The sequence below is a fragment of the Mesoplodon bidens genome (genome assembly GCF_964165515.1).
Source record: "Mesoplodon bidens genome assembly, contig: HAP1_SCAFFOLD_918, whole genome shotgun sequence".
In the NCBI taxonomy this organism is placed as follows: Eukaryota; Metazoa; Chordata; class Mammalia; order Artiodactyla; family Ziphiidae; genus Mesoplodon; species Mesoplodon bidens.
Window position 1 is genome coordinate 1 of NW_027671969.1, and position 112,000 is coordinate 112,000.

The window sequence follows — 112,000 nt, forward strand, 5'->3', positions numbered from 1 at the left end:
CTGCGGGCAGGCCTGGACCTTTGGAGGCTGCGGGAGTTCCTCCCCGGACGCAGCAGCAGCCCCAGACTCGGCCGCACGCCGATCGCTTTGGGAAGCGGCTCGCTCCAGGTGGCCCAAGTGGCGGGGGCGGGGGAGGGTCTGCCGGGGCCAGGGACTCACGGTGCCCGGGGGCGGGAGTCACCTCCCTGGAGGTTGGAAGGGCCTGCACGGAGGGTGTGGAGGCGGGAAGGCGGGGGCTGGAAATCCTGTCCCAATCGGCGGTGATGGCCAAGGCCGGAAAGTTTAAAAAAGAGAGAAAGCCACTGGCTGCGAGCCAGGGGCTGCCGGGCCGCCGGGGCGTGTTTGGCTGACTAGAGGGGTGAGGACCCGGCTCCGCCATCGCCTCGGTCCCTCCCGCTGCGGAGGCCCTGGCCTGCCCCAGGCGCTCCTGGAGCCATTTCACACATCCGGAGCCTCGGCCACTGGAGGAGCCACCCGCCCGGGGCCGGGAAGCCGCAGGGGCGGCTGAGTGTCCGGCGCTCCTGCCCGTTCCCCTTCCCACCGAGCTGAGCTGGAGACGGCCCTCGGTCGTGGAGCCTGTGGCGTCTGTGGCATCGGGTGTGGATGGTTCCCGGAGCTTCTGAAAGCCCGGGGCAGACCAGGAAATTGAAGATGGGGTGGGGAGGGGATGTTGAGCGCTGACCCTGCGCTGCTGGGATGAGAAGTTGGGGAGAGGAGAGATAACCCCAACCTCCGGCTTGTCTCGGGACTTGGCTTTTTGGGGGGACCCCCAGGAGTCCAGGAGGGTCCAGCATCTTGCAAGCCGCTTCCCCCTCAGTTGCCTCCCCAGCCCACTTTGGTCCCTGAGTTTTTCATTCAAGTCCTAGGAAAGGTAGATGTAGGCAGTCTTTCCAAAGGGCTTTTGCTCTGTCTAGATAATTTGATTTATTGCTTTATGTGGCAAGCCTTCTTCTAGTTCCAGGTGTCAGCACTTTTTATAGAGACCTAAGAGTAGCACCCACCTCCCACTGCCTGTTCTGGGCTCCTGGAGGAGGGGAAAGTGGAGCCTTGTTGGGAACCCCTGGCCTCACACCAGGGTGTTCCAGTGTAGGGAGATGGGTAGGATGTTGGCAGAAATTTCGAAAGAGTTCACATGGACCAAGAGATTTCTGGGTGTAGGAGAAACTAGGGTGCGGGCTCCTTGTGGACCGAATTTCATAGGTGTTAAGTGCTATCCTTTTACTCTGTATTGGAGTACAAGGGCCAAGGAAGGCTTCCGAACTTCTTGTGGATTCTGGATGGCACAATTTGACCAATAATTGGCTCCTCTCCTCAACTCCAGGACTGAGTTTGACCGTGGCCCATTTTTACTAGCTGTGTGACCTTGGGGGCAGGTTATTTATGGCCTCTGAGCCTCAGTAAGTTTCTTCATTTGTAAGACTGGGAATAATTTTCCACCTTTAGGATCAAAGAATACTTGGCACATAGTAGGCCCGGAGGATTAGTAATTGCTTTGAATGACTGGTCAGATTCCTATAGGTTGCTTCTCCATCCCCTGCTGCCCCTGAGATGCCCGAGCCCCCCCCCCCCCGCCGCAAGACCTGCGTAGGCCAGTGTCTGGGGGCCAACCTGCAGGTTAAGCTCCCCTCCAAGGGTATTCCTGAGGCTATTCCTCCAGGTCTGCCTCCGTGGGTTCCTCTTTCCCTTTGTTACAGTTCTTTGCATTCTGGGCTTTAAAGGAATCCATATGAAAAGGCTGGGATTTTTTTTTTCTCCCCCTAAGTGGGATCATTTATATGGTTAGGAATTGATTCCAGAACCGGTATCTAGGTGCTCTTTGGCAAGTCCTCCCGTCATTCTTTCGGGGAGAGGGAACAGCAGCGGCTGGAGGGGAGAGACCTGGTGGGAAGAGGTGAAAGGGTCTGGCCCACTGCAGGGGCCAGAGGTGCTGTGGTTTGTCTGATAGGGATTAAGTCTGGATGTTATGAGGTCTCAGTGTGGTTTTCAATAAAAGTCTGTCAGGGATTGCTTCTTTTCTATCGATATGTATTTTAAAAAATTACTAGCATGAGAAGAAAACCAGACCTGTATGGATCCAGGCCGGTAGTGAGCTACTGTGATCAGGTTTCCTACTAGACTCCCAGAGGGGAAGTCAGCGTTTGATTGAAGCTACACTTGGTTCTTGACTCTCTGGGGATGCCTGCTCTGAAACAGGAGCGCTCCCTTTCTCTCCTCCCCCACCCCATCCCCCTTTTCCCTTCTTCCCCTAAAAGCCTTTGTGCTGAAAGAGCTTCAGTAGGCATGAGTCCCTGGTACCTCTCTAAAGAATGCCTTTCAGCCTTTGCTGACATTGTTTTGTGAACAGTGGGTTTTACCAGGCCAGCAGTTTTCCCCCCATCTTAGCTCACTATTTTAGAGGTTCGAGTATGCGCAGGATGCGCCCAACTGCAGTGCTTTCCAGTGTGTGTAGCCAGGGCCTTGCCTGTAATCTGAAGACACCTTAACCTTTGCCCTAGGTGCCCCCCCCGGGGGTGGGGGTGGTGAAGGTGGGGAGAGCAAGGACAGGGGATCGTTGTTGAGTGTCTGTTTGTTTTCTCCAGCCACAGAGGCAGAGGGGTGGAGTGGGGCGAGGCCGAGAGTACGTTCCAGCCTTGGGTCTGATTTAAAACTTGGTTTAATTGGAGAAACTCTTAGGCATTTAACAGTTCTGTACAAATGCAAACTTGAAATAGCTCTAGGCCTACGTCAACTAGGAAAGAATAAATGAAGTACAGAGATGTCCAAACTATGTAAATCCTAGAGTTGTCTGCCCTCCCATAAACACATGACAAGTGCCAAGGCATTTCCAGTCAAAACACCCATGGAACCAGCAGCCTCCATCCTTTGTATTTATTATTTTATTAACAGCATTTTACACAGCATTTAACAAGCACAGCCTGCCTGCTTTCCACCACGGCTCTCAGCAGACTGAGGGGTGGAAAACAGATGGGGGTGGCGAGGAGTGGTCTCTAGAAGAGACTTCTAAGCTGGAGAGATCTCTTCAGATGGGCAAGGAAAAGGAACATTTGGGGTTCCTTTCTCCTGGCCCCAAAGAGAAGACAAAAGTAATGCTTTGGAGGAAGAAATCCCCTCTCCCTTTTCCGGAGGAAAGTTGTGCAGATGTGGTCTGTCTAGTCTCCACTTGGATTCCAGAAGGTGTGAAGCAGGGTCTTCTTTCCCAACACTCTGCCCATCAGTTATTGGTGCTTTTCAAAGAATAAGTATTTGTCTGCTATCATTATTCTATATCCTGGTGGAAAGTTTATAACGAAAACTAATGCCTTTCTTAAGTCATAAAATGAGCCTTGTATGATTATTTAATTAAAATCTATTTAAGGACCGATCAGGCATGTAATTTGCGCTAATAATGACGATTATGGAAATGTTCGACTTAACCAAAAATCATAAAAGGAGACATTTTGGTCAGTGGGGCGACCAGGAAGGATTCAGGGAGTTGGACGGTTTTCCGAAACGCACGAGGCTTTGGGCTGCAGAAAGTGCCGGGCTGCCTAGCCTCTGGGACCACGGTAGAGAGGGCTGCAGGACCCCAGGCCTGGCCGGGGCAGGCCGACCCACACTTTGCTGAGCAGAGAAACCGACCCTGGGAGTCTGAACAACCTTTATTCCCAGCTGAGGAAATGGGGGAGGGGGCCTGGGAGGAGGAAACTCTGGGAGAGCTGATGAACCGCACAGAACTCTGCGCGAAATGGCTGTGTTCTCTTGCTTTAACAATCAGCAGCGACACACGCATTGCTGCCTCGGCTAGCCTTGGCTGGAGCCTGGAGGGGTGGGGGGAGGGGGGTCTCTTGTTCCGGAGAAACCTGCCAGCTGCTGGGCTTGGTGCGAAGGCAGACACAATGCTGCTGTTGTTGGTTTGATCTCTAACTGGATTGTTAGTCTGGCTTTAACTGTGTGGTAAGGGGGGAATGTGAAGGCTGTTTACAGCGAGTGCAAATAATGTGACAGCTGTTGGTGCACGAGCAGCGCTGTGCCTCCTCGGCGCTCACACAAAGCGCGCACTATGCAGGCCCGCGGAGAGCTGCAGAGGTGGCCGCCCCTTGCTGGCCCGGGAGCCCTCGGATGCGCTGCGAGAGAGCCCTGGGCGGCGGCACCCGCCCCCCCGCACCCCGCGACATGCATCTTTCTGGCTCCTGGGATCGTGGTGGACGTGCGCGCTGGTTGGTGTGTTGTGGTTTAGGGAACTTGTTAGGCAGAGGTGGCAGGAGAGGGCCTGCGGGGTCATGAGTGTCAACTGTCTGGAGGGGTTTGGCCGGGATCTGTTGACCTGGGGCCTCAGTGGCTTGTGACCGGGTTGTTAAGATTTGGGAAAATAACTTTCCGCCCTAAAGCAAGCCTGTTGGAAAGAATGTATTATTAACTGAAGGCTTTCTGGAAATTGCAGAGGCTCTGAAGGCCGTTGTTCTTCCTCTGAAATGGCCCTGTTATTCAGACAAGTTCAGGAGACGGGCGGCCGCTGTGTTCTATGCCCTCGGCCCTGTTTCCTGGATTGGAAACACAAGTGTGTAGGTTCAGGACCCGAAGGGGGGTGAATGGGGGTGGGGAGGGGTGCAAGTCGGCTTTTGATCACCCGCCTCCCTTTGCCTTCCCGGTTTTTAAGAGCGCGCTTGCCTTTCAGCTGCAGGACCAACGGTGCTGTCTTGAGGTCTGCCCACAGCGCCACCCACTCTGTGACTTAATCAACTAAATGCCCAGAGCCCGGCCTTCTCTGAGTTCCTGGTCCTCTGCCAGGCACTGCGGGGAGGCGCCAGGGTGGGAGGGAGAACAGTTGGTGGGTGGCAGCAATACCCCGCTGGGCCGGTCCAAGCTGGCGGGGCTCAGGATGGTCCAGAAGATGGGCCTGCCCCTGGGCTGTCCTGGGGCAAGCTGGGTGTAAACACCACTCCCCCCAACCTCAAGGTTGAAGGCTTCCGCAGCCCTGGCCCCCGGGCTTTGGAGGATCATTTAGAGCTGACTTAACTCTATATCCTGCCCTTCTGTGTGACTTCGGCCCCTGAGTGTACAGCTTGCAGGATATCTGCAAATTATGGGTCCACCTCCGCCCCACCCTGCCCCCAGATCTACTCTCTGGGTTATAATGTGGACTTCTACATCTAGTTGGGTTCCCTAGTGGGGAGCTGGGAGATGCTTCTGGAATGATACATGAACTTCGGTGCCAGTTCTGTAAACTGGTCTCTTTTTATGACGTGTGCCATTTTCTGTAGGAATGTTGCTTGCAAAACGAGTTTCGCCTTGGAGGAAAAGGGGAAAGATAAACAAGCCTGCAACGCCAAAGCGCTGGCAGTCTTTCCCTCCTTCCAGCTCTCTTAATGCAGCCGGGCTGCATTTCCAGGATAAGACTCGTGCTTGTGAAGAGGGACTCTGGTTGGCTTTTTTTTCCCCCGAAGCAAACGCAAATCAGAGAAAAATAATTTTCTTTCAACGATATGCAACGTATTAGTCTCTTGTTATCGTGCTCCGAGGCAGGCCTCATTTGCGCGTCTGCCAGCTCGCTCACATCTGCTCGGCGCTGTTTGGGGCATTTTAACCTTGGTGGTGTCGTGTCTGGTCCCACGGATCAAGGAGGAGTAATTAAGCTCTGAACAGCTAGAAAAATTCACGGGCCCCCACGTCTACCGCAGTTTTCCCACAGCTTTGTTTGGGGGTGTTCCGGGTTCCAAGATGAACAGACGTGGGGTTCCTATTGTTCCTCGTAAAGAAAGTGGGCGCCCCCGTCCTCCTCTGACCCTCACCCCCAGCCTTCCCAGGACTCCCAGGCTGCACACAATCAGCAGGGAAGCCGGGTGCAGATCACAGGACCCTGTGTTTTATGCATCTTTCATTCGTAAAAAGTTCCTTTGTGCTTCCTGTGTGTACTAATGATAGCTGTCGTTAATAGCTTTCTGGTATAGCGTTCCTTGTGGGGGGAGGAGTTTGCAGTGAGTTCACTTTATTTCTACAAAGCCCTGATGGAGGCTGCAGTGCAGTGACACCCCCTCTAGAGTCGTGGTCTATGGATCGTTTATTCTGGATTTGTTTCCAGGTTGTGTAGACTCCAAGTGGGATCCCAGCCTGTAGGGACCAGACCCGGGGGGGTGTGGAGGGTGGGTGGGCGGGGAGGAGTGGAGTAAGGTCGATTAATTGCATTCAACCGAGGTTTCCTGTCCTGGGCTGCTGCCTCCTGTTGAGGGACACCAGCTTCCAAATGGGGCCCCCTCTTGCATACACGCGTGGTTGTGTGTGGCACAACCGTGAAAGAAAGTGAAAGGAACAAAAAGCCGAGGCCTGGCGTGGGGGGGGGCGGGTTGGAAGGGGGAAGGGGAAGTGTCTGAGGTTGGTCCAAGAACTGACGGGGGGCCACGGCTCTGTTTTGGGGGAAGGGGGTGTGTGGCGGGCAGCCCCGGTTTGGCAGCGGCTCTCCCGGTCGATCCTTGCTGGTGCCCCCCTCCCCAAGCCCCCGAGCCCCCTTTTACAGTTGGCTACACCTGGCTTGCATCTTTGAATCGGGGAAGGTGGGGGAGGCGTCCACGGAGAGAACACTCCAGACTGGCCGAAGGGAGCGCAGGACGATGGGCTGGAGCGGTCTCCAGTCAGTGCCCACTCCCCTGGGGCGCGCCGCCGCACATCCTGGGTTCTCCGTGCGCCCACCCAAAGTTGCTTTTTGTCAGAGATTCAGCGGCAGGCGCCTGGGAAGGGGGAGCCCAGAGGAGCGCGCGGGCGGGGTGAGCTGGGGTCGGGCTAGCCGAGAGATCCGGGGGTCCTGGAAGGTCGGGCGGGGGGTGCGTGTGCGGGGTCGGCCCCGCGCGGGGACCTGGCGGAGGAGGGGCGAGGAGCCTGCGGCAGCGCGGGTGTGTGTGGTGGGAGAGAAAATCCCTTTGTTGCCGACCAATCCGTGCTCAGGGCTGAGGCGGGGGAGGGGGCGCCCTTCCCCCACTCGCCGCCGCCGCTGCCGGCCAAGTTCACTCCCGACTGACCCGAGTGGCTCGCGGCGCTATCCTGGCGCCCTGGGAGGAGGCAGGGAAGGTTCTGGTTGCTCAAAAGGTCAGGGCCAGCCACGTGAGTTTCCCGTCCCCCACCCCGTCACACCCGCACTCCTGCTCCGCAGCTCTGTTACTAATGCAAAACTTGGGTCGTGAGTGGGGACGCCTCTGGAGGCGGCGACAGCCATGACTTGGAGTGTGCCAAGAGACAGCGCCTGGACAGGCTGGATCACTCCTCCCACCCCCCACTCCCCCCCAGCACCCATGCCCGGCTGCAGGACCCAGTCGGGCGACCTCCTTCAGCCACACCCCAGGAAGCCTGCGACCCTCCCCCCGACCTGGGGGCATCCTTGGGGTTCCCCTCTCCCCACTGCTACACATACTGGGGAAAACATCCCAGGAGGACTTGCCCCAACGCTGCACACCCTGGACCGCTTTTTCTCATCTCCCACCTCCTCGCGGCCCCCAATGCTAAAATAGGAACTTCTTCATCCCTCCCTTCCTTGACGCCAGTAGAGAAGTGCCTGTCTGTGACTCAGTCTGCGCTTGGAGCAGTCCCAGGAAGGGCTCCCGTGCCATCAGTTTGGGGCTTCCATGAAAGCCACACACTCTGCAGAAGGTCACCCCTCCCTGGCCCCCTCTGTGTCCCTGCCTCAGCCTTCCCTCTGCCGCAAGGAAACTATATAGCCATTCGGGGGTTTGTTTGTTACGTAGAATGTTTAGTGGAGTCAGATGCTGTTTAATGGGTTAGATGTGGCCTGCACCAGCTATTGCCAGGCAGAACTCAAGTCCATAGTGCAGTTTAATCCTCTGGAAAACACGGTGCCAAAGATTTACAGATGAGGGGGCCAAAGTTGAAGAGGTCCGGCCACCTGCCCAGAGACACGCCGTTGATGAGAGTGGGAGCTGGGAGGCTGTGGTGACTGCGCACGCGCGCGCGCGTGTCCTCCACAGAGAACCAGCCATGCCCGTGCAGTGAGAGACACCCCTTCCCCGAAGAGGTCCCCAGCCTACGGAGGGCCGTGGCACATGGCATGCTGGCTGGGAGCCCTGCCGTCTGCCCGGCCTTCTGAGCCAGAAGCTCCCCAAAACCCGTCCAGGTCTTCTTGGTCACTAACTGGATAAGTGCCTGATGCGGCATGGGGTGCCTAGAGAGTGAGGCCCTAGGAAGGGGCACCGTTAGTATTGGAGTGGAGTTGGGATGGTTTGGTGGCGCTGCTTCCCATTCCGTCGCTGTCACTTGACAAGCGTGCTGTGCAGACTTGAACCAATCCATCAGCGCCTCAAGGGCGGAGGCAGTGGAAAGTGGCCCGGTGCCAGGAGGAGCTGGGGTGGAGAGAAAGGAGAGGTGGCAGGAGTGGCCTGGTGCTGCCTTCCTCCCTGCGCTCACGCCAGCCTCTCACGGCCACTGCTCCTTCCTTTGCAATCTGTTTGTTGCCTGCCAAGGGAAGTCTCCTTTAAAGAAAAAAAACAAAACAAACGTTCTCTCCTTCTCCTCATTCCATAATGGTGTCTTCATAGCAGGAATCGGCAGAACGGTGGTGGTGGGTACAGCTGGGGACCCGTGTGCCCCCTCGTGTCTTTTCACAGAGGGCCAAGGTGCCCTCACTCAGGGATGCCAAGGTTGGGGGGACAGCTCCTAATCTTGGTCCCTCTGACCTCTTTCTGCCAATCAGGCTCTTCTCCCCAGCGTCCAGGCCAAGCTCGGATGCTAATCATAACTCTTGGCTCCCGGACCAGATGACTGCCCAAGTCTGTCGAGGGAGACTCAAGCTCTCCTGTGCTTGCCCCTAGGGCCAGACCGAAAGCCGGAGACCACGCGGCGAGTCTGCGTTTTGCAAGCCGGGTCTCTCCCAGAACTGGGTGTTCAGCGGGCAGCCACCACAATTCCTGGTCTGTTCTTCAGAAACCAGACCCTCCTCCGTCTCCCCGGCTGACCCCTTCTCTTGGCCACCTTCCCTCTTCATCCCTATCCCACATCCTTGCCCCCTTCTCTCCACTGCTGGAAAAAAGGGTTAAAACCCAGAGCCAAGGTGTAGCTTAGCAGCTCCCACTGGAAACAGGTTGGTGCTTGTAAAGTGCTTTTCATGGACTTCACACATCTTGGCACTTCCAGAAGCATCACCCACCTGTGGAAGAAAAGGGGGGGGGGTCGTTGAGAAATAAGGGCAGATGAGCCTCTTATATACAGCAGCAAAGCGCCTGCTCTGTCTGTCATCTAAATCACGTCATTTGCCCCCTGCAGCATGACCCACAGCCAAGGGTGAGGGAAGTCACTTTTGAAGAACTTTTCCTTGGAGGTTAAAAAAAGAAGAAGAAGAAAGTAAGAAAGACCCCCAACTATTTCAATAGCCGCTTCTAGAAGAGGAATGGGGTGAGCGTGGCGGTGTCTCTGACCCTATCTGTGTGTCCCTTGTGCCCAAGATCCCCTTAGTTAGTTCTACATCCCAGAGAGATGGGGGGTGGGCCCGTTTCTCAGTGATGGTGGGGTGTACGCAGTACGGCCTTTGCCCAGGATGAGGGTGTTCCTGCCCAGGATTTGGGCTGTCATTCTGGAGAAGGGCCTCACGCCAGGCAGGGCCCCCGGCTCCTTGGCCCTTTCCGCTCAGGTCCATCTTTGGCCTGGAACCTGAAGAGTTAAGAGTCTTTAGCTCGTTGCAATGAAATTATGGCTGGCAGTGGCGCCGCTGTTTGTTCAACAGACCTCCAGTTTTAAACAGTTCACAAAAAGTTCATGGGGCAGCTAAAGATTATAAGTGTGTGTGTGGGTGTGTGTGTAGTCAGCAGGATCCAGTACTGAGCCTTGCCCCTCCTCCTCTTGTTTCTTCACGGCCAGCCCCCCGCCCCGCCCCCACTCCCGTGACACTGGACCACGCTCGGGGCCTCAACCCTCCATCTGACCCTGTGCACGTAAGAACACTTCATCCTGACACTGGGTGTTATTTATCTGTGCGGCGCTAATATTGAAAACCCCACCAGACAAGACCTGGAAGGGCGGGGAGAGGCTTTGAAAGCACCCCGTGGTCCCAGGTGTCTCTAAACTGCATTCCCCTCTCATGCTAAGTCCAGGCCGCCCTTTCTAAAGAAAAGCCCTTTCAAGGGAAGGGGGCTGCTGGCCCTTTTTGAGGGGAGGGGAGAGGGCTCAGTAGGATGATTGTGGCAGCGGCCTTTCTGTTTCCTCAGTCAGGTGCTCAGAGGTCCTTGTCCCAAGGTGACAACTAAAGGAGACATGTAAGAGGCAGCTTGTGTAAGTTTTGAAGACTGGAGCACCAGAAGATTGGGGCTTCGAGGGCACACATGCTTCGTCCCTCATCCTTTTCTTAAGGGTTTGGTGGAGTGACCCTTTGGCTTCTGGTATAATGTCCAAATTTCATCATGACACCCAGCCAGGGGGTGGCATGGTGTGGTCCTCCCACTGCAGCCACGGCCAGGACACTTGCACCGAGGAATGTTGCTCCTCCACCTTTTAGATGAGGCTTCCCTGGACATCTTCCTTTTGGTCTTCCTTTTGTTAGAAGGGGCTGCAGGGGTTAGGGAGGGGAAACTTTGTTGAACGTGCCTTCTGGTCGGCCCTGCACTAGTGGTGGCCTGCCCCCAACTTGATTTGTATGTTCGAAACATGGAAGAACAGCCCGTGAGCCCCGCACAGAACCTTCCTTGATGCCCAAGTCCATCTGAGTCCACCTTTTCGGGGCACTGTGGCCAGCCACTGGAAATGCCCCAGTCTGTCTGAAGAAAGGGACGCTTCCTAAAGAAATAGCTTCTCTAAAATCCCACCAGGCCGGACACAACTGGGAGATCCCTGCCTCTCCTCCAGCTTCATCGTTGAGCTCTAACTCCGCGCCGTGTGTCTGCGGCGTGGGGCTCTTGATGAACAGACGGTGTTCTCTTCTGTATAGGGGCCGACGGGGATGCTGGTGGACAAAAGCCTGTGTTAGGACAAAGAAATGCAGAGGGATAGCCTGGCTGGCTTTGGGATTCATAACATATCTTTGGGATCATAACATATCTAACAAGATATAGCAATCTTTTTTGATTTTTTTGAAGTTTAAACAAATAGTGTACTCTGCATGAATTTTGTCTTTCAACTGAATCATTCTAATGTGGAATTTATGATGCTATAGTACTAGTTTACAAAGAAAGTGGAGTAGGCTTCACATATCTCCATATCTTATATTGATGGCACTTAAATTCTAATACCAAACTGTTATTGTTTCATAAACTAGGAGAAAATTGAGCTGATAACGAGCAGGAGAAGCTGGCAGAAACAATAGATTTTCTACTCTTTCTTTCTATTGTGTGTAAGCCTAGTTACCCTAGTTGACCAGTTAATGACAACACATAATGAAATTTTCCTGGCTGCTAATTAATTAGCTCTAATTTCACTAGTTTTGTTACTGGTAAGGCTTCCACTAATTCTATGTGTGAATGTCTTCTTACCCTACTCATCCTATTTTCCTCTTTGAGCTTCCTCAAATGTAGAGAACCCATTTGATTGACTTAAGAGTCAGAAGAGACTTACAATCAGAGAAAAAGCAAAAAAGAATGACTATAATGCCAACTAGTATAACTATTAATTAGAACTTATGTTTTGAGGATTTTCAGACAGAAGAGGGGTAGAAATGATAATAGTTTAGTTTTAGGAAAGCTGTAGTACACAAATAGAACCCCAAATCACACCACAGATAATTTTCCAGGAATTTAATATATCTGATATACACTCAATTTGTGCCCATGAATGGTGAGCAACTGGAAGTAAAGGAGAATCACATAGTTACATTTCTGGACAAATCAGGTTATCAGAATGATGCAATAATGACAGTTTACCTCAGTCACTTCTTAGGCTTTCTTATTTACTATGCTAAATGTTAAATGAGATTCCTGAGTAAAAGCATTACAATGACTTCAGCATTGTGGGACATGAAACACAGTGAGAACTCAGAGCAGGGAAGGAAATAAGTCAGGTAAGCAGGAAAAAGAATTGAAAGAGCTGAAAGATGTATTACTTGGCTGTCAGGTGTTAGGAGAGTTTATTTGTGCTGCTTCTTAATCTTCATAACGCTCTTGTCAGAATGGTAGTAACATACCCATTTTTTTAGATGAGCGACCTTTAACTGTAGGTTGCACTTGATTGTCTGCCAGGTTTTCAAGTCTGTGATGGGGACAGTAATGTCAGAAATTTCAATCCCAGTCAAATCAAGAGCTGGTAGAAACACCATTAAGGAAGTGCATAGTTTTGACCCAAATTTAACCACATTAAAATGTTGTCCTTTCTTCTCCAGGATGATAGTCTGTATTTCAAGAAGAATTCTAATTCTTGCCCCATAACAATTTCTCTGAGTTCTTTGTGCCAACTAAAGCCTTTGATTGATTTTCGTATTAGCAAAGCCCTGGAATTCTATGCAAAATGCTATGAATAGTTATCTACCTATCTAATTATTTTTAGCAAAAGGATGCAGAGCCGTTATCAGATTCTCAAAACTCAATCAGATTATCTAACAGTGTACATTAAATGAGGTAATGAATGCCCTTTCTGGATCCAAACATTATAATATTTTTAATCCTTACCGTGGTGCCTGAAATGTCTATTACCTCTAATTATCAGTAAGGGAACTGAGGCGTCGTAAAGTCTAAGTAAGTGAGAGGTCTGGAATTCAAATCCAGGTCAGTTTCAGTCTTGAACACCCCTAATTCTGTAGCCTACACTGCATTCTATACTCTTACTGTAGATAATCAATAAATGTTCATTTATTTCCTTTACCCCAGTTGGGGACAAAGAACATGGGTGTGTGAAAGAAAGTACAGATCAGTTTTAATGTAAATGATATAATAATAATGCTAGTCAGCAGTTATGGAATATTCATATTGTGCTAGGAGTTGACCATTAAGTACTTTACAGGCATTCTTTTATTTAAAATCTCATATATATAATACCTACCTTAGGAAGTAGGTAATATAAATGTTGCCAAGGTGATTGAAATAACGTGGTCACGTACAGGCAATGAAACTGGGAAAGAGTTTTCTGGGCTGATGGTTGAATTTTGGCCAAGACATTAAGGGGAGAAGGGATGAGCACTGGTGGGGAGACTGAAAACTTATTCATCGTAGGGAGAAAGCACTGGTGGAAGCATTGTACTGCTTGCTTAAGAACTGTTACCCTCATAACCCCAAAACTGAGGTTTTGCTGAAAGCTGAAGGCAGATTTCTTGCAGTGTGAAAAAGAATTTACTGATATCTCTTCATCTCTTCACGTTTGAACACGACTGTTTTGCAGATTGGTTGAAATGACTCAAGTTCTCTTTCAGATCTGGACTAAATGTCTGTATCACAGCATCAGGGCCTATGAAGCAGTATTTGCAAGCCCATACTCACCTCCCCCCTTTTTAGTGTTTTGCACTCTGGAAAAGCAAACAACAGCAACAACAATATCTTACTTCCTTTTATCTATAGTTATTAATCTTGTCAAGAAACCCAATTTGATATATTTATGCTAAAATATAAATGAGATTTTTCCAGTTTTATTGAGATTGAATTGATATATAATATTCTATCTGTCCAAGGTGTACAATGTGATGATTGATATATATATATATATATATATATATAGTGTGAAATGACAACCACAGTAAGTTTAGTTAACCTTAATTCACATAATTACAAATTTTATTTTTGTGATGAGAACTTTCAAGATCTACTCTCTTAGAAACATTCAAACGTAAAATACGGTATTGTTAACTGTAGTGACCAAGCTGTACATGACATCACCATTACTCACTTATCTTATAACTAGAAGTTTTTATCTTTTGATCATCTTCACTCATTTTCCTCACCTCCAACCCCCAGCTCTGGCAACCATCATTCCATCCTTTCTATCATGAGTTCAGTACTTTAGATTTCACATATGAGATCCTAAAGTATTTATCTTTCTCTGTCTGACATTTCATTTAGCATAATGCCTCCTAAATCCACCCATGTGGTGACAAATAGCCAGATTTCCTTCTTTATCATGGCTGAATAATAGTAGGTTGTATGCACCCCATTGTCTTCATCCATTCATACACAAAAAAACACTGAGGATGTTTCCATGTCTTGGCTACTGTATTGGGTTGGCCAGAAAGTTCATACAGTTAATGAATACACTGTTCAATAAAACTAGGTAAAAATGAAAATTGTGTCTTTTATTTTTACTTCAAATAAATCTTTGACAAAGCCAGCTAGGCATCCCTTTGAGTAATGACTTATATCATGTTGAAATATTTTAAACATATGAACAGTAATAGCTTAAATGACAAATGTTACTAATATTGACACAATTGATCAAGGAGAATATGTTAGAATATGTTAAAATGCAGATGGACAGTGAAAGAACAAATATAACTTTTAACTAAATATTGTCTTGATATTTAGACCATTGGTTAAGAACATGATAACAGGTTTCATCCATTTCAAGAAAGCAGAATATTTGCAGATCACTTAACATTTACTAGGTATGTTAGTCTGGAAGGATATATTTCATTTACATGTGTCATTTAATTTAACCCCATCCCTCTGTAATAGATAGTGTTATCCCTATTTGCAGATAGGAAACAGGCTCAGAAAGATTAAGAATGTTACCTAATTCTAGTAAGTAGCCAAACCTAAACTGATCTAATTCCGGGGCAAAGCTCCTTCTGACACATCAGTGTGGGTCTTTATCTCTTTGAGAATTGTTGAACATTAAAAACCTTCTTCCAGGTAAATGCATAAAGAAACAACATGAGCAATGATATAACAATACAAGTCTCACTAAATAATTAGTGTGTTTGGCCTTGCTTTTGCTGATAGATCTTTTGCAAAATTGCTTTTCTCTGAGATAGTGGACTTCAAATATTTTCTTTGAAGACTTTCCTAAATTATACCTATCAGAAAGCTACTTTGCTTTAAGGCTAAAGAAAAATGAAAGCTTACTTAACTACACTTAGGTGCCAGAGTCATACTATGAACTCTACACCTGCCAGGATTCACGCTAAGATAGGGTGGCTCCACAAACTGTCCATAGTACTGTGATTTCTTTCTGATATTTTGAAGTAGAAATAATTTAATAACTATTCACAAAAGAGAGAAACACTGTTTCTTGGTCCTCAATATCATACTGCTGTAGGCTAATTCTCTCTTGTTACCCCTTAGTATAGAGAGTGTGTTTTGGGGACCCTCCTTCACGATCTTCTCCATTCCAAGAGCATCTTACATAAATCCAGGACTTCTCAAGCAGCCAGTTTTGCCAGATGGTCTTAGGGTTGGTTGTACCCATATATGGATAATCCTGAACTTCTCAAGTAAGGTCCTTATAGAGCATAATGGCTAAGAGAATTGGTGCTGATACCAGACCTGAGTCCAAATACTGCCTATGCCCCTAACTAGCTGTGTAACCTTGGAGAAGTAACTTAAGCCCCTTAAACGGATTAGATTTCTCACCCGGAAAATGGTATAATAAATGCATCTACCCTATATGGTCAGTGTGTAAATTAATCTAACTTGAGATGGTGCATGTTAAGCATTAGCACAGTGCCTGTCTCTTATTAGGAATACCTGCTTTTATTATTAATTATTCTCTGTATTCCCAGGTTCAGCAAGGTGCCTAACATATAATAGTTGTTCAGCAAATATTTACTGGATTGAACGAGCTCTGAAATTTAAGCATTGGGTCAACAGCAAAGTAGTCACCCCACCATCATTTCTCCCACAGAAAGGGAGAATAGATGGAAGCCAGCCATCATACTTTCTTTTCTTATTCTAAACTTCCCATCCAGGCCCAGCAATAAAATAATCTTCCTGAACCCCAACAATTTCGAGAATTTTCCAAATCACTATTTGAAAATAGTTGGGTTTCCCTAATCTAATATGCCCCAGGACCCCAAGGTCACCAAGCTTATATTAATGAAGTCTAGTTAAGAGAAATGATTACAGTTAGTAAACCAACTACTTATGAGCTCATTGGGCTTTTTAAAATTTACTATCTGCACTTCATAGAGACACAAGTAGTTTGCTTTTGTAGGACACTCAACAGTCAAAGTAGTCTTTTAAAAAGCACAAATCAGATGCTATTATTGCACTGCTTCTAACCTCTAAAGGCTGTCTATTGTAAAGAGATTAAAATTTCAACTACTTAGCCAGGCTCACAGGGACCATGTGGTCTGGTCACTTACTACATCTTTCCCTGACCTTCATGGGGTTCGAGGCACAGTTATCTTTTTCAGTCCCTCAGATGCAACAAGCTCTACTTCTTGCTCTCCCAGCTTTAGATTGGCTAATCCTTCTACCCAGACCAATTTCCCTCTGATCACTAAGGCCTCGGTTCAAACGCCACCACTACTATCTTGACCAAAGAGACCTGCCTCCTCACTGCCTCTCCGTCCCATTGTCCAGTCGTATTTCTGTCGCTGTACAAAATTTATTTACATGTTGACTCTGTCTTCCTCCACCACTGGACATTTGCTTAAGAGCAAGCAAGGACTTTGTAATTTTTTGCTCACCACTGAATCTTCCAAGGCTTGCAGCAGACACTGGCACATAGAAGGTGTGTAGGAAATGTGTGTCTAATAAATGAATAAATATGTGAATGGAAGAAAACTGTAAAACACTAACACAAGAATATTCTTCTTTCAAAAGAATAATGAAAAATAATTTCATTCAATAAGAATTATTCTTAGTTACTGATACATGACTTAGTAGTTCCCATTCAATTTAAAATGTTCCATTTTTTTCTGATACTTCACAAGTCATTAATTAAATGTTGCTCACATTTAAGGCCAATCTGTGAGACATTATTTAACTTGTCCAGCATTAACCCAGCATTAACTTAGGTGGGGCTCCACCAAGTACTGATCATGTGACCTTGGCCTTTCATTGCCTCAGTTTTCTCATTTGTAACATGGGTATAATAATAGGCTTATTTCATAGGCCTATGAGGAGGAAAACCTCATATATATATATATATGTGTGTGTGTGTATATATATATATGTATTTAAACAGTGTCTTAGAATAGTGTCTGGCACATGATAAGCTTTATAGAGTATTGACTGCTGCTACTAGTACTGTTATTATGAGAACTAACTGTTGAGAATAATCCTTCATATAGTGGTTTATTCCACTGAAGATAAAGGAAACTAATAGAATATTAGAAATCTGATTAAATACAGAAAGCCAGTAAAATATACCAAGACAGAAGATGATGAGAGTGTAAAAGCATAGAAGAAAAAAAAACGGTTTTTGTTTTTCTTTTTCTTTTGTAAAGAAGGAAAAAGCCTAGAAATAGGACAAAAACTATTCATTGGCTATACTGACATGGAGATCGCTGGTGACCTTCATAAGTAAAATTTCAGGACAGTGGGCAAAGAGCTTACGGTGAGAGAAGTCAGATGGATGTAAATTCTAGAGTAAATGGGACGTGAGGACATGGAAACAGTATATGAAGATAACAATTTTGAAAAGTTCAGACAGGAATTGGCTAAAGAAGATATGCAGGGATTAGGGGAGGAGGGAGGCTTTCATGTTACACGTATAGTTTTTAACATTTTAAGTTGGAGTTACTAGTCTAGAATGAGGTTGAATTTTGGCAAGAATCATTCATAAGGAGTTAGATGGGTTGTAGAAAATGCAGTGCTGTGAAGTACTTGAGAAGATGAGAGAAAATGAAATGCTATCTGTAGCGCACATGGCCTTTTAACTTTCACTCGTGTAGTAAAAGGGAATACAAAGATCAACGCAAATGCTAATGAATTAATGGATTTGGCAGTGGACTATTTACTGACTTCTGAGTTCTTAATGAGCTATGAAGCACCTCACCAGCTCAGAATGAAGGAAGTAGAGAGGATGGAGGGACATTTGAGGAGGGCAGGTAAAGCTTCTCAAAAAATAGTCCTTAAGGAGAATTAGAAAGAACGTACTGTAAGTCAGAGCAGTATTTCCAGTCTTGAAAATCCATTTGAAGTTGGTGATTATTAATTTATTGGAATACCAATTTGCCCTGCCACATGATTTTTCTCCAGCTACCTGGATATAAGTTACACAGAGGCAGAAAAGAGTGAGAGATAACAATCGAGGGAAAATACAATTAGTATTTTTTTCCACTTCCCCGCTCCAATTCTGGGGAGCCTTCCCGGACATGGCCGCCCTCCCAGCCTCCAGCAGCACTCTGTTATCAAAGAATTCAAAGAAATGGAACATAGGTTTCCAACTTATTAATTTAGCAAAATCGAAAATTATATATAATGTCTTCTGTTGGCAAAGTTTCTTGCAATATAATTTGGTTCCATCTTTTGACAAGTAATTTGGCAATGTCTAGCAAGATAAAAATGTTAATAGCTTTTTACACATTAATTCTAATTCTGGAAGCTTATGCCAATAAATAATTTATAATCCAGAAAATTATTATATAAAGATGCTCATTGTTATGTCATTTGTAATAACAAAAAATTGGAAACACCTTTAATTGTTAACAGTAGGAAAACAGTTTAGGAAATTATATCCACTTAGTAGAAAATTACACAGTTACTATATTATAATTACAAGATGATGGAGCAAAATAGAATAATGCTTAATAAAGAAAGAATGAAGAAAGCTGACCTAAATTTGTGTCTTCCTTATGACAGTAATTATGTAAACATATTTATTAAAACTTAAAACCAAAGTAAAGTTTTAAAAGCTCTGTACCAGTAATGGGGATTTTATGTTTGTTTCAAAATATTTTTTAACATAACTCTTATAATTATATTTTTTCTACTCCTTTTCTTAAGAATTTCTGATTATTACCTCATTTTTCATTTCATAGTTTCAAATAAAGTCAGCAATTTTATCATCAGAGAAGATTAGACTTATTTGACAGTTCATAATTCCAAGTTTTTTGGTATAAAAAGACCATATACACTTGTAGGTACTTTCAAAAAATAAGATTTTGAGAATTTTTTTTTTTTTTTTGCTTAGTCTTTCCTAGTATGGAGATTAAGCAAACTACCTAAAATTGCCAGCCATTCTTTTTTCGTTTTTCTCATTTTATTTACAGAAATGATAACAAATGAGTCTGCAGTTGCCTCTGCCAATTTCTTAAATCCTCTATTATCCACATTATGAAATCATACTAATATGAATGCTTCCAGTATTTTCAGAGCTCTTTAGTTATTATACTTTAGCATTCTGTATGAAGTATCTTATGTAAGTGTAAAATTTAGACTCAACTTCTGGAAGCTTTTGATTTCTTGGTTCAAAAGTGAGAGATCCTTAGTTCAGCCATATGATTAACAATTACTTGTATAGTAGGAATCTCCTAAATTATTGTTTTATGGATACCTGGCAGTTTTCTTGCCATTTCTCAGAAGTTCTCTATTAAACACATTCTCTCTCTCTCTCTCTCTCTCTCTCTCTCTCTCATACACACACACACACACATTGTGATTAAAAGCACAGACTTTGGCATTATGAAGTCTAAGGTTCAATTTCTAGTTCTGTAGTTTCTGGGCCACCTCACTTTAGGCAAGTAACCTAATATCTCTTAACCTTGTTATTTTCATCTGTAAAATGGAGATTACAATTATATCCGACAATGCTCAAAACATCCGTAATGATTTTAGAGTTTCAGAGTCAGGTACAAGCAGGCACTCAGTAAATGGCTAGTGCTTTTATTACTTTATTATTATTTAGGTCTTGATTTTCCTTGAGTCTGTGAGTCCCCATAATGAAATGTAATTTCCAGTAGATTGAGTAACACCTGTGTTCACCAAAAATTGTAACTGAGTTCATTACTTTCTGTGCAACCCAGATTAGTTTTCTGCCTTTTTTTCTGTGCTGTATGTAGGTGTTCAATCGATTTATTTAATAAATGTGTGAATGCATGCGTGCGTAGATGAATTTTTAAATGTTTCTTTTTGAGAAGGTAGAACAGATGTGACACAGTTGAACAGATAAGAAAATAGTCCATGGAAAAAATGGCAAAGTCACGTATGTGCCCAGGGCCAGCCTAAGGAGAATTACTTTTTTTTTTTTAAGGGGAAATGTGTTGAATAGCTTATTTTAATTATTTTTAAAAGTTAAGTACAGGGACTTCCCTGGCGGTCCAGTGGTTAAGACTTCGCCTTCCAATGCAGTGAGTGTGGGTTCAATCTCTAGTCGGGGAGCTATGGTCCCACATGCCTCACAGCCAAAAATCCAAAACATAAAACAGAAGCAGTATTGTAACAAATTCAATAAAGACTTTAAAAAGTGGTCCACATCAAAAAAAAAAGTTAAGTACAAAAATTTGCTGATGATTAACATATTTAGCACCAATAAAATAATGTGAGATTAACTGTACTAAAACAGAATGTTGAGCTACATTCACATTAAGTGACATTATATAGTCTAAATTTGTGGAAAACTTCTGAAATGGCTGATAAAAAGGAAGATGGTGAGTGATCTTTGAGCAGAAAAAGACAGAAAGAGAAATGGCCTTTTCTACATCCTATTGTGCCTCTAAGTAAAATGCTTGGTAATCTAGCTACAAAGCTATATGTCATTTGGCTTTAGGCACCTACTGTGATTTACCTTGTGAAGATCAGATTTTGCCATGGATAGGATCTGTAAAAGTATCACACATTCCAGTACCATTGGCAACCACAGCTACCAAAAACTCCAATTTAAATTGATGAACCTAATATCAGATGATAGTATCATTTCCTTGTGGGTGTTTTGGGAAAAGGTGGGTAGGAAATGTATAAAAGTGAATACTTTATCAACTGAAAAAACAATTCATCATTTTGAAAACATAAAATACATTAAAGTTGTTATAGCATCAGGCATTAATATTTCACTGTACTTTAGTCATTGCCTACAATCAACATTTTCTGCTCTTTGAAACAGAATCATGCTTGTGGTATGCATTAATCATATGAAAGATTAAACACTGAAAAGAAATTCAGCCTTTAAAGACAATTTGCTTTGATTTATTCAGTGGGTTCTTCCAAAAAGTTTATACCAAGAATTATTGCTTGTTGAATTGGAGTTACAAATTCTTTCAGAGTTACTTAGTATTTTCTGTAATATCAGTATCAAGGAAGGTTAATCAAATTTACGTATTTATTAGGAAATACAGGCACATAATCATAAAACAAGAAAACACAGCCGTTTTTATAGACTTTATTTTTTAGAAGTGTTTTAATTGTACAGAAAAATTGAGAAGATAGTATAAAGTGTTTCCATATACACTATACCCATTTCCCTCTATGATGATCCACTTACATTAGTATGTTACATTGTTACAATCAATTAACAAATAATGATACATTATCATTTACTATAGCCCATACATTAGTCCAGTTCCTTAGTTTTTACCTAATGTCCTTTTTCTATTCCAGGATTTCATCCAAAACATCACATTACATTTAGTTGCCGTGTTTCCTTAGGCTCCTCTTGGGTTTGATAGCTTCTCAGATTTTCCTTGGATGACCTTGACAATTTTGAGTAGTTAGGCTTTTGTAGGATGCCTACTACTAGAATTTGTTTGATGCATTTTTCATGATAATATTGGGATTATGTGTTTTGGGGAGGAAGACCACAGAGTAGAAGGGTTATTTTGTCAGATCACATCAAGTGTACAAAGTATCAATATGCATTATGAATGCTGAGGTGGACCTTGATCACCAGGCTGAGGTAGTGTTTTTCAGGTTTCTCCATTGTAAGATTACTGTTTTCCCTTTTTCATACTGTACTTTTTTGGAAGGAAGTCAATATGCTCAGCTCACAACTAAGGAATAGGGAGTTATGCTTAAGATGGAGTACTACATAAACTATTTGGAATTCCTTTGCACTGGAGATTTATCTATTCTCCTGCGTTTATGTATCCAATTATTTATTTATATCAGAAGAACTCATGGATTTTTATTTTATACTTTGAGTTATAATCGAATTCTACTTTAGTTACTTTGTTCCTCAAATTGCTCTAGTCCTGACCCTTGTGAACTCTTTTCAGTTGGCTCTTGTGCCACTCTGAGGTATCCCCATCCTATATATTTTTTTTTGGAACTTCCTTACTTTCTGACACTATAAGATGGTCTTGTATATAAACCTTTTATATTTACTGCCCCAGTCCTAGAATCAGCTATTTCTTCAAGGATAACTAGGTCTTTTTAGTGGAGAACGGTATTAGACAGCAGGATCTGGGTGTGGGGTGTGCTAATTGCTGCTAGGATGTCATTGCTTCTAGATCTTCTCAGCTGACAGAGCAAAGAGATAATATGTGTGTACATTACCCATGTATATGCACATATCTCTAAGTATCTCTCTACATGACCATGTGTATTAAGGTAATATGAAGCAATATTAAGCTAAACATGAATGTATATTGATGTTTCCAACTTTAATCTGTTACCACATAGATCATCTTAGCCTCATCTCTTGCTTATCTTTAAATTTCAACTCCAGCAAAACACTTGGCTTTTAGAAGTATGAAAATCAAATTGTAGCAACTTTGGGAAGCCACATCATCTAGCAAAATAATTCTTAAAGGGCAAGGTGTATATCATCAAATTTTAATTTACAGTCAGCAGTACTTTTTAACATCAAAAGGCCTCCAGACCTCTGCTTCCAAGAAGATGAAGTAGCCCATTTCTCCCAGGTTCTCCCACTTAAAACTAAAACCCTGAACATAACAACAAACAAACATAGGAAGACTCTGAAAGGTGGAAATGAGAAGGCAGACTTAACTAAGGACTTTGGGACTTGAGGAATGACATGGTGATGAGTCCCCTGTGTTTCCTGTTGCTTCCCATACATCCTGGAGAGGGTATTACAGGACCCCCAATCAATAACCACCAACAGAACAACAGACAAAAAAGCTTCAAAAAAAAACCCTACAAAACCCTGTTCCCCCTAGCCAAAGTATGAGGAAAGGGGTTGCTAAAGACAGAAGACCATTTGGGCAATAATATACACACCACTCGAGCCAAGTGCCAGTGGAATATACACACTACTCGAGCCAAGTGCCAGTGGAATATTGCACCCATCCCCTATGTCCTGTTGTTTCAGTTGGGCCAAGGTAGGATTTGATCTTCCACACCACCCCACTCCTGCCCTCCAGAAGAGCCAGCGCTCTGATTCCCCACCAGGGTTGTTTCAGTGTGGTCCAGTGGTGAGCTGAGCCTCCAACCCTTTCCATGAGCAAACAGACTTTAAAAGGTGGTGCCTGACAGGCTAGTTAACACTGGGCTGCCCTCACACAGTCGTGGGGTCCACTGGTGGGACTTAGCCTCCATCTCTCCCTGACATCAATAAGAATAGGGTGTTACAGATTGGAGGGAGTAGGCACCCCACTAACCCCCAACACATGATGTCAGTGAGACCCACTGGGGTGCTGAATCCCCATAACCATCCTGAGGCAGTAAGACAGAATGAGATGGCACAAGCAGGGCTAATTGGCACTTCTCTTCCTCTTACCCTGGTGTCAGTGGGGCCAGCAGGTACCTGACCCTCTACCCACACCCGGCATCAACAAGAAGGAATGAAGTGGGAGGAAGGACAGCAAACACTTCACTTCTCCCCTCCCCTGGTGTCAAGAAAACTACTGGGGAGATGAACTTCCACTCCTACTAAAAGGCAACACAATGATATTAATGTTCCCACTTTTGGGGGGAAGGTGTCAGAAGGGCCATAGGCTAGCTGAACTTCTACTTGATCTCTCTGCAGTGAGACAATGTAAGTGCCCACTTTTGCTGGGGTATTGTCAGTAGGGCCCAATGGAAATCTGTACGTCACCCCCCAGTCCTCATACTACGCCTCAAATAGGATGACTTCCTTCTAAAAAGTAATAATAAAATTAAATGGGATACAGAGTCATATAATAACTCCCAATGTTTAGAATACAATGGAAAAATACTCATGACACCAAGAACCAGGAAATCACAGAATAAATGAGAAAAGACAATAAACATACACCAACACTGAGATAAAACATCTATTGAAATGATCAGACCAGGATTTTAATAAGCTGTCACTTAAATGCTTCAATTAGCAATTATGCGTTCCTTGACAGAAATGGGAAAAATAGAAAATGTAAACAAAAAACTAGAAGTTAGGGCCTCCCTGGTGGCGCAGTGGTTGAGAGTCCGCCTGCCGATGCAGGGGACACGGGTTCGTGCCCCGGTCCGGGAGGATCCCGCGTGCCGCGGAGCGGCTGGGCCCGTGAGCCATGGCCGCTGAGCCTGCGCGTCCGGAGCCTGTGCTCCGCAACGGGAGAGGCCACAACGGTGAGAGGCCCGCATACCACAAAAAAAAAAAAAAAAAAAAAAAAAAAAAAAAAAAAAAAAAACTAGAAGTTATAACAATAAAAACAAATGAGAACAGTAGAACTGAAAAATAAAACCATGAAAAAACTTTGCTCAAGAGTAGAGTGGAGATTACAAAGCATAGAATCATGAACTTAGAAGAGATCAGTACAATGTACCATATGTACAGAGAAAAATAGACTGAGGGGTAGAGATGGGAGAAAGAACAGGATCTCAAGAACGTGTAAACAGTAACAAAAGCACTAACATTCATATCATCAAAGTTCCAGAATGAAAAAAGAGAGCAAGTAGGACTGACAAAGTATTCAAAGAAATCATGACTAAAAAGTTCCCAGTTTTTTAGAAGACATAAACACAAATTCAAGAATCTGAACAAACCCAAAGAGGAAAAACGCAAAGATATCCTTGCCAAGACGCATCATAATTAAACTTCTGAAAAGTGGAGACAAAAAAAATCTCGCAAGTGGACAGGCAGAAACAATGCATCACTTATTGAGAAACACCAATTCCAACGACAGCATATTTCTTGTCTAAAACTCTGGAGTCAGAAGCATTGACATAACATTTTTCAAGTGCTCACAGAAAAGAACGCTCAGCCACAAATTCACACTTTTATCTCCACTTTCCTGTTTGACTTACATTAATGGATTACTAACTCATCTTTCTATATCCGGGACTGCCGTCACCCTTCTCCAAAAATCTAGTCACAGTATTTCCAGAGTGATCGTTCTGAAAATGAAACAAATGTTTCTTATAAAAATACCTGATTGTGTTATGAAACTTGTCTCCCTTCTAAGTTACCAGTTAAAATCCTTCAGTGGATTCCCATCTTTCTGGGAGTAAAATCTCACATCCAAACTCTCTTTGTCCTTTTGGGCTGCTGTAAGATTATACTGCAGGTTGGGTGGCTCATAAACAACAGGCATTTTTTTCTCACAGTTCTGGAGGCTGCAAGTGCAAGAATAGGGTGGCAGTACGGTCAGATGAGGGCCCTCTTGAGTTCCAGACTTCTCACTGCAACCTCACACGGCAGAAGAGCTTCAGGAGCTCTGTGGGGTCTCCTGTGTAAGAGCACTAATACCGTAATCATTTCCCAAAGGCCCCACCTGCTAATACTATCACCTCCGGAAATTAAGATTGCAACGTATACATTTGGAGGGGAACACAAAGACTAGACCGTAGCACTTAGTGTACATGCATGGACCATTCATGGTCTGGCTTCTACCACCCTCTCCATTGTCTTCTTTTCTTACACTCCAGTGAGCATTTCTTTTTTTTTTTTTTTTTGCGGTACGCGGGCCTCTCACTGTTGGGGCCTCTCCCATTGCGGAGCACAGGCTCCGGACACGCAGGCTCAGCGGCCGTGGCTCACGGGCCCAGCCGCTCTGTGGCATGTGGGATCTTCCCAGACCGGGGCACGAACCCGTGTCCCCTGCATCGGCAGGTGGACTCTCAACCACTGCGCCACCAGGGAAGCCCCAGTGAGCATTTCTTATACTGATTATGAATGGAACTCCTTTCTGGACTGATCCTTAACCATTCATTTTCTGGCAAACATGAATTTATCTTCTCTTTTCCTCAAAAATTCACCCTTCTTTCGTGTTACATATCCATTTCAATTGCCTTCTACAGGAAGCCCTACTGATATCCCCCATATACTACTCTCCACAGCGTGCATTAAGGTCTTACCGTGTCCTCCTATAGCACTCTATAATAATTTTTACGGTAACTATGGATTTTCTTATTTGAGTGTCACAATACATTGACTTCTAGGTGGCACGATAATGATTTTAGTAACAGTAACACTGGTGCCTAGTTTAACCCATGGCATACTTTAGGTGTTCAATAAATGTTGGTTGAATTAGTGAATGAATGAATGAATGAATGGTCAGTTTGAAATCTTAATCATGTTACTTTTCAAAAATCTGTTAAAAAGATACCCACATTTTTCCAGACGATTAGGGACTTAGGATCTTCAACTTGATTTAATAGAGGAAATTTTTACTCATACATCATGCTTAAATACCTCAAAGTAAAACCATTAACCCAGGAATTTAAGGTTATCCAGTTGGACTTGCAAGCCAGTAATTAATATCTCCTGCCCCGACTGTATTAGATGGTTTCACTGTTCCACTCATATCTCCCCAGCACTCATCATTCCACTATATGCTGATAGACTCATGCTACCACCTGCAATTATCCACCTTAAGGCAGGCCAGAAATGTACAGGAGTTAATGTATCTGGGTGTAGCTTTCAACCAAGGACAGAGGGGACTGGAAGATAAGTACTTCAAGTTTCTCACCGATTCTTGGGATAACTCTGAGACATGTTCTGTAGAGTTTCACAGAACTCCCCTGAACTACTGGCAGCAGTTCCCTGCAGGAGTAATTTATTCAGCAATGCACCTCTGTTGTCTTCCTTCCATGCCTCCATTCTCAATTCCCACTCCACTTGTGAGTTTTCTGGAAGCACCACCCAGATGAACAGTTTGCATTCAAATTATTGCCTCAGGTTCTGCTTCTAGGGGAATTCAATTTATAGCCTCCTAACAATCCGGTGCTCCTTACAGAGCCATCACTGGTACAAGTACCAAGGCATGGCACATTATGTATCACTCCTCCTAAATCCTAATATTTTTAAACAGATAGGAAAGAGCATGACCTTGAAGAGAAAAATCGTTTATGAGAATGGCCAATGGATAAAGGGAAGGAGAGACAGTGCCATTTGTTTTCCATTAATGATAGTGTGAAATTTATGGGCAGATGGTCTAACAGGTGTGACTATAATTTGAGGAGCCTGCTCCCTTGGTTACAGAAGACTGCTATTGTTATTATTATGGAGGCACAACCTCATGACTTTATTGCTTCGCTTGATGTAGCCTTTTCCTTTACCCTTAAATCTTTCTACATCACTGAATTGCAGCCAATAGCTTTATTTTCTCCCTATGGCTCCATCACAAAAAAAGACGCACATGTGCACACACACACACACACACACACAGAGTTTTGTGTATGCCAGTGCTTGAAAAGACAGGCTCATGGTGCATGTATGCAATGGATATTGTACATTACAGGTCTCTGTGAAATAGTCTTCTGCAGGTTCCTATGTTTATTTTATGAATAATTAACTTTAGTAAAGTTAATTTCCTGAAGATCTTGATGAAGACTGAAGAAAGGAAGTAAATTTTAAAGAAAAAGACTTAGAAACTTGCCCTTTTTGCCCTCTCTTTGTATCTTAATGAACAAAGGATAACTGGGCCTTTTTTGAAGTCTTTGCTTGAGTTGAAGACACAAAATGCAACCTGTACTCTTATCATAATATGTACAGTTTATGAGTACACAAACTTATAAACCGTGAATTTCCCTAAAGTTATTATACCATTTAGAAGATGTTTGCTTGGACGTTTACTTAAAACCAAACAATTGAGGTCTATATGTCCAAATAATTTCCTTCTCTCTTGCTGTCTCCATTTCAGTTTCCTGAGTTTCTGGGAAGGCCTGGTTTCCCCAAAGGAACGATTTCTGGTAGAAGTCTGAAGGTCTGACCCAAGAAAAATAATCCAGTATAGCCAATGAACTGAGGACAAGAAGGTTTCCAATCAGGTAGGAACATTTAATCTCTTACATTACAATCACCTTAAGTAAGGTGTGCTGATAGCTGGATATGATTTAACTGCTTGGAAAAAGATGCATATATAACCTACCCCACAAGGAAGCTGGTCTCAATTCCCTTAGTGGTTGTGGTGTTTATCGGAGAGTGCCTTGGGGGAAGATGAATACAATAACAGTATGATGCTTTTTTTTTCATTTTTAGCTCATTGTTGCCAAGTACACATGGTGATCTTGGTGCCTGTGGTTTAATCCCAGGAGGTTAGATATGTGGAACAGCACATTAACCCTTTTTAGTGTTTTCTCCCAAGACAAATCATTTTTATAGGTTGTCTCCATGGTCTTCTAGTTCCTTATCAAAATTAAGCGTCAAGTCTTCTAAGTGAGCAATAGCCCCAGTCAGTGTGCGGAAATCAGCTTGGTTCTTACTGGGGCACATCTTCTTGGTCTTGGCACAAAGTGAGTTCACATAGGGAGTTAGAAGGAGGAGAATGGGGCATGCGAAAGGGGAGTTCTCTGTTCTCATTTACCTATGCATGTTGAACCTCCACTAACAGTTTTATTTTCATTAGCAATTTGTGCTAAAAACCTAGGGTAGGGCTTCCCTGGTGGCGCAGTGGTTGAGAGTCCGCCTGCCGATGCAGGGGACACGGGTTCGTGCCCCGGTCTGGGAAGATCCCATATGCCGTGGAGCAGCTGGGCCCGTGAGCCATGGCCGCTGAGCCTGCGTGTCCGGAGCCTGTGCTCCGCAACAGGAGAGGCCATAACTGTGAGAGGCCCGCGTACCGCAAAAAAAAAAAAAAAAAAAAAAACTTAAGGTAAAGGGAATAATGAAGCTGTCCCATTATATGGCAGGACAAAAGATAGTAGTGACATCAAAATCAGGGCCTATCCATCTCATTTGCAGTTATATACTCAGTGTTTAGCATAGCATTTGACCCCTCATCAGTATTCAATAAGAAGATGCGTGTTGAATGACTTAAGGATGAATTAATGAATGAAAAAAGTTAATATGGTAGAAAATGTGTTTTATCCTTGTATTTTCGTGTGTTGACTTCTGTATTTCAAGACCCAGCACTGTAACTGACACATAGAATATAAGCAATAAAATTTGTTGAAAGAATGAATGAGTCCCCACAATTCTAAGAATAATTTTAAGACCAACACAGACCCCATATCTGCCAAGGTCTATGACAGAAGTATCCAGAGAAGAAAGCCTGATCTCAGCTAGTGGTAGAGCTGACAGAATTTATCTAGTTTTAATAATTTACAGCTCATCCCATTACATTTAGGCATAGTACCTACATGAGCCATACAATTAAATGTTGACTGAAAAAAATGCACAACCTAAAAGTTGAGAATTGTTTTATTTAAAAAAAAAAGAATTATGTTTTATTTGGAGGACATACTGAGGACTTAAGTCAGGAGACAGCCTCTCAGATAGCTCTGAGGGACCGTTCTGAAAAGGTAAGGGAGGGCACAGGATATTTAGGGGGTTTTGCAAAAAAACCCAAAAAAACAGGTAGTTGGAACATCAACATCTAGCTCCCCCAAGGTAGACTGCAGTGTGTTACCCTTTCCTCGGCCTACCTTGGGGCACCCTGAAGGGCCTACGGGTCTGAGTGTGGCCCAGCAAGCCCAGGGGAGCCGGCGGGTCCTCAGAGTTCTTGTCCTGAAACTGGCGCTGACGCGACGGGGCCACGAATCTCTAGACGCTTACTGCCGTTAAACGAATGCAGAACTGCGACTAAGGCCTCAGGGAACCTGCTTCACGCCTGCCCTTCTGGATGGCAAATCAAGACCTTACGTCGAGGCTAGGGCCCACGTTGAGATTCCCCTTAGCTCTAGAGCAGGGCAGGAAGAGCTCCCACCCAGGACCTGGAAGCACCCTCTTTCTTTCGAGAAAACTCTTTTTCTTCTCAGAGCCATGCCTACACGGATGAGCATCCGGGCCACATCAGTGTTTTTCACGTAGCTTCAAGGCCGCATAAATGCAGCTTTCAAGGTGGGAAAACAAGGCCTGTCTCAAACGGCCGACATTTCCAGGTTGACATGGGGCAGAATCTTCAGTGGCTTGTACCAAGCCAAAAAGACCAAGCTTCTCACTGAGTCCTTCCACAATCAACTTTTCTAGGCAGCGTGTTCTTCCTGAGGTGAACTGCCTAAACGAAAGAATGCGCTAGGGCTCCTAGGGTCCTGCGAATCTTCCAAAAGCCTGCAGCGTTACAGTAGACACTGTGCTCTAGATGCACTTGGACCGCAAGCCGACTTTCTCCTTGAGGCAGGTTGACTTCAGGTATGAAGTACTGGGAGGAATTGTAAGCAAAGTGTTTTTCTCAGTATAGCTCCGACTGTGGCAACGGGGCCAGCGATGACAATGAAGCAGACTTCCATGGCCTGCTGCAGCTGCTACAGTCATCTTCCTGAGGCTGCTGGTGAGCTGAGGAAATCTAGCTCCCCCGAGGACGTGTGCAACATGCTGCCGTTCACTCGGCGCACACACGGGTGCTCCGAAGTGTCTCCGTGTCTGAATGTCGCTCCTCAACTGAGGAGAGCCTGGGGGTACTCAGGGCCCTGGCACGGAAACGGGTGCTTTCGCGAGGAGTCTAGGAGTCCTGAAAATCTTACTACAGTTCGACTAAAGCAGAACGGCGACTACTGCCTAATGGAAACTGCTGCACGCCTTTCATTCAGCATGCAGTTCAGGGCCTTATTTCGGGGCTGCTGCTCAGTTGAATTTCCCTTTAGCTATAGAGCAGGGAGGATGAGCTCCCAACCAGGAACAGGAAGCACTGTGTTTCTTTCTTTAAAACTCTTTTTTTTCTCAGAGCCACGCCTGCAGGGACTAGAAACACGGCAACAACAGTGTTTTTCAGTTTCTTTCTGGCCACAAGAATGGAACTTTCAAAATGGGAAAACCAGGCTTTTCGCTATAGACGCCATGTCTAGATTGACACACAGCCTAAATACGTGTGTTTTCTAACAAGTAAAAGAGACACAAGCTACCCACTGTGCCCTAAACTGAATCAACTTTTTAAAGCAGGGTGTTCTGCGACTAGCGAACTGCCTCAATGAAGGGATGCCTTCGGTCGGCCGAGGGGCCTGTGTATCTTCCAATATCCGGCAGTGTTACACGAAGAACTGTTGTTTAGTTGAAGTTGCAGTGCAAGCTGAATTTCCCCTTGAGGTATGGTGACTTCATGTATGAGGTCCGAGGAAGAATTGCCTTCCTCCCCTTTGAAGTCCCAAACCACTACACCCAACATCTTTGTCTTTAGTTGAAAGTGGTATTTAAGGTGAGGATTTCAGCCATTTGGGAGATTTACTGAGTTCTCCTGGGTCTCTTCCATGTATACATATTATTAAATTTTGTTTGATTTTCTCCTGTTAATCTTAATCGGTCTCATATCAATTTAATTCCTAGACTAACCAGAAAAACCTAGAAGGGTACAGGAAACTTTCTTCCTGCCCAACAGGCATTATAGTGCAGGGCACATTGCCTGCCTTTGAAAGCATCTGAACTTATACACATTGAGAACCCTCTCCTTTCCATGCCCCTTTACCATAGGCATAAAGATTTCTGTGCACATCGAGGCTGAGCAGAACTCCTGAGTCCATCATTGTTTCTCAAGGCAGTCATGAAGACTGTCAGAGAGGAAGAACTTTTCCTCTGCCCTTCTGTAGGCAAAGGGAGTAGGGGGTCCCCAAAGAAAAAGAATCAAATATAACTTTTTGACATAAGAGAAGCCATTTTAAGCCTAAATCATTTGTGATCTCAGCCTGGTCATGATGCTTGCTCTTGAACAGGTCTCAGTAATTAATGATCTTGTGAAATAAAATTGTCCCTTACCATCTGGTTCTATAAGAATGAAGTCACTAGCCACTGTAGTCTCTGACCTTGACAAAAAGTAATCACTTGATCTAAAAGAGAACTGGAAATTTTTCTTTGAGCCAAATTTGAGGATTATAACCTGGGAAGAGCATCTCAGAAAACTCTGAAAACTGAAAACTGTTCTGCCCATTAGAAATCCAGGGAGGTGTATAAGTTTTTTTTTTGAGACAGAGGGCTGTACATCAAATGACATTTTATTGAACGTTTACATAATTCAGATCTGAGTGCCATCCTGCTGGTCATGTAACCCCTTACAAGGTCAAGAAGAAATGTTATCTCTTAAGGAGGGAGTTGTCTTGTTGATGTTAGGAGAATGTTGCTCTTTATGGTTGAGCAATTTATGTTTAAATTTCTCTTGTCTTGCCATAAAATATAAATTTTGTTTCACAACCTTCAACACACCCTGAATGGAATTCAGGACAGAGATCAGGAATGAGGCAGTCTATGCTCTGGGAAAACCCGGCAGAACAGGCCTTCAGATAGTTAGATATTTTCAGAAGAATTTTTTTTTTTTCTTTTTTTTGCGGTATGCAGGCCTCTCACTGTTGTGGCCCCTCCCATTGCGGAGCACAGGCTCCGGACGCGCAGGCCCAGCGGCCATGGCTCACGGGCCCAGCTGCTCCACGGCATGTGGGATCTTCCCAGACCGGGGCACGAACCCGTGTCCCCTGCATCGGCAGGCGGACTCTCAACCACTGCGCCACCAGGGAAGCCCCACAGAGAGGATTTTGATCAAATGGGCTTTTCAATGTTCCTCCTGTTCTACCACACCTAGTATTATACTACATTTATCTCTAGTGATAGCTTCTTCCTGGGACAGGCCTCCTGTCTTAAATTATTTTAGGGAATAAGGGGGAAGTTCAAAGGCTCTTCCTGTGTCTTTTGGGCCTTGATTGTTTTCAGCTCAAAATAATCCACATGCCATAGTGACACATCTTGTGGTGGCCTGCACTTAGACCCATTGGCTCCCACGTGCAAATGAGAACCATGCAATGACTCAGGGAGAGCCCTGAGCACATTATTCAGATAGACACCAACATGATGCAATTTTTCTTCGGTGTGTTCAGTGAGAGAAAGCAATACAATAGGCACTGCCCTTTTACTTTGGGGGAGGTTGAAAGTCCCTTCTTGGAAAGGAAAAATAAGTCCTTTTAGAGCATTTAGAAAACCTAAAACCTGTGACTCAATTTTTTTAAGTGCAGAGTTAATTTTACCCAAATGTGTTTTCTTAAAAATTGCAACCAGGGCCTCCCTGGTGGCGCAGTGGTTGAGAGTCCGCCTGCCGATGCAGGGGATACGGGTTCGTGCCCCGGTCTGGGAGGATCCCATATGCCGCGGAGTGGCTGGGCCCGTGAGCCATGGCCGCTGGGCCTGCGCATCCGGAGCCTGTGCTCCGCAACGGGAGAGGCCACAACAGTGAGAGGCCCGCATACCGCAAAAAGAAAAAAAAAAAAAAAAAAAAAAAAAAATTGCAACCAGTCAAGATCAGTATCTTCAAGGGGTGCACCAGTTGTGATATTTGCTGACTTTACACTGTTCTGAAATTGAGGATACCTTCCCTCTACTCAGTTAATGTTTATTTTTATTAAGTTTTAAAACTGTTTTAAGTAGGAGATCTTTTACTGGAGCCTGCGGTTTGATAATGTTAACCACTGTGACACTGCTCTGTTACCTCACATCAACCAATCAAAGAATGGTGCAGGAGCTGATCACATACCCTGTGATTCCCCTCTCTCACCTGGTATTTAAAAATGCTTTCATGAAACCCATCAGGAAAGGGAGTTCAGGGGTTTTGAGCACTAGCTGACCTGAACTCCCTGCCTGGCACCTGCAGTAAATGCTGCACTTTCCTTTGCCATAACCTGGTGTCAGTAGATTTGCTTTACTGCACATGGGAGAGCAGACCCACGTTTTCTTCATCAGCATATTTATATATATATTATTATATATTGTAGGCAATGGAGATATTTTACTTCTTTCCTATTGTGCTGTTTTATTTTCTAACTGAGTTAACCATGAAAGTCAATTTTTGTTGATAGGAAAGAAAAGGTACAAATTAATTAGCTATAGTTAAAAATTTAAAGCTTTCAAAATGCTTGTTATTTATAATGAGATTTATATAACAGAGAATTAGGAAATAATTCTGTATTTAAATGGTTAGATTGTGATTGTGGAACATGAAATTGGTAGTCCACAGGACATATACTAAATTTTCACGCTTAGTGATACTATACTTGTACTGTCCATGTCAAGCTAAAATGTTGTTTTTCAACAATCTTTAGCAAACATATCTTAGTTTTATTATTCAGAGGGAATATAGGAGCTCAATTTGTTATAGGGAACTTGAGCATTCCATCAACAGGAATTTGAAGAATACACTAAGAATATCTTCTACATTACATTGGAGTAGTGAATTACTGATAATTATTTAGGGAATTCTTTTGAAAAATATAGTCATCAGGGGCCGATAATTGAATTCTATTGAAATATAGAGATAGATATTAATAAGAATGGAAAATCATATTTTCATTTTATATTGCCCATATCTTCATTTTATTTGTAGTTTTTGAAAGTTTGCAAGAGAAAGATATCAGAATTTATACTTCATTCAGCAGAATCCCTTGGACCAAATGATCACACACTCAGAATACATAAGTGGAGACATTGCTGACTGTGGCCCAGGAGACAAGGACAAGACCTAGAAAAGACACAGTAAATAATGGAGGGAAAAAAAGATTGGAATAGACAGGCATTTCTCTTAATGAAAAATGTTAACAGTAGAATCCTTGAGGGAGAATCTTTGAAAACATTGGATTTCTATAACAATAAAAAATTGAGTCCCAAAGTACAATGAGAAATAACAATAATGAATAAATAGGATAAAGAAATTATATGTTAACTGGCATACATTCCAGGAGATTATCAGACTCCTGCAGAAACCAGGGCGTTCTGGCCTTTAATTCCCCTTGGGCAGAACTGCAGCGCCCCTGTCCCCAGCCTTCAGCCATCAACTCCAGGACTACAGAGGCAGAGTCCTAGCCCTCAAGTCAGGCTGCCTCACTGACTTGAATGCCCATGGAAAAGGGAACTTTGATCCTGACCTGAGACACAGCCCTCAGATGTTTGTAAGCTGGAAAGTCTGCGTCAGACTTCCTCCTTGCATCTCTCTAGGGTGAACTAGGGAAAACAAGACATCACAAAACCCTTTCCCACAGAAGAAGTCTGGGAAAAAACACATGACGATGTTGGCCTTGGTGCCAGGTGAGGCTGATATAACTAGAGCACACCTTCTCCTGGGTTTGGTACCAGAATCCAGGGCCCTGGTGGGAGGACCTGGGCTCTGCCCTGGGTTCCATGGACACAGACAAGCAAGTATGATCTCAGCAACCTTCAAGGACCCAGATGTAAGAAAGAGGCAATGAAGACACGATGGTTGCTTCAGGGTGGCTTGGTGTCAGCCTAGAACAGCTGGACTTCATAAGGAGTAACACACTGTGGAGGGAAATAATAAAGAATTTATAATAGGAACAGAAAACAGTTTCATTTGAGCCAAGCTGAGGGCTATAATCTAGGAGGCAGCCCCTCAAAAGGCTCTAAGGAACTTCTCCGCTGAAGCATGGTAGTCTTATACTTTATCAGAACAAAGAACATACATCAAACATGACAGGGGTCTATTCCTTAAAGATTTCAAAAGAGACAGATTGAGGACATATCTAGTGAGACAGTAGGATCCTGGTACCTGGGAAAGGAAGCTCGTCTTCGAGAGGGTGTTAACATGGACATCGTAAGAAGGGAGTCATTTCTCCTTATTTTTGAATCACACATTTCTTTTCCTTAATGGTTAAAGCAGATGTGCTGTGTGTGTTTGACAGGCTCTTTCAGTTCACACAAAGTTTAGACTGAACCATGTATAAGCCTAAATGACTTCCCCATACCTCACTACGTGAAAAATTTCTCCCTCAACAGTATAATTTGGGGCTTGACTAATCTTGGCGATAAACCAGACACATAATACCCTCAGCTCTCTAGGCCTCTCCACCTGCAGATCCTGCTGTCTCCTCCCTCCAGGGCCCAGCACCACAAGAGGCTGTCAGGTGAGGGGTTTGGGACTCAGAGAATTGACTCCCGAAAGTGTTTCTGTTTTCCAAGATAAATAACAATACAGTTTGGATTCTAAAAATCATCCAAATAAGTGGGAAAAAAAATGCTAGACCAACAGTGAATCACAGCGTTTTTCATAAGATAAATGAATGTTATATAATGAAAGAGTAAATAGAGCCCAGAGGCTTTAATATGTAGAATTAAAATGGAGTTCAGTAGTGTTTAAAACACATCCAAAGGTCATATTTATGAGCTGCAAGTCCAACTGTATTCCACAAGAATTTAGGCAAATGCATGAAAGATGAGTTATGAGTAAAGCACTATCCCCAAACTGTGGGTGTGGGGAAACTCATCCTAGCACTTTGTGCAGAACTAATACATTGCAACCATATCTGGTTTCAAAATTGATATTTTCTGCAACTAAAAAGGCAGAAATAAGCTAAATAAGCTACCTATCCCCCCTCTGTCCTTCAGTTATTAATTAAGACTCCTATTTCTTCCTCTCTTATCTATTTTTTAAATTCCAATTTCAAATGTCAAAATATTCAGCTATTATATCTGTTATTGTTCTCTTAATTTAGTCTCTACACAGCCTGAAATTTCTTTTTAATTTCCCTATTATATAATTAGTGTTATATTCATCAATTATGTGATATTTCCAGCAGGTCCTGAGCTTTTATGCTCCAAATGTATGCCCTTCCATACTTTAATGCACATAAATATACTTTATACTTTTACATCAATTTAAAAAGTAATCTGTTGAGTGCAAATTCTGTCTTCAGCATTTTGTTGGGGTCAGCAGTGGGGAGAGAAAATGTAGAAGAAGGAAAAGACATGGCTTATTGTTCTCAAAAGAAGTTACAGAGAAACCTCTGACTTCCTTATCAAAAGGAGGCCCATTTCTTTTTCAATGTCTTTTCTATTGACTTCAAGTCTATCGGGCTTTAAAATATTTGTGTGTGTGTGCTCATATTCTGACTGTCTCTCCCAGCAGATTGTGAGTTTTGTGAAAGTGAGGCAGGAGATAGATGGGCCCCAGGGTAAGCAGCAGGAGTTCATTCCCTCTGGACAGAAACTCCAAAATATCAATAACAGGACAATCGAGAAAGGAGGCTGTGCCCTGCCCAGATAAGAGATAAAAGACTAGATATTCCTCATTCTCAAGTCAAGGAGACCTTCCCAGCTACACATGTGCAGAAGGGTTCCTTGGAGGTCAAAAAGGGAGAGGGCACCACCCCATAGTAAGTGATGTCAACTACCCATAGGCCTCTTCGCTAGAATCCATCTTGGCTAAGAGATGCACATGAACACGGGAGGACCCTGAGGTGTACCAAATATGAACTCAGAACCAGGCAAAGCAAGATGATTGGTCAAAGGAAACCTGGAAGAAATTCCCCATAAAAGTGATTCAAACTACCATGCGAGCGCAACTCTCTCTCTGAGCCCGCCCATGTGTCTATCCACATGTATTCTTTGTCCTCCTAATAAACACTTTACTTGTTTCACTACTTTCCATCTCTGTGGAAATTCATTTCTACACAGCAGACAGGCCAGGACCTTGTCACTGGCCACTAGTTCCTAGTGGTCTAGTGGCTAGGATTTAGTGCTTTCACTGCCCCGGCCTGACTTCAATCTCTGGTCAGGAACCAAAATCCTGCTTCAAGCAGCTGCAGGCTGAGGCCACCTGAGATGAAAACAGGGGCAATGTTTATCTTGTTTAAGGTCATGTCTTGTTAAAAAACAAAATTCAACTGAGTCAATTTGAAAATCTGATTGGCCTTATTTGATGCTTTATGAATTGGGCAGCATCCCATCTAGTAAATAGAAGGGCACTTTGAGAAGTTATACAGAATGGAAGGTTTTTATAGAAAGGAGGGTGGGCAAGAAAGTCATTAGCAAAAGAAAAAAGGTTATTTGGGACCAGTACTATCTTCTCTTTGGAGGGAAGGGAAGCCTTGAGTTTTATCATGCAGATTGCCTCTTCTTCTTGGGTTGGGGGAGATGGAGAGGGCCCCTGTGACAGATTACCACATTGGTGCTGACCAGAAAATTCCAGATTTCAGAATTAAGATAACATTTCTGGTGAAGGTCGAAATTGCAAGTAGGTTAAGTATTAAATATATGCGTGGTGTCGTGGGCTTTAGCACAAATGAAACCATTTTGTGTCAGTGGTTTTCCTCCTTAATAGTCCCTAATGTAGAACTAGCAGAAGCACAACAAAGATTTGTGGAAAAGTAAATGAGTGCCTAACTCAATTGATCAACTGGTGTAAAGAATGTGGCATAAGAATAAAAAGATCTAGAGAGCAGATGAAAGAAGCTTTTGTGTATATTTTTAAAAGGAATGTCTTCTGTGTTTTCAAATTACTGCAAACCTAATCAGCAATGTTGATGTGACTATTAAAAATGATGCTTTTTGAAAGGTTAGGGAAAGGAAAAACAAGAAAAAAATAAGGATGTTTGGCATTCTGGATGTTGGCTAAATGGCAATTTAATCACTAAGAACGTATTTTATTCTATTGTCATGATATATATGTAATATATGTAAACATTTATTTATATGTCATACATAATATATATTTCTTTTTAATCACCCCTATTGGGGTACAATTTACATACAACTAATAGTACTCATGTTAAGTGTATAGCACAGTTAGATGAATTTTGACAAATATATACAGTTGTGTAATCACTACCACAGTCATGCTACAGAAAATTTCCATTACCCAGAAAGTTTCCTTAGGCTCCTTTGTGGTCAATCCTCACCTTCCTACAAAAGTGATATGATGATTTGCTTCCAGTGACTGTAGTTTTCCCATTCTCAAATTTACATAAATAGAATCTAACAGTATGTATTTGGTTCCTGTTTTCTTTCACTCAGCATGTTTTGAGATTCATCCATGTTATGTATATTAATATTTCATTGCCCTTTACTGCGGATGTGAATTACTCATTCACTTGATGATGAACATTTGAGCTGTTTACAGTTTGCAGCCTTAACCTTTATGAAACCACTGGGATTTCCATTAGAATTCTTTAATTTCTTACCCAATTCAACAGTATGATTTGAAAGTTATCAGAAACCTGCACTTGTCAGAAAGTCTTTAGTATGAATCTTCCTGAAGATGAAGCATTTTTGCAAAAGCATCTATGAATGCTAAAAAGATTTAAAAAGACACAGTTAAAGATCTGGTTAAAATGCAATTGAGAAAAAAAAATTTGTTTACTGCTGTAACATACAAATTTGACATATTCAAATTTTAGAAATTTTATTTAATTTCATATAACTTATAAGAATATCTATATTAATGATATTTAGTATAATCTAAGTGTATAACCTAAGAAGGTTGGAGATACATTTATCTCTAATCAATTGACAGTGCCTCCTATAACATACCAAATAATCCTAATTAGTTTAATATCTCTCTTTGAGATGACTTAGGGGTCCTCTGAAACATCCCAAAGCTATCTAGAGGTCAAACTAACTTTAATTAGGATTCTATCCTTGAGAAGTTTATCCAAAATGATAAAAAGTTTCAAAACACTTGGTCAAATAGGATTACAGATCACTGTGAAACAATGCTTATCCATTTAACCAAAGTGACAATGAAAGATGTTAAAAGCAAATACAGAAAGTTATAACAGATTATTTAAAAGGTAAAGAAAATTTACAATCTGTAATCAAAAGCAAATCAGTACTCCAAGAAAACTTTTTTCTCTTAACAGAGAGAGAAAAAAATTTCAAGTTTTTGTACCACTTTACTTTTAATCTTAAAATTCATTTACTCAATTAAATTCATTCTAATCTTAGTGAGTCCTGACAACACATAGAATTTCTTTCTAAAGATTACTTTTTCCCCAGAAATCTACAACTTTCTATATTCATATTAACTTGCCCTTTATTTTATTTCCTATTTAGAAATAACCAGCATTAAGACAAAATTACTTCCTTTTTCTTTAACAAAATAAATTTCTATTCTTCATACCTTCTTTTAATGAAAACACACATCCTAATACCCTGTATACTAAAATGTTCTCTTTATTTCTAGTAGCTTTAATTACATATTTAATTAGAATTCTCAAGTCTTAAAAACCTAAATTCCTAGTGAAAATTAAGAAGTAAGCAATTATGAGCTGTTCTTTACATTAGCATTCTGTAGATGGGCAAATTTATAAATAAATGCTATTTATAATTTCTAAAAATATGTGCTTTCTTATGGAAAATGTCTCAGTGTGACAGCAAACATATTTATTAATAGTCTTAAATATCTTTACTTCCTCTGTAAAAGGAAGCCAATGTTTAGTAATTAATATTTCAGTATATTATTTTATTTGGAAATGACCTCGATATTCAATGAATTCTCGTCATTTAGCTTAATTTAGTTAAACTCTAAAATTTCAAGTTACTAAAACTTCCAGAAAAGCTATTTTTAAGTAGACATTCCTAAAACATAATTATTCCCAGAGTTCACCTAAAAACTCTTGTCTCATTTACCTCTGTTTTATTCACTTGTTCTCAAAAATTATGTTTAGATTACCCAAGAAAACTTTATGAGACATTAGACCAAGTCAGCCATTATCCCACATTTAATATTGAATATTTTTCAGATCACATGAATCTGAAATTCATTCAAGTTAGTTTCTTTTATATTTCTGAGAATTTCTATAAGTGCTTAATTTCCTTTAAGTCAATTAAATAGAGCTCATTTACAAACTAACTTTGATAATACCATCCAAAGGAAAAGAGACATATTTGTAATGTACACATGGACATACATACATCCAGACAAACAGAGATCTCACAGTTTTCCTGCCTGAGTTTAAAAAGGACTCTTCTCCCCTTTTTTCCCCCCTCAGTCTCAGGAATTGGCGATGGTATAGACAAGAGTGAGTGAGAGTACATTAGAGCCCAGGGTAGAACATTTACATTTCAAAGGCACAGGGAGAAAAATGTAAGTTCCTCCTAGTAAGATTCGTTTCCTTCTGGTCAGAATAGTGAAGAGATACTTTTAACAAGCCAGCTTTTTCATATGCAAAAACAAGTTTTAGAATGTCAAAAAGTGCCCCATCTGGGTCATTATTCTCCAGAGCCTAAAGAATACTGTGACCACATGATTTTAGAAAAATATCACCTTCTCCTTTTCATGGGTATGAGCCCATGAAACGAAGAGCTAAGAATTTCCCAATTCTGCAAAATACACTGTAGGGAATATAAGATGAAACAGAGCTCTGATTACCCATTCTCAGTTGTTTATGGCTGGTAATCTTAAAATCTCAAACAAACAAACAAATGTAGTCTCTCAGTGTTGCAAACTCCTCAGCCCAAAAGGGAAAATCCCAAAAATGTTTAGCCACTGACAGACCCAAATGGCTAAGAGAATGAATACCCTGGTATTATCACACACAAGTTCCACTACTTACTAGAGAAATCTCAACCAGCAAAGCATGTGTCTTTTTCCCTTTACCACAGAAATGAAAAGTGCCATGGGCCAATGATGCCTGGTCAGTGGCAAGTGTTCAGGGCCATCTCTGAGACAAAGGTGCTCAAGCAGCTGCTGAGTAGTATCCATGAGCTGCCACTGGTCAGGGGCCAGTGTGCTATGGTTGAGATGCCCACTAGGGATGGTGGCCCCTTCATGGTTGCCAAAATTATTGCCAAACCAAACACAGATTCACTCACCCAATACAGAGCAAAGCCAATCTACTGATGCCAGTTGTGGTGAAGGGTTTTATTTGCAGGATGCCAAGCAAGGATAACAAGCAGCTAATGCTCAAAAGACCCAAACTCCCTGAAGACTTTTGGGCAAGTGTTTCTAAAGGCAACATTAGGAGTGAGGGTCTCAGGGTGAATTATCAGTTCATGGACATTCTTTTGATTAGTTGGTGGAGAGGTGACAGGGTGATGTTTTGGGAACCTTAACCATCAGCCTTCTTGTTCCAACCAGTCTGGGACCTACATGCTTGTGATCAGCATGTAGTCAAATCCTCCATCAGGTGGAGAGCCTTAGTGTCTACAAAAAACGCTCAAGTGTCGTGGTCCAAACGTGGGTTGGAAAAGAATTTCCAGACACAAGGCAGAATGTAAAGAAGATAGAATTTATTAGAGGAAAGTGTCTCTGCCAGAACAGCAGGCTGACTTCCTAGTAGTCTGGGGGAGTCGACCCCAAACATGTGCTATTGATCAGTTTTTATAGCCAGAAAACAAAGGAATGGTCCAAGGGGAAAATTTCGTTTACTAATTGGTGGAGGCACATATACTTTCCTTCTGTAGGGTGGCAGTGGGACAGGGAAGATGCCTTTTCTTATTTGGGACAGGTCTCATGGCCCAGCTGGGCTCAGGAATTTCATAACCATCACAACATGGTGGGGAGGGCAATTAAGGGTCTGATAAGGGGTGTAACGCTGACACTTTTTCAGAGAGGGTTGTCCTTTGTCCTTGAAGCACCATTGTCCTTGGAGCACCACATCAAGGATATGTGTCAGACTGTTATCTATATCCCTTGAGGAGAAAGGGATATAGATAACACTGTTTTTCAATCTATTGTTACTTTTCTTGCTTGACTGCTTTTCCTTTGTTTCTGAGTTTTGTCAGTTCTATAATCATTAACTGCTCTTTGGAAATCAAGGGAGGCCTAGGAGACTAAAGCTTTTTTCTACAAACAAGAAGCAGGGAACACTGGGAGTCTGTCACTGGGAAGGCCCCACAGGATTCTACTCAGTTTCACAATCATGAATAAAGTTGTTTCTATGAACGTTCATGTACAAATTTTGTGTGGACGTATTTTTCTCATTTAAATTCCTAGGGGTTGAAATTAGGGGGTTGTATTAATGCTAAACTGTTTTCGAAAATAGTACATTATTTCACGTTTTCTTCAGGAACGTATGGGACTTCTGGTTGTTCTCCATCCTTACTAACATTTGATGCTATCAATCTTTTTAATTTTAGTCATTCTAGTAGATGTGAAGTTATTTGCATTGTGGTTTTAATTTTTCTTTGATGACTAATAATGCTGAACATTTTAAAAAGTTGCTTATTTACCATTCATGTATCTTCTTTGGTTAAGTGTCTTATTAAATTTTTTGCCCAATTTAAATTGAATTGTTTGTCTACTAAGTAGTGTTGTAGTGAAAGCTGGAGAAGAAGCAAGTTTGGCTGGATTACAGAAAACAAGGGGGAGAGTGGTAGGAATGAGGCCAAGAGAGACATGGGAGAAGGGGAGAACAGATCAAAAAGGACTTTGAGGCCTTGGTGCGAACTTTGGATTTATTGTAATTAAATTGAATTCACTGGATGATTTTGAGTATAGAGTGGCACAATCAGGCTTAAATTTTAAGGGACCACTTTGGCAGCTCTGTGAACAGGCCAGAGGAATGGGAGTAAACACAGGATAGACTAGGAGGTTATTGCAGCAGTCAGAAAGAGAGAAACTGGTTAGTTGCAGTTCTGAATGACCTTTCCCCTCACTCTTGTTCCTGACATTCCAAACTGTATAATTTCAGATGTGGAAGACTGAGAAATTTCCTGGATTTTCTCAACAGAATATTGACTTACTCAAGGCCTTTAAGTGGAACACTCTACTGAGGGTTGAGAGAAAGCTGACAATAGTGGCTTGCTTAGCTTAACTCAGTGGTTATGGTTGTTAGTTGTGGTTGCAATATTATGGTTGTGTGACTCTTTGGTTAGTATTCACTTTCTCCATCTTGGAATATAAGTTTGATGAGGATGGAAAAATTATCTCTTTTTTTAACTCACCACTGTAGCCTCAGTTTGAGCACAGTGCCTGCCAATTAGCATTTAGTCAATGGGTTTTTTTGTAGGGGAGTGAATGTGTGTATGTGTGAGGGAGAGAGAGAAGAGGGGCAGAAACAGAGAGGGGAAGAGACAGACATAGGGACAGGGGAACAAGTCCATATTGCAAAAGAACAGGACAATATTTTCTGTGAGTAGAATGCTCAGAGCCTGTGTACTGTGTTCTTTTCTACTTTCTCAGGTTAGATTTATCACTTCATAAATTTTCTTTATCTTATCCAAAATGAATCTACATTTTTTTTTCTTGTAAGTATAAAGAAAAAGATTTTTTGGGGGGAAATTTTTAATGTCTCACTACAATTCAAGTACCATAGATGTCTCTTTCTATTATTTGTATATCCTGAAAATATACCAGCATTATTGTCTAACACAAAGGAAGTTGGTACTATAAATTATAAGAGACAGGAGCTATGTTTTCACAGCTCTGTTTCTTGAGCACCCAGCCCAATGGTATTGTGGAGATGGAATAACAATCACCATGAGCACAGGTCACTGCTGACATAGGGACTTGCTTTCTCTCTAAACCATTTGACTTTGTTGGTGCCCAGGGCAGGATGCTCCAAAGTATGCCTCAGTGGAATATTACTTTGAATTAAAGTTACTGAAGAAATGACTGATGCAAGAGAGACACACTGACCTTCCTATCTGTCTCCATGAAAGCAGGAAATTAATATCTCATGTGAATGGTGCCCTCCCTGTACCAGGAGGTAGAAAGACATCATTAGCACCAGAGATAGGGAATGCAGGGTCAAGAAGACTGTATAAACCTTGTTACTTCTTTAACTCAAGAAGGTTGGCAGGGACATTTCTTCCTCATCAACAGCTGACAAGACAACCAGAAGGCTGGCTAAACCCTGCTTCCCACCACAAGACTGCTGCAGCTGAGAGATCCTAGGACACATGACAAAGGCCAGCAGAAGGTAAAATTTCTTATCTCCTCAACTTCCCAGGCCTTTAAGGTCTGGTGGGAGGGAAAGTGCTTAAGAGTCTCCTTTTCTCTATCTCTAAATTTAGATTAGCAGAAGAAAATACTTATGGAGCAAGATCCTTGTGACATAGAAAATCTGGTATTTGGAAATGAGTAATCTCATCTCAGTTTTTCTTAATCCTTTCCTCCCAGAGACAGTCACTGTTTTTCTTTGTCTCTGTCTCCTGAGTCATGTTTCATAAGAAGAAAGAACCATAGGGCAGAAGACAGGCATAGGCCCTGTAAGCCTGCTGTTTGAGACAGCCTCACAGACTGGTGAGTTAACAGTTCTCTCCAGTCCAGTGCCTATTAAGACAAACTTTGCTGTCAGTCCTCTGTATAAAAACTGGATGAGATTTTTCCTTCTGTATTTTTCTATGTCCTGAGAGTTTGGCTTTTTGTCCAGTGAGAATATTATCTCTGGTCTCCACCATCTGGATGGTGTATTTACTGGGGTGCATCTGGTAACCCGTTGAATTGACTGGGGTTCTGAGACACAAAGTCATAAACAGCACACTCTAGTCTTGTTGTGCCAGCTGTCAGAGGAGTTTGTCCTAAGGGGACCCAGTCCATAAGGGGCCTTTGTTGTTTCAACCTTCATTGCCTTGTTAGTGTTGGAAAAGTCCCATTCCAGTAGCATATGCCTGATGTCACAGATTAGTAGGTTTGGGATCAGAGGTGCCTCAAATTCCCAGGAGAGACCAGGGACACAGTTTGCATTATACCACCCTTACTGCCTGTGCAATGAAGGCCTTTGCTTTCTTAGATTATCCTTGGAAATGAATTTTCACATTATAGGGGCTATATCATCTGTGCCCTCTCCATCTGAAAGTCTGCTTATTTTATCCATGGTAAGGATTTATTCTAAGCCTGAAAAGTTACCTCTGGGTCGTTCCATAAAAAGGCTTACTGATTTGAGTCACTATTTGAAATTAATGTAAGGTCTTACTCCTCAATGGCCAGATGATGGATCCTTTAAATTTGCTGTATTTAAAAGATTGCCTTTTTGAGAGCTCTCATCATAAACAGCTGTCATATTGATATTTATGGAAGGATCAAATTGAAAGGAAAAATAATGTATAACAGCTAGCCTTAGGGAATCGTTATTAAGATGAAATAACAGAAATTAGACTTAAAGATCCAACATGAATTCCTCTTTTTAAGAAAAATTTTAAAAATTGCCCCATCTCCTCAGCAATTCCTTAGGCCCTCCTACAAATAATTAGGAAAAGATCAGTTGGAAGCCAATATTCAAGAGCTAATAGAAACAATTATCTTTGTCTTCCAAATCTCTACAAAACCAGAAATGCAACTTAGGAACGAGTCAAGGCCCATTTATCTTCACCAACCCTGAAACCTATTCCTCTCAAATTCTTGTAGATATTATAAAAGTTGAGGATAATTGGAACAAAATTGTCCTGTACTTAAGAAGAAAAAGTTTTTTAAATAATAATTACCCTGAGACTTATGATAATAGAAAAATACACTCCAAAACTCATAGAAGAAAATTTACATTTTTTTTCCTCTGTCCCTTAAAGTTATAAATCTTACCATGTCTTTGAAATGTAAACACAGCCACATTGCCTGAGACTGAGCCCAGATTAGCTCAATTGTTAGAACCTGAAACTAAAATTTAAAGAAAAAAAGAAAGAGGTTTTTTTTTTAAACAAAAACCCTCTCTTGCTCAAACTCTAAATGACAGTCTCCTTAAAATTGTTTATCAAGGGCAAGTACACTTAAAGGGCAAGAAGACTTAAAAGTCTTCTCCATAAATAATAAAAGACTGTAGCTATCTGAGTGAGTAAACTTAATTTATTCCAACAAGCAATATAAAAATTCTCAAAAATATAACAAAAACAAATACAAATATTTTTCAAATTCACATGATCTAGGATAATTTTTGGTAAGTAAAATCTAGTTCAGGTTTAGGTTTAATTAATACAGACATATCTTAAGAGTTATCAGCATTAAGTATAATAGCTTTATTCTATGTAGTTTTACTAAAAGTCAAATAAGCTCATGTTATCTCTTTTACAAAATTTCTCAGAAAAAAGTAATAATAATAATAATTTAAGATGATGGCTAACACTACTTTAACATCTTATGAAATTGTCATGAGTAATCTGAGTGATTGTTAAGAACAAATTAATTAAATAGACATAAGATAAGAATTCTTTTAGGTAAACTTTTTTTAGCAATAATTGTTTTTGCTATGTCAACTTAAATAGTTTTCTAAATGTCTTTGATAAATTGTACCCTTAGAGTTTTGCTAAGTTAAATTAAATGAATTGAATGTCTAGATCATTTCCAACTAAGACAAAATACTGAAATATTAATTGCTGAACGAGTCTAAGTTTACCTACTTTTGACCTCTTATTACACACTAAATATGTTTGGTTCTATTAGTAAACATGTCTTGTGCTTCATTAAAAGCTTGTACTATGAAGTAGAATATGTTTCTAGAAATTATGAAATGTATTTATAAGTTTGCCAAGCCACAAAATACTTACACAGTTAATAATTTTAACTTTATCTTTACAAAAAAATTAAAGCTTCAAAGGATTAAGAATTGTAAATAATATATGTGGTTCAAGCTGCTAGGAATTATAAGGAAATTAGAATGTGTTTTGGGGTAAGAAAAAGTGTAAGGTATGGAGATGTTTTTGTTAATGTAAAAACTTTGTTAAGTGATTTTTGTCCTAAAGCCGGTTACTTCTAAATGGGAAAGAGAACAAGGGACAAACCAAAATGGACATAGAAAGTTGTAAGAGGTTTCTTAAAAAGGAATCTTTAGAAAGGAATTTTATGTGTAGTCAGGTCTAAGATTGGAATGAATTTAATAAAGTGATTGACTGAGTTTTAATATCCAATGTAAGCTGGTAGAAAATTAAAATTTGTTTTTTCTCTCTTTTTGCAAAATTTTCTTAATTATTAGTCTGCTCTTAATGAGAAATTGTAAACAAAGACTTTTTTTTACATTTAATGTAATCTGTCTAGCAAAACAAATATTGTTCATTTTGTCTTTATGAGTCTTTGATAATTTTGAAGAAAAACTGAGTGCTTTCAATATTAAAAGAGCTAAGTCTTTGTACAACTATTTAACTATCTGTATTTACATGTGAATCTTTGTCACTTTGATTAAATTGATAACTAAATATTAATTCACAGTGACATATGATCGTATTTGACAAAGTGTTTTAAAACATTTTTATTTTTGAAAAAGTAGATTTTCCCCCAAACCAAATTCTAAATGAAATCTTATTGACCTGGAAATAACGTTCAGGTTTTCCAGAGGCCCCCTGGAACACCTTAAAAGATTTGTTTTGGGCTTCCCTGGTGGCGCAGTGGTTGAGAGTCCGCCTGCCGATGCAGGGGACACGGGTTCGTGCCCCTGTCCCGGAGGATCCCACATGCCGCGCAGCGGCTGGGCCCGCGAGCCATGGCCGCGGAGCCTGTGTGTCTGGAGCCTGTGCTCCGCAACGGGAGAGGCCACAGCAGTGAGAGGCCCGCGTACAGCAAAAAAAAAAAAAAAAAAAAGATTTGTTTTATCTTATTAGAAAAGAGAGCTATGAAACTCATTAGGCTTATTTGGTATGTTACTTACATGGGAAGCATTGCTAAATAAATGATCATAAACTCTAGGTTATATCATAAGGGTGAATGTTATTAATATAAATGTTCTAGAAAGTATATGAAATTCCTAAAATTGGATATGTCCTAGTATAATGTTATCAGTCATAATTCTAGTTATTATCTTAAATGTTTTGTGTCACAGATAAATTTTCTTGTCAATTCCATTAGAATGAATCAAATTTTTAGTAATGGATATTTGTCTTTTATTACTTAGACAATGGTTTCACTCAGATGCTTTTACAAAAGCTTCCTGAAAATGTGTTTCATGTTCAGAGAAATTCTTGGAAAAGGATCTAACAAGTATTCTAGAGCACAAGTTTCTGATGAATTTCAAATCATTACACTGAACTGAGTAAGAATTTACAAAACCCTAACGGAGAAATTGATGGTTTCATAAAACTTCTAACAAAAGATCAAACAAAACAAGAATTAATTACATGGGACTAAGTAAACTGAAGAAGATGGTTATAATGTTTTATGATTTTAAAAATAAATTTATTTATTTTATTTATCTTTGGTTGCATTGGGTCTTTGTTGCTGTGTGTGGGCTTTCTCTAGTTGCGGCGAACGGCAGCTACTCTTCGTTGTGGTGCGTGGCCTTCTCATGTTGTGGAGCGTGGGCTCTACGTGCATGGGCTTCAGTAGTTGTGGCTCGTGGACTTCAGTAGTTGTGGCTCATGGGCTCTAGAACACAGGCTCAGTAGTTGTGGCGTGTGGGCTTAGTTGCTCTGGGGCTTGTGGGATATTCCTGGACCATGGCTCGAACCCATGTCCCCTGCACTGGCAGGCAGATTCTTAACCACTGTGCCACCAGGAAAGCCCCATTTTATGATTTCTTTTTCGTAGTACACGGGCCTCTCACTGTTGTGGCCTCTCCTGTTGCGGAGCATAGGCTCTGCACGAGCAGGCTCAGCGGCCATGGCTCACGGGCCCAGCCACTCAGCGGCATGTGGGATCTTCCCGGACCAGGGCACGAACCAGTGTCCCCTGCACCAGCAGGCAGACTCTCAACCACTGCACCACCAGGGAAGCCCTATGATTTTTAAATTTGAAACATTGCTGCTTCTTTTTTTTAAGTTTTGTTTCTCCAAATTTAGGAAAATTTGTTTTTCTCTTTTTTTTTTTTGCGGTATGTGGGCCTCTCACTGTTGTGGCCTCTCCTGTTGCGGAGCACAGGCTCCGGACACGCAGGCTCAGCAGCCATGGCTCACGGGCCTAGCCGCTCCGCGGCATGTGGGATCTTCCCGGACCGGAGCACGAACCCGTGTCCCCTTCATCAGCAGGTGGACTCTCCACCAGTGCGCCACAAGGGAAGCCCTGTTTTTCTCTCGTAAGCTTAGAGCAATTTGGTAAATTATACCCTTGTAAGCAAAATTGAATCATTTGTCTTTTTCTCCCTACCCGATTCCTCCAGAATTCAGAGGCTTTCAGTGAACATTCTTATTTTCTTGGCAATATAGTTATTTGCATAATTTCAATAAGAATCTGTTCTCCTTATAATAGCACATAATTGCAAACATTGATTATATTACTAAAGTTTTGCCTAGAATGTCATATTTGAGAGAGATATACATAAACTTAGATTTGACCAAACAGCTTTAAGAAACTAAGGTTGACTTCATGGAGCCAATAAAGCCCCTTGGGAAAATAGTGTGGTACCTTGCTTACAGAGTTCCCAGCAGCCTTACTAGCTGAGTAAGGAAGGTCACTTCCTGGCAAATGCAAGAACCTCAGAATATTTGGGGGACATTGAGGAGAAAAATTCCCCCAAATCTATGGACGTCAAATGATTGGCTTGGCTTCTTAGCCTCAAGGGACTATTAAAAGTTTAATCTGGAGATTCCTTATAAAAAGTTCCAGCAAAGCAGATTTAAAAGAGCCTATATGGGAGATTTCCCTCTAACCCTGGAGATATTCTGCATAGATAGTGGTTGACCAGAGGTAAAGCCTAAAGTCCTTCATGAATTTCAATCAAAATTGGACTTTAAGAAGCCAGAACTCCTCACAGTGACATTCAGGAGAGAGGGTAGAGACAAAGATGGCAGAGTAGAAGGACGTGAGCTCACCTGCTCTCATGAAACCACCCAAATCACAACTAACTGCTGAACAACCGTCAACAAAAAAGACTTGAACATACAAAAAAGACATTCTACATCCAAAGACAAAGAAGAAGCTACAACTAGATGGTAGGAGGGGTGCTTTCGTGATATAATCAAATCTCATACCTACTGGGTGGGCGACCCAGAAAGTGGAAAATAATCATCATATCACAGAGGTTCTCCCACAGGAGTGAGAGTTCTGAGACCCACGTGAGGCTCCTCAGCCTGGGGACATGGCAATGAGAGGAGGAGATCCCAGAGCATTTGATCTTGAAGGCCAGTGGGACTTGAGGGCAGGAGCTCCACAGGATTGGGGGAAACAGAGACTCCACTTTCGGAGGGTGCACACAAGGTTTCATGTGTACTGGGACCCAGGGCAAAGCAGTAACTCTGTAAAAGCCTGGGTCAGACCTACCTGAGGGTCTTGGAGGGTCTCCTGGGGAGGAAGAAGTTGGCTGTGGCTCACTGTGGGGGCAAGGACACTGGTGGCAGAGGACCCAGGGAATATTTTTTGTTGTGAGCTCTCCTGGAGGTCACCATTTGGGCACTGAGACCCGGCCCCACCCAATAGCCTGCAGTCTCCAGTTCTGGGATGCCTCAGGGCAAACAACCAACAGGGTGGGAACACAGACCCTCCCATGAGCAGACAGGCTGCCTAAAGTTATTCTGATCCCACAGCCGCCCCTAAACACCACTTGACACAGCCCTGCCCACAAGAGGGAGAAGACCCAGCTCCACCCACCAGTGGGCAGGCACCAGTCCCTACCACCAGGAAGACTTCACAAGCTCCTGAACCAACCTCACCCATCAGGGGGCAGGCACCAGAAGTGAGAGGAGCCATGATCCTGCAGCCTGAGGAAAGGAGGCTACAAACACGGAAGGCAGAGAAATGTGTTCCAGATGAAGGAACATCATCAAACTCCAGAAGAACAACTAAGTGGAGTGGAGATAGGCAATCTTCCAGAAAAAGAATTCAGAGTAATGATAGTAAAGATGATACAAGTAACTGGAAAAAGAATGGAGGCACAGACCAAGAACATAGATGAAATTTTTAACAAAGAGCTAGAAGTTTTAAAAAACAGAGATAAACAATAACTGAAATGAAAAATAGCCTACAAGTAATCAACAGCAGAATAAATGAGGCAGAAGAATAAATAAGTGAGCTGGTAGACAGATTGGTGAAAATCACTGCTTTGGAACTGAATAAAGAAAAAAAATGAAAACAAATGAGGACAGTCTAAGAGACCTCTGGGACAACATTAAATGTGCCAACATTCACATTATAGGGGTCCCAGAAGGAGAAGAGAGAGACAGAGGGGCTGAAAAAATATTTGAAGAGATAATAGCCATAAACTTCCCTAACATGGAAAAGGAACAGTCACTCAAGTCCAGGAAGCACCGAGAGTCAAATACAGGACAAACCCAAAGAGGAACATGCCAACACACATGAATCAAATTGACAAAAATTAAAGACAAAGAAAACATTAAAAGCAACAAGAGAGAAACAACAAATAACATACAAGGAAACCCCAGTAAGGTTATCAGCTGATTTTTTCAGCAGAAACTCTGCAGGCCAGAAGGGAGTGGCCCACTATATTTACAGTGATGAAAGGCAAAAACCTACGACCAAAAATACTCTACCCAGCAAGGCTCTTATTCAGACCTGACAGAGAAATCAAAAGCTTTATAGACAAACAAAAGCTAAGAGAATTCAGCACCATCAAACCAGCTTTACAACAAATGCTAAAGGAACTTCTCTAGATGAAAAAGAAAATGCCACAACTAGAAAAAAAATTATGAATGGGAAAGCTCACCATTAAAGGCAAACATACAGTAAAGGTAGGAAATCATCTACTCACAAATATGATATCAAAACAAGCAATCATGAGAAGAGGAGAGTACAAATGCAGGATATTGGAAATGCATTTGAAATTAAGAGACCAGCAGCTTAAAACAACTTTTCGTGTGTGTATATATATATATATATATATATATATATATATATATATATATATACTCTGCTATATCAAAACCTCATGGGAAATGCAAACCAGATATCTACAATAGATACACAAAGAAAAAGCAACCCAAATGCAACACTAAAGATGGTCATCAAACCACAAGGGAAGAGAACAAAAGAGGAAGGGAAGAAAAAAGAGCTACAAAAACAAACCCAAAACAATGAACAAAATGACAATAAGAACATACATATTGATAATTACATTAAAAGTAAATAGACTAAATGCTCCAACCAAAAGACATAGACTGGCTGAATAGATACAAAAGCAAGAACCATATATATGCTGCCTACTAGAAACTCACTTTAGATCTAGACACCCACACAGACTGAAAGTGGGAGGGTAAAAGAAAGGTATTCCATACAAATGGAAATCAAAGGAAAGCCAGAGTAGCAATAGTCATATCAGACAAAATAGACTCTAAAATAAAGACTGTAACAAGGACCAAGAAGGACACTGCATAATGATCAAGGAATCAATCCAAGAAGAAGATACAACAATTGTAAATATATATTCACCCAACACAGGAACGCCTCAATATATAAGGCTAATGCTAATAGCCATAAAAGGAGAAATTGACAGTAACACAATAGTATTGGGGGATGTTAACACCCCACTTTCATCAATGGACGGATCATCCAGACAGAAAATCAATATGAAAACACAGGCCTTGAATGACACATTAGACCAGAAGGACTTAATTGATATTTATAGAGCATTCCATCTGAAAGCAGCAGAATACACATTCTTCTCAAGTGCACACGAAACATTCTCCAGGATAGATCACACACTGGGCCACAAAGTGAGCCTTGGTAAATTTAAGAAAATTGAAATCATATGAAGCACCTATTCCAAACACAATGCTATGAGATTAGAAATCAACTACAAGAAAAAAACTGTAAAAAACACAAATACATGGAGGCTAAACAATATGCTATAAGCAACCAATGTATCACTGAAGAAATCAAAGAAAAATGAAAAATATACCTACAAATGAAAACAAAAACACGAAGATCCAAAACCTATGGGATGCAGCAGAAGCATTTCTAAAAGGGAAGTTTATAGTGATAAAATCTTACCTCAGGAAACAAGAAAAATCTCAAATAAACAACCTAACCTTATAAGTAAAGCAACTAGAGAAAGGAGAACAAACAAAACCCAAATTTAGTAGAAGGAAAGAAATCATATAGATCAGAGCAGAAATAAATGAGAGACAAAGAAAACAGTAGGAAAGATCAATGAAACTAGTAGCTGGTTCTTTGAAAAGATAAAATTGATAAACCATTAGCCAGCATCATCAAGAAAAAAATGGGGAGAGCTCAAATCAATAAAATTAGAAATAAAAAAGAAGTTACAATGGACACCACAGAAATACAAAAGCTCATAAGAGACTACTACAAGAAACTATATGCCTGTAAAATGCACAACCTAGAAGAAATGGACAAATTCTTAGAAAGGTACAACCTTCGAAGACTGAAGCAGGAAGAAATAGAAAATACGAACAGACAAATCACAAGTACTGAAATTGAAACTGTGATTAAGAAACTCCAACAGGGCATCCCTGGTGGCGCAGTTGTTAAGAAACCACCTGCCAAGGCAGGGGACATGGGTTTGAACCCTGGTCCAGGAAGATCCCACATGTCACAGAGCAACTAAGCCCATGGGTCACAACTACTAAGCCTGCTCTCTAGAGCCCACAAACCACAGCTGCTGAGCCTGCATGCCACAACTACTGAAGCTCACATGCCTAGATCCCATGCTCTGCAACAAGAGAAGCCACCGCAATGAGAAGCCCATGCACCGCAATGAAGAGTAGCCCCCTCTTGCCACAACTAAAAAAAGAAAGCCTACATACAGCAACAAACACCCAATGCAGCCAAAAATAAAATAAATAAATAAATTTATTTTTAAAAATTTATTTTAAAAAAAGAAACTCCCAACAAACAGAAGTCCAAGATCAGATGGCTTCCCAGGTGAATTCTCTCAAGCATTTAGAGAACACTAAACACCTGTTCTTCTGAAACTATTCCATAAAATTTCAGAAGAAGAAACATTCCCAAACTCATCCTATGAGGCCGTAATCACCCTGATACCAAAACCAAACAAAGGTACTGTAAAAAAAGAAAAAGAAGTCAATATCACTGATGAACATAGACTCAAAAATTATTTACAAAATACTAGCAAAGTGAATCCAACAACACATTAAAAGGATCAGACACCATGATCAAGTGGGATTCATCCCAAGGATGCAAGGATTTTTCAATATCCACATATCAATCAGTGTGATACACCACATCAATGAATTCAGTAAAGTCACAGAATACAAAATTAATACACAGAAATCTCTTTCATTCCTATACACTAAAAACAAAAGATCAGAAAGAGAAATTATGGAAGGAATCCCATTTACCATCACATCAAAAAGAAAAAAATACCTATGAATAAATCTACCTAAGGAGACAAAAGACCTGTACTCTGAAAACTCTAAGATGCTGATGAAAGAAATCGAAAGTGACACAAACAGATGGAGAGATATACCATGTGCTTGGATTGGAAGAATCAATACTGTCAAAATGACTATACTACTTAAGGCAATCTACAGATTCAATGCAATCCCTGTTAAATTACCAGTGGAATTTTTTTTTTAGACTTTTTTCATGTGGACCATTTTTAAAGTCTTTATTGAATTTGTTACAATATTGCTTCTGTTTTATGCTTTGATTTTTGTTTTTTGTTTTTTGTTTTTTTTTGTTTTTTTTTGGTTGCATGGCATGTGGGATCCCAACTCCCTGACCAGGGATCGAAGCTGCATCCTCCTCATTGGAAGGTGAAGTCCCAAACACCGGACCGCCAGGGAAGCCCCCACCAATGGCATTTTTCACAGAACTAGAACAGAAAAATTTAAAATTTGTTTAGAAACACAAACCCCCAAATAGCCAAAGCATACTATGAAAGCAAAATGGAGCTGGAGGAATCAGGCTCACTGTCTTCAGACTATATTACAAAGCTACAGTAATCAGTATGGTACTTGCACAAAAACAGAAATATAGATCAATGGAACAGAATAGAAAGCCCAGAAATAAACCCACACAACTATGGTCAATTAATCTATGACAAAGGAGGCAAGAATATACAATGTAGAAAAGACAGTCTCTTCAATAAGTGGTGCTGGGAAAACTGGACAGCTACATGTAAAAAAAAATGAAATTAGAACAATTTTCTAACACCACAGACAAAAATAAACTCAAAATGCATTAAAGACCTAAATGTAAGATGGGATATTATAAAACTCTTAGAGGAAAATCCAAGCAGAACACTCTTTCACAGCAGCAATATCTTTTTGGATCCACCTCCTAGAGGAAAGAAAACAAAAACTAAAATAAACAAATGGGACCTAATAAAACTTAAAAGCTTTTGCCCAGCAAAGGAAACCATAAACAAAACAAAAAGACAACCTACAGAATGGGAGAAAATATTTGCAAATGATGGGACTGACAATGGAATAATCTCCAAAGTATACAAATAGCTTATGCAGCTCAATATCAAAAAAGCAAACAACCCAATCAAAAAATGGACAGAAGATCTAAACAGACATTTCTCCAAAGAAGACATACTGATGGGCAAAAAGCACATGAAAATCTGCTCAACATCGCTAATTATTAGAGAAATGCAAATCAAAACTACAATGAGGTATCACCTCACACCAGTCAGAGTAACCATCATCAAAAAGTCTACAAACTGTAGACTACAAAAATGTTGGAGAGGGTGTGGAGAAAAGGAGTCCTCCTACACTGTTGGTGGGAATGTAAATTGATTCAACCACTCTGGAGAATATTATGGGATTCCTTAAAAAACTAAAAATAGAACTACCATATGATCCAGCAATCCTACTCTTAGGCATGTATCTGGAGAAAATTATACTTCCAAAAGATACATGCACCCCAGTGTTCAGTGCAGCACTATTCACAATAACCAGGATATGAAAGCAATTTAAATGTCCATTGACAGATGAATGGATAAAGAAGATGTGGAACATATATACAATGGAATATTACTCAGCCATAAAAATGAATGAAATCATGCCATTTGCAGTAACATGAATTGATGTAGAGATTATCATACTAAGTGAAGTAATTCAGAGAAAGACAAATATCATATGATATCACTTATCTGTGGAATCTAAACAAATGATACAAATGAACTTAATTACAAAAGAGAAACAGACTCACAGACTTAAAAAACAAACTTATGGTTACTAAAGGGAAAAGGTATGGGGAGGGATAAATTAGGAGTTTGGATTCACATATACACACTACTATATATAAAATAGATAATCCACAAGACCCTACTGTATAGCAAAGGGAACTCTACTCAATATTCTGTAATAACCTATATGGCAAAAGAATCTGAAAAAGAATGGATATATGTATATGTATAACTGAATCATTTTGCTGTACACCTGAAACTAATTCAACATTGTAAATCAACTATACTTCAATATAAAATAAAAATTAAATTTAAAAAAGAGATTAAACAAAGAAGTGTCTTCCAATGCAAGGATCAGATCAAAGAACATGAATGGAATATTCCTACTGGGACGATTAGGAGGATAACACATCCTTGGTAGGTGCAGAGCCTGTTCACTTATCCTCTGACTTTCCTTGCCTTTCTCCACTACATCCAATTAAGCAGATAAAAACTTCGAGAAAGCTGCCTCTTCCTTCACCAGTGCCAAGAAGGACAAACTCAAAGAGCCATTTGTCTGTCTGTCTTCCTCTGATGTTGCTTCTTCACGTTTGAGCTATTGGGAGGAGAGAGAGGCAATAAATTCTCTTAATAAAAGCAAAAAATAAAAATAAAAAGCAAGCCTATATGGTCAGTCACAATCCTTGCTATACTTATATAAATAAGACCAAGTTTATTGAATCTAGACTTATTTTGCAAACAAATTTGTCTTAATTTGGCTATCTTTGATAGAAATGAGGGTGATTTTAGAGGGAAAAATTATCTTTCAATAGAAACCAAAATACGTATTGTGGATATTAGATTCTAGTGCTATTAATTTTCCTTGAAGTTTTCTTAATTACCTGAAAACTGGACTGTATCCTGAATTTTTCTAGTTTCCTCCACTACCTGACTACAACTCTCCAAACTAGTGTTTCCAAATTTTCTCCCACCCTTTTGACTTGGAATCATTGCAACTAAAACTGCCTTTTTTTCTGAAGTCCTGCATACTGAAGGTAGATACCTTAATATAAACTTCAGAGAAATCTCCACAGCAGCTCATGTTTAGACAATCTTCTTCGTTCCTGTTGCTATATGGACCACTCAGAAAGTTTACCTGAACATCTGATGGACATTCAAACTACAAAAGATGCTTTAACCCTGACATTTAGAGATCTTCTCAACTGTCTACCCTCAGAACTCAAAAACTGATCCGAAATTTGCCTCAATTATTAACCATTGTTTTTTTGTCTCCATAGCAATGCCTCTTATTAAATACCTGATTGCTTGTACAGTAAGCTTAACTTCTACTTGGAAATACTGCTTTGGAAGAGAAAATTAAGGTAAAATGATCATATGGATGGACTCTAATCCAATATGACTTGTATCTTTATAAGGGGGGAATTTTAGAACACAGACATGCACAGACTGAGGGGCAACCATGTGAGGACACAGCGAGAAGGTAGCCATCAAAGGAGAGAGACCTCAAGGAAACTAAACTTGATACTTTGATCTTGGACTTCTAGCCTCTAGAACTATGAGAAAATATACTTTTGTTGTTTAAGCCACCTAGTAGCCAGTGTGGTATTTTGTTATGGCAGCCCTAGCAAACAAATACAATCACTATTAGGGGAAAAAAATCATGTGCTTTGTTTTTCCAGTAGAATGATTTTAACACTGATTACTTCTTACCTTGAGATTATAAAAGACAGGGATAAACATTACTGTAGAGTATATATGAGTTGTGTCCTATGAAACAAAGCTAGTTAACAAACACCTCTCAGCTGTAGATGATGCCATGTGTTCATCTGATCAGCAAGAGGACATGAGTGGAAGGGAGAACCTTTTCTGCTTCAGACAAGCAACTTCCTGGGTTACCCTGAGTATGACAAAGAGGGCCATTGCTTGGGGACCAGGTCTCCAAGCAGTCACAACAGGCCTCAGGAACCCACAAGAAAATTGTGAAGGAAGAATATTACTAGCCAGGCCCATATGTATCTTTTCCTCCCATCACTGCTCTTTTGTGAAAAATTCTTCCAAATACATATTTTTGTCCCAAAATATCATGTTGGACGCTCGCTACTAGGAGCAAAATTTTCTAGCATCTCTGTTGGATGAATTTTCACACTTGCAAAATCACTCAGAAAAGAGTTCATCCTCCCAACACCTGCCCTGCACCAGTGTCCCCCTAAACAACATCTGACCACAATATGAAGGAACTTACCTCCCAGGTAAACAGGTGCTTGAATGTGATTTAATTATCTCTGCATCCTCTCCCTGGTCTCCCTGTGAAATCTAGTCACCTCTTTGCATTAAAGCATTTCTGTGAGAAGCCCTGTAAGGTGCTGGATATTCTCAATTCTGTCCTACTGGTTTCTCTGAAGTGCCTAGAAGCTGTCCTCTCCACACACAAACTGTTCTGACAAACTTCATTTGAATGAGTTGGATTTTAATTCTCAATTTGCTTCTGTTCCTAAGCTCTTAAGGCTTTTTTTTTTTTAACAATTCAGAAAAAACATTAAAAAAAAGACAAGGTTGGGCTTCCCTGGTGGGACAGTGGTTGAGAGTCCGCCTGCCGATGCAGGGGACACGGGTTTGTGCCCCGGTCTGGGAATATCCCACATGCCGCGGAGCGGCTGGGCCAGTGATCCATGGCCGCTGAGCCTGCGCGTCCGGAGCCTGTGCTCCGCAACGGGAGAGGCCACAACTGTGAGAGGCCCACGTACCGCAAAAAAAAAAAAAAAAGGCAAGGCTACTCGCAGATCTAACATGCTAAGCTTTAACTTAGTACGTTCTTAAGACTGATGTTTTCCAAGGAACAAACTTTCATGTTTCCTGTGCAATAATAAAGGTTTGTTATAAAAGTTAAGTACGAAAAGTGAAAAAAAATAAAAATAGTGGTATCTTCACAGTTGAGTTCTTAACATATTTTCTGATATATGTAAAAAGAGAAAAATTGGCAAAATGAGTACCAACATTTTTAAAAATAATAATTAAGCCTAAATCCCTAGATTTACCAATTTTATAAAATAAGAAAATAACATTTTATAAAATACAATTTTATGAAATATGATTTTATAAAATTTGTTTAGGTAAGTAACAAATGATTTGCCCAAAAAACAGATTTAGCAGGTGGAGTCCAGGGGGCACATTCTACAAAATAAGTTTATTGACACTGTAAAGGGTTACTAGCATAAAATTGTGGTGGGAATAAAAAGGGCAGTGACCTTCCTCCTGAAGTTTAGGAGTGATCCCTGATTTGAGAGATATCTGAGTTGAAGTGGTCATTGGAAACAAATGGTAGAGAGAAATCACAGAGAGCAGACTGTATCAATTCCAGCTTCTGGACTCAGAGAAGGAAGGAAGAGCTTCAGATTTCACTGCAGAGAATGAGGCTGAGAAACTTCAAAATCAGATGCTGTTTCCCAGATCCAGGGGGCCAGCTAATGCACAAAAATGCTTAAAGCCACATAGGTATGTCACCTTTATTTCCTAGAGAAGATGTTAGCATTTTCTAAATCCTCATCTACCATGCCTGGCATGCATTATTTTATAGCTTTCTGGAAGTTTCATCAGCACCACTTGTATATTTGTAGTACGATGTGTCTGTGGAGAGTACAGAATGCAGGTCCGGGGTGGGGGCAACGGACTCTTCTAGCTACCACAGTGAGTGGTGCCCCTGCAAACCTGAGTAAGGAAGACAACTTGCCTTTGGGTGGGTAGTGTTACAATCTGCATGTCTAGGGGCACAAATGTAAAGACCGACCCTGTTCTGGGAATGATTGTGATTCTGACTGACCTCAAAGGGGTAATTATGAAACCCCTGGATCATCAGGATCTGGATGTTCCCTACTTTTTCCATGGTGTGATCATGACAGAAAGTGTGGCTGTAGATATCTGGGAACATTTCCAGAAATGTCCTCCTGTAGGAGTTAATTATAAAGTAAATGTGTATAAAACAGAAAATAATATTGAAACCTATCAAGGGGAGTAGATCTTAAGGGTTAATATTGTAGATGGACTACTTTGGAAAAACTCTTTTTCCCTTGGAGTATTAAAAAGTCATCGCATAATTGCCATCTCCACATTTTGTTCTAGAGTGCCTGGTTTATTGATATCAGTGTGTTACCTGTTTTAAATAAAAATCTATTTGTAAAAATCCAGATCTGTAATAAGTTCTAAATATCATTAGAGTGTCTTTTAACTATAGATTAAAAATCACTTCATTTTCAACAAAATATTTTGATGTAAACATCAAATGTTTTGAAAACAAAGGGGATCTGTTTTTGTTGTTTTCTCTTTTATCTAATTTTTGTATCCATTTTGTCTGGGCATATTAAATGGTAAAAATATTTATAAGATTTGCAGTAGGTGAATCTTCTTAAAAAGAAAATACTGAAGGCCACAGAGTCTGGGAATATTAATATCTTTTTAATAGATTGATCCCCCTTGATTTCTTATTCTGGAGTAAAAGTACAAGTTTTTCCATGAAAATTAGACACACAAATCATCTGACACAATGTATGGCAGATGGAAAATGATTGATGGGAATTTTGCTTTAATGCACATTGCTCATTGTGATTTTGCCCAGCTTAATGAACTGTGAATTAATAATGAGGAGCAACACATTCAACGTATTATAGTAATAAAGTGCTTTTATGGACATTTTTCATGTTTCCAGACTTTCTTGGCCACCCTGAACAATTTTAACTCAAAGGATTAAAAAATAATCGCTTATTTAACTGTGTTAAAATAGTCAACTTTGAAAAGGATATTTTCCTGTATGAACTTTTTCCTAATTGATTCCATTTTGTTCGGATCAGTAAAGTTACCTGAGTAAGCTGCACTATTAAAACAAAGTGATCTGATAGAGTATTAGATGACATACGTGACCACAGTCCATTGTTTTCTGATTCAACGACGAAAGGGAGTAAAGTGAAAAATTAATACTTATACATTTGTTAATTAGGAGAATAGAAAAACTAAATTTCTTGTAGAAATAAGCCCAGAGTCCTCGTGTCAGCCCTGCTCCTCTTAAAAGACCGTGACGCTGTAATACCAATGGATAATCTGGGAGACAACCAGCTGTCATTAAAATAGATTTTACCAAGGCAAGGACAATAGGTTGCTTATTAGCAGTGAGAAATCAGTAGTCTTTTAGAAGTGTACCCTTTGGAAAGTGTGAGATATATAATAAATGAAAGTCTTTCATTATTCATTGTTATAAGCCAAATGTAGATTAAATGTAGACTACCTTCAATTCAGATATTCAGGTATCCTTCCCTCAGTAATTTTATGAGGTAACATGTATAATGTCAAGCATAGGCTAAGTCATATATTTTATAATCCTTCAAAAATTTTTAAAGCAATGTGTTAACCCTATAATGAATATAAAATGGATCCTAACTGCATGTCTTAGAAAATGTGCATTTCATAGAATTATTTAAGAATGAAGCCTTAATAGCCCATCTTTTTAAGTATGTTAGCTGAACGTTATGATTGTGTAATATCATTTTAGGGCATTACCACATTTTAAGAAATAAAATAATATTCAGAAGCATAATTTTGCCAGAATGTAAAATTTAAAACCAGAAATTTGACTTGTGAAAAATCCTCACATGATTATTGGCCTGTTAAAAAATAAAGCAAACCCCACAAACCTGATGCAAGCTATTATGTGCAAAATAATGTGCTAGTTACACAGCCCTCTGGGAAGTGAATGTGAGTCCGGATGCTTCTTTCTTGGTTTATTTCATTCCTAGAGTACCTTTGTTGCAGGTTTTTCTTATGTTTCCAAAGGAAACAAGTAAGCCATCTCAAGTTTAAGTTTTGTCCTCAATAAATTAAAAAACGTGCCAGATACCATTTGACTGGATGATAACTAAAACTGGACAAATATTTTCCCTCACTGGAGACTGACAGTGTTTTAGTTGTGCTTAAAATTTGTGATTCTCCTAAAAAAAAGGGTACAAATGAAAACTTATGGTTACCAGGAGATAAGGGGGGAAGGATAAATTGGGAGATTGGGATTGACATATACACACTACTATATATAAAATAGATAATAATAACCTACTGTATAGCACAGGGAACTCTACTCAATACTCTGTAATGGCCTATATGGGAAAAGAATCTTTAAAAAAAGTGGACATATGTATATGTATAACTGGCTCACTTTGCTGTACACCTGAAACTAACACAAATTTGTAAATCAACTATACTCCAATAAAAATTTTTAAAAATAAAAAAATAGAGTACTACATGCATTTCTAAGAAATAAACATTATTTTCTTCATTCTTCTAAAATAAATAGAAATTTAAAAAAGTAATTTGTGATTTTCAAGCTAATGAACACCTAACAATGAAATTTGCAAATCTACATTTGGAATGTATAATTCTTTTGTTCAGAGGCAGTGACATTACAAAAGAACAAAACTTCTCAAACATTTCCCCATTTAGAGTAATGCTGACGGTGAGTGTCTGGTGGATCTCAGAGGGGCACAACTGATGATATATTTATCATGCTGCCAGTTTGCTAAGTGGTTTCATATTCACTAAGAAAAACTTGTCAATGAATACTGCAGAATAGACGTGAGGTCTCTGTGAGGTCTTTGTGCCAAGTCTCTGTGTGTTGTCTCTGGGTGAGATCTCTGTGTGAAGTCTCTGTATGAGGTCCCTTTGGAAGGTATCTCTGGGAAATCTGTTAAATCTGTGCTAGGTTTCTGTCTGAGGGTCTGTGAAGCAACATGAGGTCCCTGTGTGAGGTCTCAGTATGTGATCTCTGAGAAAGGTGTTTGCGTGAGAAGTCTCTCTTGAGAGGTGTGTCTGTGAAGTCTTTGTGTATTGTCTCTGGGTCTCTCCATTTCTTTTTTTCTTTTGGTCTCTCAATTTCTTGTCTTACTGTACCTTATGGAAGATGGAGCAGCAAGAGAAGGGCAAAGGGACTTGCTTCTTTCTGTTTTCTTGCTGTTCCATCAGCATCACCTGTCTGTGGCACTCTCCCAGCAGGAGCCGAGAGGTCCAAGTCCAGCTTCCCCATATTCCCAGAACTCACTTCTGGGTGCCCCTGAGAGGACCCAGCAGCAGCCAGGCTCAGGTCCCAGCCCTGTCAACTCTTTCCTCTGGGTACCGACCTCTCCCACAAGTCCTGGCTCCACTCTCACTGCTGTGCCCATTCTGGAGGCTGCCTTGGGAATTGGGGCCCAGAGGTAGGGCCTGGCTCCAGGGAGAAACCAGGGGTGTGAGCAGTCCTGTGCTCACTCTGCCCCCTCCACCCCAGGTCACAGCATTTCCACGTGTTGAGGGGCCTGACAGGGATGGGGGATGGGGTCCATTTCTGTTGTCATCTGGATCAGGGGCATCAGCTGGAACAGAAATCTCCACACTGAGAAAGACACCACCTGGAGCTGTGTCCACCATGCGCCCTGCACATGGCAGAAAGCACCAAATCACTCTAGAGAAATTCTTCCTCATCTCCCTGCTTTTCCATATGGATGGGGGTCAGGAGACAAGAAAAGCTGTGCCAGAAGCAGATCAGTGGAACACTCCTGGATTGCACCCGGCCCCATCCACTTTGCACAGGTCACCTCCACACCACCACAAATCCTGTCTGATTGCTTCTTCACCTGCCAGGCTCTGGGGTGATCAAGGACTGGGAGACAGGCAAGGCTTACTACACAATCACAAGCCAGTCCCCACCTCTCCCCTGGAGCAGTCCTTGGGCCATGTGTTTATGTGAAGGTCACCAGACTAGGAGTCACATCCCAAGTTCCCTAGTCCTGGCTTTTACACCTATTGTTAAGTTATCCTTTCTAAAAGTCAAGAGGAGATGATGTGTAAGCTTATTAAATATAGTATTAAGAGATTAACCTTCCCTGATTTGCTTTACTTCTATAAGTTTGACTTTCTGTTTTGACCTAAAGGTGGTTTCTCTAGGTCTGTGATCTTAGAGTTGGAATAGGGTAGAGACCCTGGGGTGGGGCCATGATGAGCTACTGGACCCTTAACTTTTCCTCCCCTTTAGGCCTTTAGATGGTGGTTGTATGTCAGGGGGCTGCTCTTTCAGAACTGCACATTTATGGGAATCTGGTACCACTTTGCCTCCTTCCTTGGATCCAGTGATTTTTCTACACCTACATCCCACCCTAAATTCACAGTGTTTGACCATCAGGTAGTTACTACCCACAGTCACACCCCTATTCCATTCATCCAAAACTCCTTCTCTGGGGTTAACATAGAGTGGAAGGTAGGTGACCCATGAACATAGCCATTCATTTATATGGGACTGGACTCAACACAGCCCTCAGCAGCCTCCCTGATACTCCCCTCACCTACACACACAGAGCTGGAAATGCCATCCTTGCTGCTGCTCTAAAGTAGGAAAAACAGAGGTGGGGGAGGGTGATGCTGTACATTTTATTATGGCTAAGCTAAAAGGGGTTCATAGGGCATATCTCAATCCCAGCCTTCATCAGAGAGAGAAGGAACTCTTAAGAGCAGATGTTGTATATTCCCTACCAAGAGATCCAGGGGCAAGCTTTCTCCTGTTTCTGAACTCAGAGCCCATACTCTATTCCCCCCAAACTTCCATCCACTTGGCTCTGACACTTCCTGGAGACTGAATTGGAATCTCCAGCCCTATCGTGTAAACCTATCCACTACAGTTGCATAAAGTTCAAAGTAGCATAGAAGAAGGAGAAAGATTGGTTGAACCAGATCCTTGGGTGTGGGTTTCATAGGTTTTTCCCGTCTCATTGTTAGAGTAATTTTGGTTTGTGTAATGACAGTATTATAAGGTGCAATGAAGGGACACGAGACAAGGAGCAAGCTTGTGATGCTACTGTCCACCTCCCTCCATGCCCATCCCTTCTAGAAGACAAAGTGCACAGCACAGACAGCAGCCATTACACTATGCTTTTATTAGGAAAAAAAAATATATATATATATATACATGTATTGGGGAACACTAAATATCTTGGATGTGCTAATGAGAAAATCATTTTCTCTACATGGACTGAATTTTTACTTGGAGACATGTTTTCCTACTAAAGGGAAGACTAAAGAAGGATTTTACTGTCGACCAGGCAAGACACCTCCCCAAAGATGACAATGCCTTGGACAGTGTTGATGGCGGGCTGGGGCACCTGGAATCCTTGGCCCATACTGGCAGGTACTAACTGGAAACAAACCCTTCTTGGGGGGCAAGGATGGGAGGCACCTTAGGCCCAGCTGCTCATCTTCGAACCTTACACTTTTCAAACTATGTTGGTGTCTGACTTTCCTTTCCCTCATAGAACAACTCTGGCCCTTGGAGGTGGCTTTATGACTACAGGCTGTATAACCCATCATTCTCCCTTGCTCTGGGTAGGAGGTAAGCCTATGGTAGCAGAAACACCCACATACTGGGACTTGGAATTCCAGTTTGTGTTCATTTAACTTTGTGGCATGAAGTCCATGGTGAATTGCTCTTTTTTCTTCTAGGATCTGTCCAACAGCTGCCATGCGTGCCTGACCCTCAGCAGTCTCACTCTTCAAGATTGATCTGCTTTTGACTGATCCGTGACTCCGGGCAGTGGCTGATATGGGCTTTTTTTTTTGCAGAGCATCTCGACCATTGACTTTTTTCTTGGGGAAAATCCACTTTAAAAATAGCCTCATCCTTTTTCTGAAGAGGCTTTCTGGAGGGCTATGTTTCTTCTCTGGCATGCGCTGGAGACATCTGCTCCCAATAGAGTCCGTTATTCCCCTGACCTGGGCAGGGTGGCGCATACTTCCAGCTTGAGAGGTCCCTAATTCTTTAAACCTTTCTTCATGCTCTCCTGGTTTATGCCCCCTACAGTCCTCTCTTTTGTAAGTAGGGGCAATCATCTTGCTCTGGCTCTTCCGTGAGTCTTGGAGTTTTGAAGTTTTGGGCTCCTGCTGCCCTAGGTTGCTCCTTTGGGCTTCCATAAGGCCACTTGGCTCCTGGGAAGCTAACCTGTCTCTGGTGGGGACTCTCTGGGGATGGCACTGAGGCACCTGAGAAGCCAAGTTGTCTGCAGCAGGGAACCTGTGTTTGGGAAAGTCCTGAAGCTGGTTGTCTGACTGTACCTTTACTTTGGAGTTAAACTCACTAGCAACCTCCATGTTAAGGCATGGCTCACCTGGATGTTGGAAAACAGACATTCTAGGTAGTAGGAAACTTTTACTGGCCCCTGGCACCTCTAAACTCCTCATATGTACATTTGTGGTTTGGGATTTTGTCAACACTTTGGTTTCCAAGATAACACGAGACTGTGGTTGAAGAGCAGGAGACTCCTTGGCCTCCACAGCCTCCCTGGCCTCTTCACCTCTCAAAGACTGGGATCCTAAGTTCACCTCCATCACTGTTACCCTATGGCAGGGGTCTCCTGAGGCCTGACCACCACTCTCCTCTCTTGGCTCATTCCTGACCATTGCTGAACTTGGACCTGGCTCTAGGCTGTCCCTCTTGACCCATTCCACAGTCTCACTCTTCCAGGTTCTGCCCACAAGGCTGAGTGTGAGGGACTGAGAAGGTGGCCTGCCCTCCTGTCCAGTCAGAGAAGCCTTTGAGGGCCCATGGCAGTCACCAGATGGAATCGCTCCCAGGGCACTCTGGATTTCCTTACACACAGTTGAGGGGACAAGGAGAGGCCTCTTCAGGGTAGGAACTGACTCTTCTGTTCTCACCTTCTCTCCTGAATGAGCCTGAGGAGGTTTCTCCAGGAACTCAGCAAACTGGACTGTTGAGTGGGACCCAGACACACAGGTAGCTGCAGGGGAAGAGGCAAACTGCAGAACGGTGGAGGGTTGGAACTTTTTCAACTTAAAGACATTTATGGCCTTGAGGACCTTGAGGGGTAGGGTCCACCTGTGCTTTACCCCAAACCGTATAATATGTGCTTCCAGCACCTCTCGAGTGTCTGGATCAAGGAAGGAAACCCTACAGGAGGTGTTCATGCAGGGTTCCCGACCCTTCAAGCAGTGTCTTCCACAGGCTCCAGCAGGCACTGCTTTGCACGCCTCACCAGGAGGGTCTTGACATGAGAGCTGATGAAAGTTGTCCTTGCCAGGAAGCCTCCCCAGGCAGCTGTAGGAGAGCAGATGGGGCCAGGATGGCTGGACAGGACAGGCAGGGGTGGGCACCTGCAGCCCAAGAACCCTCCTCTGCCCCCACACTGACTTCATAAAGCTCCTGCTCTCCCTCACTCTAGGGCCTTAGCCACGCCCTCCCATGGCTCCCCCTCCCAGGGCTGGGGTCACATTATAGGCTCTGGGAGGAAGGACGACCCAGGAGAGAAGGGGAAAGATTCTTTACCTTTGCAGAAGTGAAACCAGGTTGTGAGTCCCCTCCAGTTCTTCCAGGCAATCTCTGCAAGCTGGAAATCAGGAGACTGGGTCATGGTGGTGAAGGCAGAGGCCTAAGAGTCTTTCAGGAGGCTGAGTGCAATGGCCCTTTAAGGGAAATCTTTGGAGGATTAGACTCTGGAGCCCAAGTATCAGTGTCCAAGGCCACATGTCCCTGACAGTGATGGTAAGTCTCACTTGAAAAGGGTTTGTCCTTTGCAAAGTGCTTCCACGTTAATTAGGCTCAGGCTCTGTTTCCTGAGGAATAAGCTCTGCCACTGGCATCCTCAGAGACCGTGAAGCTGGGCCCTCAGGGTTAGGAGAGATGGAAGCTAACTCTCGGGGGCGCGCAGGGCTGAATGGCAAAGGCTTACCTTTCAAAGATCCACTTTTCTTCCTACTCCTGCTCCTCCCCTTCAGCTCTACTTGATGCTGAGAGAGAAGAAAAAATGAGGGGCGAACACCCAACTCTCACTGTCCTCTATCTAGGCAAGCTGTGTTCATGAACAACATGACTTTCTACATTTAACTAAAACTCTGTGGGTTTTCTTCCCCTTTTACTTATTTTTAAAGTGGATAACAATATTTTCAGTTTTTCTTCTTTGAAGCGTGCAAAGGTTTTTTTTTTTTTTTGCGGTACGCGGGCCTCTCACTGCTGTGGCCTCTCCCGTTGCGGAGCACAGGCTCCGGACGCATAGGCCCAACGGCCATGGCTCACAGACCCAGCCGCTCCGTGGCACGTGGAATCTTCCCGGACCGGGGCACGAACCCGCGTCCCCTGCATTGGCAGGGGGACTCTCAACCACTGCACCACCAGGGAAGCCCAAGAAGGATTTTTTAAGTTTTAATCACCATAGATTTCTTCTGTCACTGTTCCTCTGATCAAGAAACACACACATTCTCAGACCTAAATGTCCACGTGAGCTTTGTCAGATAGGATTCTGCTTCCCAAGGCCAGACCTCCACTCCAGCCTCTTCTCTCAGGCTCTCAGGGGCTCAGCCCCAACACAGAGGAAGGTCTCACTTGTGACACCCGCTGTGGGTAGGTGGCTGGTGAACCAGGGCTCAGGGGTCAGCCTTCCTGCAGAGATTGAACTCTTAGTAATCCAGTCCTTGACCATTATTAGTCACTGCATTTGGGACTTGCCCTGGAGCCCTCTACCATACCTGAACTCCTGGTCTACGATCTTAGGCTAGAAATCCTCATGCCCACTCTAACCCCTCTCTGGCCTGGCTTTTCCCTAGAAGGATGATGTTCTATACTTTTCTGAGAGTTCCCATCTCAGGAGTCTCTCTAGGTGGTTTAGAAAAGTGGAAACAAGAATAAGAAAAAAAGAGATAATCTCTGCTGGGATTAAGCCAAAGGTTTCTTACCTTCCTGATGTTTCTATGTTTCCTAGGTGGTGCTAAGAATGGATTACTCTGGAAGCAGGGGAGTAACATTAGGAAGAGCACCAGTCCACACAGGAACCCAAGGATGATATTAATCACCCAGGAAGTTGGGCTGCATCTCAGCCAGATAGCAACAATGTTTTTCGAAGAAAAGAGATTCTCCATCTTCTGAATTGCATTGCTGCCCTCAGGCAACAGAGCACTGGGAGTTCACTTGATGGCAGAACCCCAGGCCTGCATCACAGAGCTGTGGCCTTGTCACAAAGGGCTCCTGAGTGTGGGGGAGGGGCAATAAGAGAAACAGGCTGAATCACTGCCCCGCCTTCCCATCCAGACCCACAGACACCTGCACCCTCCTGGGGCTTCCAGATCCCTCCTTCCAACTACTCTCATCCTGTCAGAGAGACCTTAGCCAATTTTCTGTTCATTGCATCTGGAACCTGGTTCCTTCATCCATTAGAGACCTTTACTTGAGGCCCACCAATTTGATAACTCTTGAACATCTTAAGCTGACCCTGGAAGACTGGCTGTTTCACAGACATTTTTACTCAGGATTTCCTTTGTCCTCAGCTCCAACTTTCCCACATCATGTTTGTGTCTTGTGTAAACCCAGGGATAGAACTTGAATTTCTTTTACACTTATTTAGTTTTGTGAATTTTGAATAGTGTATGTTTTGCCTCATTTTCTATCAGAGGGAACTACACACAAAAATTAAAATAATTTATTTTTCAAAATTCATAAGTATGAAAGAATGATAAATAGTTATGTAATAGGGAAGAACAAATCTGACTCCACATTAGATCTTTTTTACTTTAATCTTTATGCTTTGTTGCCGGAGCTAACTCTGTCCATCCCTGTGACCCAGGCTGGCTCTGCACTTTTTGGAAAACAATGTTGCCTATAGCCTGAAATATACAGGATAGCCTATTGCTAAGGCTCTGACTTTTAAGAGCCCATTCATGGAGATAAAAAGTTGCAGAACAGAGAATAATAATTGTTTTGTTGGAGGTTTACAGGAACACGTGACCTGACCAGGATCTGACCCATCTGGCCAGCTGCTAGAACAAAGGATCCAACACCAAGATATTTGCAACAATTAGCCATGCCCCTCCCTCACCTTGCCTTTAAAAAGGCTTTGCTGAAAGCCTTCAGGAAGTTTGGGGTTTTTCCTGGGCATGAGCCACGTGTCTTCTTGCATGGCACTGTGTAAACCTTTCTCTGCTCCAAATTCTGATGTTTCAGTATTTAGCCTCACTGTGCATCAGGCACACAGACTTGCATCTGGTAACAGTTAAACCTTCAAATGATGTTTTTGTAAGTTTATAGTGTTTATAATTCTGGAGTTAGTAAATCTTTAAACTGCACAAAAACTTTTGGGACACACTGCAAACACGCACACACACACGTACTCATTTTCCTTAACCAATCTAGTACTTTCAAATCCAATAATCCATAATTTTCTACTTAAAAAAAAATCTTTCATATGTTGTCTCAACCCAACTTCTTAGTTTGCAACGATAAGACAGTCCCCACTCTCCAGATAAATTTTGAAATATGTGGTCTTAATCCATTAAGGCTGCTATAACAATATACCATAGACTGGGTAGATTAAAAACAACAGACATTTATTATTACAGTTCTGGAGGCTGGGAAGCCCAAGATCAAGTCACCAGTATGGCCACCTCGTAGTGAGAGCTCTCTTCCTGGTTCACAGCTGGAGCCTTCTCTCTGTATCCTCATATGATGGGAGGAGGCTAGAGATATCTCTGGAGTCTCTTTTATAAGGCACTAATCCCATTCATGAAAGCTCATAAGCACTTTTGCATGGCCCTGCCTCCTATCTTTAAGAGGTAGGATTTCAACATGTAAATTTTGAGAGAACATTAACATTCAGACGTGCACTCATTCTATACCCGGAAGCTAGGAATGGGTTAGGGGAGCCAAGGTCCTGACCCTAACGGGCTGTAGGGTGAAGAGTAGGACTAGGAGTCAAACCCTTGGGGCTGAGCCAGGTCTTGAGCAGCCTCTTCAGATATTCCTAGTGTGTTATGTATGTATTCTCTTTTCTGAGTGTGCCTTGCCTTTCCTGCCCCATCCTCCCAGGCCCCTGAAGCTTCAAGTCCAGCCTGAACCATATAGAAAGGGAGCTTTGAGTCTTACACAAAATTCCCTTATGACACCACTTTCTATCCCTTAGCAGTAACACAAGATTCACTGAAGGATTCACATGGTAAATATGTCTTAATGCCCCATGAGGGCTTTACAATAATGTGTATTCTCTGCTTCTTGGTCATAATTTTATACAGTTTTAGTGGGAACGTGAGCATGTGAGTTTATTTGGCTATATTGCCATGAATGTGCACTTTCACAAACATATCTCCTACATCTACTATTTTTCCTACAGTCTTTTCCTCCCATATGATATTCTCACCTTAATTCAACCTTTTATCAAAATTTAGACTTAGGTCTGTCACCATGTGGACATGCTTTGTAACAAAATAGCTTCAACCGAGGAGGTCAGTGGAAGGCCTGGACCAGCTATCTTGGTTCCATGATAGTAAGCAAAGGATCGCAAACTACCATGTTAAGCTTAAGCACAAAGCAAAGTTTATTTAAGCATAGGTACACTCTCAGAGAGGGAGAGAGAGGAGAGAGAAAGAGCAGGCTGTTTCTGAGAACAGGCTATTTCAGCGAAGTGAAGCAGGCCCAAAGCAAAGTATATCGAAGCAAAGGTACACTCTCAGGGTGTGGGGGGGGGGATGGGTGTACTGTTTCTGCAAATTGAAAGCAGCATTCCTAGAAAGGCTTACGAGTGCTTTTAAGGAGCATTTTGCAGAGAGGTGGGGGTGAGTGACAAGGATCATTATTTGATTGACAGTCCTGAGCTATGTAACAAGCTTTCTGCTGCACATGCTCTCATCCTTGAATCTCCAAGAGATTCCTACTGGGTGGGGTGAGGGGCAAAACCACATGTAATTTATTGTAATTATGGTATAATGAGTTTGGATTTACTATAGGTTATGCGCCTGTCTGGTCTGGGCATGCACAGCCTGGAGAAGTCCCCTGGTGTTACTGTGCCTCTCTTTATCAGGATAAGCTGCCCACCACCCGACCATAGTTTCTCCCGTTCTGGGTGGAGTCAAGGGAGGGTCCCCAGGTGGCTGCGTGTGACTCAATTTCTTCTTGTCTTTCTCACCACTGTCACCTCCTTGCTGCTAACGTCTCACTAACTACCTAACAGGTCTTCTTTGCATTCATATTTGCTCTCTAAATTTTCTCTATGACTGTATTTTCAATATGTTTTGTTTGATGGGGTTTTTTTTTGAAATTTAAAAATCTTACGATAACATTTACCTTGATTTATTTAATTATTGTTCTACTGTTATTGATTTCTGCCATCTTATTTTATGCTTTATTTTCTACATTTTCTTTAGTGTTTCTTTTTTCCCCTTCTTTGGCATCTTCCATTTTACAGGTCAAGGGTACTTATGTTTGTTTGACATTTGGGAATTTTTAATATTGTAATGGTTTTATACCTTGAATTATGTTAATTTTCTCCTCAATTTCTTACCCGTGGATGAAAAATATTCCCTGCCATATCCGTAGACAAAGGATGTTGCAGTCATCAAGTCAGACGTCAAAGCAGGAACCCTCAACTGAGCACCTTGAGGGGATTCGGGATGGAGAAAAACAGGGTACTGATTCTAGAGTTAAGGTGCATCTCAAAGGAATGATTTCACGGAGCCCAGATTCTTTCATCTTCTCATACATAGAAAAGTGCTACAGTCCTTAACTTGAGATGTCTAGTTTTCTTTAATTAATAGTAATCTTTTGATGTTCTGACTACCTGGTTTTGGTTGACTCCTCCCTTAGGTCTTCTGAGCAGTTCCTCAGAGTGATCTGACAGGCTGTGTTCTGGGCTTAAGTCCTCAGAAAATCTGCCAAATAAAACATAATTCTCCTTTTGGGTTGTGCATATTTTTCAGTCAGCAGTCTTGGCAACCAATGAAGGGGCCCAGAGCAGACTTTTCTTCTTTGCCTGAACTCTATGAGGATCCAGAGTCCTGGCGCCAGCAGAGGCTTCTTGGGCCTGTCCGCTTTCTCAGAGTGTCCAGACAAATTTGGGTGAGTATCTCCTGGTTCTTGGATCTCCAGTTTTGGTTGATGATCCTAAGTTTTATTCAGTGGTGTTAAACTCTTCTCTTGAGTAGTAGGTTATCCTTGAAACTTGGTTTCAAGAAGAAGTACCTGGGTCACCCTCAGTGAAAGACACTGGGAAGATTTTTACTCAGTTTAAACACTGAGAGCTTATCCTCAGTAGAAAAACACTGGGAAGACTTTTGCTCAAGTGGGTTAGCCTCACTTAAAAGACACTGGGAAGATCTTGCTCAGTTTAGACACTGTGTGGTTTATCCTCAGTTGAAAGACTGGGGAGACTTTGCTCAGGTGAAAGACACTGAGTAAAAGTTGGACTGGGTAATTAGGTGGAAGACTAACCTGTCTTCCTTGAATTGGCTACTTTAATAGAGTTTGTCAAAATAAAAGTGATCTTCACAAATTGAACTCAGAATGGGGAACTTAGCTTTCAATACAAAAGAAAAAGGAACAACAGATTTCCAGCCTCCAACGGATATCCTGGCCAGGTTTATGTACATACAAAATTTACATTTACAAGTGCTTACTTACTTGGGACTTAAAGAAAATCTTGCCCTAAAAATGACTAAGATAGGACTCTTTTATTGCATATGCAGTTAAGTTAGAAAAAGCTGGCTTGATAAAAACATCTTTTCAGAATTCTGACTTCAAAAAAACAAAAGGCTTTCTAGGGGAAACTTGCATTTCTCTTCCTGTGTCTTTGAAATGTAAGTGTTCTGATATTCTTCAGAGTGTGTGTGTGTGTGTGTGTGTGTGTGTGTGTGTTTTGAGAACTTGGTCACTACCATCCAAAAGTACTTATATGGTGTACATTTGGCAGCCAGTCAAATAGACTGGGATTCTGAGCAGTCTTTTGTCTGACTGTACGACTCTCAGGGGCTTTTTGCCATCTTAACCTTCATTGTGTCAGCCTGTACAACAAAGACCATTACTTTCTTAAACTACTTTTGGGAGTAAACTTTCTGGATCTTATTTAGACAGCATCCTTTACACTCTTTTGTGGGGAAGCCTCTTGCGTCTTATTGGTTTGAGTCACTATTAAGGTATACCTCATTTATGGGCAGATCATGGATCCTTCAAATTGGAGAAACTTCTAAATTGGTAAATTTTTAGAGAGCTCTCATTATAAACAGCTGTTTCATTGGCTCCTATGGGGGGAAATGTGGGAAATTAGACATATAATGGTTAACCTAAAAACTCCTTTAGTTTCAAACAAACCTAAAAAATTGGTTTGGGAAACCTTATTTGTGGTCTCTGCTTCCCCTAAATGGGTCTTACAGATGCTAATAAAAACATTAGAATAATTATTGTTAATTAGGTTAAGTAACAGGGAAAAAAACTGAAGGAAAAGTCTAAAAACTTTTTCCCAACAAGGTGAAAATTTTAAAGGGACTTCTAAATGAATAAGAAATCTTTAGATGGTTATTTTAAAGTGGGATAAATAAAACAGACATTAATGAGATAAATCAAAGATTGGATACAATACTACCTAAGATTGGATGGGCCAAAGGGATCTCCTACTTGTCATCAACATTAAAGGGCCAGACCCAAACAAGTCTGCCCTATTTACCCCAGTTTAAAATAAGTATATTTTATTACATATAAATTTTATACATGTAAAATTACACTGAGATACCTGACCAACAATTACTTGGGGCAAAAGTTAGACCAATTAATCAAGTTAAAAGATTGACAAAAGTGCCTGAGTCCCTTGGCTCAACCACTCTCTGGGGACCCCAGAGTCTTTATAAAAATTGGTATGTTTAAATGGGCATTGTATAAGATAATTACCTCTCTTTTGCCTAATTATATTGTGTGGGATAGACATGTTTCACTGGCAAATTCTTCCCCTGCTTGATATTACAAGACGGCATATGAAGGAAATATTAATTAAACATACTAAAGGAAACCAGTGGGATTACCTGAGCCTATACAATATAAAGTAAAAACTGACAGCTAATATTTAAGGGATAATAAAAATAAAGAATGGAGACTTTACTCTGGGTCTAATCTGTGCACTCAGAAAGAGGGTCTTTGTTGAATGCCTTATGCAAGTTTTGAAGGTATGATAAATTAAACCATAAAGTTCTAGACTATAGAATTCTGAAATTTCAGTCTAGTTGGAAATCTTCTCACTGATACAGAAAAGCAAATTAAAGAAAACGTAGTTGGGCAAATCAATCTTTCAATATTATTTAGGTGACAGGCCAGTTCTTTGGGGAATTAAAAGCAACTGTCTTTGTCTTGCAAATCGGTACAAATCAGAAATGTAAATACAGACCACAATGACCTGAGACTGAGCCTAATTAGCTAAATTAGGTAGAACCTGAAACCAAGGTTAAAAAAGGGGGAAAAGTGGCCTTTTAAAACTCAAACTGCTGATTAGTCAGTCAAGAAGACGGAGGAGTAGGAAGATGTGGAGTTCATATCTCCCCACAAATGCATCAAGAAAACATCTACAATGGAACAATTCTCCCAGAGCGCCTGATAAACACTAGCAGAGTACCTCAGGCACCTGAAAGGACAAGAAAGATCCCCACGTAACCAGGTAGGACGAAAGAAAGAAGAAGGGAAAAGGAAGAGCAGATGAAGTGGGACGTGACCTGTGACCCTGGGCAGGGGAGCAGAGCTGAAGGTGAGAAGAGGTTCCCGCATCTGGGGAAGCAGCGGGGAGAGAAGCTGGGGCAGAAGGAGAAATTTGGTGGCTCAGAGAACAGTGCAGCAGCCAGTCTGTGGCAGGCAGGAGAGAGTGAGGCCTACACAGATGGTCTGGCCACAGCTCTGCATGCCCCAGCCACTGGTGACCACTGGTGCACACGGGGGCTGAGTGTTGGAATGTGGGGTTTGAAGAGCAGACACAGGAAGGGGAATGATGTTGGCTGTGAGGAGACAGCTCAAGGGGATAGGAGTGAGGAGCTCCACAACAAGGAATGCTCCTGGAGGAAGCCCAGACCAGCATAGAAGCAAAGTGCCACTGCTGAGTGATGCACAAAGGGCGGGGCCCCCATTGCAGCCTCTCTCCTCACACACCGGCCCCTGCCTCCACAGGCACTAGGAAGGGCTCCTGCCAGAGTGGCTCACATGCCCCCAGCCATCATCACCTCAGCACTCTCCTGCTTGGGTGGCCCATTTGCCCAGCTTGCCACCTTGACTCCCTCCTGCCTGACAGGCTCGTACATCCCATAGCCACCCAGCACCCTCTCACCTGGGCAGCCTGCCTGCCCTGATTGCCGCTTCTACATCCTCCTGCCTGACAAGCTCGTGTGCTCCAGCACCCTTGGGAGCAGACGCCAGTGGGTGGCCCACATGCAGAGATGGGGCTGAAACCACAGCTGAGTTCCAGGGAACATGCAACTAAGGAAGAAGAGCTGAAATCTCTCCTCATGGCTGTGCAAATCATGGCATTACACTTCCTCTGATGGCTTCCTAAATTCAGCACTTGGGAACATCCCAATGGACAAGTGCTCCTGCAGCTGAGACAGGTCTGGCTTTAGCAGCTGTGGGTTTTGTGGGCACATACATGCTGGGGTTTGGCCAGGCCAGAGTCTGAGCTGCCTCCATATCTCACATAGTGGGTCCAGGTACATAACTACTGCAGTCCTGGGACCTGACCTCAGTGGATCTGAGCCAGTGGCCTGGTGAAAATGATGCCTGAGTCACCAGGGCCAGTTGCCGGCATAACCATGGTTAAGGTGGGACTGAGAGCAGTACCAACAGCCGTGTACTTTGTAAGCCCACACAATGGGCGAAAGGAGACAAAACAGAGCATACCCACAGGTGAACACCTCCAGAGGAGGAATACTCAATGGCTTCTATCCCAGTGGGAGTGCTCCAGTCCTCCCGACCTCACACCGCAGATCAGAAACACAGCTAAGAAACAGATCTGACGGCCTCTACTCCAACGACTAGGGGTCAGAACCCAACCCTGACAAGGCAGTGACAACCACAGAGGAAAGGGAAATTTCTGCTGAATAAAAATCAAAATTAAGAAAATCAACAGGAAAGATCAAACTTGGAAAATGTTTGCAATATCAATATCTGGCAAAGAACTTATATACAGATTAAAGAATTTTTACACTTCAAAAATAAAAAGACAATCCAATGGGAGAAAATGGCAAAAATATATTTATGGATATGTTATATATATAAATGTAAAGTATATGTATCTATGAATATATGCCTATTGGCTATTTGCATGTCTTCCTTTTATTTTTAAGTGCCTAATTATATTTTTTATATGTATACACACTATTACATATAAAATAGATAACTAATAAGAACCTACTGTATAGCACAGGGAACTCTATTCAGTACTCTGTAATGACCTATATGGGAACAGAAACTAAAAAAGAGTGGATATATGTATAGTATAACAGACTCACTTTGCTGTACAGCAGAAACTAACACAACATTGTAAATCAACTATACTCCAATAAAAATTAATTAAAATATTTACATATATTGTATACAACATATATATTAAGTATATATAATTTATATATATTTAGAGATTGCTCCATCAAAGACGTATAAATTATAATTATAATGAGATACCACTACATACCACTATAATGTCTAAAATTTAAAAAACTGTTAATGTCAAGTTTTGGTGTGGACCTAGAGAAACATGAATACATTGTTAATGGGCTTGTAGCATGAAAGCTTTAAAGTTAAATATACATTTACATATGACCAAGCAATTACCTAATAGTTCATACTTATCCAAGAGATATGAAGTCTTATGTCACACAAATTTGTTCACAAAAATGTGTAACACCATTATTCATAATAGGTAAAACTGGATATGACCAAAATATCCAAGATTTTTTTTTAAACATCTTTATTGGAGTATAATTGCTTTACAGTGGTGTGTTAGTTTCTGCTTTATAACAAAGTGAATCAGTTATACATATACATATGTTCCCATATCTCTTCCCTCTTGCATCTCCCTCCCTCCCACCCTCCCTATCCCACCCCTCTAGGTGGTCACAAAGCACCGAGCTGATTTCCCTGTGCTATGCGGCTGCTTCCCACTAGCTATCTATTTTACATTTGGTAGTGTATATATGTCCATGCCACTCTCTCAGTTTGTCGCAGCTTCCCCTTCCCCCTCCCCATATCCTCAAGTCCATTCTCTAGTAGGTCTGTGTCTTTATTCCCGTCTTACCCCTAGGTTCTTCATGACCGTTTTTTTTTCTTCTTAGATTCCATATATATGTGTTAGCATACGGTATTTGTTTTTCTCTTTCTGACTTACTTCACTCTGTATGACAGACTCTAGGTCCATCCACCTCACTACAAATACATCAATTTCGTTTCTCTTTATGGCTGAGTAATATTCCATTGTATATATGTGCCAAATCTTCTTTATCCATTCATCCGATGATGGACACTTATGTTGCTTCCATGTCCTGGCTATTGTAAATAGAGCTGCAGTGAACATTTTGGTACATGACTCTTTGAATTATGGTTTTCTCAGGGTATAGGCCCAGTACTGGGATTGTGGGGTCGTATGGTAGTTCTATTTTTAGTTTTTCAAGGAACCTCCATACAGTTCTCCATGGTGGCTGTATCAATTTACATTCCCACCAACAGTGCAATAGGGTTCCCTTTTCTCCACACCCTCTCCAGCATCTATATGGTACTGGCACAAAAACAGAAATATAGATCAATGGAACAGGATAGAAAGCCCAGAGATAACCCCACACACATATGGTCACCTTATCTTTGATAAAGGAGGCAAGAATATACAGTGGAGAAAAGACAGCCTCTTCAATAAGTGGTGCTGGGAAAACTGGACAGGTACATGTAAAAGTATGAAATTAGAACACTCCCTGACACCATACACAAAAATAAACTCTAAATAGATTAAAGTCCTAAATGTAAAGCCAGACACTATCAAACTCCTAGAGAAAACATAGGCAGAACACTCTATGACATAAATCACAGAAAGATCCTTTTGGACCCACCTCCTAGAGAAATGGAAATGAAAACAAAAATAAACAAATGGGATCTCATGAAACTTAAAAACTTTTGCACAGCAAAGGAAACCATAAACAAGACGAAAAGACAACCCTCAGAATGGGAGAAAATATTTGCAAATGAAGCAACTGACAAAGGGTTTATCTCCCAAATTTAGAAGCAGCTCATGCAGCTCAATATCAAAGAAACAAACAACCCAATCTAAAAATGGACAAAAGACCTAAATAGACATTTCTCCAAAGAAGATATACAGACTGCCAACAAACACATGAAAGGATGCTCAACATCACTAATCATTAGAGAAATGCAAATCAAAACTACATTGAGGTATCACCTCACACCGGTCAGAATGGCCATCATCAGAAAATCTCCAACAAGATTTATATGGGTGAACCAGTTTGGTATATCCATACAATGTCATATCATACAGCAGTAGAAGGATAGAATTATGAGGAATGCAACAAGGATGAATCTCAGAAACGCTATGCTGAGAAAAAAGCTAGACACACAAGAGTATGTACTTTATGTTTCTGTTTATATGACTTTCTAGAAAAGGAAAAATGAATCTATGGTGACAGAAAACATATCAGCAGTTGCCTGTATCAAAGATGGAGTAGAGAGTGACTGCAAAGAGGAAAGGGAAAACTGCAAAGGGGGGTAATAGGAAAATTGTCTACCTTGATGGAAACAGAGTTACAAAATATTTACATTTGTCAAAATTCATTAAAGTGTACATTCAAGTTAGTATATTTTTTATATTATACCACAATATATTTCTTTTAATAAAAATAATTATGAAGAGTAGGTAAGTGGGCAAAGGACCTGAACGCCAGCTTTAGCTATGTTAGAGCTGTAAAATCAAAAAAAGATCAAGTTGCCCCTAATTTAAAAACCAAGAAAATGCATAGAAGTTGAGGAATAGAGATTTTAACTTATTTTAAGAGTGAGTTTTCTAACAATTAGAGCTTCCTAAAAATGAAATAAACTTATTTTGAGTTGCAATTTCTTTCTCAGTGAGGACACTCAAGTACAAGATGACGATCATTTTTCAGGTATGTTGTAGAAGTGCCTTAGAGATTGAAATTTGCATTAACCAATACTTAAGATGATTCAATAACATCAGAAAATATGCTATATTTATATATGCTCTTTTATGGTAGAGTTCTGTCTATAATGTTTTCTAAAATATCCTTTGAATTAATATTTCCATAGTAGTCTCCAGTGCTGCAAATATAGGCCAGAAAGTTAGATCTGTGCACAGTCTATTTTTTAAGAAGCTTATAATCTGGAAGAGAAGATAGACAAAAATGTTGTAGCAAAATGCAGTAAGTTTCATAAGAGATATCCTCATGCTCTTATACGACATGGAAGCAGTGTCACATTCTTAATATGTCATCTTTTTCTGAAATACTTCAGTATTAATTTCTAACAATGATAATAATTAATTAAGGCATGAATTATTTACGGAGAGATACTAGTTATTCCTAAAATATTTGGAGATTGTTTTAACATGAAGATATTTCTTAGAATACCTCCAGTAAAGTTCCAAAACGTGTCTTTCAAAGCCTAAATGTGTTTGTACAAGCCTGAAAACTCAAGGAAAAATGTGAATGTTGCTGATTATCCACCATTTAAAGTTTTCTAGGCTTTGGCATTTTTCTGTAAGTATAAATAATTGACTATGAACTATGCAGAGAGTTGTTTTACCTGAATTTCTTTGAGATCCATCAGATGTGGCCATTAAAATGAGCCAATCTCCTCCATTACAGCTACTCACTGTGCAGGCTTCTAGTCAAGCATTGGTGGAGATAGCGCAGCTCAATTTAAGTTTAAAATTCAAGGTAATGTAACTAAACAAGTTAGTCCTATCCTTTTCCCCTTACTTTCCCTTAGAGAGTCTTTGAAGTTAGGGATTTGTAAAATGAAAATATTAAACCAAATTTAATAGCAAAATGTCATTGATATCATTAGTGAAACCAAGCCCAGTTTCCATTTACCCCAAAGTATAAATCGCCTATCTGAGAAGCAGTTCAAATTTAAGTCATGTCAGATTGGTGGTCTTTCTGAGTTTCAGTTTGGAGCTCTTATTTGAAGTCATTGTTTCATTCAAGAGCATCTCAATATCAATAGCAGGTTTTCTACTTCAGCAAAAGCCTTGATGTACATCAGTGCCATTGGGTCCAGAGGATAGCCTCTTTGTACGTTTTTTTCTCCCAGTCTCACTGCAATGTTAAAGTCACTGATATCACAGAGCACATTTCTAATCCTAACTATATGCCCTAATTTTGGCAGAAATCCACTCCTCCACTTTTATGCAATGTATTAACAACCAGAAATTTAATTGTATTTGTTGAGACTGTAATATCAACGTGAAGCATTCCTTTTTTGAAGCTCAAATTCTTAATACTTGCTTTCCCCTTTGCAAGAAATACTTACTCCTTTACTCCCTTGTCCCCTTAGGCTACCTACGTCATACATCAGTTAAGAAGACATTTCACAAGGGATGCCTTTCCTCATCCTTCCAGGTGAGAAAGGCTCCCTGTTCCATGGCTCATAGTACCCTGTCTATATTTACTACAATTAGTAATTATTCTTTAGACTGCAGGCTCTAAGAAATATGGACAATGCTTGCTTTTCCACACCTTGTATTACCAGCACCTAATGCAGTGCCTGGGACATAGTAGAAGTTCTATAAATATGTAATGATTGATGAATGAATGAATGAACGAATGTGTTAGTAACAAGATAAATGCATAAATCGTATTTGTAAAGCACAATACAAAGTAATTTCATAATATTCACCCACTTATTTGTACCTTTATACCCTTCTCTTCATTTATATATCTTAGAATTACTTTTAATTTTATCAGCAGGGATACAGGATTAAATGATGAAATTTTGATGAAATGTGTTAGAAATATTTGTGAGTGAGTAAGCACTATGCCATGGTGAGAGAGAGAAAAAAAAAAGCTATTGCTATATTCTTGACTCAAGTCATACTCAATATTATTTGTTACATATTATATTACACACACAAATGCATTCTCACTGGCATGGTATCACCTACATTATTATAAATTCCATTTCCTTCCCAATCCCTTTAAAGCCCATATCTGACCCTTAGACTTATTAAATTGCATTGTTTTAAACCACTTCTCCAATTTGTCAAGGTCATATTATGGTCATGTTGAATTTTGATCTTGGCAAAGTATTCATCAGTCTTATCAACTAAAGAGAACTGTAAATTACTAAATCCACATGCGTTTCTATCATCCTAGACTTGATGAAAATACTAAATAGCCTCTGGCCCAGGATTGACCTCTACATATAAAACTTCTGTCCACTTTGGTTGAGAAGGAACTATAAGTGAGTTTAATTGTTCTACCTACTTTGTTTCCAATAAATAGGTCTCTGGTGCTGATCTCTTTTTATAAATTTGTGAATGAATTCAATTAGTAACATTTTTTATAATATTAATATTTAATGTCTGATTTCAAGTCGTGGATGAAAAAATGCTAACATCAATGAAAACTACTACTTGCCCAAATAGATTAATAATAGTAAGAACAGTTAAAGTAGATTTTAAATCTACTGTCATGTTTATTTACTTTCCTGAATTGTTCCCACTGTGCCACTTCCTTACTTTCTGAATATGACAGGTCCATGCATGACGTCCTCCTCTAGATGCTGTGCCATTAAGAAATCTCACTGATTATAATAGGTGATCATCTATGATGGATAATAAGATAAATATGCTTGTGCATTTTCAATCACAAATCCATGTCTTGCACAATGAAATGATTTTACTTGTTGCTTGATCACGGGGACTTCTTCCTCTGAATAAATAAGACTTGACTTTGCCTCTTTATGCAGTCATCTGTTCACAGTTCTGCCTCTCTCCAGTAGACTGTGTCTCCTTAAAGACAAATGAATATTCATTCATCTTTGATCCCCATTGCTTAGCATGCATAGTAATTGTTCAACAAATATTTGTTTAATAAGTTAAACACCAATATGCCGTGAAGTAGGAAAATCTGGAGATGTGAGTGGTCAAGATGGGGGGTGTGATTAAAGGACCCCTCTGAATTCTAAGAACAACATACTTAGGAGGGAATGCATGAGTAATCAACGGGGCTGACTACTTGACAACTAGCATGTATTCAACTTTCAAATTCTATATTATAAGCATCCCTGAGTGTAATTTGAAATGGATAGACAGGAATTTTTATTTTATTTTTTCTAATGAGGAAGCAGTGTAGGTCTCTATTCTCATGGCCTCTGTTGCTTCCTATGAATATTTCTCCAATATCTTGACATAATCATTTTCAGGAAGCCAAGAGAGTCCAAAAGAAAATGATAAACAACAGAAATTGCTTTCATTTTCTAGTGTTTGGAAAAACATAAAAATAGGTTTAAGTTTTTCAAACATACTTAGATTTCATGAGATTTTACTTGGTTTATAATCAATATGATAAGATGCATCTATATGTATATAGAATCGTCATTCATTTTAAATTGCAAATAATGTGTATCCCCATGGCTGATTTGCAAACTGTCAATAATAAGAACCAAGCTTATGTCCTCCTAAGTCTTTTGTAGCCCCATTTTAACACATTTTCTGAAAGTTATTTCACTTCAACCACTCTAGAGATTTTCTAAAAAAACAATAGATGACTTTTTAAAATTTTCATTTCAAAATGAAAATATTAAAATATGCTACAAATTGGTGCAATAATGGAAGCTACAACTTACCATGTAAGTTTGTTTGTAATTGAGCAAAATATGTTCCAATAATTTTTGCACTGTATTTGCCTTTCTCTCTGTAATTACTAACCCTTTTTCTTTCACTATGGAATGTGAATGTTGATTTCTCATCTTCAAATTTGCCTTTAAATACATTTCTACCCCTATTTTTCTTCCATCTGGAAGCTAAGTTTTCAAGAGAAAATTTGTTTCCACAAATATTGAATGTCTTCATATTAGGAATAATTCTAATGCAACTACTTTGTATTTGGAAATGTGCCACTGTGTTTAGGAAGGCTAAACACATACTTTTGGGTAAGTTCAAGAAAGATTACTCCAATGATTCAACCAAATATATTTCAAGCATATTGATAAGAAATTTCAAACTAATTGTGTGTGATAGCCATCAATTAAAGATGTAAAATGAATGCCTGCTATTTTAAAACATAATTAAGCCAAGGAAAAGCTATGCATAACTAGCATGTTCCGTAAAGATAATTGGCTCACTAACTAAATTCTAACAGCCCATTCACATTTCTAGATTTTAATTGAAGAATGGATGGAAATAGTAAGGTGAGCTCATTGCCCAATACACATAAGCATGTGACAATTTTAATTTCTGCAGAGATGCCCATATCGTATGAAATCTTATTAATATTGTGATGGAATACAGTGAATCATGCTGTGAAAGAAGCACATATTTGACTGTTGTACATGTGTTCACACACACGCACACACACAAACACACAGATACACACACATTTCTTTTCTCTCCTCTCTATTCTCATTTCAGTCCCATTTTTCCTTTTCTTAGGTAACTGGTATCATGAATTTAATATAAATACTTTGAATCCATGCTTGAAGTTTTTACTATATGCAAATGAATCCATGAAAAATACATGATTGCTTTGAGTTTTAAAAATTTGTATACATGTCATCATGCCAAACATGTAATCTTGAAAATCATTTATCATGTATATAATTAATTATTTCGAGTGAAGTATTGCATTGCATCTTAAAAATAGTTTATATATGTCTTTTGTAAGCAGCAAAAACTGGAATTTTTGAATTTATTTTTATTGTCTCTGTGATCAAATGTATTGTGATTATTGATCTATTTCTCCTTTATTTTTCCATGTTTTATCCCTCCCGGTACTAACTTCGTTTAAACACATTTTTCATTCTCTTTTTATGGTCTACCTTTTTATGAATCATATATGAAGTATTCATTTTTAGTGTTTTCTGAAAAATTTGACATATATTTCTAACTTTAAAAAGTCTAAAACTAATTATCTCATCTTCCTCCTAAGCGGTTCATGGACCCCTCAAATTTTAAATCTGATCTCCAGTATTTCAGTATATTATCTAGTGTTTTAGTTTGACTTTGTATATACCCCCATTGGCTATTATTTTTTACACTCAACCGTTATTCAGATTCATTCCAACATTACAAATTTCTTTGCTGGTCACTGTTCAGTGCACCTTCCTACTTCTTTTTATGCTTATTTTCTTTCTTACTGAAGGACATTCTTTGTACAATGGTCTCCAATCTTGCCTAAAACACATGAGAATTATGTGAGAACTTTTTAAAGCTCCCATTATTGAAACACCGCCTAGATCACTTTGGTTAAAAAAAAAAATCTCAAAGTATTGGCTTTAGGCATCAGAATATTTTTTAATGCCTTCAGACAATTCCAATAGCTGCTGCTACTGCTTTAATCATTTTTTGTTGTTGTTGTTACAGTTTGTGGGTGGTAATTCCTCTTTGTCTATGAATGAAAATTTCTTTACTTCTTGTTCTTGAGTAGTTTTTTAAAATGAGGTGTAGAGGTGTAGAATTTTAATTTGGACAGCTATATGTCTTCAGTACTTTGAAGATATTATTCTATTGTTTTCCAGCATCTACCTGTTTTCTGATAAGACAACGGCATCTACCTGTTTTCTGATAAGACAACGAATATTTAAAGCCAGCCCTCAAAAACAAGGCTTATTATTTCCAGGGCCCCCTTGAATTTCTTGGTTTCAACTCCTCCTCACTATTCTAATGTTGAATTTGTTTTTTCCCCTTAAATCCTGAGACTGGGGATCCTCCCCCTTTTTTGTAAGCTTGTTCATTTGCTTTTTATGTGTTCCTACATGTAAAAGCAACATATAAAAGAAAACACAAGTATAACAAACTGTGTGTTCAGATTGGAAGAAAGGATTCTCAATATCAGTTCAGCCTATCGTATTGACTGAAAGCATTTACCTTGTTTCTTTTACAACTAACTTGAATATTATGAGTGTTACATCTAATATACAGTACTCTTCACCCTTCTTGGAATGTCTATGCTCAATAAGGACATTAGTTGATTTGTCACTAATATTGCTTTCCCTACATGTGACCTCATTCAGAGTTCTATCCTGTCCCATATACATAGCATAATCTTATATTTTGTATCTAACTGGCATCAGTTTTCCGGTTTTTTTTTCGATTTACTTCTAAGCTTTACTTTTAGCAGGACTGTACTGAAACACTCTTACACCTTAATAGATCTAATTGTCTGGACTTAAAATAATAGATTTCTCTATCACAGGGGAATTTGTCTTTACAGATACTGATTTCTGTTCTCTGCACATGTTTTCATGTTATATGCCCAGTGTAATATGAAGCGAGTTAATTTATTGTGTTACATATAGTAAAGAATCCAGCAGAATAATGTTATTTAGGTTTTTTTTCATTATTTCTATGAATAACAACAACATCAACAATAATAGTAATAGAAAAGATAATTTTTACCTATAGCAAGTGTCAGTTTTTTCTTAAATGCAGTAGAAGGCCCTTCACACTCTATTTGTCAGCTTGGCTTCAGGTTTTCATTTTGTTGGCTAGAAGACAGATAAAGGGGATTATGGACAGAACTGAGCCTGGTTTCTGCTAATCTCCGACTTGAATTCTTTCAAGGGTTGCAAAATATGATTCAAGTATTTCACAGGCCTTTATAACCTTTGTCATCTGTCTGGTATATGTGCCATCATGGGTGGATTTGGAACTGACATTTTATATCTCTGATCTCAACTGTATAAATATTTGTTTAGACTGACTATCAACATAGAACACAGACATTCTCTTCTGATGTATGGATGATACAATAGTCCTTAACTGGGCCCCTAAGGATGGGGCAGGCACAAACTAACAGAGGGCAATGAGGCAAATTTACAATGAACTCAGATTTTATATTTTCCTTTAGGTAAAAGAGTGGTTGCTTCTATACCAAAAAACTATTTCTTATAATTTGGGTTACATTAAAAATATCTCATATATACAGCCATTTATCTGAATCTATAATAGTGACTTGGTTTTCTCAAATACATTATATATGGAGTCCTTTAGACTGGAATTAAATTAATCATGGTTGTATTTTTTTTCTATTGACTTCCCAGCTATTTACCCCTAGGAAAACTCTCTTAAATAATCAAGAGAAATATTTTAGGCAACATTATGTAAATCATCACCCTTATTAGATGAATTAATATTCTTGAAGTTACAGCTCATTTCATGGAAATCAGATTAACCTGGTGTTATGGGCATTGTCATTTATCAGTAAGTTATTTGTTAATATGCTCAGTATGTGCCATAAAATATGTAACTTTAATAAGAGAATGGATCACCTCAAATAATTTAGCAAATCTTGAAAATGATAAGGATTAAAATTGTGGATGTATAAAGGACACAGAAGCTTGGAGAACTTTAAAACCATCTATTTCTATCCTGTTTCTCTCAGACAAGGAAATGAAGGCTGACACTTTAGCATGGTTTGGAAATCCTTCTAAAAATTATCTGACTTTCTCTTAGAATTAACAAGTAATTTAAAGTTTTAAGAACTGCAGAACTGATCACATGAATTACCATAATTTAGTCAAGAATTTTTTTGAATATCCACCTTTTGACAAACATTGTACATATATGTACCAGGCTGTAGAGATGAATAAAATCATCCTTAGTCTCAAATAACTGAAAGAAAAATCCCCCAATATTAGTGAATACTGAGGAATTAAGGATGCTGCTATGAGAAAATTTTTATAATGTGAAATTTATTAAGTTAAATAAAATATTTTGCTTTTGAGATTAGAATGCCTTGTTTTTGTTCTAATGATACTGATGATAGTGGTTGTATTTTGCAGAAGTTTTATGGGAGCAAATTAAAAACTTGGTAATGTGATATAAATTTGGTCCCCCAAGGCGATTTTTATTGTGATTTCTATTGGTGTTGTTAATGAGAGAAATTTCTGTGAGCTATTAGAAAAGAACATGTGGATATCAATATCTAATCAAAAAGAAGGACAAAATAATGGATAATTAGAGAATATATATAACCAGTAAATTAAAAATATACTCACATGTTAAGGAAGCACAGTGGTGGAAGTTTTGCTCATCATAAAGCTTTAACAGTGAGTAGAAGTTATCTTGGTGTCTTGGGTGTGGGAAGATATGCTAACAACCAGTGATAGATCCGTTGTAAAATTTGGAACTGTTTCTTTGGTATTTAATTTCACTTAAGACCTGTGCTTCTGGACAGGATGGAGTAATAGGAACTGGATTTACTCTCCTGGCTTAAACTGCTAAAAGTAAAATATATATATATATTAAACAATAATTTTAGACATTGAACAACAAACAGCACAAGACAACGGTTGTATAAAGCTGTTAATTATAATGATAACCCATAAAAACCAGTGGCATAATGTTTTGTGTAATACAGTTAAATGTTGGTGTTTGAACAAGTCCCTGGTCACCTGTAAAAAATAAAGGTGGATTCTCTTTTCATATTTATTAACAAAATGAATTTCATAGGGATACAGTATTTAAATATGTTAAAATACTACAGTTACTAGAAGAAAACATTTTTGTTTTATTTAATAAAAGTTAATTAAAAATTTTTTTAATATTTGTATGTGTTGCATTTATTGCTTTAAGATTATACAAATATGTTTTGATATAATTTAATACATGCAGCGTCAACTAGAGTATTCAATACACAGAGTATTCAATGGGTATAGCCTTAGTAGTGGGACCAAATTAGCCCTAGACTAAATTGTTTCAGTTGCAATCTAATAAGGCTTACAAGGAAGCCTCAAAATGATCAAACTATTTCTTAACTACCTCTTTGAGCAAAGTTACAAATATTTTAAAAAATACAAAAACGCCCTGCAACCAGTAAAGTAAAATTCACAATATCTGACATGCAATCTAGAATTACCAGGGATGCAAAGACAAAGGAAAATATAACCCATAACAAGGAGAAAAATTAATTAATGAAAAGACACTGAAAAATGGTACAATCAGTAAACAAAGACATTCAAACAGTTATTATAACTAATTTTCATAGGTTCAAAAAGGTTAAATAGACATATAGAGGATATAAAAATAACCCAAATTGAGTTCCTAGAGATGAAAAATATAGTTTCTGAGATGAAAAATAAACTGGATGGGATTAAAAGAGATGAGGCAATGCAGAAGCAAAGACTGACCTCCCTGCAAAAGCAAAATTTTGTTATTATAATCTGTCCCACTGAGTAGTCCAAATATAAAGTCTGAAATGAAAAATGCCAGCTTGGTCACCTTTTTTCATTTCGAATTTGCTTTACCCTTGCTTTACCCTTTCAAAAATAATTAAAGTATAAAATTATGAAAATTGTATTCAATGGTATTAATATTAAGCATCTATCCATCTTATGGATTGCCCTGCATAATGCAAATATCTAAAATCTAAATATTATGTGTATATATACATATATGTATATATATCTCACTAGCAGAATGAAAAGAAGATATGAAAGTACACCACAAGTTGTGGAGGAATATAGTAAAGGAAAGTAAAATAGTATTTTTGTTTTTAGATATAGTTGCTCTACGCAGTGGAAAAATGATATACGGATTAGCATATTTTATTTTCTGAGAAGCATGAATCAATTTAAAAGGCGAATGGGCAGATGAATTTAAAGAATGATTAATTTAAATACATTATCAGTCTTCAATTTTTCTGTTACTGACAACATCCCCTTTAAGATTTTCAAAATGCTGAAAGGTGGGATTCCAAGATTTTTAGTTGCTATAGAAGCAATTATTAGCAAATCCTTTCTTCTAATCTCATTACAGAAAATACTGCTCTTTGTGCCCAGAGAACTCCCATTAGAACAGATAGCTAGTGGGAAGCAGCCACATAGCACAGGGAGATCAGCTGGGTGCTTTGTGACCACCTAGAGGGGTGGGATAGGGAGGGTGGGAGGGAGGGAGACGCAAGAGGGAAGTGATATGGGAACATGTGTATATGTATAACTGATTCACTTTGTTATAAAGCAGAAACTAACACACTATTGTAAAGCAATTATACTCCAATAAAGATGTTAAGAAAAAAAAAAAAAAGGAACTGCATTTCGGAGCAGCTCAGAACATAGGGTGTAGCAGTCTGGAGCTATCCCACATTTCCTGTGTCTTATTAAATATTGTGTATATGTGCTATGTATTTATATCTCCATCTAAATATACATCTATATCTCCTAAAATACTGTCTCACATATAATGAAGGCACAGTTTCCAGATAGTTGTTCTGGTAGTCATTAGACAAAATATAGTCTCATTTATTTAAAAAATGTGAAATGAGAGAAATGTATGAAAAACTTGATCCATCTTCTGACTGAATTTGTGTTATTAGTACCTTCAGAAGAGGAAATAACTAATTTATTGTAAATTATTTTATTCCTCATTTATTAGAGAGGAAATTTATAAACTGAATCTGTTAGGGCTTAAAGGGTTTTTTTCCAGAAGATAATATCTGTGGTTCTCACCCTACACTGAGCAGTATATCACTAGTGAACAATCTGACAAATATGTACATTATTAAGTTATTTTATTTTAACCTGGCTTTTTAATACTATCATCTGATATACATCATATTAATTGACACTGCAATTTCTTCCTTGATTTGTATATTTTTTCTACAAACACTTTGCATTCCATCTTCCACGTATCTTATTTACTCAACCATGTGATGGTCTTCATCTTCAGACATCTTGCTGTCTGAGCTGTTCAACCCTGTGACAGTAAAAGCACACTCACTAGGGACTAGGAGTTTGAGAAGGACTTAGAAAATTGTTTGACACCTGAAAAAAATGGCTCCAGAATATGAAAAAAAATCTGCAAAATTGAGATCAAAACTTGTGTAATTAATATTTTCAACTAATATTACTACAACAGCAATGTTACTCAGCTTTCATATAGTTATCTATAAATTATATTGGATATGTGACTTGGGCACATATTAATGCATTTGATAACATTTAGGGTAAAGCTTCTAAAAGGGCAATTGCCTAGGACTGAGGAAGGTTTAAAAATGGCCCTGCACAGAATGAACTAGAAGTGACTTGAATGGGAGGCTGAGGCAGAGATGCTGGACCCAGAGAGTTACAGAGCAGGCGTACATTGGAGAGAGCTTTCCTATATAGGAGAGCCAAGAATTTGTTACTTATTGAGTGGGGAGCATGAAGGTAGTGGACCCTATAATGAGAATCCTAGGATTGCTCCTAGATTTCTAACTTGGATAAATGACAGGACGGTACTCGTTGGTGAATACTAAAGGAACAGCAACAGCAGCAAAAGTCTAAGAATGGAACTTTAACATATCACAATGCCACCTTTAAAGTAAATTTGGCATTCTTCTTTTTGAATGAATGAAAATGCATTAATTAAAGACATACACGTTCACACACCTGCTAATATCTGCTCTTCTGCAATCATGTGTTTTCTGTATAGTGTCTAAATATCTATTCCAGTTGAAGTAGTGCTTAAACACTGCAATATGCCTCTTTTCAGCCAAAAAGAAAAACTGTCTATGACTGCTTCAACATATTTTAAATATATGTATAATCATTGCCAACTTATCTGCTTTGCACATACTCGTTTCCTATACAATATTTAATATCTCCCTTTATTGAAAATGTCATTGCTCAGTATTATGATTATTTTTCATTTTTATTATATGTCTGAATGTTAGAATTATTGATTAATCTCTTTATGAATGGAATGATCTCAGCACAATGTTAAATACTCTTCTTCTCTACCATTATTATATGTTATTTTAACGATTTTCCATACAGTTACTTCAAATGGGATTTTCAGATTTTTCAGGCTTTTTGAAGTCAGTAGGATAGGCTCCACTGAGTAAAAGAAATGCTGAAGAACAATATGAATTAAACAAAATTAAGTAGTTAAGAAAGCACTAATCTAGTCATTGAGAAATATATAATATTTACATAGTATGTATATATAAATCAATAGTTTCAAAATGAGATAATCTATTGAACAAAATATCTTAAAATGAGAATGAAAAGATGTTGTAAAATCTCTATATGATTAAAGTACAAAAATTTTTATAAGCTTGGAATATAAATAATAAGTGCATTTTTGTCTGGGAGACAAGTTGTTATCTGGGAAACCTCAAGACATTTTGTAGATTATCGAAATCACTTTACTATCAATCTTGAGCATTTCTCCTATCAACTCTATAATTAATATTGGAAATTAGCATAATGACTATTTCACTATCAGGAACATTGAAGAAACTAAAGTGCTAAACATTGGTTGTAACAAAAAACAATTCATCTGAAGAAGATGTTACAATGAACTGAGGAATTAAAAGATCTCAAAGTAGAGAAATTTCACTGACTGCAGTATAAACAACTTGAGGGTAGAGAGTGTTTGTTTTTCCTGTTTGCCCTCCAAATTTGGAAATAGTGTTATATGCACGGTGCAGGGTAATAAGCAAATATTTAACAAATGAAAAGTACTGAATTCGTTACCTTGTGGTACAAATTAGGATTTCTTTTGTACTGTAACAAGAAGATTTTAACTTCAGCATTATGAATTATTAATGTCTTTATCTGATTCCCAGTTCTGTGTCAACCAAACTTATTTGAGTGATAATTAGAGGACTTCATGTTTATCCTATCTTCTAGGATTTCACTTTTGCATATCTGTTAATTCATAATTTTGACATTTTTATAGCACAACCAAAGACTATAAAAACACATCGAGCAAGCACTTGCCAAAGAACTCTAAATAAAACAGGTCTCAGATATGAAATTAGAGCCATGCTTGGTTATATTTCTAAGTGCTTCATCTAAAGAGAGACGTGCAACACTGCTGCATGAATTAATCACCTAGGGTGACTTTTAAACCTACCAACAGCTGGCCCCTCTATCATATCTGATTTTATTCAATAGTCTAAGTGATAATAATTTTTTGATCAAGAACTTTATTTTACTGGTTGTAAAGGTGCGTGCATGCACGCGCACACAATCCCCAGTGCTTTTAAAAATTGTGGGACAGAATTAATCATAACTATTGAGTTTAAATGTCATTTATCAACTTATTAAAGTGCAAGCATGCAGGGAAAATAAGCTAAAGACAAGACTTTCGTTTTTCAATTTATTTTTAAAAAGTCTTGTAGAAATCTTTATGAAATTAACACAAAATGGTGGTACCAAAAATCTTTTGGCTTTGTTTATTCCCTAGTCTGTGGCAATGTAAACAGTGGAAGTTAACCCGGAATTTAAGTTAAGGAAAGCTATATTGTATTAAGTTTAGCCAAACATTGTCTAACTTGCCATCATATTTTTTCAAATAAATAAAATTTCTATTCTCTTCCCTCTCTCCTCATCTCCCTTAAGGTATGTCAACTCTAACCCCGACCCCCCCATACATACACCTTGTTGCCTCCGACATTATCTCCTCTACTAGACGCCCTTTTGTACTTATTGCTACACAATAGTTCAACAATAAAATGTGATAAATGCAGGCAAAGGTGTTTCAAGAAAGAAGGTAAATGTCCTTACACATTTTCAACATAGAAACAGAATTTTTCAAAAATGAGTTACAAAACAGCAAAATTAAAAAAAAATAGTTATAAAGTTTGCAGATAATGTTGTCATCCCTCTTAAAAGAAGAGGGATAAGGCACAGAAGAAATGTAGTGTTGAGGACAATGAAAATAAGCAGTTATTGCAATCTATTTATGCTGCATTTGATGGATTTAGAAGACAGAGGCTTGAGTGCTGTCGTTATTACTTGTTTGCCATTTGATGGTGGGCAAAATATTTAATTTCATTGGGTTTCTCTTTCTATGCCTCTAAAATGTGGATTCCCAGGTTAAGAAAATATTTCAAATCTTTTCCAGGTCTAAAAGTCACAGACCTTAGTGTACCCTTTATAAAGGCCACATTTTCACAAAAAATAGCATTCTTGTAAAACACCTTTATAGAAAGAAAAAGCTATATTTAGAAGGTTCACTCAGTGTCCAAGGTTTTCTGAAGTCGTACTGCTGTTTATAACCAGGTGTAGGCCAGTAGGACAACACATTTGCTTTAATAACTGTCCAGATTTCTTGGAGTTAAAGATAAGTTTTTCATTGTTCTAAGTGTTGACCTAAGAAATTATTGAAAGTAAGAATTGTTCTAATTTACTTCTTGAATTGCCCAGTTCTTACATGGCCTGACATGAAAGGTGATTTAAAAGATTGCATTTAAGTTTGGACATATAGCCTTCATCCTGCTGTTTCATCACAGACCTCTTACAAGATAAACATGTGCAACCATTTTGAGTTTCTGAATGGGAGTGCTCCTTATAGTATTTTCCCCTTATAAATTTCTTGCCAACTTACTCCAATTTGAATGCAGGTAGAAATTTATAAATTTCTCCAAGAACTTATTTTTATTTTTATGAATCTTTCTGATTTTGTGTTAATACCGAGGACTTTATCAAATTCATAGACATTTGATAGAATAAAAAGCAAAAGCATAATTAGGAAAAATCCAAAAACCTCAAAGAGAAAATAAGATGCTATGTTGTTAGTAACAGAAATTAGCACAAATAGACTGAAAAACTGACCACCATTGTAAACTGAGCTTTTAACTATGGGAGTCGCCAGGAAAAGGAGGGTTACCTGACTCAGGGGTCTTCTCCTCTTTCTTTGCCTTCTTTTAACGATCTAGAAAATTAAAGAAAGATTGAAATGACAATAAAAATAATTTATTTCCCAAACCATTTGAGAGTAGTTGCCAACACAATGCAATGTCTCCTCCAAATCCTCTAGTATTTCCTACAAACATATATCCAAATATAATCATGAAAATCAGGAAATTAACACTGACACATGACCACAGAGCTACTAATCCTCAGACCCCTTTCAAGTTTTGTCAATTATCCCCATCATGTCCTTCATAATAAAAGGATCAGCCCAGTGTCACATGTTGCATTTAGCTGTCCTGTCTCTTTAGTTTTTTAATCTGGAAAATTTTCTCAGGCTTCCCTTGAATTTCATGAACTAGAAAATTTTAAAGAATATGGATCAGTTATTTTGTAGGACTTAGCTGTTTGTATTTGTCTCATGATTATTCAGGATATGTGTCGTTGGCAGGAATAACACAGTGGTGAAGCTCTGCTCTTCTCACTGCTTCCTATCAAACAATTTCGGCAAACTTTTAACTTGTAACCTTACTGGAATATTATGTTACTCTTTTGATTAAGGTGTATCACCCAGTCTTCTCCATTGTAAAGTTATTTTTTTCTCCTTCATTATTAATAATTTTTGTGGTAAGGCACTTTGTAATTATGTAAATATCCTGTTCCTCATCAAACATAATTTATTCAATTTAATTATTTAAATCAGTATGAACTCATAGACTCCTATTTTATTCAATTGACTATAATACGTTTCTACCATTATTTATTTTGAGGCTTAGATTGTTCAAGATTTGTCCAGTGGAAACCCCTTCAGTTTGGCTTCTATATCCTTTGATGTTTCCCAATTATTCTGTGATATCTCCCTTCTTTTTTTTTTTAACATCTTTATTGGAGTATAATTGCTTTACAATGGTGTGTTAGTTTCTGCTTTATAACAAAGTGAAGCAGTTATACATGTATCCTCATACCTCTTCCCTCTTGCATCGCTCTCCTTCCCACCCTCCCAATCCCACCCCTCTAGGTCACAAAGCACCGAACTGATCTCCCTGTGCTATGTGGCTTCTTCCCACTAGCTATCTATTTTACGTTTGGTAGTGTATATATGTCCATGCCACTTTCTCACTTTGTCACAGCTTACCCTTCCCCCTGCCCATATCCTCAAGTCCATTCTCTAGTAGGTCTGTGTCTTTATTCTTGTCTTACCCTTAGGTTCTTCATGACAATTTTTTGTTTTTAGATTCCATATATATGTGTTAGCATACGGTATTTGTCTTTCTCTTTCTGACTTACTTCACTCTGTATGACAGACTCTAGGTCCATCCACCTCACTACAAATAACTCAATTTCGTTTCTTTTTATGGCTGATCCCTTACTTCTTGAAACAATAATATGTTCTAGGGTCATCTTATATTTTCCCTGTAGTGGTTCTAGAATCAGCCATTTCTCCAAAGAGCTTTTGTTCCTTCAGTTGGAGAGCTGTATTTAGAAACCAAGATCTGGACACTAGGTGTATTCATTGCTCTTGGGAAGTAGTGGTCCCAGGTACTCTCAATAGGCAGAGCTAGGGGATTTAGGTACATATATACATACACACATATGAAAACACATATTCATAACCACTTACACATATTCACAAACACATTCATAAACATATGCAAACATATTGTCTATGTTTATTTCTATAATGTCTCTGTATTGAAAATCATGTGTTCACATTAACATCCTCCATTCCCTTTCAACACCCTTTCATTCTAGTTTTTGCCCTTTTCATATTTTAACTCCCTCCACAGATATTAAAATAACACTGATTACCATATCCTTAATATCCTTACTTATTTGATCAATCTTCCTGTATTTAAGTAAATTCTTGTAGCTGCCACTTTCCCATCCACACATTTTCTCCACCTGGCACGGGTTATGACTATCTGTACAGAGTGGTTGCCAAGGCCACTTCCTCACGTGGATGCCCTTTCACACGAATCAGACTTCAGCAGTCAACTCCAGGCTCCCTTATGCAGACATCCTCTCCCCTTTCTCAGACTCTGAGACCCAATGCCAAGTCATGTGGTTCCTTGAATGCCCACCTACCCCATGTTGACAAAGGTTATTTTACCTCACTTAATGGACTAATTTGTTCAAGAAGGGAAGGGATCACAACACTATAAAGCAATTATACTCCAATAAAGATATAAAAAAAAGAAGGGAAGGGACAAGGAAGGGGATGAAGGGAGGTGGACAGGGATGGACAGGTATCTTTTTTTTCTAAACAATATTTGAAGAGGTCCTTCATTTAGAAGTTACAAAGACATTATGAAGTATCAGCTGAAGAACTGAAACAACGACATATATTTACACATCTATATCCCTACATCTATGACACACAATGTACACCTAATTTTATAGCAACCAAAATATAATTTAACGAAACTTATGATGCTTAGCCATACACTTTAATACTCAGCAACTTAAAAAAATATGCAGTGCCATTTGGCTGTTAACTATCAGTCCATTTATATGAATGGATTTGTAAAACTCCTAGCCAAGAGTGCTTGGGATAGCGTCTCTACTGGTCCTACTGGATCCTCTTCTTCTTTTGTCACTCTTTTCGGTCATTTGTTGATTCTCCATTGTATCTCATTGGTGACTTGCATGACCTTTGCTAATCATATCTGGGCAAATACCCCAGCTTGGTGTCTCTCAAAGGGCTGACTGAAAACCATCTGCAACAGAATCAACTGTGGTACTAGATAAAATTCAGGTCCACAGGCCCTGTTCTGATTTCCTGCTCAGAAGCTCTTTAGAGAGTAATGAGTATTTGGAAAATACCTTAGCTAATTCTCACACATTAACACTGAAACCATGGTGTAGTTTGCATGTCTACAATTCCTCAAAGTTCACGGTTTAAAACACATAGGTCTCACCAACTACAGTTCTTTTATTTTAGCTTCATCAATTCACATTTGTTATTTAACCAACTTGGAAATCGCTAGATGTGTGATAGCCGCCAAAGTAAAATTTATCTATCTTCTGCAAAAATGTCTTCTACCAAATATCTCTACAAAATGAAATGTAAATACCTTCTAAGATCTTGCTTGGAGGAATCTTACAGATTTTTAAAATCTTCCAGGTTGTAGGGAATAGCAAGTGCAAAGGCGCTGATGTTGGGAAAGCCACTGCAGAAAGAAAATCTGGATATGTGTGTGAGAGAATAGTAGTAGTAAACGAGCTTGGAGAGTAGGGCAGAAGAAATACTGAATAAAGCATGTAGGACACGTAAGAAGTTTAATTTTTATTCTAAAGTGATGGGAACGGGTTTTGCAAAATAATGTGATATGATTTATGGGTTTTTTTATTATTCTGGCTATTGTATTGCTTATAGACTATAAGGATTGGGGCAAGAGGGGAAGAAGCAAGGAGGTTGTGGAAGAGGCTACCTATTGCATTAGATGAGGCAAGCAATGATGGCTTGGAGTAAGTAAAGATGGCAAGAGTAAGGTGAGAGGTAGGTGGATTCAGGATGTATTTTCAAGTTAGACTGGCAAGAATTTCTGATGGACTGGACATAGGAATTGTGGGAAAGTGAGAGTTTAAGGATGAATCTAACATTTTTGGCCTGAGCAACTGGATGAGTTATGGAGCCAGGAAAAACTGGAGTGCAATGGATGGATCAAAGCAAAATATTTAGTTTTATTTGCTAAGTTTGAAATGTCTATTATGCATAGATTGGAGATGTTTAGTGGGAAATTGGAATTAGGAGTCTGGAGGTTAGGTGAGTGGTTAGGGCTAGAAGTATGAATTGGGGAGTCATAAGTCATCTTCCCATTAAAGTAATGGGACTAGGTTAAAACTCATGAGTAGTTAAGGTAGATGGAGAGTGAAGGGGGCCAGGAATGAGCCTTAGGGCATTCTAACAGACTTTGAGGGATGGGAGGCATCACCAAGGGAGACTTCCAAGGAATGGTGAGTGAGGAGGGGAGAAATCTAGGAGAGGATGGTGTCCTGGTAGCCAGTGAAACAAAATATTCATTCTGGAAATTATGAAGTTCATTTTCCAAAGTTTCTTGAATTGATGATCATTTGAAACTTGGTATTTTAAAAAGAGCTTTAGCAAACAGAAAAGAGAATAATTTTCTATCATGAGTGATTGATTGCAGTAGCATGGGGAATGGAAAAGTTGTGAAAAGGGAATCAAGAATTTATGTAAAAGACAACTTTAAACAAAAGTCTTCATTTAAAAAACAAGTACACAATATTTAGACATTATATTTTGTCTTTGTGTCAACAGCAGCTACAGCATGCTGTAAGTGAAAGATGAAGGATTACAGTTGAATATCAAATCAGGGAAAAAGGTGAAATAGTTGAATTCTTTGTAGATTTTTAATAGATTTCAAACCTCTATTGGTTTTGAATAATGTCATATTTCAAACATAATTTTCTAAATAATCATAACAATTTTAGAATCAGAATAAAACTTATACAAGCCTTATTTAAATGCACATATAGTTCATTTTTATGGGTAAAACTAGGACTCTAGTCTTCTGATTACCAGTACTATTTCTTATTGCAACACACTGTTTAAATGTATAGATGATTGAAAAAAAGAGCATACCAGTGATCTCTTAAATGGTTTACAAAATATTAAGTAATTAAAATTAGGGGAAATAAAGCTCATGAGGGTTAAATTACAGGAAGAGTTTAAAGGGGGCAAAGAAGTAGGAGATGTATTTCCACATGGATAAATATGATATTTTAGGAGAAAATGACCCAAACTGCATTTATAAGGTCATGATACTAGCTAAATGAAATAAAGACAACCATCATGTGAATAACATATAATTTTGATGGTGAATTTTGAATATGGAGACTGATACAGATTAACATCTGATTATAATAAAAACCAGATAGGCAGGGTAACAAGGTCTTCTTCATCCAATCACAGCTTATCAGGAATAAGGGAACCTCTTGTGCCATTTTAGGACAATGAACTTGCTACAAAGTGAACACTTGACACAAGAAATAGCTTAGAAACATAAATATGATTCAAGAAATTCATGGATGGTGAAAGCTATGTTGGATTATTTCAAAAAGTTAGGGATGACTAGGTTAAGTAACTTCTCTTTTTAATAACAGAATAACTGTCACATGAAAGATCTCACTATGCCATTGACAAAGATAAAATCCCGGGACGCCATGGCTTCACAGTCTAATAGTCTAGAGATACAATGTCCAGTATAGTGTCCATTAGTCACAAGTGGCTATTAAATACTTGAAATGTGGGCAAGTTTGACTTAGGAACTTAAATTTTAATTTTATTGAACTTACATTTAAAAATTTAAAAACATATGTGACTAATGGCTATAGTTTTTGACAGCACTAAGAACATTTCCATTATCATGGAAAGTTCTATTGACCAGAGCTGACCCATAACATTTTTATTTAATTTTACATTTATTCCTCTTTGCTAAGAAAATCCTCTCTCTTACTAAAAAACAATATTAGCAAGATGGCTAGATATAAGCTCAAGATGCAAAAGTCTATTGGATTTCTATAATCCAGGAACAAAGAGAGAGCTTAAAAATTATTTAAAATGGAAAAAAAACTATCTAGGAATAAATCTAAATAAAAATGTGCAAGACATTTATGGAGAAAATAAAACCTTATTGAAAGATATTAAAGAAGTCTTAAATAAATGGAGAGGTACATCTTGTTTATGGAGAGAAAAGACTCATCATAATGATGTAAAATTTTCCCCAACTTAATTTATATAGTCAATACAATTACAATAAAAATACTTAATAGAGGTTTTACAGGATTTCCAATTCTGAAATTTATGTGAATGCTTAAGAACAGCTCAGACACACCTAAAAAATCCATTCATTCCAAAATGGTCCTGGAAAACTTAATTATTCATAAGAAAACAAAGAAATTGGATAATACAGACAAGTCGATTGTAAGTGAATTAATGGCTTGAATATAAAACAAAGATACACTAGAACTTTCAGAAGAAAATATACTATATCTGGGTAGCATTAAACTAGGGAAGGACATTTTAAGTAGAACAAAAAGACACTAAGCTAAAAGATAAATTTGATTTCATTAAAATTGAGAGCCGCTATTTATCACAAGACAACATTGAAAAAGTGAGAAGGCATGAAGTAACTTATTTGTGTCATATATAGCTGACCAAGGATTATTTGCTTGTATTTAAAAAACAATAGAAATAAGTAAGAAAAAGATAAACAGTAGAAAAATGGACAAAAGATATTCTCTGGACTTTCATAGAATAGGAAACATAGGCAACTATTAAACAAATGAAAGGATTCTCAACCTATCGGTAATTAGGGAAATACAAATACAAATTGTTATGGACTGAATTGTGTTCCCTAAAATTGGTATGTTGATGCCCCATCTCCCAATGTGGCTGTTTGGAGACAGGAACTTGAAAAACATAATTATGGTTAAATGAGGTCATAATGGTGGGGCCCTAACTGATATGACTGGTGTCCTTGTAAGAAGAGGAAGAGATACGAGGGATGTATACACACAGAGAAAAGGCCATGTGAGGACATAGCAAGAAAGCAGTGGTCACCTGCAAGTCAAGGAAAGAGGCCTCAGGAGGACCCAAAACTGCCAACATCTTGATCCTGGACTTCCAGCCTCCAGAACTGTGAGAAGATAAATCTCGTTTTTTAACCCACTGAATCTGAGGTATTTTGCTAGGACAACCTGAGCAGACTAATACAAGGAACAAAAGACTAGAATGGCCATTCTAACTGGTGAAGCTATAGAGCAAAAGGGCTGAAAATTGATTCCATATCTTTGGAAAACATTTTGACGTTATTTTTTAAAGTTGAATATTTGAATTCCCTACAACTCAGCAATTCTACTCTTAGTATGTCTACTCTTTTACTTATGTTAAATCTTGCACATGTCTACCAGGAAACATTAAAATAAATGTTCATGGAAGTACTGTCCGTAATAGGCCCAAAACAACCCAAATATCATTAATAGAATAATAAAGACATTTTCTTGTATTTATACAATAAAATATTATACAGTAGTACAAATGAATGAACACTAGTTAAAGTAAAGTGGGTGAACCTTAGAAATATAAGGTTGAGTAAAAAAAGCAAGCACAGAAGACTAAAGTATGATATCAATTTTATAAATCTCAATAATAAGCAAAATCAGATAAAAATTATGTGGATGTTGAACATAAAGCCAAGATCAGAGTGATTTCTTGGGTGAAAGCAGGAAGGTGGGATCAGGGTAGAGAACAGAGAGAAGACTCAGCAGTTTTGATTGTAGTTCTTAGTTTCGGTGGTGTGTTTGCAGGAGTTTTTATTATTTATCATAACTTACATACAATTAAATATATTCTTTTGTATATTATCTAATAATATTTAAAAAATCAAAATCCATTGTATACCAAAGATAACCCTTAGACATTAATTATAGCGAGTCCACTTTGAAACAACATACATAGTTACTCATAAATCTTCTGTAGTTGAAAGCTTTTAGCTATGAAATTCTTCCCCCTTCATATGAGGACTTTATGTTCCATAATGAAGGAAAATTGTTCCTACTTTGGGACAATTTGCCTTCTTTATTTAAGTGATACTAGTCCTTTGGCTGCCTAGAAATTTTAAAAACAACTGATAACTACATCTACTGCCTGCAAGAGAATAAAGGAAAAGGAGCATAGGAGGCAATCTCATACATTATTGATAAACACATACAAAGACAATATTGGTACAGAGCTATTTCTCCATATAGCAACTCTGAATTTTATTAATAAATACATATATGTATATATATCAAACATTAATAAAAGAATAAAATTATCCAATATGAGTACATTTGCTCTTTTTTTGCAATTAGTTCCAGGATTCTATTTTAGATTATTACTTCATATCTGCGAGAGTTGGGTGTGTGTTTGTGTGTTTGGTTTTGTGGAAGTTGCATTGTGCTAAATTTTACATTTCTTTCTTGAATTAAATGGCTTTTGTTATCCCTTGGGAATACTGAAGATAGCAACAGCAGATTACTACCTACCGGTGGAAAAGTATAAACAGCAATTTTAGCTGCTAGTGATTCTGAAATTGCCCTTAACTTTGCCCTTCTAAAAATGCTCCAAGAATTACGTTTTGCAAATCCACAGATTTACTATCCATATTCAAGTCATTTACGTGGACAAAGAATGTAGCCTGCGGTATCAGAAACAAAGGATGTTACAGCCATCAAGCCATCAGCACCCTGAGGGGATTCAGGATGGAGAAAACAGGATACTGGCCCTAGATAATTAAAGTGCATATCAAGGGAAAGATTTCCATGAGACCAGATTCCTGCATCTCACCATATATAGGAAAGTGCTAAATTTATTAACTTAACTTAGTTTCTTTAATTAACAGTAATCTTTTGATGTTCCAACTACCTGGGTTTTTTTTTGCAACAACCCCTAAATATCCTGTGCCCTCCCTTACCTTTTCAGAAGGGTCCCTCAGAGCTATCTGAGAGGCTGTCTCCTGATTTAAGTCCTCAGTATGTCCTCCAAATAAAACATAATTCTCAACTTTCAGGTTGTGCATTTTTTTTCAGTCAACATTTAATTGTATGGCTCACGTAGGTACTATGCCTAGATGTAATGGGATGAGCTGTAAATTATTAAAACTAGATAAATTCTGTCAGCTCTACCACTAGCTGAGATCCAGGCTTTCATCTCTGGATACTTCTGTCATAGACCTTGGCAGATATGGGGTCTGTGTTGGTCTTAAAATTATTCTTAGAATTGTGGGGACTCATTCATTCTTTCAACAAAATTTTATTGATTATATGCTATGTGTCACGTACAGTTCTGGGTCTTGGAATATAGAAGTCAACACACGAAAATACAAGGATAAAACACATTTTCTACCATATTAACTTTCTTCATTCATTAATTCATCCTTAAGTCATTCAACACGCATCTTCTTATTGAATACTGATGAGGGGTCAAATGCCATGCTAAACACTGAGTATATAGCTGCAAATGAGATGGATAGGCCCTGATTTTGATGTCACTACTATCTTTTGTCCTGCCATATAATGGGACAGCTTCATTATTCCCTTTACCCTAAGTTTTTATCACAAATTGCTAATGAAAATAAAACTGTTAGTGGAGTTTCAACATGCATAGGTAAATGAGAACAGAGAACTCCCCTTTCGCATGCCCCATTCTCCTCCTTCTAACTCCCTATGTGAACTCACTTTGTGCCAAGACCAAGAAGATGTGCCCCAATAAGAACTAAGCTGATTTCCTCACACTGACTGGGGCTTTGCTCACTTAGAAGACTTGATGCTTAATTTTGATAAGGAACTAGAAGACCATGGAGACAACCTATAAAAATGATTTGTCTTGGGAGAAAATACTAAAAAGGGTTAATGTGCTGTTCCACATGTCTAACCTCCTGGGATTAAACCACAGGCACCAAGATCACCAAGTGTACGTGGCAACAATGAGCTAAAAATGAAAAAACAAAGCATCATACTGTTATTGTATTCGTCTTCCCCCAAGGCACTCTCTGATAAACACCACAACCTCTAAGGGAATTGAGACCAGCTTCCTTGTGAGGTAGGTTATATATGCATCTTTTTCCAAGAAGTTAAATCATATCCAGCTATCAGCACACTTTACTTAAGGTGATTGTAATGTATGAGATTAAATGTTCCTACCTGATTGGAAACTTTCTTGTCCTCAATTCATTGGCTATACTGGATTATTTTTCTTGGGTCAGACCTTCAGACTTCTACCAGAAATCGTTCCTTTGGGGAAACAAGGCCTTCCCAGAAACTCAGGAAACTGAAATGGAAACAGCAAGAGAGAAGGAAATTATTTGGACATATAGACCTCAATTGTTTGGTTTTAAGTAAACGTCCAAGCAAACATCTTCTAAATGGTATAATAACTTTAGGGAAATTCACGGTTTCTAAGTTTGTGTACTCATGAACTGAACATATTATAAGAGTACAGGTTGCATTTTGTGTCTTCAACTCAAGCAAAGACTTCAAAAAAGGCCCAGTTATCCTTTGTTCATTAAGATACAAAGAGAGGGCAAAAAGGGCAAGTTTCTAAGTCTTTTTCTTTAAAATTTACTTCCTTTCTTCAGTCTTCATCAAGATCTTCAGGAAATTAACTTTACTAAAGTTAATTATTCATAAAATAAACATAGGAACCTGCAGAAGACTATTTCACAGAGACCTGTAATGTACAATATCCATTGCATACATGCACCATGAGCTTGTCTTTTCAAGCACTGGCATACACAAAACTCTGTGTGTGTGTGTGTGTGTGTGTGTGCACATGTGTGTCTTTTTTGTGATGGAGCCATAGGGAGAAAATAAAGCTATTGGCTGCAATTCAGTGATGTAGAAAGATTTAAGGGTAAAGGAAAAGGCTACATCAAGTGAAGCAATAAAGTCATGAGGTTGTGCCTCCATAATAATAACAATAGCAGTCTTCTGTAACCAAGGGAGCAGGCTCCTCAAATTATAGTCACACCTGTTAGACCATCTGCCCATAAATTTCACACTATCATTAATGGAAAACAAATGGCACTGTCTCTCCTTCCCTTTATCCATTGGCTATTCTCATATAAATTATTTTTCTCTTCAAGGTCACGCTCTTTTCTATCTGTTTAAAAATATTAGGATTTAGGAGGAGTGATACAAATGTGCCATGCCTTGGTACTTGTACCAGTGATGGCTCTGTAAGGAGCACTGGATTGGTAGGAGGCTATAAATTGAATTCCCCTAGAAGCAGAACCTGAGGCAATAATTTGAATGTAAACTGTTCATCTGGGAGGTGCTTCCAGAAAACTCAGAAGTGGAGCGGGAATTGAGAATGGAGGCATGGAAGGAAGACAACAGAGGTGCATTGCTGAATAAATTACTCCTGCAGGGAACTGCTGCCAGTACTTCAGGGGAGTTCTGTGAAACTCTACAGAACATGTCTCAGAGTTATCCCAAGAATCGGTGAGAAACTTGAAGTACTTATCTTCCAGTCCCCTCTGTCCTTGGTTGAAAGCTACACCCAGATACATTAACTCCTGTACATTTCTGGCCTGCCTTAAGGTGGATAATTGCAGGTGGTAGCATGAGTCTATCAGCATATAGTGGAATGATGAGTGCTGGGGAGATATGAGTGGAACAGTGAAACCATCTAATACAGTCGGGGCAGGAGATATTAATTACTGGCTTGCAAGTCCAACTGGATAACCTTAAATTCCTGGGTTAATGGTTTTACTTTGAGGTATTTAAGCATGATGTATGAGTAAAAATTTCCTCTATTAAATCAAGTTGAAGATCCTAAGTCCCTAATCGTCTGGAAAAATGTGGGTATCTTTTTAACAGATTTTTGAAAAGTAACATGATTAAGATTTCAAACTGACCATTCATTCATTCATTCATTCACTAATTCAACCAACATTTATTGAACACCTAAAGTATGCCATGGGTTAAACTAGGCACCAGTGTTACTGTTACTAAAATCATTATCGTGCCACCTAGAAGTCAATGTATTGTGACACTCAAATAAGAAAATCCATAGTTACCGTAAAAATTATTATAGAGTGCTATAGGAGGACACGGTAAGACCTTAATGCATGCTGTGGAGAGTAGTATATGGGGGATATCAGTAGGGCTTCCTGTAGAAGGCAATTGAAATGGATATGTAACACGAAAGAAGGGTGAATTTTTGAGGAAAAGAGAAGATAAATTCATGTTTGCCAGAAAATGAATGGTTAAGGATCAGTCCAGAAAGGAGTTCCATTCATAATCAGTATAAGAAATGCTCACTGGGGCTTCCCTGGTGGCGCAGTGGTTGAGAGTCCGCCTGCCGATGCAGGGGACACGGGTTCGTGCCCCGGTCTGGGAAGATCCCACATGCCACAGAGCGGCTGGGCCCGTGAGCCACGGCCGCTGAGCCTGCGTGTCCGGAGCCTGTGCTCCGCAACGGGAGAGGCCCCAACAGTGAGAGGCCCGCGTACCGCAAAAAAAAAAAAAAAAAGAAATGCTCACTGGAGTGTAAGAAAAGAAGACAATGGAGAGGGTGGTAGAAGCCAGACCATGAATGGTCCCTGCATGTACACTAAGTGCTACGGTCTAGTCTTTGTGTTCCCCTCCAAATGTATACGTTGCAATCTTAATTTCCGGAGGTGATAGTATTAGTAGGTGGGGCCTTTGGGAAATGATTACGGTATTAGTGCTCTTACACAGGAGACCCCACAGAGCTCCTGAAGCTCTTCTGCCGTGTGAGGTTGCAGTGAGAAGTCTGGAACTCAAGAGGGCCCTCATCTGACCGTACTGGCACCCTATTCTTGCACTTGCAGCCTCCAGAACTGTGAGAAAAAAATGCCTGTTGTTTATGAGCCACCCAACCTGCAGTATAATCTTACAGCAGCCCAAAAGGACAAAGAGAGTTTGGATGTGAGATTTTACTCCCAGAAAGATGGGAATCCACTGAAGGATTTTAACTGGTAACTTAGAAGAGAGACAAGTTTCATAACACAATCAGGTATTTTTATAAGAAACATTTGTTTCATTTTCAGAACGATCACTCTGGAAATACTGTGACTAGATTTTTGGAGAAGGGTGACGGCAGTCCCGGATATAGAAAGATGAGTTAGTAATCCATTAATGTAAGTCAAACAGGAAAGTGGAGATAAAAGTGTGAATTTGTGGCTGAGCGTTCTTTTCTGTGAGCACTTGAAAAATGTTATGTCAATGCTTCTGACTCCAGAGTTTTAGACAAGAAATATGCTGTCGTTGGAATTGGTGTTTCTCAATAAGTGATGCATTGTTTCTGCCTGTCCACTTGCGAGATTTTTTTTGTCTCCGCTTTTCAGAAGTTTAATTATGATGCGTCTTGGCAAGGATATCTTTGCGTTTTTCCTCTTTGGGTTTGTTCGGATTCTTGAATTTGTGTTTATGTCTTCTAAAAAACTGGGAACTTTTTAGTCATGATTTCTTTGAATACTTTGTCAGTCCTACTTGCTCTCTTTTTCCATTCTGGAACTTTGATGATATGAACGTTAGTGCTTTTGTTACTATTTACACGTTCTTGAGATCCTGTTCTTTCTCCCATCTCTACCCCTCAGTCTATTTTTCTCTGTACATATGGTACACTGTACTAATCTCTTCTAAGTTCATGATTCTATGCTTTGTAATCTCCACTCTACTCTTGAGCAAAGTTTTTTCATTGTTGTATTTTTCAGTTCTACTGTTCTCATTTGTTTTTATTGTTATAACTTCGTCTTTTGTTTACATTTTCTATTTTTCCCATTTCTGTCAAGGAACGCATAATTGCTAATTGAAGCATTTAAGTGACAGCTTATTTAAAATCCTTGTCTGATCATATCAATAGACGTTTTATCTCAGTGTTGGTGTATGTTTATTGTCTTTTCTCATTTATTCTGTGATTTCCTGGTTCTTGGTGTCATGAGTATTTTTCCATTGTATTCTAAACATTGGGAGTTATTATATGACTCTGTATCCCATTTAATTTTATTATTACTTTTTAGATGGAAGTCATCCTATTTGAGGCGTAGTATGAGGACTGGGGGGTGACGTACAGATTTCCATTGGGCCCTACTGACAATACCCCAGCAAAAGTGGGCACTTACATTGTCTCACTGCAGACAGATCAAGTAGAAGTTCAGCTAGCCTATGGCCCTTCTGACACCTTCCCCCCAAAAGTGGGAACATTAATATCATTGTGTTGCCTTTTAGTAGGAGTGGAAGTTCATCTCCCCAGTAGTTTTCTTGACACCAGGGGAGGGGAGAAGTGAACTGTTTGCTGTCCTTCCTCCCGCTTCATTCCTTCTTGTTGATGCCGGGTGTGGGTAGATGGTCAGCTACCTGCTGGCCCCACTGACACCAGGGTAAGAGGAAGAGAAGTGCCAACTAGCCCTGCTTGTGCCACCTCATTCTGTCTTACTGCCTCAGGACGGTTATGGGGATTCAGCACCCCAGTGGGTCTCACTGACATCATGTGTTGGGGGTTAGTGGGGTGCCTACTCCCTCCAATCTGTAACACCCTATTCTTATTGATGTCAGGGAGAGATGAATGCTAAGTCCCACCAGTGGACCCCACGACTGTGTGAGGGCAGCCCAGTGTTAACTAGCCTGTCAGGCACCACCTTTTAAAGTCTGTTTGCTCATGGAAAGGGTTGGAAGCTCAGCTCACCACTGGACCACACTGAAACAACCCTGGTGGGGAATCAGAGCGCTGGCTCTTCTGGAAGGCAGGAGTGGGGTGGTGTGGAAGATCAAATCCTACCTTGGCCCAACTGAAACAACAGGACGTAGGGGATGGGTGCAATATTCCACTGGCACTTGGCTCGAGTAGTGTGTATATTCCACTGGCACTTGGCTCGAGTGGTGTGTATATTATTGCCCAAATGGTCTTCTGTCTTTAGCAACCCCTTTCCTCATACTTTGGCTAGGGGGAACAGGGTTTTGTAGGGGTTTTTTTGAAGCTTTTTTGTCTGTTGTTCTGTTGGTGGTTATTGATTGGGGGTCCTGTAATACCCTCTCCAGGATGTATGGGAAGCAACAGGAAACACAGGGGACTCATCACCATGTCATTCCTCAAGTCCCAAAGTCCTTAGTTAAGTCTGCCTTCTCATTTCCACCTTTCAGCGTCTTCCTGTTTGTTTGTTGTTATGTTCAGGGTTTTAGTTTTAAGTGGGAGAACCTGGGAGAAATGGGCTACTTCATCTTCTTGGAAGCAGAGGTCTGGAGGCCTTTTGATGTTATAAAGTACTGCTGACTGTAAATTAAAATTTGATGATATACACCTTGCCCTTTAAGAATTATTTTGCTAGATGATGTGGCTTCCCAAAGTTGCTACAATTTGATTTTCATACTTCTAAAAGCCAAGTGTTTTGCTGGAGTTGAAATTTAAAGATAAGCAAGAGATGAGGCTAAGATGATCTATGTGGTAACAGATTAAAGTTGGAAACATCAATATACATTCATGTTTAGCTTAATATTGCTTCATATTACCTTAATACACATGGTCATGTAGAGAGATACTTACAGATATGTGCATATACATGGGTAATGTGCACACATATTATCTCTTTGCTCTGTCAGCTGAGAAGATCTAGAAGCAATGACATCCTAGCAGCAATTAGCACACCCCACACCCAGATCCTGCTGTCTAATACCGTTCTCCACTAAAAAGACCTAGTTATCCTTGAAGAAATAGCTGATTCTAGGACTGGGGCAGTAAATATACAAGATTTATATGCAAGACCATCTTATAGTGTCAGAAAGTAAGGAAGTTCCAAAAAAAATATAGGATGGGGATACCTCAGAGTGGCACAAGAGCCAACTGAAAAGAGTTCACAAGGGTCAGGACTAGAGCAATTTGAGGAACAAAGTAACTAAAGTAGAATTCGATTATAACCCAAAGTATAAAATAAAAATCCATGAGTTCTTCTGATATAAATAAATAATTGGATACATAAACGCAGGAGAATAGATAAATCTCCAGTGCAAAGGAATTCCAAATAGTTTATGTAGTACTCCATCTGAAGCATAACTCCCTATTCCTTAGTTGTGGGCTGAGCATATTGACTTCCTTCCAAACAAGTACAGTATGAAAAAGGGAAAACAGTAATCTTACGATGGAGAAACCTGAAAAACACTACCTCAGCCTGGTGATCAAGGTCCACCTCAGCATTCATAATGCATATTGATACTTTGTACACTTGATGTGATCTGACAAAATAACCCTTCTACTCTGTGGTCTTCCTCCCCAAAACACATAATCCCAATATTATCATGAAAAATGCATCAAACAAATTCTAGTAGTAGGCATCCTACAAAAACCTAACGACTCAAAATTGTCAAGGTCATCCAAGGAAAATCTGAGAAGCTATCAAACCCAAGAGGAGCCTAAGGAAACACGGCAACTAAATGTAATGTGATGTTTTGGATGAAATCCTGGAATAGAAAAAGGACATTAGGTAAAAACTAAGGAACTGGACTAATGTATGGGCTATAGTAAATGATAATGTATCATTATTTGTTAATTGATTGTAACAATGTAACATACTAATGTAAGTGGATCATCATAGAGGGAAATGGGTATAGTGTATATGGAAACACTTTATACTATCTTCTCAATTTTTCTGTACAATTAAAACACTTCTAAAAAATAAAGTCTATAAAAACGGCTGTGTTTTCTTGTTTTATGATTATGTGCCTGTATTTCCTAATAAATACGTAAATTTGATTAACCTTCCTTGATACTGATATTACAGAAAATACTAAGTAACTCTGAAAGAATTTGTAACTCCAATGCAACAAGCAATAATTCTTGGTATAAACTTTTTGGAAGAACCCACTGAATAAATCAAAGCAAATTGTCTTTAAAGGCTGAATTTCTTTTCAGTGTTTAATCTTTTATATGATTAATGCATACCACAAGCATGATTTTGTTTCAAAGAGCAGAAAATGTTGATTGTAGGCAATGTCTAAAGTACAGTGAAATATTAATGCCTGATGCTATAACAACTTTAATGTATTTTATGTTTTCAAAATGATGAATTGTTTTTTCAGTTGATAAAGTATTCACTTTTATACATTTCCTACCCACCTTTTCCCAAAACACCCACAAGGAAATGATACTATCATCTGATATTAGGTTCATCAATTTAAATTGAAGTTTTTGGTAGCTGTGGTTGCCAATGGTACTGGAATG

At 39.7% G+C, this 112,000-nt stretch overlaps 1 protein-coding gene and 3 long non-coding RNA genes across 12 annotated transcripts; 2 read left to right on the forward strand and 2 right to left on the reverse strand.

Moving 5' to 3' along the window:
- The first annotated feature begins 9,143 nt into the window (after window positions 1-9,143).
- Window positions 9,144-25,274, forward strand: LOC308610738. 5 transcript variants are annotated; one of them, XR_014014628.1, is made up of 4 exons: window positions 9,144-9,369; window positions 9,776-9,905; window positions 10,179-10,242; window positions 25,224-25,274. It is a non-coding gene; the product is annotated as an uncharacterized lncRNA (long non-coding RNA). The 5 variants fall into 5 exon arrangements; XR_014014629.1 differs by lacking the exon at window positions 25,224-25,274 and having other exon boundaries at window positions 10,179-11,070; XR_014014630.1 differs by lacking the exon at window positions 25,224-25,274 and having other exon boundaries at window positions 9,832-9,905; window positions 10,179-11,070.
- A 19,242-nt stretch (window positions 25,275-44,516) lies between these two features.
- Window positions 44,517-76,138, forward strand: LOC308610741. The gene is made up of 3 exons (XR_014014633.1): window positions 44,517-44,615; window positions 57,896-57,979; window positions 73,362-76,138. It is a non-coding gene; the product is annotated as an uncharacterized lncRNA (long non-coding RNA).
- LOC308610740 (spermatogenesis-associated protein 31A6-like) lies at window positions 65,588-70,663 on the reverse strand. 2 transcript variants are annotated; one of them, XM_081259764.1, is made up of 4 exons: window positions 69,357-70,663; window positions 68,357-68,414; window positions 67,954-68,014; window positions 65,588-67,725 (listed from the first exon to the last, which is right to left on the reverse strand). In XM_081259764.1, exons 1-4 carry the CDS (start codon window positions 69,537-69,539, stop codon window positions 65,706-65,708), a joined length of 2,322 nt encoding a protein of 773 aa, XP_081115890.1. In that variant the 5' UTR covers window positions 69,540-70,663; the 3' UTR covers window positions 65,588-65,705. The 2 variants fall into 2 exon arrangements, with proteins under 2 accessions (XP_081115890.1, XP_081115891.1); XM_081259765.1 differs by having other exon boundaries at window positions 65,588-68,014; window positions 68,357-68,954; window positions 69,016-69,479.
- A 6,815-nt stretch (window positions 76,139-82,953) lies between the features above and the next one.
- Window positions 82,954-105,117, reverse strand: LOC308610742. Of its 4 annotated transcripts, XR_014014635.1 has the most exons (5): window positions 104,965-105,117; window positions 95,234-95,278; window positions 88,636-88,857; window positions 87,035-87,123; window positions 82,954-83,428 (listed from the first exon to the last, which is right to left on the reverse strand). It is a non-coding gene; the product is annotated as an uncharacterized lncRNA (long non-coding RNA). The 4 variants fall into 4 exon arrangements; XR_014014634.1 differs by lacking the exon at window positions 95,234-95,278; XR_014014636.1 differs by lacking the exons at window positions 95,234-95,278; window positions 104,965-105,117 and adding an exon at window positions 103,737-103,958.
- Between the last annotated feature and the right edge of the window lie 6,883 nt (window positions 105,118-112,000).

Bases quoted from the DNA above. Each gene is read 5' to 3' on its own strand.
- LOC308610740 (XM_081259764.1), bottom strand. From the start codon at position 69,539: ATGGAGAATCTCTTTTCTTCGAAAAACATTGTTGCTATCTGGCTGAGA. The intron at 68,415-69,356 runs GTAAGAAACCTT...CTTCTCTCTCAG, and splicing joins AACATAGAAACATCAGGAAG to CATCAAGTAGAGCTGAAGGG. The intron at 67,726-67,953 runs GTAAAGAATCTT...GCTCTCCTACAG, and splicing joins CTGGTTTCACTTCTGCAAAG to CTGCCTGGGGAGGCTTCCTG.